The sequence below is a fragment of the Rhinatrema bivittatum genome, chromosome 2 (assembly GCF_901001135.1).
Source record: "Rhinatrema bivittatum chromosome 2, aRhiBiv1.1, whole genome shotgun sequence".
Classification (NCBI taxonomy): Eukaryota; Metazoa; Chordata; class Amphibia; order Gymnophiona; family Rhinatrematidae; genus Rhinatrema; species Rhinatrema bivittatum.
Genome location: NC_042616.1, coordinates 37773911 through 37918089, shown reverse-complemented (window position 1 = coordinate 37918089; position 144179 = coordinate 37773911). Strand labels below are relative to the sequence as shown.

Sequence of the window (144179 nt, the reverse complement as noted above, 5' to 3'; positions counted from 1 at the left end):
GTGAAATCTTTTGCATGTACTGAGTGTGGTAAAACCTTCAGTCAGAAGAGATATCTCACATATCACCAGAGAATCCACACTGGAGTCAATTTATTAACATGTACTGAGTGTGGTAAAAGATTTAGTCGGAAAGCACACTTTACAAGCCATCAGAGAATCCACACTGGATTAAAACCATTTACTTGTACTGAGTGTGGTAAAAGTTTCAGTTGGAAGGCAAATCTCACAGTCCACCAGAGAATCCACAATAAAGTGAAACCATTTACATGTACCGAGTGTGGAAAAAGCTTCAGACATACCGAATCTCTTAAATTTCATCAGAGAATTCATACTGCAGTGGAACAATTTACGTGTAAAGAGTGTGGTAAACTCTTCAGTCATATAGAATCTCTCAAAATCCACCAGAGAATCCACACTGGAATTAAACTATTAACATGTACTGAGTGTGGTAAAAGCTTTAGTCAGAAGACTTCCCTCACAAGCCACCAAAGAATCCACACTGGGGTGAAACCATTTACATGTACTGAGTGTGGTAAAAGCTTTAGTCAGAAGACTTCCCTCACAAGCCACCAAAGAATCCACACTGGGGTGAAACCATTTACATGTACTGAGTGTGGTAAAAGCTTTAGTCAGAAGACTTCCCTCACAAGCCACCAAAGAATCCACACTGGGGTGAAACCATTTACATGTACTGAGTGTGGTAAAAGTTTTAGTCAGCAGGGAAGCCTCAAAATCCACCAGAGAATGCACACTGGAATGAAACCATTTAAATGCACTAAGTGTGGTGAAAGTTTTTTCTGGAAGACATGCTTCATAAATCATCAGAGAATGCACACTGGAGAGAAACCATTTACATGTCTTGACTGTGGTAAAAGCTATAGTCAGAAGACATATTTTACAATTCATCAAAGAAGCCACACAGGAGTAAAACCATTTACTTGTACCGAGTGTGGTAAAGGCTTCAGTCAGAAGAACTATTTGACAAGTCACCAGAGAATCCACACTGGATTGAAACCATTTACATGTAGTGAGTGTGGTAAGAGCTTCAGTTGGAAGGTAAACCTCAATGCCCACCAAAAAATTCACAGTGGAGTTAAATTATTTAAATGTGCTGAGTGTGGTAAAAGTTTCACTCACACAGAATCTCTCAAAATCCACCAGAGAATCCACACTGGATTGAAACCATTTACATGCAACAATTGTGGTAAAATGTTTACACAAAAGTCATCTCTCATAATTCACGAAAGAATCCACACTGGAGTAAAACCATTTACATGTACTGATTGTGGTAAAATGTTTAGTCAAAAGTCATCTCTTGTAATTCACCAAAGAATCCATACTGGAGTAAAACCATTTACATGTACTGAATGTGGTAAAAGCTTCACTCAGCGGTCACATTTCAGAATCCACCAGAAAAACCACACTTGAATAAAAGAGGATTGTAATATAAAAGAACTTAAGTAGGAAGGTGTATATAAATAACTAGGCCACAAATATATAATTTGCAATCACTGTCTCACTTAAATGCAAGTTTATCTCATGCATAATTATTATGAATATCCTTAAAATCAAGCCTTTTTTTGGCTCTTGAGGACTGGAGTTGGCCTCCCCTGCTAGAGGAATGAAATTGTTTTTAAAAAGTGCTGAATAAGACAAAATAAGATACAAGCCATCAATCAATTTGCAATTCCTACACTGTCCTTTACTGTTGTATCAGTAGATTGGCCTGATAAAGAAAGCTTGAAGAGTGATCGAAGATTTGGCTGCTGGGATTCAGTGCCAAGAAGTGCAGGGATGTGGTAATCCAAAAGAGCTGTATGTAATAGGGGGTGAAAAACTGATGTGTGACAAAGCAATGTAATAAGGTGATAGCTAAAGCCAGAATGCTGGGCTTCATAGAGAGAGGAATAACCAGTAAGAGAAAGGAGGTGCTGATGCCCTTGTACAGATCCTTAGTGAGGCCTCACCTGGAATACTCTGTTCAGTTCTGAACACTGTATCTCAAAAGGGACAGAGACAGGATGGAGGTGGTCCAGAGAAGGGCGACAAAAATGGTGTGGAGCAACCAAAATGGTGCAGCATTATCAGAAAACTTATAAGGAGAGGCTGAAGGATTTAAATATATATACCCTGGAAGATAGGAGATGCAGGGGAGATATGATACAGACCTTCAAATACCTGAAAGGTTTTAATGAAGCACGAACTTGCTGGGCAGAGTGGATGGACCATTTGATCCTTTTCTGCTGTCATTACTATGTTATTATGTTGTTATGTTATGCATTTGCTAATTGATTTTCCTTGCTGCTTTTACAATATTTGCTGGTAAATAGTCTCTCATTCTGTCAACTTGCTGAAATGTTCGTCCATGTTTAAGAATGGAAGCAGATTTTGAGTATAGATGTGCTGTTGATGTTACGTTTGCTTGAAGACCTATAAGAGCAGATCTGTATGTATAATCTCTTTCCATAAAGTCATACTACCTTCAGCTTTTGCAGTGTACAGTCTCAGCATACACTGATTCCTGCAGATTTTATGCGGGAGCACTGAGTGGAGAGGATCACCTTGCTTTTTAATATGTTTATAAATGATCTGGAAAGGGGTACAGCGACTGAGGTGATCAAATTTGCAGATGACACAAAATTATGCAGCATAGTTAAATCTCAAGCGGATTGTAATGAATTGCTGGAGGATCTTGTGAGACTAGAAGATGGAGCTTCCAAATGGCAGATGAAATTTAACACGGACAAGTGCAAAGTGATGCATATAGAGAAAAATAACCTTTGCTGTAGGTTCTATCTTAGGAGTTACCACCCAGTAAAGAGATCTAGGCATCATAGTGGATAATCCATTGAAATTATCAGCCCAGTGTGCTGTGGCGATCAAAAAAGCAAACAGAATATTAGGTATTATTAAGAAGGGAATGAAAAATAAAACGGAGGATGTCATAATGCCTCTGTATCGCTCCATGGTGAGACTGCATCTTGAATATTGTTTCAGTTCTGGTCACCGCATCTCAAAAAGGATATAGCTGCACTCGAGAGAGTGCAGAGAAGAGCGACCAAAATGATAAGAAGCATGGAACGGCTGTCCTATGAGGAAAGTTTAAGGAAGTTAGGTCTGTTCAGTTTGGAGAAGAGACGGCTGAGGGGGGATATGATAGAAGTCTACAAAATTATGAATGGACTTGATCAAGTTAATGTAAATCGGTTATTTACTCTTTCAGATAATAGAAGGACCACGGGGCACTCCATGAAATTAGCAAGAGGCTCATTTAAAACAAATCGAGAAAAATTCTTTTTCACTCATCGCATAGTTAAGCTCTGGAATTTGTTGCTAGAGGATGTGGTTACAGTGGTTAGTGGAACTGGGTTTTAAAGAGGTTTGGATAAGTTCCTAGAGTATAAATCCATAAACTGCTATGAAAGTAATTAATAAGCAATAGTAGCTTGTGATCTATCTAATGTTTGGGTACTTGCTAGGTTCTTATGGCCTGGATTGGCCACTGTTGGAAACAGGATGCTGGGCTTGATGGACCCTTGGTCTGACCCAGTATGACATATCTTATGTTCTTATGTATATGAAGAATTTCATTCTTAAATCCAACTATTTAAGGACCTTCTTGTGGTGAATCCAGACTGCCTTGGGTCCAGCAACCCATCAGATTGTAGATAATTCACTAAACCTTCCTTCAGCAGAGTCTCCATTAATTTTCCCAGCACAGAGATGAGGTTAACTGGTCTGTAGTTTCCAGCCTCCTCTCTGCTACCACCATTGTGGAGGGGTACCTTAACTGGTTTTCTCCAATCTCACAGTTCCACTCCTGAATGCAGGGATTTATTGAACAAGTCTTTCAGCGGACCCACCGGGACATCTCTAAGCTCCCGGAATGAACCTCATCCGGCCCCATGGCCTTGTCCCCTTTCAGCTTTCCTAGCTCTTCCCTTACATTCTCTTCTGTAAATGGGGCTGCATCCACTCCCATCCATGGTCTTGTCAATCAGTAATGGTCCTTCTCCAGGGTCTTCTTTAGTGAACACCGAACTGAAGTATTTATTTATTCAATATTTCTGCCATTTCTGCTGTGTCTCCACACCTTGCTCCTTGTCACCTTTCAATTCCACTATACCACTTTGAGCTATCCTTCTTTGTCTGATATATCTGAAAAATGTTTTGTCACCTCGCTTTACCTCTTTGTCAATCCTTTCCTCTGCCTGACTTTTTGCTTTCCAGATTTCTTTCATCTCCCTCACTTTCACCAGATATTCTTCCCTGTCTTCCTCTTTTTGGGATCCTTTAATCTTCTTGACCGCTGTTCTTTTTGCCTTTATTTTTTCAGCTACCTCCTTTGAGAACCAGATTGGTTTCTTTTTCATCTTTTATTTATTTTTTTAACATATAAATTTGTTGCCTTTGTAATAGCTCCTTCTAATTTGGCCCACTGTTGTTCCACCTCACCCATTTTCTCCCAGTCTTCCAGTTCTTCCTCCAGGAACTTCCCCATTTTATCAAAGTCCGATGATCACTGGTGTTCATTTTCTTTAGGGACATTAGTCCTTTGCTGAGCGGATCACCCTGAACAGTAGCTCAATTTCTCATTAGCTAGAGTTTATACATCATCATGCTAGAGTTTACATGTCATCACGTTAGCGGGGCATACGCAGTTGTAGTCTCCATATAAGGTCAATGACGTCGGCACGCCAGGCCGGCGCTGATTGGACAACATAGCTGGTAAACAATTGAGGTGATTTTCGCGCCCAAAGGGAGCGCTTTTAAACTTAGTGGCAAGACGCCGTAGGTGCACTCCTATCAGAATTCATGTCAGATTGATACAGGTATGTTTTTGAGAATTTGTACATTATGTGATTGTATAACTATGCACCTTCACGTCAATAGTCTGCAAGGTACTAATTCAGTTCCTGGGTATTTTGTATGTTTGTGCTTTCAGATACTTGTTAAAATTAATTCCCCCCCGAGGCAGCCGGGTGGCGAAACACGGGACCATGTTGGGGGATTCTACCTAAGGACTGTATCCTAAATAAGGAGTAGCCGCAATAAAAATATTAAATAAATAATCATTTTGAAAACTCTCCCAGGAACTTACTTCATTCTTGCACTTGTATTGATGGTTATAATTGAGAGTGCAAGGTCTACTTCGGTGTTTGTTGGATTAGTTCCCCTTTGGAGGAGTACTTTAAATGGGTACCGAACCAGACGACTTGACATTCAGTTACACCGATGAGGCGTTCAATGCAGTAATCACTGACACCCCATTCTTTGAAGAATCTGCAACGTTTACTCCCGCTGTATCCTGGATTGACGTCATCAATCTCCAGAAACGCATAACTTGAGCTGAATTACACACATCTACGCTCATAGAATACTGTCGCGTTAGACGAATTCCCAGAGGCCTCAGAGTCCAAAAAGAACCTCGCTTACATGTTGAGAACAAGGACTTTATGACAAGATGGATACAAATATTGAACAAATGTTCATTTGACCTAATGGTTCTTATTATAGAGACATCTAAAGTTTTGATTACTCCCCTTAAAGAAGAACTGGCTGGACAGTTGGAAGCCATAAAGACCAGTGCCCCTATTGACAAATTTGATCAACAATTGGCAGAATTTAAGGACAACTTAACCAAATTAACTAGCGATCTGAAAAGTCTAAAACATAAAAAATTTTTAAGAGACGAATACGACTATAAACAGGGCTACGTATACATATGGCAATCAACAAAACGCATCAACAAACGCCAAGTGGCATTCGCCCAGTCATCATCGGACGACAGTTCCGGCGAGGAACAAGGATCAACAAAAAACGTTACCCGAGAAACATACATGGGGAGCACGGGAGGAGCTTCATCTACAGCATCTACCTCATCTGCTTTGTCTTTTTTAGAACCTGTCCCCATACTACGCAATACGAGGAATTCAAGAATAAGAGGACAACAGACTTTCCAACAATCGCAGAGAGTCACACTGTCCACGCAACAGACTCAAGACCTGTGGCAATAACTGAGAAACAAATTATCTTTAATTTATCATCTAGGACACTCACCGCTATAGAATTAAAGACGCTCAGTAAAGGCTTATCTTATGTTCCCACTGTTATACCAGATGAATTCGATATACAAGTACATCTTTATCATTTTTTTAGAGCTTTAAAAATCAAAGCTTTCTTTAGAGACTCCCCGCCTTTTCAAGATCGCTCAGTAGTATACCCTCGATCCAAATGGATTCCACCAGGCCCTCATGACCCATGTTTGACGGTATTTGAATCGTTAGTAAGATCAGAAATATCAGAACTCATGCAGCAAAGACCGTATGTGTACTTTAATTTAAGTCAGAGAGCTAGCCCTCAAAACTTTATCGCAAGATACCAGTATCGTTATTAAACCAGCGGATAAGGGAGGGGGGTTTGTCCTCATGAATAGTGAAGACTATGACACTGAATGTTGGCATCAACTCAATGACTCACAATTTTATAGACCATTGGCAGATGATCCTACTGAGGGATTAAAGGAATGCATTAAACAACTTGTACAAGAGGCAACGGATGCACGTTATCTCACCTCCCGCGAATCACAGTTTTTGGTCACCATAAATCCCACCATTCCAGCTTTTTACACAGTCCCAAAAATCCATAAATCGCTGGTTAAGCCACCAGGACGCCCGATAGTATCAGGCATAGGCTCTATCTTAGAACCACTATCAAAATTCGTGGATACATTTTTACAACCCTTTGTTCCACTAAGTCCATCATATGTTAGGGATTCAACCCAATTAATTTCTCATTTAGACAACTGTGAGCCCCCACAGGGTCCATGCTATTTAGTTACGCTTGATATAATATCACTATACACCAATATTCCGCAAGCAGAGGCACTCATGGTGATTGAACAGATTTTGGACACTCGTCCAACTCCAATAAGGGTACCCACATCTTTTCTGATCCAGCTAGCGAGGTTAGCACTGACACGTAATTACTTTCAGTTCCAAACACAATTTTTTCAACAAATTAAAGGTTCGGCTATGGGGGCCACAATGGCCCCCAGTTTAGCCTGTCTTTACGTTGCAGCCTTTGAAGAGCAATACATTTATAAATCAGAATGGTGGCCCTTAATTTTTAAATGGTGGCGTTACATAGACGATGTGTTGCTTATCTGGATAGGAACAGATGTTCAGTTTTTTGGTTTTCTTGACTGGCTTAACCAGTGCAACCCTAATTTACAATTCAATTATCACATACACCACAGACAGGTCGATTTTTTGGATATCACACTAACATACCAAGATCAAAAATTTACTACCTCCCTGTTTCGAAAATCTACAGATAGAAACACCCTTCTAGCTTTTGATAGCTTTCACCCACACCACTTAAAAACCAATATCCCTACTGGACAATTTCTCAGACTTCGACGTTTGTGCTCTTCTACAACGGAGTATATCACCCAAGCCCAAAATATGATAGTGCGGTTTCAGGAAAGAGGATACCCTTACAAAATATTAAAGAGGGCTTTCAAGCGTGCACTCTATGTCAATAGAGATTTTTTGTTCCTCCCACAAACACATCATCAAGACCCCACAATAAATTGTATATTACCCTTTTCCACATCTAGTAAAACGATTTCCGGACTCATACGTAAACATTGGACAGCATTAGCTTTAGACATATTTTTCAACTCAGAATTAAGATTTACGTACCGAAGGGGCAGGAACTTGAGGGATATACTAGTACATACAGTAGGACATCCAGTCAATACAACATATGAGGGAGGGCATAGACCATGTGGCCATTGCTCAGTTTGCCAACACACCATCACACTCACTCAATTTGTACATCCAAACACTGGTCGCTTATACAAGTTAAGTGGCACCTCGGACTGTGACACGAGGGGGGTGGTATACGTCATCATCTGCCCTTGTTAATTACTGTATGTGGGTAAGACACAACGTAGCATAAAAACCCGCATAATTGAACACAGATCAAGTATTAATATTAATAAGGAGAATGCTCCACTAGTTTCTCATTGGACAGAAAAATCTCATACAATAGCTGATTTACAATTTTTTGTACTTGAGGTCGTTTTACCCCCGGCAAGAGGAGGGGATTTTCCCCTCATTCTTTTACGGCAAAAACAAAGATGGATATTCCGACTTAATACAATTACACCACACGGTCTCAACAGTGAGATCGAGTGGAATCATTTTCTTTAGGGACACTAGTCCTTTGCTGAGCGAATCACCCTGAACAGTAGCGCAATTTCTCATTAGCTAGAGTTTATACGTCATCATGCTAGAGTTTACACAAGCGGGGCATACCCAGTTGTAGTCTCCATATAAGGTCAATGACGTCAGCACGCCAGGCCGGCGCTGATTGGACAACATAGCTGGTAAACAATTGAGGTGATTTTCGCGCCCAAAGGGAGCGCTTTTAAACTTAGTGGCAAGACGCCGTATGTGCACTCCTATCAGAATTCATGTCAGATTGATACAGGTATGTTTTTGAGAATTTGTACATTATGTGATTGTATAACTATGCACCTTCACGTCAATAGTCTGCGAGGTACTAATTCAGTTCCTGGGTATTTTGTATGTTTGTGCTTTCAGATACTTGTTAAAATTAATTCCCCCCCGAGGCAGCCGGGTGGCAAAACACGGGACCGTGTTGGGGGATTCTACCTAAGGACTGTATCCTAAATAAGGAGTAGCCGCAATAAAAATATTAAATAAATAATCATTTTGAAAACTCTCCCTGGAACTTACTTCATTCTTGCACTTGTATTGATGGTTATAATTGAGAGTGCAAGGTCTACTTCGGTGTTTGTTGGACTGTAAATAATACACCAGGACCTAGAACACCAATACACCTCCGACTGGGGAGCAGGACAAGCTGGACTGCTACGGATTCCTGCACAGAAACTAAATGCTAGCAGGTTCCCTCACGTCAATCACACAGGCAGAAGAGGAATCAGCCCTCGCCAAATCCAGCAAAAGGGAGCACGAGTTAGCTGTATACAGACAAAAGTTCTCTCTAACTAGAAACCGCAAGAAAGCAGACTGCATGGCAGTGCAACTTTGGAGAAATAGAAACATGTCCTCTTGTACTGAGCAAAATGCAAAGACAACAGAGACGCACATTCCCAAAGCTGACATGTTTCAATCTTTAAACTAAATCTATGTTTTTACCTTCATTTAATCACCCCTCTTTCTCCCTCCTACCAGCTTTCAATCTCCTCTCACTACTTCCCAGTCCATCTCCCCCAATCTTTTGCCCTTTTCTCCTCTTTTCCATGCCACCTTTTCTCTCACTTCTTCTCCAGCCTTTTATTCCCCAAAGTTCACCCACTTCCTAGTAACCCGTTTCCATCCTCTGTCCTCCCGCCCCACCCAGCCCTAATCCTCTGCCTCTCATCTCCTCACCTATCCCAGATACCTTCTGTCACTCTTACTCCCTACCCAGCATCCCATTGCCGCCTCACCCCCCTTTCTACCGCACTCCATCTCTAGCCTTCTCTGTCCCTTTCCACCGCTTCTCACCCCCCTCCCTGTCCCTTCCCTGCCCTCCAGGTCCTTCACACCACATCTTAAATCTTTCCTGTTCTTCAGTTCTTCTCCTCTTACACCTGTATCTTATATCTACAGCCCCTTCTCAGAGCCCCCCCCCCCCCAATTCATGCCCTCTCAGCGCAGCAGCCGCACCTCGCTCAAGTCCTCCCACCCCATCACGAAGTCCCCACCATCGGTTTCTCATTCCATGCTCTCTCCCTTCCCAGAATCTCCAACCCCCCCCACCCCCGGCGCTCTCTCTCTTCCAATAAATTCTCAAGGATCCACTTCCCACCCAATTTTGAGCCCCCACTACGTTCCCTTCATTTCCCAGGTCTCCCCTGCTCCCACCCCGATTCTCCACTTCCCTTCCCTAATCCCGGGTTCCTACTGCCCCCCTCCCCTATCCCAAATTCATGCTTTCTCCTTTTTACCAGTTCCTCCACCCCCAGTTTCAAATTCTGTACTTTTCCCCCCAATACCTTCCTTACCCCCTCCCCCCACCATTCCTTGGTAGCTACGGCCTGTGCACTGTTCTGCACCTCTCACCCAGTCACTCCTTTAGCTGCCAGAGCTTCTCTTTCATCCGCACGGGCACAGTACAGAGTTCATGTGTTGGAACGGCATAGTGCTCTGTACTACAGATCCTCATGAGGCTCAAACAGCGGATAATTGAAGCGTGAAGGTGGAAGGGCAGAGACACCAAGGGGCCGACGCAGAAAAAAAAAATGCACTGAAAGCGGGTGCCGAGTGTTCGGCGCTCGCTTTCCTAACGCTGCCCCCAGGCACCTCTGCTGGGGGCGCCATGTAATATTTAAATTAGGGGTTGCGCTGTGAAGGAGGTGCTAGGGTCGATTGCGCACCCCTAGCGCCTCCTTGACAGCGGGGCGCCCGGGAGAGATCGCCTGTCCGCCGGTTAAGAAAACGGATGCCGAATTTATCGGCGTCCGTTTCCCTAATCTGCGCACAGGCATGGGTTCAGAAAACTGACGCTGGTTAACTGAGCATCCATCTCCCACACCTGACTGCCAGCACTTTAAAAAATTTTTTTTTTTTAAATCTTTCTTTGTACAGAAAAGCAGCATTTTCTGCTTTTCTGTATAACTTTTTGGGGGTGCTCAGAAATCAATGCCTGCTTTGGGAAGACGTTAATTTCTGAGCACAAAACTGTGCGTATTGGATGCCCTTTTTTTTGTTTTTGCAGTTGGGGTGACTGACAGCCTCATCGACATGCATTTGCATGTGATGAGCACTATTAGTTTCGTGGTGCATTGGACGCGTGTTGTGGAGGCGCCAATCCCCTTATAGCATAAGGGGCCATAGACGTGCCTACTTAACCTGTGTCCAACTGCGGGTTAAACAGTGTGCTCGGCTGAGCGCACTGTATTGCATCGGCCCCCCAAGGGAGGGTGTGATGCTTGTCCTCAGTACAAGTGATCACCAGACGGTATAGTTTGATATCACGAATAAGATACAAAGGACTCATACGAAGACTCGAGTTTTGAATTTCAAAAATACGGACTTTGACAAAATGGGGATGTACCTGGAAGAAGAAATAGAAGACTGGGAGAAAATGGGCGAGGTGGAAGAACAGTGGGCTAAATTAGGAGGAGGAGCAGCCTTGAAGGTTGTACACGATAGAAGGATTGAGGCTATTCTTAAGCAAGCCTTTGAGGTGGTGGCGATGAATTTACAGATTGCCTCCTGTTGTGCCCTAGTGGCGAGATCTTGTCTGCTTCTCTCTCGGGAGGTTGATGAGTCTGGAGGGAATTCCAGAGCGGTTATGGAAAACAGTCTTGATGTCGAAGCTCCAGCAGGAGAGGATCCAGGGACAGACAGCATGGGACCCTCGTCCCCTTCCAAGTCCCTCTGGACCTCCCTGGAGATAACTGTGAGGGAACATCCCCCTCTCCCCCGCCGGCCCTTGAACGGCTGAAAGTGAATTCAAAATGGCCGCCATTCCCGCGCTGAGCAGGAAGGGATCATCACTATGGCACGAAACCCAAAGCAATGCAGGAGCAGGGGCCCTCCGTGGATTTTTCACACCTGCCTGGCCATCAGATAAACCCTCATCGCCCCTGAACATCTGACACACAAACTGAGCCGGTTGAGATGTGATCGTGCCGAGCCACATGCATGGCATGCTGACCCATGGCCCATCACAATCGTGGGGAAACCTACCTCACAGCACAAGAACAGCAACCAAAAATAAAAATAAGCACCCCAGCCGCTAAAACCAATGAGGAGGAAGTCACCTGCACAGCAGACCTGTGCTACTGCCTTAAACTCTTTTCTTTTTTTTTTTTTCAAAGTTTTATTCAACTTTCCCCCCAAAGCTGGAAAACAGAGACTTCAAAAAGGAATAGACTACCTCAGAAGAAAAGAATATCCCAAGCCTGCAGCCGCCTCAGCGGCCTCTTGAAGGGGAGGGATCTGGACCACCAGATTTACACCCCACAGGCGCACAGAACGAGCATACAAAAGGGTCACCCACTCCCGGCTCGTCCACCTCAACCAAACAGGAAGAGCCCACTAAGATTCAAAAACCCCCGGGAGGAAGGCTCAAAAACTAAAAATTGCCCAGACTGCAAAACTGCAGATTTTGCACCATCTACCATCTGCTGGAGACAGAGTAATACTGAGGGACAGCAGGTGGCACGCTGGGTTTTGTGGCAGTGTCAGTAAACATTTCTCTGGCTCCATCTGCTGGCAGGGAGGCAAAATCCAGGAGTCTAGATGGATCTGGGCACGTACAGGGAAAGTTCTTTCATGTAAAATCTGATTCTATAAATGCATATTTTTTAAAATTATTTGTGGGAAGGGCTATAAGGTTCACCTATGACACCTAATACCCTTGCACCAGCGCTGGCTCCACAAGGAAAAAGCAGGATTCCATCTGGAACTGGGCTACTTTGGGTTAGTGGCTCTTCCCAGTTTTGGCCAGGGCTTAAATTTCTCTTTTTTTTTTTTAAGCTCAGGGAACAGTAGGGAACACTTCTGGTCCCCTTCCTCCCCTGGAGAAAGTAGGCAGAGCCGAGCCTGGGAAACCATAAAAGCAGCAGACATTGTAGCCTGCAATCAATGGGAATGCACTAGAGGGATGGCAGGATTGTGGAGAAGTGGCGGCAAGCTATAGATACAGGAAGGAAGGGGGCATGCCAGGAGGGACGTGCCTATGCAGTGCTGGGGAGGCTTCTGACTGAGGTGACTGTACTGCGCTCTGAGAGAAGCAGCTGGCCCTGGAACCAGCGAGTCTCTTAGAGAATGGGATTGGAGAAGGGCTGGCAGCAAGCAAGAATTTTACACCAGGATGCAGCAGTACTGGACTGGGGGACATAAGGAGCAGCACAACAGTAGCATGTCAGTGAGCGTGTTTGTGTGTCTGTGTCAGTAAGATTGTGAGAGATCCACACCCATCCACACTTTGTGTGTGGGTATCTTTCTCTCTGACACAGACACACACTCGGTGTATTGGTGGGTCTTTGTGTATATGAGGGAGAGTAGGTGTCTTTGTTTGTGTCAGTGTGTATGTGCCAATAAAGTTTCTGCAATCTAAACATCTGGTAGTGACTGAGTGTGGGTGTGTCTGACACTGGCTGGCAGGGTCATCATCTGCAGTTAGTTCAAGAGCCAGACCAGGACTTCAAGACATACGCTATAATATATAGAGATATAAGCAGCTGTAAAAGGGGCCCAACCAATTTGCGAGGATGAAATGGGGAACTGCAGCTCTGCTCACCTCTGGTCTAGAATGTGCTTAACTTCTTAGTTATTTTGGAAAGATGAAGTTCATTTTGGAGATATTTTGGCTCAATTCTGTCAGGTTCCAGGGTTAACTTGGCGTGCTTTTGGGAGCTGTTGATGCACGTGCTGTAGAGAAAGTGCATGAGTGCGTCAGTTATCCCATGGGCCAGTTTTGAACAAAAAAATCCCCCGGGCCGATATTTTCCTGCAATCCGTCGCTGGGGTCCATGGACCCCAAGTCGGGAGCCGCTGCTCTGGACTGCAGCCTATACAATTCTCTGGCAATATCAATAGGGTCGTGATCTGATAAGGTTAAGGTCCAAAAATATCTGCAGCACATAGTTTAGGAAATAGCTGAAGTTGAAATGAGAAGGAAATCAAGGCGGGAGGAGCTATCATGGGATTTAGAATAATAAGAGAACTCATAGTCTGAGAGAGGAAGTGTGCACTACATATGTCCAGCAGCTGGAGTTCTTGCACAAAGAAATGCCTTCATTCGGCTTAGTAGGCCTGCCATATCTAGCTGGTTTAGCATCTCCTTATGGGTTTGCTACTATGCTGATGTCTCCACCGACAACCAACTGATGATTAAAAGACTGACCTCATTCAGCAAAGAAAGAATGATTACATGGGCTGGGTTGCAGAGAACAAACTTTTGACGATAGAATACCACTAAGCATTACATAGCAACCTTCCTTGACTGTAATTTCCCCCCCCCCCCCCCATTATAAAAGGAAGAGTTTTCTGAATCAAAACAGCTGTCCCACATTGCCTACTTGAGTCAGAAGAATAATGTTGCCCTACCCAATCACGCTTCAATATTTTATGCTCAACATCAGCAAAATGTGTTTCCTGAAGAAATGTTATTTGAACCTTGCACCTTGTTTTATTCTATTTGGGTTTTTTTTTTTATATTCTGCTTTTTGGCACTTCAAAGTGGATTACATTCAGGACTGTAGTTATTTCTCTGTCCCCAGAGAAACATAATAGCTTTTTTCATTGTAAACATAATAGCTTCTTTCATTTAATAAGAGAAAGAATATTATCTACATTAAGAGAAATGTTTTATGTATCAGCCATTATCATGCCACAAACATATTTTAATCCACTGACACTCAATTTGTGATGATCCTGATGTCCCTCCCCCAAGCTTAGATGTCCTTATCTTGCAGCTATAAAATTATTTGTTACCCAGAACACATGTTCTGGTATCAACAGTCATTTTTCCATTCAGCTCTTGTACACTAAAGCCTCCAAGCATATGATCATTCACCCACAAAGTGCACATGATCAAAAAAAACCAGAACCACTCAAAACAACCACATCCTCTGCTCTCTCTATGAAGTGGAGCCGCAGATGTTCTCTGTGTACACCTCAAAGCAAAAAAAAAAGAAAAAGCAAACCCATTAAGAAACACAGAATAGAAGCAGATGACATCACTAGCAACCAGTAAGACAGAAGGTTATTAATAAATAAATAGCCTGGACCCTTTTCACTCTGATTTCAGACCCTGCTTCAGCACAATGTAAGACTTTGCCTAGACCATGGACAACTGGTTCTCCCAGTGCTCATGGACCTCTCGGCGGCATCTGACACCACAGACCAGGAGCTCCACATCGCCTGCCTAATGGCTCTGAGGCCCAGCACTAGCGTGGTTTAAATCCATCCTTCATAAGTGCACTCAAACTGTCTGCCTTGAACAGGTGTCCTCTCACCCAAGCCCCCTCCTCTGAGGTGTGCCGGAAAGTTCCATTCTATCCTTAACTCTATTCAATGACTTCCTGATCCCTGACCACACCTATGCTGGTGATATCCGGCTACTGTGGTCCTTTGCGGTAACCCTGACCAGGCAATCACAAACCTAAACATCTGCCTAGAAATTATCTCAAACTGGGTACACAATAACAAACTAAAACCCCTGCACCTATGTGATGAAGTTATCCAGCTAAATGAATATTTGGGCACTTATCTGGTTATATTCTAGCCAGATAACTTTTATCTGGCTAAAATTTGACCAGCTAAGATAGGGGCCTTTCTGGGGTGTAATTGGGAAGAGCTGAGTTAGCCAGATACATTCATCTGGCTAATTTGGTATCCAGACAGTGACTGAATATGGATTTCATAGAGTTCTGGACATGTAATGCGCTATTTCTCTGGTCTAGTTATTTTGGACATTGTGTTGCCCTGCCACCCATTTCAGTTAAGATTTGGAGTGAAGAGTAAATTTTAATGTGACCTGACTGGTGTTAAGAAGAGCCCTAGAAAGAGAGAAAAACCTTAAAGGGCTTTGAAAACACACGTAAGAAACCTTTGGTTTCCCTTACTAAAAGGAGGGGAGGTTCAGAGCTCCTCAGTGAACCAGAGAGGTCTGGGTTTTATTTCCCCGTGAGGGAGCTGCAGGTGGTGTTTCCTAGCTGTTTCTCATCCTGTGGAGATAGGAGCTTGCTGCCTTCTGTTAATTTTTGTAACTTAGCAAAGAGATATGCAAGTGGGTGTTTTCCCTTGAAGCCAGCCAGCCAGCCAGACTTATCTGAAGCTGTGTTTACTCCTTTTGACTCAGATTTTTAGATTTTTTTTTTTCCCTGTTAGAGCCTTTGGTGTCCCTGTGTAAGGTTAGATCAAGGAGCAGGGAAGACTCTGGCAGTGGGCTATCACTCCTAATGCAGAGAATTTTTTTTTTTATCTCCTCATTTTTGAGGCAAGGAAGTTTTTCCCCACCCTTTCTGTCTCTTGTTGATTTTCCCCCATTTTTGGATTTAAAGATTATTGCTGTTCCACCATGAACTGAATGCCCTTGGTACCAGGGAATTGGTTTCCATCTTATTGGGAAGAGGCATCTTTCACAAAGAAAGAGCCTGAGGAGTGAAGGATATTTTTTTTTCATCTTGGGAAATGGAGTCCCGTCTCTTAATATAAGGAAGGAGCTGAAAGTATCAAGAACTGTGTTTGCTGCTGACTCAGGTGTGGTACACTTGAGAGTGTCCATCTGGTACTTCATAAGGAGATCTAAAGGGATTAAGAAATCTTCAGGAAAGGTATGAGAATTGGAACTCATTTTCTGATAACATATTGGGACTTTATTCTAACCACTCCACAGCGGAGAGGAGCTGGGATCAAATTGGAAATTGAAAGGAGAATTTAACTATCTTCAGTCTGAAAAATTTGAGTTATGTGGAGTTACTGGGACAAGAAGGAAATCAAGTTTTAAGAAGGGTGCTTCCAAGGAATTAAGAGACTTTGCTAGAACAGTGAGGTCACAAATTTATAAATCTTTCTGTTGTCCTATTATTTATTGACTGTATTTAAATGTTGAACTTGAGCTCTAAATATTCTTCAGTCATCCAATCAAAAGAAGTTGGAAACTACATTGCATCTCAGTGTTTTTTGGATGCAGAAGACTGTGATTATCAGTGCTGTTTACAAGGACGCAACGAGGCTTGTACTGGGACCAGGGCCGGCGGAAGCACTAGGCGAACTAGGCGGTCGCCTAGGGCGCCAGCTTCCCGGGGGCGGCACTGCCCCGGTAAAATTAAGAGAGCCACGCTCAGCCGCTGCCCCGGTAAAATTAAAAGAGCTGCATTAAGCCGCCGCCCCCCCGATAAAAATAAAAGAGCCACTGCCGGCAGCCCGCCCCAAAAGACCCATCTGACCTCCCCCAGCGGTTCTCAACCAGTGTGTCGCGTGCTCCCGGTCTCTCCCGCTGCTCTTTCTTCCCTGCTGCCGTTGCCGCCGGGCTATCAGCACGTTCAAGCCCAGCGGGAACGGCAGTGGTGCAAAAAAAAAAAAAAAAAAAAGCTGTGGCATCCGCGGCTGGCCTTTTCTTCTTCCCGCCCCCCCCCCAACCCGGAACAGGAAGTGATGCGCGGGAAGGAGAAAGAGCCGTGCCGCATGAAAAAAATAGCGGCGACAGCAGCATCGGCCCCCGAGCAATTGAAGCAGCCGGTAATCGGGAAAGGAGTCAGCAGCACGAGCCTCCTGCGGCCGATGGGATTCTTCCTTCTTGGCCTGCGGGGGCTGGAGGAGGAGGCTGCTGCAGCTACTATTTGTGCTGGGGGGGGAGGAAGTGAGTGAGAGAAAGAGAGAGAAGCAGCCAGCCTGCCTATGTGTGATTGAGAGCCTGTGTGTAAGTGAGAGAATGTATTCGATCGAGAGCATGTGTGTGTGATTGAGAGAAACTGGTCAGAGAGCTGATGTATGTGTATATGTGAGAGACAATGAAAATGACTGCTCAAGGAGATGACTGATGTGTGAGAGTGTGAGACAGTCAGGGATGTGACTGATGTGTGTGTGTGTGTGTGTGTGTGTGTGAAAGAGAGAAAAAACATGGAAGTGAGAACTCTGGGTATGTGAGAAAGCATGGGAGTAAGAAGCCTGGTGTTGTGGGGGTGTATGTGAAAGAAAGCATTGGAGTGAGAAGCCTGATTATGTGAGAGAGAGCATGGGAGTGGGAAGCCTGTGTGTGTGTGTGCATGTATGAGAGAGAGACTGGTTGGTAAGGTGACGGTGTGACTGGTGTGTATGTGAATGTGAGAGAGAGAATGTGATTCAGGGAATGAGAAGCCTGTGCACCTGGAGAGCGAGCATGGAAATGAGAGAGAGACTGGTGTATGTGTGTGTGTGTGTGTGTGTAACAGAGAGAAAGTGATTATGGGAATGAGAAGTCTGTGCATGTGAAGAGAGTGAGCATGGGAGTGAGAACCTGGGTGTGTGTGAGACACAGCATGGGAGGGAGAAGCCTGTATATGTAAGACGGAACAGGTGACTGGTGTGTGTTTGTGTGTATGTGAGAGAGAGAAAGAAAGTGATTATGGGAATGAGAAGCCTGTGCATGTGAAGAGTGAGCATGGGAGTGAGAAAGCTGGGAGTGTGTGAGATACAGCATGGGAGTGAGAAGCCTGTATATCTGAAAGAGAACATGGGAGTGGGAAGCCTGTGTGTGTGTATGCATGAGAGAGATCAGGTGACTGGTGTGTGTGTTTGTGTATGTGTGTGGGAGAAAGAAAGTGATTATGGGAATGAGAAGCCTGTGCATGTGGAGAGAACAAGCATGAGAGTGAGAGACTGATGAGTGTGTGTGAGAAAGAGAAAGTGATTATGAGAGTGAGAAACCCGTATATGTAAGTGGAACACGGGAGTGGGAAGCCTGTGTGTGTATGGCATGAGAGAAACTGTTCAGGAAGGTGACTGGTGTGTGTGTCAAAGACTGTTTGGGAGATGATTGGTGTGTGAGAGACAGAAACTAGTCATGGGGGCATGACTGATATGGTGTGTGTGTGAGAGACATGGGCCTTAAGGAAGAGGACCATGAGTATAGAGCTTAGCCACTACTGCTGCTTCTGGTGTGTACTACAGCCTGCATGGAAGAGGAGTAGGAGAGCTGCTGGAGGGGGTAAGTAAAGATGGCTTTTTAAGTTTATTTTTCTTGATTGACTGCCATTTTAATTATTTAATATTATGTGATGTGTCTGCTTTTTTTGTTTGAGCAACAAGTATAGCTTTGGTTTATGTTTATTTTATTTATTTTTATTTATTTATTTATAAAAGTTTCTATACCGTCGATAAGACAAATCATCTCAATGGTTTACATGGCATAAAAATGTCAAATAAGTGTTCTGTTATAAATACAGACTTCGTTATTTTCATTAATGCACAATGTAAGTTAATTGTGTGTGGAGGCGGGGGGGGGGGGGGGGGCGGCATAGCTGACGTTTCGCCTAGGGCGCCTAATACCCTTGCACCGGCCCTGGGCAGGAGGCCCCTTCATCTCCTCCCCACAAGTGGAAGGAGGTCTCGGAGAAGTCCGAGTCGGTTCCGGCGAGACTGAAGCTGGAACAGTTATGAAGAAAGCCCAGTCCCAAAGGAACCAAGATTTTCAAGGTATATCTCTTTCTCATGCATTAGCTTTGTTACCTTTTGAGCCAAGTGAAAAACCAAAGGTTGTTACCATGGATTTAATATGGCAGGCGATAACGTCGTTTCAAAATGCCATAGTAAATGCTCTATATAATCTAACACCGGAAATAAATCAACATACTGTGAATTTGATTAAAGTGGAAGAAGAAATAAAACAGATAAAAAGTGTGCAGCTTTCAATAATTAAAGGAGAAACTATACTTGAGAAGAAAGCGGAAAGCATAGAAAATTCCATAAGATATAATAACTTAAGGATATTAAACTTTCCCAAGTGCAAAATTATCTCTCCAAAGGAACAGTTAAAGAACTACTTTCAAGAAATGTTGTTATTAACACCTGAAAAGCTACCTGTGGTACTGAAGGCATATTTTTTACTGAGGAAAAATGAACAACAAAATGAAAACTTACAAGAAGATGGAACTTCATTGAATGTCACAGAATTGATAGCAATCACACAAAAAAATGCCCAAAAAGATTTGTTCCAGAACCTCCAAAATAGTACAAAACACATCCAAATATTCAAGGTAACTGGTATCATTAAATCAATAATCACACTGTGGAACCACATATGCAAATTCTCATTCTTGTATATACCTATATTTGTAGGACCTCTGAGCTACATGAGTTTGTTACACCTACAGACTCATTTAAGTAGTGTACAGGTCCAAATTGCTTTAATTAATTATGAGGTCAATTTTTGAAATTTTTTTTATAAATTTTGCAGTTTTTCTTAAAATGTTTTAATGTTGTAGGCTGTTTCATGTGTGAAACAGCCTACAACGTTTTGGGTCTATAAAACATTTTAAGAAAAACTGCAAAATTTATAAAACAATTTTCAAAAATTGACCTTGTAATTAATTAAAGCAATTTGGACCTGTACACTACTTAAATGAGTCTGTAGGTGTAACAAACTCATGTAGCTCAGAGGTCCTACAAATATAGGTATATACAAGAATGAGAATTTGCATATGTGGTTCCACAGTGTGATTATTGATTTAATGATACCAGTTACCTTGAATATTTGGATGTGTTTTGTACAGAATTGATAGCGACATCTTATAGTTCCCAAGTTGAAATGCGAGGAACTTTGTTGGTGAAATGTAAATTCTCAGAAGACAGAGATAATCTATTAAAGTTATTTTTAAGTAAAAGATCTTCTTTATATTTAGGGCAAAAACTATGGGTTTATCCTGATGTCTCTAAGGAGACTCAGTTAAGACGTAAGAAATTTCTAGTGTTGGCTAATCAGGCTAGAACCTTTGGAATACAGTTAAATATTAGATTTCCTTGCAAATGTATAATGAAAACTGATGGAACAAGATTTGTTTATTATGAACCTGAACAGTTAGAGAAATACTTAGAGAGTCGTCGGAACCTGGGAACTGAGCCTGTTACATCTTCTTCTTAGTTGTAAGGAAAAGGAAGCATACTCCGTAATCTCCCGATTGTTTGAATTTGAATTATTTGGTATATTTTGCTCTAAAGAAGGATCCTCTCCCACTTAGTTTTGTAACAGGGAGATGCAGATATTTATAATTTGCAATGTTGTTATGGTTATAATATATGTTTCCCTTCAGGGATAATATATGTAATGGCGATATGTACTCCTGATTTTTGATTATTTCCATTTGAATTGTATTCAAGTTTGAAATTTGCAAAACAAAAAATTTAAAAAAAAAAGAAAATAGATTCAAATTATTGTAAAGATGGTACTTGTATCCTGCCAAGCTAGCTAATTTGGTACACTGCAATATCTGATAAATACTGGCGTACGTGCCAATCGATAGGTACTTTTTTTTCATGTATGGTGGACGTGTGAGATAATGCAGAAGTTCTGGCTTGGGGTTAGACAAATGCTTACCGAAATTCTGGGTTGCGAGATTCCCGTCCAACCAGAGGTGTGGCCACAGGGGGTTATGCCAGGAAAACAACTTAACACCCCAAAGCCACCTTATTAATTTTGCTGCTACGGCCGCACGCCAAGTGGTGGCGGCATGGTGGTCTCGGGGTGAAGAGCCTCCAAGATCTTTGGCAGTTAAAAAACGAATGGGTATACGAGGCATGGAAAAGATCTCAGCATCAAGACAAGATCGAGTTAACCTGGACTCCTTTTGAAAAATGGCTGAAAGTACAGCAACTGTAGTATCCTTCATTAACTAATGTGCCAAATCCCAAAGGGTTTTGTAGTCCAGGGAAGAGGTTTAAAGATTCCCTGGCCTAAAACGAAAAGGATGAGAAAGGGGGGGAGGGATGTTGGATGTTGTGGAATTGTTCTTTATTACAACTCTCTCAATAAACAGTTAAACGCAAAAAAAATCTGAGCACCCAGCCTGAGCTTTCTAAGAACCGCACCAGTTGAGGGGGCACTCGCACAGCCTCCGTGCATGATGGTATGTGGATTAACCAGACGTTGATCGATGGGTGCACCATAATACCAGTGCGACGAACAGCCGCCGACATACCACGATCATTACCTTGGTAAACACCCGTGGTGCAGTCGCTAGTCCAAAGGATAGCGCTCGGAACTAGACATGTTCCTGCAACTCACAAAAATGCAGGTACCTCATGTCCTGCTTTTGGATCGGGATACGAAGATAGGCTTCCCTCAGGGCCAGTGAACACAGGAACGCCCCCCCCCCCCCCGATGAACCCTGGTGAGGGCAGACTGCAACGTTTACATACGGAAAAGAGGAACCCGCAGACAGTGATTCATGCCCTTGAGATTTAAGATGGGTCGAAAGGAACCGTCTTTTCATGGGTGCCATGAGAAAATGGACTAATGGTCTAGACTCCACTCAGAAGGGGGCCCCGGAATCACCACCTGCAGGAGCTGCAGTTATAATAATGTATTGCGAATGGAAGATGTCATTGAATAGGGCAATAAAGGTCTAGAGCATAACCTGTACAGACAATTTCCAACACTCACTGATTGGGTGTTCTCTGGGACCAATCCCCGTGAAACCCCTGCAGACATCCCCCTATAGGAACCAGCAGAGTGGATCCACGGGCCCTCAGGAGGCAGCTCTGTCGACCACTGTGGGCACGCTGATATCAACTCTCTACCTTCTGTAGCCAAGACAGGACTGACCCTGGCCTCTTGGACCAGAACATGCTGTGGAGGTGGCCCCAAACAAAAGAGGCTGCCTACCTGGATGATATTGTCTAAAAGAAGCACAAAATTGCCCTTGACCTCTGTGGCCCCTGTAAAAGGAGTGGCCCTTGTCTTCTGGCACAGCTGGGGCTGTGGATCACTGAGCTTCTTTACCAAGAGGTCCAGATCCTCCCGAATAGCAGTTTTGCCCTTAAGCAGCAAACGTTCCCAGCCTGGATGTAGACCACGAGTTAGCTGCCCAATTCCAAAGTCACAGTGAACAAAGGAGCTCCTGAACGGAGGACGTGACATCACCGCCGAGCATGGCCGCCTGGCTCTGAGCTCCCGACCCGGCACTTGTGATCCCTCCGCATCCAGGCTCCAAAAGGCTCTGATTTCGGCAGGTTTCTCCCCGACGATCAGCCTATAAGAGAGATGTCGGCAGCAAAGAAAAAAATAGACCTGCACAAGTTTTCCTTCAGCAGCGCTGCGGTGCAAACGGCGCTGGGTGAGGAGGAATGGGCCTCGGCGGACCTTGTGACCACGGGGGTGAGGGAGGAAGGAGGGGACGGTGCGGGAGGCGCAGCTCCAAGCCGAGCAGATTTCCAGCGCTGGTTTGGGGAGCTTAAGGGTGCAGTGTCAAGGCCTGAGGGCAGAGATTGCAGAGGATCTGGCCGCGTCGGGGAGCAGGGTGGAGGAGGAGACGGAGGCAAGGCTGGAGGATCAGGCCTCTGAACTATCTAAGTGCAAGCTTGCCCAAGACAAGCTTTTGCAAGCCACCATTGACTTATTAAATCGGATGGAAGATCTGGAGAACAGATCCCGCAGGGCTAACCTCAGATTCAGAGGGGGTCCCTGAGACGGAGGAATTTCTAAACTGCCGGCGGGTGGTAAACAGCATCTGCGGTCAGATTCTGGGCATGCAGGCGGACGACCCTGACGCCGCACCAATAGTAAAGCTGGAAAGAGCACCACGGCCCAACAGGCCCGGAGACATCGTGGTGTGTTTTCATAGTTACGCACAGGAGGAGGAGGAAATTGCCTTGAAAGCTCGCAGAGAGGGCTCAGTAATGTGGAAAGGCAACAAAATAGAGGTATAACCAAGACTTGGCCCCCTCAACCATTCGCAAAAGGAGAGAATTGTAACCACGCTCTGCTTGAGCTTCACCATAGAGGGCGTTACATCACGGATCACTTCGCCGGAAGAAGCGGGAGAGATACTGTAAGCTGCAGGCATGATCGTGAACATCCCAACCACTGCTCCAGGAGGTGAAAGGCAGGGCCGGCCACGTAGAGAGGCGCCCAGATGGCAACGCGTAGAAAAGGGGGGGGGAGGGCAAGAGACTTCACAGACACTCCAGCGGATCCTTTACCTCTCGGCGATCACCCTGGATGAACTGTCCGCAGGTGTCCTACCCCAGGTCTTTAACATGAGATCTGACCTGATATCTTTCAGTACTGGAGGACCAGGAACAGTTTCGTACAACAAGTGTCGTTTTTTAGGGGCCTAACCCTATTCCTTTTGTTTATCATTTTGACAGGTTGACAAAGGGGGGGGGATCGGTGCCAGTCGGGGTGGGTGTGTGTGTGTGGGGGGTCTAATGGGACGATGTACTCACTCCTCCGAATAGAGGTCCGCGGGGGTGGGATGTGGGCCTAATTTCAGTTACAGCGAGGAGGATGGGGGGGGGGGGAGGAAAGGGGGAATGTTTATGGATGCCCGAATATACTTTACCACACATAGGAGTCATAGCAGCCAGAGGTTGTCTCACCCTAACACTCATGAGACTAGCGGGGAACCATAGCTGTCCCAATCCTAAAAAAGAACGATGACAGGTTTACGTGTAGTGTCCATTAACACGAAGGGGCTGAACTCCCCGTATAAGAGGAAATTATTATTCCAAGAGGCAAGGAAGGGACACGCAAATGTCGTTTTCTGTCAGGAGACCCATCTGCTCAAGCGCTCAGCACGTTCAATTTGGGACAAGTTTTATTCCCAGCAATACTTAAGCCTCAGCTTCTGTTAAACGGAAATGCAGTGGGGTGTGCCATCCTCTTTGCACGTACACTGGTGATCGATGTCAAGGATAGCCGGTGTGATCCTGACGGGAGATACATTGCATTAAAAATCACGTTGGGCACGAATCTGTACACTCTTCTTAATATACATGGGCCCAGTATTGAACAGGGTCATTTCTTCGTCACCATCTCCACATTGTTAAGAGTCCTGGGCCAAAGGGCATGTGATAGTGGGCGGTGATTTTAATCTGACCAGGTACCCTTTTTTGGATAATTCGGGGGATGGGGGTACAGGCCTCCACGCACAGAGGAAGGCCCTTAAACACCTGCTCTCAGATAGGGGGCTGGAAGATATCTGGCGGCTACGGAATCCCATTCAGCGCAATTATACTTATTACTCTCACGCCCACGGTTCCTATTCTCACATAGATATGTTCCCTGTAGACAAAGATTTAGTGCACCTAATGGCAGATTCCGATATTGGGCTTATCACATGGTCGGATCACTCCCCCATCTGGCTGGAAATCAAATTACTCAATAGAATTGCCTGGTAACTCCTACTGGAGGCTAAATGACACTCTTGACTAATAAGCATTTTGTCGACGTATTATCAGATGACATTAGCGAATACCTGACATTTAATGATCTAGATGGAACTCCTCCCAGTATTATTTGGGATTGCTTGAAAGCAGTAGTTCGAGGTAAATTAATTTCACGGGCCAGCTTTCTTAAAAAAGATAGGAATGCTAAGCGAGCTCACCTTCACCGCATTGCCCGACTATCGCTCAGCCATAAACGCTCTTTGGACCCTAGCATACTGAAGGAACTCTTATCTGCTAAACAGGAGCTTCAAGCTCTAGATCTCAATAAGATAGCCTTTCAGATGGACTTGGTTAAACAGCAGCACTTTGAATTTAGCAATAAGGCTGGGCGTCTCTTAGCTAGACGTTTAAAAGAAAGGGTAACATATTCAGGAGCTGAAGGTGGGCCAATCCCCAGGGCTCGATGGGTACACTGCAAAATTTTACAGGGTGTTCCAAGCAGTGGTGATCCCACCTCTGCTCTCTATGTTTAATGCTTTGATGGGGGGGGGAGGTGTTTTTGTGTCCCCAGAATCGAACCTCGCTGGTATAACTATCCTGGCTAAGAGTGACCGGGATCCCACTCAATGTGAGTCTTACCGACCGATATCACTAATAAATATTGACCTTAAGCTTCTGGCCAAGATCCTTGCTACCAGGCTGGCCGTGGTTGCCCCGTCCCTTATACATGAGGATCAGTCTGGTTTTGACCCTGGCAGACTGGCCTCGGATAATGTGAGGAGAGTGTTGGAGGTAATGTGGAGAGCGAAACAGTTGGGCATCCCTATGGTGCTCCTAGCTGTTGACGCAGAGAAAGCATTCGACAGAGTCCACTAGCCCTACCTATTTAAAGTTTTAGATAAATTTGATCTGGGCCCTAATTTTATTAAATGGATACAGCAATTATATGGAAACCCGAGGGGTAGTCTAAGGATCAATGGGGAGTATGTGAAACCTTTTCCGGTATGGAGAGGTACCAGACAAGGATGCCCTTTATGTCCACTTCTTTTTGCACTATCCCTCGAGCCATATGCGACCAAGGTTAGGGCGAACCCAGAAGTTAGGGGACTGATGAGAGGCTCCACCAACTACAAAATATCAATGTTTGCGGATGATCTCCTACTTACCGTAACAGAACCCCAACGATCCTTACCATTTTTGTTGTTTGGGTTGCGAGAATATGGGGCAGTGTCTGGCTTTAAGGTCAACGAAGATAAATCGGAGCTTTTAAATGTATCAGTGGAACCTGCTCAGTCTCTCCCTTTTCGTATAGCGAAAGTCTGGGTGAAACATTTGGGTGTCAAAAAAGGTCCAGAGGGTCAAGATTTGTATCGCTTGAACTATATCCCGCTATTTTGTAAAATCCAAAATGACCTGGCTCGGTGGCATAGGGGTACGTTCTCATGGTTTGGTAGGATCGCAATTATAAAGATGAATATACTGCCCCGTCTTAGTTACTTTTTCCAAACCCTCCCAATACCAGTGCCAGATGCTACCCTGACCCTATGGCAACGAAAGCTATTCCAGTTTATATGGAAACGGAGGCCGCCCAGGGTGGCACGTACTACTCTATCCAAAGAAAAACTAAGTGGTGGCCTCCAGCTACCCAACCTCACTTGGTACTTTGCTGCTTCCCAACTGAGTGCTTTTCTTCATTGCCAGTCGGCTGGTACCCTCAGACCATGGGTGAGAATGTCTTCCCCAATTAGGGACACGCCCCCCCCCTTCAGGTAAGAGCCTGGCAGAGACCACCAAGATCTTTCCCCATACACACAATTATTGTTTCAGGTAAGGGACAAGTGGAAAATCAGACTAGTAGGTAATAAGCAGGTATACCATCTCACCTCTTTTTTACATGATAAATTCTTCCCTCTGGGTGAGGAACATGGCATATTTACCAGGTGGGGGACCAAAGGTCTTTATAAATGGGATCAACTCTGGGACCGTCAGCATCTGTTACTGTTTTCTGAATTACAACGCCTATTCTATTTGCCAGACACGGACCATTATGCTTAAAATCAAATTGCACACTGCTTTAGCAAGGCCCAGATAGGTGCGGAACTTCGTAAGGGCAAATCCCTCTTTGAAGGTTTATGCTCTCGCCCCCCAAAAAAGTTACCAAACCAATATCTAGAATCCTAAGGCACCTTCCAAGGTAAGGCGACCTTTCAATGTGCAGTGGGAACGAGATTATGGGGAAGTTATTGCTGACGAGATCTGGGATCACATTTTCCATCCTACCAGTAGAAGTTCGGCATCCACTTCCATTAAGGAAAATGGATACAAGGTGCTATACCAGTGGTTCCTCACCCCAGATAAATTATGCAGAAGGTACGGGGGCTCCGGGAATCAGTGTTGGAAGGGGTGTGGTCAGATTGGGACTTTTCTACACATGTGGTGGGAGTGCCCAAGGGTACAGCAGCTTTGGGAGGTGGTTAGGGATTTTTATCTCTGAACTAACGAGTATTGCTATCCCCATAGATCCCAAAATATTTCTATTGCATGTCCCTCTTGATGTTGGTTCACCCCCACACTCAACGATGGATATACCAGGTTTTCTCTGCTGTTCAATGTGAATTAGCCATTCGGTGGCGAAAGGTCGAAGTCCCCTCTCTAAATCACCTCCACTCTCGTTTGGAAAAAGTGTCCTATTTGGAAAAGTTGACATCTATTAGAGGTGACCGACTGCACAACTTTGAACAAGTATGGCAGCCTTATATTAGTTGGAAAAATTCCGGTCCCAGTTGAAGTCTGTATTTACCAGGTTCACATGCAGGGATTCCTCACTGAGGACTTATAGATGGGAGGACTCAGTTATCGACTCCACTGTCTCTCTAATGTAATTTTGAAGTGATGGACTCCTTACACAAGTTCACTCTCTTTACCCTAGGGCGGTTTTCACAGTTTGACAACCATGACCAGGGAGGGGTTTGGGTTGGGGGGAGAAAATGAATAATCACACAGCACAGAAATTGCCGTATATACATTTCATCATAAGCTACAAATCATCAAGGGAATATACCCTGATGTGTGGTGATGTGCGGTGACTATGTCCAAGATAACCACTCTGTGATTATCCCATTGTATGGCCACCGTCTTTATTCTCCAAATAATTTTTTTTAATTTTTTATTTTTCTTGTGTTACATATCTAGTCCTTGATTTTCACCCTCCCTGGCGGTCAGCTCAACCCTCTTAGAGCGTTCTCGCTTCTTATTGTAAGTACTTATCGGTCTCTGTGAATGTGGATAAATTCCTGCCATTTCTGTTGGGCAGGCGGCTTCGATCCACCGTGGAAGCACCGGGAACACATTCCGGCGCGCAAAAGGCGCGCACGGGACTCCCCACGCACAGAGCAGGCTGTGCCACGAGGCATCGGGAGGATGGGGCCGGCCAAGGAAAGCTCCGAAGAAAACAGTACAGCGCTGGGGGAGCAGGGGAAGATCCGGATCGGCTACCGCGGCACCTACCTCACCTGCAAGAGCGAACTTCCCTGAAGTGCTCTGAGGCGTGCTCCGATCCAAGTTCCTGTGTTAAACCTTTTTTCTTTTATTTTTTGGAACTTTATGAAAACCCAGTGCAGGCACCAAAGCTTCCCCAGATCTGCCCCAGGGTGAGTGAACCGGGACCCCCGGTATCGCCCTGTGGTTGAGCTCACAGGCTCCCTGACCCTCTGCTTGCCTGCTTCAAATACCAGGGGGTACGGTCCCACCAGGACCTGCCAACCCCCTGGGAGGCGAAGAACAACTTTTCTAATGCTGCTTCTTCTATTTTTGTTTTTTTTTGTTTTGCACCTCCACCATCTGCTGGAGACAGAGAAATACTGACGGACTGCAGGTGGCACCTCAGGATATAGGGCAACTCAGTCAAAACTTCTCTGTCTCCATCTGCTGGAGGGGAGACAAAACCCAGGAGTCTGGATTGATCTGGGTACATACAGGGAACTGAGTGTTTACCACTTTCAGTGCAATTTGGGGGCTGATACAGGGCAGGAAAATATGGGCAGAAACCGAGATTTGGGAGCAGGAGGTTTCTGGTTTCCAGCTGTTAATCTGCAAAAGACTCTTTTATGTGGCTCTGTCTCCAACATAGGATAGCTTCTCTTCCTCCTGGGCACAGTCTGATGACATCACACAGGCGAGGGAAAAGCTTTACACTGAGCACTGTCATTTTAGGGTGAACATAAAAACATAAGAAAATGCCATACTAGGTCAGACCAAGGGTCCATCAAGCCCAGCATCCTGTTTCCAACAGTGGCCAATCCAGGTCATAAGAACCTGGCAAGTACCCAAAAACTAAGTCTATTCCATGTAACCATTGCTAATGGCAGTGGCTATTCTCTAAGTGAACTTAATAGCAGGTAATGGACTTCTCCTCCAAGAACTTATCCAATCCTTTTTTAAACACAGCTATACTAACTGCACTGATCACATCCCCTGGTAACAAATTCCAGAGTTTAATTGTGCGTTGAGTAAAAAAGAACTTTCTCCGATTAGTTTTAAATGTGCCCCATGCTAACTTCATGGAGTGCCCCCTAGTCTTTCTACTATCCGAAAGAGTAAATAACTGTTTCACATCTACCCATTCTAGACCTCTCATGATTTTAAACATCTCTATCATATCCCCCCTCAGTCGTCTCTTCTCCAAGCTGAAAAGTCCTAACCTCTTTAGTCTTTCCTCATAGGGGAGCTGTTCCATTCCCCTTATCATTTTGGTAGCCCTTCTCTGTACCTTCTCCATCGCAATTATATCTTTTTTGAGATGCGGCGACCAGAACTGTACACAGTATTCAAGGTGCGGTCTCACCATGGAGCGATACAGAGGCATTATGACATTTTCCGTTTTATTCATCATTCCCTTTCTAATAATTCCCAACATTCTGTTTGCTTTTTTGACTGCCGCAGCACACTGAACCGACGATTTCAATGTGTTATCCACTATGACACCTAGAGCTCTTTCTTGGGTTGTAGCACCTAATATGGAACCTAACATTGTGTAATTATAGCATGGGTTATTTTTCCCTATATGCATCACCTTGCACTTATCCACATTAAATTTCATCTGCCATTTGGATGCCCAATTTTCCAGTCTCACAAGGTCTTCCTGCAATTTATCACAATCTGCTTGTGATTTAACTACTCTGAACAATTTTCTGGATATTTATGAATATTCATTGCCTCATCCTTCCCTCTGGACATTTAAGGTTACTAAATCACATCTGCTGTGTTTAAAAAAGGATTGGATAAGTTCTTGGAGGAGAAGTCCATTACCTGCTATTAAGTTCACTTAGAGAATAGCCAGTGCCATTAGCAATGGTTACATGGAATAGACTTAGTTTTTGGGTACTTGCCAGGTTCTTATGGCCTGGATTGGCCACTGTTGGAAACAGGATGCTGGGCTTGATGGACCCTTGGTCTGACCCAGTATGGCATTTTCTTATGTTCTTATGTTCTCCCTTTGTATTAACCTTTTCCTTGCCTGCTAGCTTCAGCATAATCGTTTATTCGTCTCAAGCTTTTCCAGGAGAAAAGTTCAAAGCATGTTCGAGAAGCATAGTCCCATAAATGGGAACCTTTGAGTTCTGCTCGCCCTGAGATTAACAAGGCTGGGGTTGGGCGTGTCTATACAGATTTTCTCCCTTCCTCCATTCTTCCTCCCATCTTCTTCTGCTCCTGGGAAGAATTTTCTTTTAATCTATATTCTCTATCAGTTAAAAAAAATGTTTTCTAATCTTTTATATTACTGGCTTTATGTAATGACTCAGCATCTTTTGACTTGTTCTCTGTCCTTATCTCTATTCCTTTCTTTGCTTTTTATTTTATGTCTCTCTCGCTCTGGTGTCCTCCTTCCTTTTTCTCTTCTGTTCAATTCTCTCCTTCCCTCTTTGTCTCTTTACTTCAACAGCAGATACGTCCTTCTTTTTCTCTCCCCTTCTGCCTTTTCCATATTCATCCTACCTGCTCTGCTTCATTATTCTTCCTCTTCCTTCTCTTGCACTTTCTTTCCACTCCTCGTCTCTTTCCTTCTGCATTATCACCCTGGATTCCTCACCCAATCCTGGATACTCTCCTCCTGCCATCCCTAGTCCCCTTTGACATACACCCCAGTCACACTCTCCCCCAAATCGGTACAGTGTGATTTGCTAACCTTATCTAAAAGCCTAGATATAAGCGTGAGCCAATGAATATTCATTAAAAAAAAAACCAGAAAAGGCTCCACCCTGCAGTGATAGTGCGCTCTGTAGAGCTCTCCCCCCCCCCCCCCCATGTGATGTCATCAGGCTGCGACCAGCAGGAAGAAGACCTTTCTTCCCTGTGCTGGAGACACAGAGAAGCACAAAGAGTCTTTTCATCCTTTCGTTTGCAGATTTACTGTTGGAAACCAGAAACCTGCAGTCCCAAATCGCAGCTTCTACTCTTCCTTCCTCCTCCAGCAGCCCCCGAGCTGCACTACAAGAGGCAAACACTCGGCTCTTTCCCAACCTGAGAAAGAGCCCCCAATTCATTTCTAATCCTGACAGCAGCAAAAGCAGAGAAGAAAATGCCTGCAGGAGCTTCTGCTCAGGTAGGAGATTGCCCCCAATTTCCTGCTCTGTACAAACCCTGCTGCAGCTTTCTAACCAGGCTCACTGCAGAGTCAGCCCTGACTTTACTAGATCCCAGAGCAGACCTGGAGTACAGAAAGGCACTTTGGGATCCTCCTGAGTGTAAGGAGAGAGATCAGGGTCCCACAGAGTGAAATTTTATTCTTGAAACTTTTTATTTAACAGGCAGAAACATGCAGATATTATTTCATATTCAACTGCACATCAAATGCTTATGTAAGATACACATTTATGCTTACAGTAACCAGCTGCAATTATTAACTATGCACACATTTTTTTGTACAGAGAAATTCACATGGATTCTAATCATTCTGTATGTATTCCCAACGCATATGCCGTATCTGGTCATTCTTATCTCTTTGATCTCTAACAGGAGAAGTTTCAAACCATGCGTGCATTAAAAATAGCATCTGTGAGTGTAAAATAGATGTGCCAGTACCTGCTATTTAAAAATCCAGTACATATGCATGTAAAACAGAGACCGAGTGTACATTGGCCCGTGTAAAAAAAAAAAAAAAAAGGTGGGGAAAGGCCAACATGTACGAGCATAAGTAGCTATTTTAAAAGCTGCCAAAGTGATGCACATCTGTCCTTTACTTATGTATGTTTAATTCTGCTTAATATCTGGTGTAAGAGTTTGTAAAGATCTTAAAAATGCAAAAATGACTAGATGACGGGTCTGGGTGACAAGATGGGCTGAGGAGCCAGAAGGGACTGCATGAGCTGGGCAAACTGATGGACTAATTGGTATAACTAATAATTTCCTTATCATGCATATATTACAAAATTAGAGGATGTACGTATGTAAAAGCCGACCATTGCTAAGAAAAATACACAAGTTAAATCTTCTCATGTAAATGATTAAAATTTGGAGTACAAATGCATGCATATAGCAGTTTTGCTCCACTTATCTGGATAAATTTTGACTTCTCCAGGTAAGTGGCACCTTTGCTGCCACTCAGCTGAATAAGTATCTGGCTACGTAAGATAGGTGAATAAGTATTAAATTGCTACTTAAACTGGCTATATATACCATTAGATGCTGTGATGTGTGTGCAATTGCATGCACGATGTAAAATATATGTGTTTGCGTGCGCGCATCCATATACTTGCATACTTGTTTTGAAGTTGCCCTTTAAGTGTATATGTGATCTTTTCAATAAGTGCTATCTCGAGCAACTGTTTCCTCCGGTATGTCAAACTCTTGAGACCCCTTCCAGTGTGTGCTAATAATTTATCTTGCCAAATAACACATTGATTAATAAGTACTTTAATCTCGCTCATCAATATCATCTCCTAGGTGCCCCGCCCCCCCCCCCCCCCCCCCCCCCCCCCCGCCAGTACCCTAGCAATCATAGAGTTGGTTTGAGGGGATCTATTTTTTAATAATACTTTTAATTTCTGCATCTCTCTCTCCCTCCAAAATTGGAGGACCCTGGGGCCTGTCCACATGTGTATATGTGAGCCTCAAGGCCATAACCCCACCAGCATAGTGGGGAAGCCAACTTAGAAAATTTAATGGAAAATGATGGGTACCTATATGTGCGCTGGAAAAGGTGATCCATCAGTTCGATTCTTCTGGAACAGCCTTTGACTCTCTTAATCATCAAATCCTCTTCCATAGGTTACGGGAATGAGGTATTTCTGGTTCTTCTCCTATCTTACGGTTGGAACTTATACGGTAGAAGCTCATTTGATTTCATTCAGTCTCACTGGTATACCATTTAAACCGGTGTCCCTCAGAGCTCATTCATTTGAGCTCCCTAACCCCTATCTATAAGCTTCTGGCCAGGCTGGGTGTGAGATACCGTCGTTATGCAGATGGCATTCAGTTTTTTTTCATTTTTATTTCATTGCCGTGGTCAACCACCGATGATTTGCTGGCTGTCTGTTTGCCTTTCTGCTGTTAAGAAGTGGCGCTAAACCTGAAGAAAATAACGATACATCAGAGGTTGAGTAGGGTCCCAACTTCCTTTATGTTTTGAAAATGTTGAAATTCCGATAGTAAACGCCAATATTGTTATAGAAAAAATTCTTCCCTTGACCAACGAGAAAAACAGTTATACCAAAAAAACGTTGATTGCAAAATCGCTTTTAATTCTATTCTTTGAGAAATATAACTAAAACATTTCAATTTACAAATTGTCCAAATTTATTTGACTTTTTAAATCTCAATTTTCAAAGTTTTAAATTTTTTGGGAAGTTTGGATCTTCCTAACATCCCACGGATACTGGATTTTCTACAAGATAAAAATTTAAAAAATATATGGACGCTAGGACCCGTGATTAAAGATGACCCTGAAGCGGTAAAAATATTGAGCGGGAGTGCTCCTTATCTGTGGGCGTGACCACGGCGTGCTTTCATGCACCGCCTGCACGTTCAATTTGGGTGCTCAAGGGTCAGGGGTGACGTCACAAGCTGCAAGATGGCACTGGGGAGGCAGTGAGCGGCGGAACGGAGGGAGGCAGGCGAGCCGGAGCTGCCCCGCATGCAGGAAAGGTAGGGGAGCCGCCGCCCCGCCCCCTCCCGCGCACTCCCCCCCCCCCCCCCCCCCCCCAGCCCAGGCTCCGCCGCTCTGGCAATCTTCCAGTTGCCTGCCGGTGCAATTTTTTTGGCATGATGAGCTCGAACCGCCTGTACGTCCCATTTGGTGCCTTGGGCGCCCAAATTGGAAGTACAGGCGTGCGTTCATGCATCTTCGCCGGCGGGGGCCGCTGGAAGCCGCCTCGCGGAGAGCGCCCGATCCGCCCCGGGCTGCTGAAGCGGGAGAAGGAATGCTGAAAGAGAAAGTGAAGGGACAACATGAGCCAAAGCGGAAGAAGGAATGCTGGGGCTTGCCTGACGCTTGTCAAGCTGGCAATCCCCGATGCCCGAGCGTAGGAGAACCATCCACTTCTTGGTACCTGTCATTTCAAATGTCATTTGAAATGACAGGTACCTGCGCACCCAGGATACTGTATAGGTGCTGTATAGCTCTCTATACAGTAAAATGGATTGCGCTTCTTGGACGCGCGTTGGACGCGGCTTGCATTTGCATGCCATTTAAATACCGTATCGAGCGGTATGTGATGCGAACTGTGCGTGCGGCAAACGCGGGTGCGCCCGGCACTGCCGCACTCTGTCTACCGCGTCCTTACTGTATCGGCCTGAAACTTTTTTCGCCGTGCATTTTCTTTCCCTGAAGCTGTAAACTGTTCCGCTTCCTTCCCTCCTGGCTTGCCCGCAGCCTTGCCAGGCATATATTGCAGGTTGAACGCTCTCACCTTGTTTTTCGCTGAGCGCTTTCAATGCTGTTCTGCAGAGAAATCCTGGAAGCAATATCTGCATGCATTTAAGGTAAATATATTTCTCCTGGTGGCCTCCAGGACTTGACTTTTGTTTCTGACGTTGTGAAGTTTGCTTAGAACTGCCCAACGTCTTTCTGTCCCACCTTGCCTCCCTGCTGCCTTTCTGTGTGCACTGTCTCTGGTTATTTCGTGGGGGCTCCATTATCTGGTTTGAGGGTTTCTGGAGTCCATTTTGAAAAGAAACTTGCTGGGTTGGTGCCCTCAGCTTTCTTGGGGAGACCAACGTTTCTGATGATATTCCAGCAGCTTCTCTTCTCCAGGTAAGTCATCCTTCTTTCTCTAAGACATAATTCTGCTTTCTCTCCACTGCATCCATCTTTCTCTGTGCCCCCTGCTGTAGAAAACTCCATTCCTCCGGGCGCTTCCCCATTGCGTCCATCCTGATCCCAATTTCTCCCGCTGTGGAGACCCAGCTTTGCTGCTCTATCCTTGATCATTTCCAGTCTGGCATCAAGAGAGCGTCACGCCTGGCGGTTCGCAGGACGGCCCCCCACGAGCCTCCTCTCTTACCCCTGATGCCGTCAGCTCGAAAGCGCAGTTCAGGACCCTGGCATCAGATCCTCGCGGCTGAAACGCTGCCATCCCGCTGCTCGCGCAGTTGCTTCTAGGCGCGCACCCGCCTGACTGACCGGCACTTAAAGGGCCTGCTGCGGGAGCCGGCCGCAACACCCTCAGATGATCTTAGGAAACGTTGCCCTATTTAAGGGCCTCTCGGACGCCCCTGCCTTTACCTCAGCAACAGGTCCCCTGGTTTGCCTTGTGCCCCGGTACATGCTGCTTCTTCCCGCATCTTCTTCCCGCCTTGTCTTGGTGTTCCTGTGCCCTCCGGTCTTGTTTGTGCCTTGACCTTGCCTTGTCCGTGGAATGCCCTAGCCCTTGCCCTTGCCAGTCCCGGTCCTCATTTCTTCCTGTTTCCCCCCTCGGCTTGTCTTTCCCATATTCTGATCCCGCCTTGGACCTTGACCCTTCCTTGATCGCCCGCCTGGACCTGACCTTCTGCTCTGGACCCTAAGCTTTGTCTGCTGCCTGCCTAGACCTCTGGCCTGTTGGTCAGTCTCTGCTGCCTGCTCCTTGCCCTGACCTTCACTCAGCCTTGGATTCTCATTTCTGGACTGCCCTGGGGACCCGTCGAAGTCCTGCAGGGCTCAACCTGTGGGGGATGCTGCTGGTGTAGGCGAAGCTCCAGCTGGTCCCTCCACAGGGCTTCTCTGCCAGCTGCTAGTGTGAGCCAAGTGAGCAAGCCCACGTACATAATATATGTTTATATGTTATGTTACGTAAGTGGGCTTGCTCACTAGGCAGGCACCAATCATGCCACAGCATCAAGGGTCCACTATTCCTGCAAGTGTTACAGGGAGGAATAGAATTTATTTGCCAGTTTGCCCATAGCCTCTCTTATACCATCCACTAGATCCAGTGAGAGAGCTGCCTGCATTACCTCTTCCTCACCATCTGAGGCTTGTTCGCCTTCCTGGCTCTTTATTTCTGACACCCTTTTCTCTGCACTCCCTTTAACCGTGTCTAGCTGATGAACCCACAGCTCTTCCCCACCTGCCAAGTCATTTTTTACTGCAAAATTATTGAAATTGCCACAAAAAAATGTTTTAATGCCTTAACTGTTGTGGGATCTGCAGGATTGCTTCTTGTCAGCTCAGCACATCTTTAGCATCCCCTCACAAACAGGCCGATACAGGAGCGCACTGTTAACCCGCGATTAGACGCGCGTTTTCAACGCGCTAGCTTTACCCCTTATTAAGTAAGGGGTTAATAGCGCGTCAAATGCACGTCCAACCCCCCCCCCCGAACCTAATAGCGCCCACAACATGCAAATGCATGTTGTGGGCGCTATTAGTTATTCCCGCACGATTTAGAAAGCAAAATGTGCAGCCAAGCCGCACATTTTACTTTCAGAAATTAGCGCCTACCCAAAGGTAGGCGTTAATTTCTCCGGGCACCGGGAAAGTGCACAGAAAAGCAGTAAAAACTGCTTTTCTGTTTACCCTCTGACTTAATATCATGGCGATATTAAGTCGGAGGTCCCGAAAGTTAAAAAAATAAATAAATAAAATTGAAATCGGCCCGCGGCTCGCAGGTTGAAAACCAGACCCTCAATTTTGCCGGCGTCCGGTTTCCGAACCCGTGGCTGTCAGCGGGTTTGAGACCCGACGCCGGCAAAATTGAGTGTCGGCTGTCAAACCCGCTGAGAGCCGCCGCTCCTGTCCAAAAAGAGGCGCTGGGGACGCGCTAGTGTCCCTAGTGCCTCTTTTTGCCGCGGGCCCTCATTTGAATACAGAATCGCGTGCACAGGAGAGTGGCCTGTGCGCGCTCTCCCGCGACTTTTACTGTATCGGCCCGTATGTGAGACTTTGTGGCAGAGGTTCTGGTTTCCAGTTGCTGTAATCCTGTTCTAGAACTGTGTTAAGTGACTGTGAATAATTTACACCCAGAAACCTCTCCCCCCTATCCTGCCGAGCCCCAGAACTGGGAGGTCTCCTGATGGATGTGATGCAGAAGGTGCTGAGTGAGTTTCTGGTTTGTGTTTCAGGTCCCAGTGACCTTTGAGGACATCGCTGTCTATTTCTCCCAGAAGGAGTGGGAGGATTTAGAAAAATGGCAGAAGGAGCTTTACAAGGATGTGATGAAGGAGAATTATCAGACCTTCAGCTCACTGGGTAAGAGAAACGTCTACATATGAGCAGGGGCAGATAGGCCTATACAGGCTTTGGGCACGCCTTGTTGGGCCGGTCAGACCAGTCGTGAATGGTGTTGCTCGCCACAGCCCCATGGTTGTAGAGCCACTATCTCCAGTACCAGCCTAATAACAACATCTCCTGCATAGTGGGAGCCTCCCCCATTGATCTCTGTTGAGTGCTGTCTCTGTGTGTTCCCCATGGCAGCAGACATGGTTCCATGAGCCTGCTCCTTGCACCCTGTCTCCTCTTTCACCATCTTTTACGGTGGTAGGAAATACGTATGCCACCTTTCTTCTCACCCACCCTACCTCTGTCTTTGCTGCTGGGAGGCATCCAGCAGACCCCCCAGCTGCTGCCTCAATGGCAGCTGAATTCCAACCAACGTTCACTGCTTTCCTGTGTGGCAGGCTTCCCTCATCCTCCAACTGCTCCAAAAAGTAATTAATTAAAAAAAAACAAAAAACACCACAGCATCACATCCTTCCAAGGCGTAGAACTTCCTACAACAAGGGACCACCTCCTCTCTCAAAATTCCACTCAGACCCTGAGTTATTAAGCATGTGTGTGAAAGAATACGTGAGCGAGTCAGCATAGGAGTGTGAGTGCATGTGAGTGCATCAGTGAACATGTGTGTGAGCATGTGAGCCAGTGAGCATGTGTCTGAGTGTTTAAATCAGTGAGATTGTGTCAGTGAGCATGAGAGACTGTGGGTGCATCAGCATGTGTGTGAGCATGAGAGAGTGTGAGTGAGTCAGTGAGCAAATGAACCTATCATGATGGGCCCAGCTCCTTCTATATGCAAGTGCAGGAGAATGGTGAAATCAGTGTGATGAGGCAGTCGGCTCAGTTAGTTACCTTGACTTCCGCATGTGGCTGCCAAAGTTCCTTCACTGCTACGGCTCCCAACATTCAAAGTGACTTACATCCAGTGCTCAGTGCATGCATTTCCTGTCTTACTCAGTGAGAAAGTCTGGTGATATAGGCCAGGATAGGGATGGTCATTCTCACCTTTGAGATCACCTTTGAGATGTTTGTAGGTGGCCAGGGTTTTCTTGGATAGGTCTTCAATGTGTCCTATAAAAGCATAGTGGTTTCTAAGGCATTCATTTCAGGAGGAATCAAGGAGATGAATACTTCAGTCTGCTCCATCCAAAGTTTTCTGGAACCAGAGGACTGTCAGGCCCACTTGACAAGGGTGCAGGATTTCTTGTAAGCAGAATGAGAACCTGTCTTTCCAGAAGATAATGGTAGGGCAGTACCCTTGTCTCTGTTGCATCCCTCATATAAGGATCTCAGTCTAAATGTGCAGTATGTAGATGTCCTGAGAGCTTTTGAGGCTTCCTCCTGCCCAGTCTGGGTGGAGCTTGGGTACATCCCACTTGTCTGGTCTGGTATGGAATGGGCGATAAGCAATGTTTGAAAGGCTATGTGCGCAAAACTTTGTCTTTTGTGCAACTTTTCATAAGCTGAGGTCAAATTTGTCCGCTACAGGCTGGTTTAATGAAAATAATATTAGGATTTCTTGTGCGCGCTATGTTTTGTTGTGTGCGTGGGGTTCGTGATTTCTGTGCGCACACTCGCACAGCTTAGAGGGAACAGTGATGATAAGGAAATGTAAATTTACCTGTTAATTTTCTTTCCTTTAGTCCTGCCAGACCAGTCCAGGGCCATCAGTCTGACAAGTTCAGAGAACTTAGCAGCAAGTACGTTGCCCACTCTAAAAGTATGGCCTAATCATGACCTAGATTGTAGGAATAATCTAATTCTTGGGTTGACCATGGAGTGCAGTTTCTTGGCTGCATCAGGTTTTTGTTATGGTTGTGATTTCAAAACTAAAAAGAAACAATTGCCTTCAGTTGCTTTAGCTTTGACATAGGATACTGAAGAGCTGAAGTCAGCAGCAGACCCCAACAGGGGAAGTGAATATTGCACTTGGTGGATGCAGGCCCATCCCACAACCTGCCACACTTACCTCCAGCCTGGGCCCATCATTGCCACCTCCTGACCTCATGGTGCGTCGCGGCCGCCCTCCAGACTCCCGCGGGAGTTACCCGACATCGGCCTGCCTCTCCCAGATGCAGTGGGATGCCGTGCTACGCTCCACCTGTGCGGCAGAACCCCAAGGTTGTGGGACCCTGCCCTCCTAAAGGCGCGCGTGCGCTGATCTCCTGCTATTTAAAGGGCCAGCGGCGGGAATCCTGCTGGGCCACTTCCAGATGACATCACAGCCACCAGGGCATTTAATGCTTCCCTGGATGTCCCTCCAGTGCCTTAGCAATAGCTCATCTCTTCTTGAGAATTGCATTGCCTCTGCATTCCGGTTCCTGATTCTTGTTCCTGGTTCCTGATTGTGTTGAGTGTGTTCCTGAGTCTGGTTACTTGCAGTCTGGTTGTCTTCTGAGTTCCTGTCTTCATGTTCAGTTCCTCCTCTGTCTTCAGCATCTGACTTGCTCCTGTGACCCCTTGTCTTCTCCGCCTTTCTTCGTTCCTCGTCTCTTGGATTGAACTTCTGGTTTTTGACCTCGGACTGGCTCCTGGCTTCATCTCGGATTTACCTTCTGGCTTTGACCTCAGCCTGGACCTTGACACTGCTTGACCTCCGCATCCCTCTGACCAAGGCCTGCTGTCGCTCCTGACTGAACTCCACCTGCCCAGACCACTGCCTGAACCACGACATCGCTTGAACGCTGCCCGCCTAGATTTCTGCCCGAACCTGACTCCGCTGGTGCTTCCGGTGCTGGCCCATCGCGTCCTCGTCTCAATGGATCTTAATCTGCCCAGAGGCCCACGCCTAAGTCCAGCTGGCCCCAGCACCCGAGGGCTCTACCTGAGGGGAACGAGAGCTGGTTTTGGGAAGCTCCAGTTGGGCTTCTGCTCCAGTCAGCTCCACCTGCCGTCAGTGGGGACCTGCAGGGAGGATCCTTGGCCCAAGGGTCCACTTCTGCTTTGAGCTTAATTTCTCTATCTTCATCTCCTGGCAGGAAGGACATAACCTACTTGTCTGGTCTGGCAGGACTATTGGAAAAGAAATTGATAAGTTTAAATTTCACCTTCGCAACCTTGGGTCATCATGATAAAGACAGTTCTGATTGTGAGATTTTCCGTGTGAGATTTGGTTAAAAAAAAAAAAAATGGTGAAAAGTTGGTGAGTACTTAAGTAGTCACTTTAGGGCCATTTTAAGCTGTGTTAAAAAAGCATATTCCTTACAAAAGGTGCAAGGGTGAAAGCACCAAAAGTGCCAAGGGGTGGCAAACCCTAAATCCATCCCTGTTCATTGGACTCGGCAGTCTCACTCTAACCTCACATTACATGACCAAAAACATGAGAAGTAAACAACAGATGTGCGGGCTCTTCGGCGAGGGAGTTAAAGTTACATGTTTTGGGAAATTCTGTGCATCTCTCAAAACATTTGTGTAGACAAAAAGGATATAATTAACAGAGACATGGGAGGAAGAAGGGGGAAGAGACAAACAGAGAGAGGGAATCCTGAATCTTCAGCCACCCTCCTAATAATCATCAGAAAAATATTTCTACTGCACTATTGCAACTTTGTCTTTGCTATCTACCTTATAAATGGGCTCTGACCGACGGCCCGCAAATGCGCAGTAGAGAGCAGCTCTACCGCGCATGTGCGGGCGAGCACGTCTGTCAGAGCCGTGCGTGCCCGAAAAAAAAAAATGGCGGTGGGGCTGCAGGAGCGGCGGCGGCGGCTGCGAAGCAGGAGTGGGAGGAGCAGTAGCGGCGGCAGCAGCGACGAAAAAATGGTGGTGGGGCCGCAGGAGCGGCGGCGGCCGCGAAGCAGGAGTGGGAGGAGCAGGAGCGGCGGCAGCCGCGGGAGGAGAAGCAGCGGCGCCGCCGCGCGCGCGGGGGAGTGATAGCCCCCCGAGATCTGCCGGCAGGAGCGGGAGGAGAAGTAGCGGCGCGGCGGGGACACCCCCCCCCCCCCCCGAGATCTGCCGGTTGTGGATGATCTTAAAGGGGAGGGGATTGAGAGAGGGGGAGTGACTGAGGAGAGAGAGAGGGAGGTGTGAGAGAGGGAGGTGAGAGAGGGGGAGGGAGAGGTGAGAGGGGGAGGGAGGGAGAGGTGAGAGGGGGGGAGGGAGAGGTGAGAGGGGGGGAGGGAGAGGTGAGAGGGGGGGAGGGAGAGGTGAGAGAGGGGGGGAGGGAGGTGAGGGAGGGAGGGAAGATGAGGGGGGAAGGGAAGATGAGGGGGGGAAGGTGAGAGAGAGGGAAGTGAGAGGGAGGGGGGAGAGAGTGAAGGAGGAGGGAGAATGAGGGGGAGGGAGTGGGAAGGAAACGGACCGAGCCCGTTGTTACGGGCTTAACGGCTAGTATTTGTATATTACGGTTGTTTTTGTTATATCTGCATTGCTTTTTGGAGCGTAACCTAGTATTAGTAATGAAACATTTCTTATCCTGGAATCTACAGTTGTGCTGACTCAGAGCGTGAGTGTCTAAGGGTGGCGTGAAGTGCTTTATGCAGCAGATTCTTTCAGTAAGGGAGCCCTGCAGGATACTTCATTTGTGTTCAAGGAGTGGAACACCGGCCTTGTTTGTGTTTCAGGGCATTGGATATGTCTTACCAAATCCACAGACTGAACCCGTAGCAGGGGTTTTAATGTGACATTTCTGAAACATGCGGGCCCTGAAATTGTTCCTTTGTAACTGAGGGTTAGAATATTTTTGTTTATATTATCTGACGAATATCTTTATGTTGAAAAGTTGTTTTTTTTAAAGTTCTAAATCTGGGGGAATCACACTCAGAATGATGATGAGAACCCTAATGCAGCTTTCTTACCCCAGGATCAGGCTCTCCGACTGTCACCCCTGATATTATATCCCACATTGAACAAGGGGAAGAGCCGTACATCAGGGATGAGCCGGGATCAGAGGAAAGAGAAACTGGGAGAAGCAGCTGCTCAGGTGAGTGCAGGAATAAGAGGGACCGGGGTAAAACTGCTGAGAGGAGGAGTGGAAGGAGCAGCTGGGAACTGCAGAGACCCCTGCACAAGCTCCTCTGGAGAGCTCTGTAATCACTCACAGGGTTTCTGTTACAGGCACCAGTCACAGACAAAGCTTCGCTATTGGTGTACTGTCATAAAGTCCTCAGGTTTGCTGCTAGTGCGGCACAGACTCATTACTCTTCTCCCTCAATTCCACTGGCAGGAGGAGAGCAGCACTTCATGCCCCATCTGTCACTTCCTCTGGTTTCCTTCTTATGTTCCTCAGCACTCAGGCAACCCAATCCACACAAGTGGGTTATGCACCTCTACCAGCAGATGGAGACAGAGTAAAGCTGACGTCACGACATATAGCCCTGCCCTGACATCAGTCCACCAATATTCTCCATCTCCAGCAAATGGTGAATGTGCATCTTCCTACTGGGGATTGCTTGTAGTAAAAAAAAAAAAATAAATAAAGAAGTAGTTTGCAAGCACCGTTTAAGCTCCTAAGGCGACACTGATGGGTCCTTGACACAGTTGAGCTCATTGAGTCTGGCAGCCTAGTCAGGAATAAACTTAAAAAAAACAAAACAGTTTGGAGGACGAGGGAGGCTCGGCAGTGAAGGGTTTCTTCCTGCCTCCCCCCATAGCCAGAGACCCATTCGTGCTCTCAGCCAGGGAGAGCTGAGCTTAGGTCAAAAACAAAAAAAAAAAAAAGAGAGAAATTAGGGAAGTTTTATTTCCCCTATTCCTTCCTTACTAGGCCTTTTCGCCTTTGCGTTGGTGGTCGGCATCTTTTCCCTTCTTCCCTCTCACTTCCCTGGGGAGTTTAGTGAGGTGCGGAGGTGACACAGGCTCGGCGGGCTGAGCAGCTTTGGCCAGGCCCCTCTCCCAGGCTTGGTCTCTTCAGCTGCATGGTGGGCTGTGGTGGAGTTTTTCGCACGCTTCTGTGTGCGCATTCTCGCCGGGCGGCAGTGCGTGCCTACTTGTGTTTACAAGGCAATGGCCTATATTTGTGTGCGTCGTTGTGCGCCAGGTTGTCTATGCACGAACTTCTGTGGCCTTCCGGTGAGTGCATGTTTGGGCACATATTCAATGTGTACTTGAGTGCATACTTTATTTTGGGCCCGCAAGGAACCGCACACACCTCAGCATGGGGAAAGTTTGCACCAGTGTCAGCGCTTGGCGATCTGTGTTGCTTGCCATGTAAGAGCAATACAGCCAGGGATTTCTGCAAGTCTTTGTCAGCTGGTCCATCCCCTTGGACAGAGGGGAGTGGGGCTGAAGGTGACATAACGGGGGTGTCCCCTGCTTCTGTTTACCCGATGATAGAGACATCTTTAGGGGATGTTCTGTCGGAGAGTGTCCGATTGGGGTCTATGGGGCCTGGTATGGACCCATCCTCCTTTTCTTGGCTGGAATTTTTCCAGGGACTACAGACCTTTTTGCAGGGTCGCCCATCGAGTCAGCGATACCTACTAAATAGGTTCGTGTACTCTGGGTTTCCACTTGTTTGTCACTGCGTGCAAGCACCATGGTGAATGCAGTCCCTGATGCTGATCTGGAGGATATGGATAAGGATACGTCGGATGACTCTGATGGGGATTTGGGTTTCTCCCCTCTGGAAGAGGGGGAAGTTATCCCAGATTTGGAGCCACATAAGACTCTGCTCGGTTTCTATCATAGAGATGAATTGCTGAGTCTATTATCTCAGACTCTGAAGACGCTTGGTGTGGCTATAGGTGACTCTGTGGGTGCACAGAAGGAGGATCCCATATTTGTCACCCTACGCAAAGCATCAGGTTTCTTTCCTCTCCTGGATGCTTTAGTGGGTTTGTACCCCTTGGATCTGAAGGCAAGGGAATAGTTGCATTTCCCAAAGGTGGATGCGTTAGTGTGTTCTGTTACCAAGCGGACCACCATTCCAGTGGAAGGAGGAGCAGCTCTAAAAGATGCTCAGGATAGGAGTCTTGAAGCGATCCTTAGGCAGGCTTTTTAGTCATAAATGATGATTTTGCAAATTGCTTCTTGTTGCTTCCCTGGGGGCTTGGGCTAGCCTACATCTTCTCAGGAGACTGAGGGAGCAGGGTCGGATAGCAGAGCGGTAATGGAACTGGGAGCAGCCTTCGTATCCGATGTGGACTGCGATCTTGTTCACACTGCCGCCAGAGGGGTGGCTTCCGTGATAGCAGCTGGGCATCAGCTGTGGCTGTGAAATTGGTCGGCAGACACAATTTCCAAGTCCAGTCTCACAAGGTTACCCTTTAAGATTTCTCTTTTGTTTGGTAATGAGTTGGAGAAAATGGCAAATAGATGGGGGAATCCAAGGTCCCTCATTTGCTGGAGGATAAGAAGCCAGAATCGTGTCCTTTGGGTCAAGAGGCCATGCTAGAGTTTACAGGCGTTTTTGTCTTTATAGGGGAGCAATTACTCAAAGGCCTTGACCCTTCGATAGATCTCATTCCTTTTGGCCCAGAAAGCCTCAGAAGGATGCAGGCTCCAGGATGTGCAAATTCACTGCTGGAGCGGGAGATAGGCAGGCCTCTATCTTGTTTTTATCAGAAGTGGGTCCAGATTACGATGGACCAGTGGGTCCTGGAAGTGATAAAGGAAGGCTTTGCTCTAGAGTTTCTTCACATTCCTCTGGATGCTTTTATGGTCTCTCCCTACAACTTTCTACAGAAGAGGGTGGCAGTGGAGACTACCAATTTCTGTTCCCGAATTACAAGAAAATATGGGCTGCTATTCCATTTATTTTGTCATACCCAAAAAGGAGGGGTCTTTTTGGCCCATCCAAGATCTCAAAGGATTCAGTCGGCATTTGCGGATGACTCATTTCCGAATCGAAACTCTGCGCTGTGTAATAATGACAATACAATTAGGGGAATTTCTCACATCTCTGGAGCCAACAGAGGCATATCTGTATATTCCCATTTGCCGAGAACATCAAAGGTTCTTGCAGTTTGCCATTCTGGGACATCATTAGTTTCAAGCCCTGCCCTTCGGGCTGCCCAATGCACCCATGACCTTCTCCAAGGTCATGGTGTTGGTAGTGGCGTTCTTGCACAAGGATGGCATCCTTGTTCATCTGTATCTGGACGACTGGTTGATTCAGGCCAAAAGCATCGAAGAGAGTCACCTGGCTTCTTGCAAGGTGGTCTCCTTACTGCAAGAATTATGGCCAAGAGTGGCTTACAGCCATCTCAGATGCTGGAGTATCTCGGCATTTATTTCAGTATGAAGCAGGGCAGAGTGTTTATGCCGGAGAGTCGCATTCAGAAGTTGATCACTCAAGTTCAAACCCAACAGTGTGGTCATATCTACAGGTCCTGGGATTGATGGCAGCCATGTAGAGGTTGGCCCCTGGGCAAGAATGCACATGCAGCCTCTTCAGCGCATGTTGTTTCACTTGGCATTGGAGGTGAGTGTCCACTTACAGTGGTGGTTACCAGCAGATCATCTCAGGAAGAAAGTCACTTTGGAGACACCGGATTGGTTAATGCTCACGACAGATGTGAGCCTTCTGAGTTGGGGTCACTGTCAGGCGTTGCTGGTGCAAGGTCGCTGGAGTGTTGAGGAGCATCAGTGGAGCATGAATCGATTGGAAGCATGTGCAGTTCAGTTGGCGTGCTTGAGGTTCACAGAGTGTCTAGAAGCTTGGGTGGTCAGGATAATGTTGGACAATGTGACGAGGGTAGCTTACATCAATCCTCAGGGCAGAGCCAGAAACTAACAGGTATCAGAGGAGAAGGATGCAGAGCAACATCTTCAAGACATCTCCACCTCCTACATTGCTGAATAGTACAATGTATGGGCTGACTTTCTCAGCAGGCAGAGCCTTTCAATTTGTGGTGGAGCACTGGAGTTGCCCATGTTTGGATTTGCTGGCGAGCTCCGGCAACGCAAAGGTTTCTCAGTTCTTTAGTTGCAGAAGGGATCCAAAAGCACTGGGTATCGATGCTCTCGTTCGTGTGTGGTCGCAGGGTAGGGTGTTATATGTCTTCTTTCCATAGCCATTGACAGGCAGGGTTGATCGAAAGATTGCAGGCCAGACCGAAACCGTACTTCTTATGGCTCCAGGTTGGCCCCAGAGGCAGTGGTATGCCAATCTGCAAAGAACAGTCCTCTCCAACTGCCACTCAGGAAGGATCTCTTGCGTTAGGGACCCATGCACGATGATCCAAATTGATTTTTTCTTACGGTTTGACCCTTGAGAGGGCTTGGTTATTGAAACGTGGTTAATCTGCTGCAGTGATTTCCACTTTGCTCGGGGCCAGAAAATTTTCCTCATCTCTGGAGACTACCTTAATTTCTGTTCCCGAATTACAAGAAATTATGGGCTGCTATTCCATTAATTTTGTCAAACCCAAAAAGGAGGGGTCTTTTTGGCTCATCCTGGATCTCAAAGGAGTCAGTCACATTTGTGGATGACTTATTTACGAATGGAGAGTTTTTGAGGCCTAGTGTGAGAAGCAGAGTTCTCAGCCTCTCATAGTGGAAATTCCATTAATTTTGGAATTTTTACAGGAAGGATTGCTTAAAGGCTTGGCCTTTAATACCTTGAAGGTTCAAGCGGCAGCTCTCACTTTTTATGGGGGAGCGAATTAATGGTGGGCCTTTGTCTTCCGATCCAGATACGTCCCGAATCTTGAAGGGAGTTAAGCATCTTTGTCCTCTCTTGCAGCTACAGGTGCCTTTGTGGAACCTTAATCTGGTATTGAATTTCTTGGCAGATCCTACCTTTCGACTGCTGCGTGGCCTTTCCTTGCGGCTACTTACTTACCTTAAAGACAGTTTCTCTTATGGCATTCTGTTCAACACATCGGGTTTCCGAACCGCAGGCCCTTTCGTGCCATGAGCCATATCTGCATGTCACTCCAGGGGCAGTACCTTCCTTTTTGCCAAAAATGGTTTGGGAGTTTCATTTGAATCAGTCTACTTCCCTGCCCAAGCTGGACAGGGATAAAGATGAGAGTGAGTTTCGTCTTCTGCGTACTTTGGATGTTAAGTGGCATCTGATGCTGTACTTGGAGGTTACTAAATCTGTCAGGAAGTCTGATCGACTGTTTATACTCCAGGGTGGAGGTAAATGGGGTGGACCGGCAATGCAGGCAACTATAGCCCATTGAGTTAAGGAAGTCATAACAGCCGCCTGTGTGGATACCAAGATTCCTTTGCCTAAACAAGTTACAGCGCATTCCACCAGGGCTCAGGCAGTATCATGGGCAAAGCTTCAATTATTGTCTCCTGTCGAGATATGCCAAGCAGCGACATGGTCCTCCTTACACACCTAAAACATAAAATATGCCATACTGGGTCAGACCAAGGGTCCATCAAGCCCAGCATCCTGTTTCCAACAGTGGCCAATCCAGGCCATAAGAACCTGGCAAGTACCCAAACATTAGATAGATCACAAGCTACTATTGCAATAGCAATTTATGGATTTATCCTCGAGGAACTTATCCAAAGCTTTTTTAAACCCAGTTAAACTAACTGCTGTAACCACATCCTCTAGCAATGAATTCCAGAGCTTAACTATGCACTGAGTAAAAAATAATTTTCTTCGATTTGTTTTAAATGAGCTACTTGCTAACTTCATGGAGTGCCCCCTGATTCTTCTGTTACCTGAGAGAGAAAATAACTGATTTACATTAACTTGTTCAAGTCTTTTCATGATTTTGTAGACTTCTATCATATCCCTCCTCAGTCGTCTCTTCTTCAAACTGAACAGCCCTAACTTCTTTAGTCTTTCCTCATAGGGCAGCCGTTCCATGCCCCTTATCATTTTGGTTGCCCTTCTCTGCACTTTCTCCAGTGCAGCTATATCCTTTTTGAGATGCGGTGACCAGAACTGCACACAGTATTCAAGGTGGGGTCTCACCATGGAGCGATACAGAGGCATTATGACATCCTCCATTTTATTCACCATTCCCTTTCTAATAATTCCTAACATTCTGTTTGTTTTTTTGACTGCCGCAGCACACTGAGCCAACGATTTCAATTTATTATCCATTATGATGCCTAAATTTCTTTCCTGGGCGGTAACTCCTATGATAGAACCTAACATTGTGTAACTACAGCAAGGGTTATTTTTCCCTATATGCATCACTTTGCACTTGTCCACATTTAATTTCATCTGCCATTTGGAAGCCCAATCTTCACCGGCTCTACCTGGCACTCCTGCAGAAAAGGCTGTAGTCCCTGGAAAATTCCACTCAGGAAAAGAAAGATGGGTCTATATCAGGCTCCCTAGGCCTCAATCTGACGTCCTCTGATCGAACAGCTCCTGAAGGCATTTCTGTCTTAGGGTCAACTGAAGATCGGGGACACCCACAATGAGTCACTTTCAGCTCCAGCTAACTGAGGAGGGAACAGCCCAGCAGTCAGGCAGTGCTGACAAACTCACAGAACTCCTTGGCTGTATTGCCCTTGTATGGCAAGCAGCACAGATCGCTAGGCGCTTACTTAGTCGTCACTGGCGCCTGAGTGCCTCGCTTCACTTGTGCAGTCAAATAAAAGATGCATTCAAGCAGCCACAGCACGCTCGCGCTCAAGTAGGCGACATTTTCTAGGCAGTCCCACTGGGCCGTTCGGGCTTGGGAGGACGCCGCCTTCGCGTGGGCGGTATTGACTGGACTGCGGGCAGCCCTCCCGCCCTGTTTGGGAGATGCTTTGGTACATCCCAGCTGTGGGGATTGGCCTGCCTGAGTGCAGAGGAAGAAGAAATGACTTCTTACCTGATTATTTCCTTTCCTCTAAGGAAGACAGGCCAATCCACGACCCATCCTCAACTGCTGACTTGGATTTAGTTTGTCTTTTAGGTGCGGACAACGTAGAGTGTTGTTCCTGTCATTCGTTAGAGGACTGGTAAGTGTCATAATCCGCACCTCAGTTTAGTGGATGTTAAGTATTTTGTCTGAGCTCAGTGTTTCCAATTGGTTGGAAGCATGAGTGGTTGACTATTAATGGTCATGTTTAAGTGTAATCACTTTGTCCACAGTTTGGCTTTCCCAGAGAATACTGGCGGGCTGATGTCAGGGCAGGGCTATATGTCTGTGACATCAGTTTTACTCTGTTTCCATCTGCTGGTAGAGGTACATAACGCACTTGTGTGGATTGGCCTGCCTTTCTTAGAGAAAAGAAAATTATCAGGTAAGTAGTAATTTCTCCTAGAGGGGGCAGAGGCTGCATAACATAAGAACATAAGAAATTGCCATGCTGGGTCAGACCAAGGGTCCATCAAGCCCAGCATCCTGTTTCCAACAGAGGCCAAACCAGGCCACAAGAACCTGGCAATTACCCAAACACTAAGAAGATCCCATGCAACTGATGCAATTAATAGCAGTGGCTATTCCCTAAGTAAACTTGATTAATAGCCGTTAATGGACTTCTCCTCCAAGAACTTATCCAAACCTTTTTTGAACCCAGCTACACTAACTGCACTAACCACATCCTCTGGCAACAAATTCCAGAGCTTTATTGTGCGTTGAATGAAAAAGAATTTTCTCCAATTAGTCTTAAATGTGCTACTTGCTAACTTCATGGAGTGTCCCCTAGTTCTTCTATTATTCGAAAGTGTAAATAACCGATTCACATCTACTTGTTCAAGACCTCTCATGACCCACCCATTCCCATTTCAATTTCCTGTGCTCCTCTTCAGATAGATGTGCCTCCTGCAACAGTACTGTATTAGCACCTTGGTTTCTCAAAGCAGTTAGTTTTTTCCACTTAATGGGTGACTCAGTGCCAGCAACATTTCATGTGATTATCTTGCTACCCATATTTCATAAAACTAAAGCTTGTATCCAGCAAAAAAAAAGGAACACTAAAGCCTGACAACCCCCAGCTTAGGTCTCTACCCCCAGAAAAATCTCCCAGAAAACCCCAGAAGAAAGTGTTACATAGCAAAAACATTCCCTGAAAATCATCTTATCTCATTGAAAAATATATCTCCCCCTCATCTCCAACCTTCCAATTCCCCCCTCCCAATTTCCCTCCTCTTTCACCAAATATCCAAATCATTTACATACTCCCACTACTTAAGTCTCTACCAAGGTTCAGATGCACTGCCTCAGGTGCCACCCCCCATACATTCAGACCCCATTACTGATACCCAACACTCAGTCCTTGCAGAAATCAGTAGCACCACCAAAACAAACTATTCATACACGCTGACTATTCAAACCAGTATCATGCATTCAAAAAATGTAGCGGTCGTTAAATGTGAAAGATCATACAAAAATAAGCAAGGAGCCCCATATCGAAACCATAAGGCATCCACAAAGTGCTTCATTCTGTTTAGGAGCAAAATAACTGACCGTGTCGTTACTGGTATTCCCAGCCAAAAAATGCACGAAGCAAAATATAGCTCCTATTCTGTAAAGCAGAAAAAGTTCATCAGCAAGGCAGAACAGCTTGCCACTTCAGATCTCCAGAACCGCCAAAAGATTTGCAGTAGAACAAACTTGAACATTTAATGAATGTCTAATGTGTTTTTCTTGCTTTGTGTCTTGGGTCTTAAGGCACTTAAGGGGTTTGGTTCTCTTTGAGCCTTTCAATGTAAAGGGGGAGGGACAAAATTAAAATGTGGCATACTTTTCTTTAATTATATAAGCTTTATTTCTTGTAAGGTTTTCTAATTCTGTATCCTATATATGGGGATTGCCTTTTTGGATTTTGTATTATTGGGCAATTTTGTCATTACTTGTTGGAAATGTTTAAATTGTATTTGTATTTCTTTATTTTTTTATGTTGAATAAACAGATTTAAACTAAAAAATATATGTGAAATAAAAATTGGTAGTTAGGTAGGATCATAATTACATTTTAGGTGGGAAAATATAAATGATGTTAGCCAGAGTGCTTGTTTGATTCTGGTTGCAATCCATTGTGGGCAAGAGCCTATGGGTTAAATATTGTAAGCACATATAAAATCTGAATCCATTTCCTAAAAATGTATGTTTTATACTTTATGACCACCTCTTTGATATTTAGTTTTGGAATGGTATTTGAGGTGTAATGTTCGATATTGTTTTGAAGTTGGAAAATTGTCCTCCTTGATCACAGAGCCAAAAAATATTTCTGCATCCTGTCTTTCTTTCACATGCAAGAAGACGACACAACTTTACTGGCCAATATTAGAGCACAACACTTGTAAACTTTCATACTGTGTCCTCTTAAGGAGCCCAGCAAGAACTCAACAAGAAAAAGCAAATGATATTGTATTACTGAACTCATTAAATTGTCTTTCTCCTACAGTAATGTCCAATGTTTACTTTTTTATCTAGAAAATGATGATCCTAGATACAGTAATACAGAGAAGCGTCACTGGGAGCTCAGTGGGAATCCAGAAGGGAACAAGATGTTATCAGAAGGAGATGCAGAGGATATTACTTCCTGTTCTGAGTGGGGAAAAAACTGCAGGAGTCAATCCATCAAAGAAAAGCAAAGAAATTCAACAGAAGACACAGCTCCACATGAGCAAAGTGCCAGAAATATCACACATAGAGAGGAAGAGCAGAGAAACCAGACAGTTAGATTTGTAAGTAGGATATTTCTCAGGGATTCTCTGGCTCTGAAATCAGAGCAGAGATCTCACACTGAGGAGAGACCATCTACATCTTCAGGCTGTGGGAAAACTTTCAGTCAGAAGGGAGAACTACAGGTACATCAGAAAACATGCCCAGGAGAGACACCCTTTACATGTTCTGAGTGTGGGAGAGGTTTCAATAATAAACGACAACTAATGCAACACCAGAAAATCAACAAAGGAGAGAGACTGTGTACACGTGCAGAGCAGTCAAAAAGCTTTATTAATAAAGCAAGAACCACAAAATACAAGAAAAACTGCACAGAGAAGAGAACAGTTTCTTCTACTGATAGTGATAAAATCGTCAATCAGAAAGAAAACTCTTCAAAACACTCAAAATTCTGCCAAGGAGAGAGACAAAATTCAAGTAATGAATGCAATAAAAGCTTCTTTCAGAGGAAAGTCTTTTCAAGACATACAAATACCCATACTAAAAAAAAATTCAGCAGGAAGGCAGACCTCCCACAACAGACAATCCACCAAGGAAAAAGACAATTTACATCTACTGAATGTGATAAAAGTTCCAATCAGAAAAAAAAAATCTCAAATCACCAGAGAATCAACAGTGAAATTAAACAATTTGCATGTACTGATTGTGGTAAAAGCTTCAATTGGAAGGCAAACCTCACAGCCCATCAGAAAATCCACACGGGAATAAAACCATTTACATGTATTGAGTGCGGTAAATGCTTCATTCGGAAGGCAAATCTCACAGCCCATCAGCGATCCCATAGCAAAATAAAACCATTTACATGTAATGAGTGTGGTAAAAGTTTCAGTTGGAAGGCAAACCTTACAGTTCACCAAAGAATCCACACAGGAATGAAACCATTTACATGTATGGAGTGTGGTAAATTCTTCAGTCGGAAGGCAAACCTTACAGTCCATCAGCAAACCCATAGTAAATTAAAACCATATACATGTACTGACTGTAGTAAAAGCTTCAGCCGGAAGGCTCACCTTACAGTCCACCAGAGAATCCACAGTAAAGTGAAACCATTTGCATGTACTGAATGTGGAAGAAGCTTCAGACACACAGGATCTCTGAAAAATCACCAGAGAATTCATACTGGAATTGAACAAGTTACATGTACTGAATGCGGCAAAAGCTTCAGACACACAGGATCTCTCAAGATCCACCAGAAAATCCACACTGGTATTAAACCATTCATTTGCACTGAGTGTGGTAAAAGCTTTACGCAAAAGGTATCTCTTATAAGCCACCAGAGAATCCATACAGGAGTAAAACCATTTAAATGTACTGAGTGTGGTAAATGCTTCAGTTACATGCTCTCTCTCACAATCCACCAAAGAATCCATGCTGGAATAAAACCATATCTATGTACTGAGTGTGGTAAAAGCTTTAGTCAGAAGGTAAAACTCACGGTTCATCAGAGAATCCACACTGGAGTAAAACCATTTGCATGTACTGAGTGTGATAAACGTTTTAGCCAAAAGGCACACTTCACAACCCACCAGAGAATCCATACTGGAGTAAAACCATTTAAATGTACTGAGTGTGGTAAAAGTTTTAGTCAGAAGGGATACTTCACAACCCACCAGAAAATACATACTGGAGTAAAACCATTTACATGTACTGAATGTGATAAAGGTTTTGGTTCTATTCGGACACTCACAATACACCAGAGAATCCACCCTAGAGTGAAACGATTTAAATGTACTATGTGTAGTAAAAGTTTTTTTCGGAAGACACACTTCATAAGTCACCAGCGAATCCACACTGGAGCGAAACCATTTACATGTACTGAATGCGGTAAAAGCTTTATTTGGAAAGGAAACCTCACAATCCACCAGAGAATCCACACTGGAATGAAACCATTTACGTGTACCGAGTGCAGTAAAAGCTTCAGTCGGAAGGCAGACCTCACAATCCACCAAAGAATCCACACTGGAATGAAACCATTTACATGTACCGAGTGTGGTAAAAACTTCACTTGGAAGGCAAACTTCACAGTCCACCAGAGAATCCACACTGGAATGAAACCATTTACATGTACTGAGTGTGGTAAAAGCTTCAGTCGAAAGGAAACACTCACCGTCCACCAGAGAATTCACAGTAAATTGAAACCATTTATATGCACAGAGTGTGGTAAAAGCTTCAGACATAGAGGATCTCTCAAAATTCACCAGAGAATTCACAGTGAAATGGAATGATTTATATGCAGTGAATGTGGTTAAAGGTTCATTCAAAAGTTTTCTCTTATAATTCACCAGAGAAACTGCACTGCAGTAAAAGCTTCATTGACAGAACAAAAAGCAAGAGCCTCCATAAATTCCACATAGGACTGAAAGGTGACTTTCCATAAAGGGAAATTAAGTAAAACTGAAAATATCTGTCTAACTGTAGCATAAATGAACAAGCAGGGTGGTGTATACAAATATCTAGGGTGGATGAAGGTACATAAATTCAGCACAAGTTACTGAGAGAAAAGACCTGTAAAGAATATTATAGGATAGTGATGGTCAAATTCAGTCTTCAAGATCCACAAATAGACCGGGTTTTCAGGATATCCATAATGAATATTCATGAGATAAATTTGCACGTACTGCCTTTGTTGAGGATTGAATTTATGCAACTTCATCTACCCCTAGATGTTTTTTATACTTGATATTCCTACATTGTCCTATAGAGTACTATAGCCCTTTAGTAGATTGGCCAAATAAAAACCTTAAAAATTTGGATGTAAGAACATGAAAGTTTTTTTCATACACATCATGTAATCTATAAGAATCAATGCAGGCTGAGATTGTATATTTCAAGATCTAAAGGTGGTCTGGACCTTAAAGAAAATAGATTACCGGTATACAAGCAGAATTGCTCTTTCATGCCTTCAAGCAAACCTAACATCATCAACACATTCCAGCACTCAAAAAGTGCTGAAATACAAAAGTGAATGGCCAAACGTGGTCTTCATCCTTTAACTTGGACAATCGTTTTAACAAGTGGAAGGAATGAGTGAGAATTTACCAGCACATGTTAAAGAGGTAACAGAATGTGCAAAACAAGAGAAAAAGCTCTTTAAGGGATTTGATCAGCAGACAAGGAAAATAATTGGAAATGCATAAATATAAAAGTGAGGTATATTAGAATGAGGTACATCATATTACAGTGAGGTAGATTAGAGTGAGGCACATTATAGTAGGAAATACATAAAGTTGCTTCAGAAACCCCACCTGGATCAAGATCAGACTCATGAATGGTGATCTTATACCTGATGATGAGAGACTGATAAATTGCAGTACAGGATAGCAGATTACAGACAAAATGGTTTAAAGCCAGCACAGAAAAAAAACGGATAAAAGAGAGAAATGCAGAGTGTGTAAAACAGAGCTAGAAATCCATTGCTGGATATAAGGGTTGATGTATACAGGGAGGCATAATAAGGTAGCACATCTAATCCACTGGAAATTGTGTAAACATGTATTTATTTATTTGAGTGTTTTATATACGGTCATTCTATGTGAGAATCACGAGTCCACAACAGTGTACAGGGTTGACACTAAACACAACATAGGTTGAATTACAGAGGTAGACAGGAACACAGGTGAACAAGAAGAAACATTCTAAGACTAAGGGTGTACTTCAAAGACAAGCACCTAAAAGCTCACAACAGCAATCGTAGCTATGTTAAAGGGGCGGATGAGGGGGGGGAGGGTAATGATCAGGACAAATTTCGGTTAACAGGGTCAAGGTGAATTGGAAGTATCACTCAGGCAATATGCATTCATTAGAGAATAGCCAGGTTTTCATGTCTTTCTTAAATTTATTATTGTCAGTTATTGTACGAAGATTCTCTGGCATTGAGTTCCAAAACATTGTGACGTCACTGTACCAGACAAGCACTGGGAACACAACTCTGAGAGAATTGTAGAGAATGGAGAAGGTGTGATCACCTGGGACATCTCCATCCTAGCAAATCAATAGCTTGATGCAAGAAAACTGGATATTATGGCAAAGGATAAAATCCAAAGCATGGCATTGCTGATAGAAGTGTCACTGTTAGGCAACTATTCTGTGTATCACATGGAGAATGAGAAGATCCTCCAGTACCAAATGACGCAGTTAGAGACCAAGAGAATGTGGCAGACATAGTCCCAATTTTATTGGGTGCCACTGGCCTGATCAAAAGGAACTTCAGATACATCTAGACACGTTGCTAGTGCATATAACATGTTATGAAGCCCAGAAGGAGGCTCTCTTTGGCAGAATGCAAGTATCAAGAAGAACATTAGAAGTGAATTTGAGTGACTGAGATCATACTTCACATACCCTGCCTTAGGAGTGATGTTCACTTCTATTAAGGTATGTGCAAAATGAACTCATTTGGAGATATTATCCCCGAGTGAAACCATTTACATATAGTGAGGCGTGGATTTTCAAAGTACTTGCATGCATAAAATTAGCATATATATATATATATATATATTGCTTCTACTAATGTAATCCATATTTTTAAAACATCGAAAGTATGCATACTTATATGCATGCGTAAAAAGTGAAGGTCTAGGGATGTTCTGGGTGGAGCCAACAGTTCCATACATACATTGCTGTTTTTAAAGACATGGGCCCAATTGTAAATGGGCTTTTGAAAATTGCTACAATGTAGGCCATTGAATTGCTCATAGGATTTTTTGTATAAGTGACTTTTGAAAATTGCTACGATAGTGTATTACATTTACATGCATAGCTCTTTGGTAGATTCAATTGTATGTGCATACATTTGGCAACTTACTCGCATAAATTTACATCTGCAAATTTTCTTGCATAAGTGATATCAGACTGGTCTATTATGTAGTGGGAGGTCTGGATGAACGGAGGGGGAGGTCAGGCTGAAGAACCAGGAGGGTCTAAATGACTTGGACAAGGACTGAGTGAACTGGTGGAAGAACTGGAAAAACTGGTAATGCACGCGTTATAAAATAGATTGACTTACGCTTATAAATAGAGCATTACGCAAGTAAGTCCTCTTATTTTCGAGCGTAAAATATACACACATTCTAAAATAGGAAAAGTATACATGCTCAGTCTATTGAAATACTCATTCAATGAATTGCATGTACTTGCATACCCACGTATGGGCATTTGTGTACTTTTATAATACGCATACATGTGATCTGCACAGGTATAACATTCAATGGTAAATCTCCACAATCAGGCGTATCTGCCAGTGCATGGAGCTATATGGAAGTTATCCCCACCGTGTGGTAAATTTTCACTCAAACACAATCTCTCACAAGCCAGAGCAAGCCATTTGTATGTACTGAACCTGGAAAATTTTCATGAGAACTCTAAACTCAAGGCGACTTTCCATTGGGGTCCTTACTTACAGAGTATACGTGGAAGCAGAGAGTGAGGCCTTTTCTGGCTGGAGTGCTGCAGGCGAGTGCAAGAGACTAGACTGCCGTGTGGGCTGGTCCTGTCCTCTCTTCCTTCCCTACAGCCCCTCCCTCCTCAGAAGAGGCTCCGCTGGATCAATCTCGCCCCCTTCTCCCAAAGCTTTCTCTGCTAGAAGGAGAGAGAACAAATTACAGCCAGCAAAAAAAAACCCAAAACAAAACACAGGAGCTACAGCAACTTTATTATCACTTTATGACAGACTGCCAGCACCAGGAGAACAGAAGACAAGGAACGGATATGTTTTTTCTTCACTGATTTTTTTTTTTTTTTGCTGTGCTGCTGGCAGTCAGGGAAAGTTCTCCACCCTGCTAGTAAGGCCCCTGTGTAAGCTGTCTGTGCTGATCTCAGCGAAGGACAGCGCTTTGGGTTATTGACAGAGTAAATGAAGACTGTCAATGCCTGAAGAGGGAGGAGGAAGTGGGAAAAATGGCTCCTGCAGGCTGGGAAAGGGCTAGCAGCAAGTGCAGGACTTTACCTGATAATGTTGCAGTCCCCTTGGTTAGCCAGTCCGAGGGAAGGGACATATTAAGGGGTACATTTTTTTTAAAAGCGCGAGCGCGTACTTTTGTTCGCGCACCAGGCGCAAACAAAAGTATGCCGGATTTTAATAGATATGCACGTATCTTTTAAAATCCGGGGTCAGCGGGGCAAGGGGGTGCACATTTGTGCACCTTGTGCGGGCCGTGCCCTGCGCGTGCTACCCCTTCCCTCCGCCTCCCCCACCTTTATTGCAGAAGTTATGCCTGCTCGTGGCCCACTGGCACGCCATCACCTGACCCAGGGGCTGGTCCGGAGGCCTTGGCCATGCCCCCAGGCCGGCACCAGGCCCCCCGGAACGCCCCGAACGTCGCGCCGCCCCCTAGCAAAGCCCCGGGACTTACACGCGTCCAGGGGCTTGCGCGCGCCGACGAGCCTATGCAAAATAGGCTCGGCGCACATAGAGGGGGGTTTTTAAGGGTTATGCGAGTAACACTTTTAAAATCCACCCCTAAGTGAGGTCACGATCAGTAGTAGAAGGTTGTGTGTGTGTGTGTCTGAGACAGAGTGTTGTCTGTGTCTGAGAGCGTGGGTCAGTGTTTGAGTGTGCCTAAAAAAGTGTGTGACAGAGAATATAAATGTGTGTGTGCCAGTTTCTGAGAGAGCAAGAGAATGTATATGCATGTGATCCTCCCCCAAGCAGTCTTAGGCTAACCATCTGTGCTGATGCTACTGCACAACAACATGGTTTTAGCTGCTTTTTTTTTTTACTAAACTGGAGACTTTTCACAGTGGATCTAGAGCCTTTCTTCAAGTAGGAGTTGGCAACATTGCTCAGGAAGAGGAATTGTCTGCTCTGTGCTGAAACAACATAAGAAGTTGCCATAATGGGTCTGCCCGAGGGTCCATTAAGCCCAGCATCCTGTTTCCAACAGTGCCCAATCCAGGTTACAAGTAGACAAAGATGCATGGAGTCTACATCCTTGAATGAAAAAACCTCTAGCCTTAAATCTCAGCTTCTGTACTACTCATCTCCTCCTCCAGATCTCTTAACAGCCCCCAAGCTGCAACCTAACAGGGAAATACTCAGCCTGAGAAAGAGCTCCCGCTTCATTTCTGATCCAGAAAGCAGCACAAGCAGAGAGGAAAATGTCTGCAGGAGCTTCTGCTCAGGTAGGAGATTGGCCCCAACTTCCTGCTCTTTCTGTACAAACCCTGCTGCAGCTTTCTAACCTGGGACACTGCAGAGTCAACCCCGTTTGTAATAAGACGCTTGAGCAGACCTGGGGGCGCAGAAAAGGCACTTTGTGACCCCGATGGTTTTAGGTGTTTTTTTTTACTTTTTATTTAACAGGCACAACATGCAGCTATGATTACAGACTTAGCTGAGAAACACAGGGATTGATGGAAATGTGCTAAAATGATTCGCTTCTTTCCTTGCTGACAGATCTTTCCAAGTAAAACTACATAATCGCTTACCTGTTCCGCAGGATTCTGCGCTATCAGCAACACTTTTTAATATCTACATGCTGCCTTTCTGCAATTTATTAACTGACCTTGGAATAAACTTCTTTCTATATGCAGACGATCTGCAATTTTATGTCCCTCTAACAAAATCATTTGAGAAAACGGCATCACTCAGTTCTGGATATATGATCACCAGAAAAGAAAAGCATGCACAACTGAAGCTATCGATGAACCCGAAAAAAAAAAAGACCTAATCTGGTTGAGCCAAAACCCTCCAAAATCTATTCCACCCGGTATTGATCTTGGAAACTGCCAACTAATTCCAGCAAGTCAGGTAAGGGACCTTGGTGTCCAAGTCGACGGAAACTATAGAGACCCACATTAGCAAACTGATCAAATCAGGTTTCTACAAACTACGAATTCTGAGCCAACTGAAACCTCTACCAAGCAGAACCATTTTACAATCTCTAATATTCTCAAATAACTGCAATTCTCTATTGCTAGGACTTCCGGCTAGTCACCTTAAACCACTCCAACTACTACAAAATGCTGCAGCCAGACTACTGACCGGAAAAAAAAATTCGATCACATAACTGTTGGTGTTTGAGGTAGTTGTGGGTGGATCCTTGGGCCGGTGGCAGATGACCATGCCCCCGGTGGAAGATCCCGAGAGGGACCACCGGTCAGGCTCAGAGTACGGAGACAGACTCACACTAGTTCTTTTATTAAACAGTATATCGAACCACCAGAGGTGGCAGTAGTGAGCTGGAAGTGCCCGTCAGGGCTGTAGTCCCTCAGCTACTGGAACAGCAATCCCTGGAGGCTGAGCTGCAGAGAAACTGAATACAGTGAGTAGGCAGAGTGTGCAGAGTTCAGGAACAGAACCTTGATGGTAACACTCACACAATAGTCTCTAGAAGTATTCCAGGTGTTGGAATGAGTTAGGCCCTCGAGGAGCGAATAATGTACAGGTTCCTCTCTCTATACAATCCAACATTCTTCTGGCTTCAGCTAATGCCTTGCTTCATCAACTTCAGATCACCAGACAATATCATCCCTAGGCCCCTCTTCCAGTCCATGCACATTAGCCTTTCACCTCCCGATCACATACAGCTCTTTTGGATTGCTGCATCCCAGATGCATGACTCTGCACTTCTTGGCACTGAATCCCAGCTGCAAATTCTTTGACCAATCTTCAAACTTTCTTAAATCACTTTTCATTCTCTCTACTCCTTCAGGTGTGTCCACTCTGCAAATAGACAAACTTTACCTTCTATCCCTTTTACCATGTTACTCACAAACGGGCCGATACAGTACAGTGCGCTCCGACGGATCGGGTGGGGTCGGTGCACTATGCATCTGCTACCACAAAATCCGCTGGTGTCGCTATTCTGATACGCAAGAGATTGCCTTTGTCTATCACACAGGAAATTAAGGATCCTTTGGGTAGATATATTATTGTGGTTGCGGAGTGTTTCCAGCAGACCATGGTGCTCTGTAACCTATGCGCCCCTAATAATCCCGGCATTTTTTCAGGCTATACATGATCACTTAGTGCCTTTTATGCACTATGGTCTTGTAGTGGGAGGAGATTTTAATACTATTAAGGATCCACATTTGGATAGAGGGGGGGCTGCTAGTCACATTAGAGGTCATTGGGGTAAACCTTTCTCCTTGTTTGAACATTTGGACTTATTGGATGCCTGGCGTATTTTAAACCCCACAGCTAATGATTTCACGCATCTCTCTCGTGAGCACGCCACATATTCCCGCATAGATTATATCCTGCTCAGCACTAGTCTCTTTTCCCAACTGACTGATGTGGGCATAGATGACATTATCCTTTCGGACCACGCCCCTGTCTGGGTGGAGTTGAATTGGGCAGCGGGGACCCCTGCTGCGCGACACTGGCGCTATCCATGTTACTTAGCTGAGGATAATGACTTTAGGGCGCACATCCAGGCTAAGTGGAATGAATATGCTTCTAATAATGCCCAACATATGGAGGATCCGGTGCTTTACTGGTTTGCTTCGAAAGCAGTTCTAAGGGGGGAAATTATTTCGTATGTAGCGTATAGGAGGAAAATGTTGGATAAACGGATGCTTACTTTAAGTTCTCAACTCCGCCGTGCTCGTCAGCGCTTGCTGTTGTTAATTCCCCGACCTTAAGGACCCAGTATTTATCTGTACAAACTGCTCTGAACACTTTACTACACCAGAGGGCGAAAAAAAGTGTGTTGTATTACCAACATAAGCTTTTTCAAATGGGGAATAAGCCTGGTAAGATTATGGCCAATTTAATTAAGGCCAGACGACTGTCTGGTTTTGTGGCGGCCCTGCAGACCTCCACGGGTCAGCGGGTAACGGATACTCCCAGTGTTCTCAAAGTTTTTAGGGACTATTATGCTGCCTTATATTCTGCTGGGCCCCGGGATGTACTTAGAGGCCGGCAATTTTGTGCTGGATTAGAGTTGCCCCGTATTATTCCTGAGCAGCGAGCCCAACTAAATCAACCAATTTCAGAAGGGGAGACTCGGAGGGCTATTTGGCAGGCAAAACGTTTCAAAGCCCCAGGGCCTGATGGCTATACGGCTGAATATTACAAGGCTTTGATAGACGCTTTGACTGGTCCCCTCACAAGAACTTTCAATGCCTTGGTTGTCCAGGGTGGGTTCCCGCGCCATGGTAATGAAGCCTAGATCACGTTGATTCCTAAACCAGGGAAGGACCCACAGTCCCCTGCTGCATATCGGCCTATATCACTATTAAATGTTGTTCACAAACTACTGGCAAAAATACTAGCGGATAGATTGGCACTGATTCTGCCTTCCTTGATTAAACCGGATCAAGTGGGATTCGTGCAGAAACGCTATGCCCTTACAAATATCCATAGGGTACTGACTGCTATAGCGCTGTGCAAACAATTTCAGGAGCCCTTTCTGGCTATAAGCTTTGATGCCAAAAAGACCTTTGATAGGGTGGAGTGGACTTACTTATTTGATGTGTTAGATGCCATGAATATTACCGGTTGGTTTAGGGAGGCGGTTCACCTCCTTTATAGGGACCCTGTAGCGCGGATTGTGGTCAATCGTTCTTTTTCTGACACATTTCCAATATCTAGGGGAACTAGGCAGGGCTGCCCTTTATCTCCCCTGTTGTTCCTACTTCAACTAGAACCCCTCCTATTGGCTATTCAGCAGGCCCGACAAATAAAAGGGGTTCGATTTCAAACCCAGACATTCAAATATGTGGCATTTGCTGATGACCTCTTGGTCTTTATGACCAATCCTAGAGCATCTTTATCCCATTTATTGTCCCTTTTTAATGATTTTGGCTCTTTTTCAGGCTTTCGCTTAAATCCTGATAAATCAGAGGCACTGGCTTATCCGGATACGCTGCGTGAGCGCTGGGAGGGTCCTTTTCCCTTGCTTTGGGCGCAGAGGAGCATACGCTACTTGGGGATTTATATATCTACGGATTTATCTCAGCTTTATGACCTTAATGTACATCCCCACTTAACTTTTACTTTAGACCGAATGCTTCACTGGCGGTCTTTGCCACTATCTTTAGGGGGTCGTATTAACCTTTTCAAGATGATTATTCTGCCAAAATGGCTCTATGTTTTTCAGAACTTGGTGATTACCTTAACGCTCAAGGACGTTAGACGCCTAGAAAAAGGTATACGTGGGTTCATTTGGCATGGGAAAAAATCTAGAGTGGCGTTTTCTCATTTGCAGGGTAAGTGGGGATCTGGGGGTCTAAGTGTTCCCAACTTGCGCTTATATAACTGGGTGAGTAATTTACGGGTGGTCCGGGAGTGGTTGTTGGGGGAGAGCTTTTACACTCATCTTGCAGCTGACCGTACAATCATGGGCACCCGTGACTTGCGGTTTGTTTTTCAGACCACATGGGATAAATTGACTCTGCCGGAGCCGCTGGCAGGGTTGATCACCCTGATTCGGTGGGCCTGGATACATCTATTAAAATTGTTGAAGCTTCCCCAGGGCTGTGCTTATTTTCTCCCTATACAAGGTAATACTGATTTCTCCCCGGGTTCCACTTCTATAGTTTTCCAGAGATGGGCGGCTCTTGGGATCACGCAAGTGGGTCATGTTTTTGATGATACGGGTCAATTACTCACCCTTCAACAATTAGCTGGCCGTTATAATCTGCAGCGCTTATCTGCTTTTGAGTATCTGCAGCTTTCTCATTACATTAAATCCCTTCCGAGGGCCAGTCTGGTACCAGAGGGGGTTAGGGTGATTATGGATTGTTTTCAGCTGGACCGGACCCGAATACCCCCCCCCTCTCGCATTATTATCAGCAGTTGCAGAATTTGGCCTATCAAACGCCCTGTTTAGCCCTGGCGGAGCATTGGAATAAGGAGGGGCTGTTTGTGGTTACAGCCACGCAGCTGGGAACTTGCTTTAAGAGCATTGCTAAGATTTCTTCTATTTCCTACTATAGGGAAATGCAATTCAAATTTCTCTGGAGAGCATATGTATCCACTCAGGTTGCTTTTCGCTCTGCTCTGGTGCCAACTGACACGTGTGGGAAGTGTAGTCGGGAAAGTGGCACTTTATCCCATTTGTTTTGGGGTTGCCCTTTCATTCAACATTTTTGGAAACGTATTGTATGTTATTTGGCTGAACTGTTGGGTTCTCCTCTAACAGCCTCTCCTCTCTTGATACTCTGAATGTATTCCTTTATTACGTATCCGTGACACTGGACATCATTTGTTGTTTATGAAAGCCTGTTTTGTGGGAAAGAAGTTGATTTTATTGCAGTGGAAGGAGGCGATGGCACCCTCTTTTTGGGCTTGGAGGAATCACTGGCATCGTCTGATACAGATGGAGTGGATGTCCGCCCGCCAAGATCCTAGGCGGCGAAGACGATTTCTACAGATCTGGGATCCTTGCATTCAAACATTGCCTCATAGAGTGCGGAGTTTGCTCCTTAATGACTGACACCTCTTGTCATCTTGTTCTGCTCTTTGGGTCAAGGGGGGTTGTAACCCTTCATCACAGTATGGTTTAATGGACTTGTGGGGGGGGGGGGGTTGGGGTGGGTGGTATCTGAGTTGTTTGTTAATGTATTAGGGATTTCATCTGTTCTTTTTGGTGCCTGTTGGATGCTGAAGGACGCCTGTGTCCAACATGCTATCTGTTTCCATTGTTGTATGCCAAAATGCAATAAAAATTGTTTACATTAAAAAAAACAAAACAGTTTATTGAATAATGGACTCACGGTAATAGCCCTACCCATGAACAGATAACATTGCAAATATTACAACAGGCCCTAATAAACCGATTACACCTTCTATTGTTACAGTCCCGGGCCGTGCCCCGGGACCTTCACTCACCTCCCGGCCCGGACCGGCCATGGGAGCTCCTCCACTTCGACCATACAGGCCCGAAACACGGGCCTGTGTGGCCTGTGAAGGAGACGCTGCCACCGATCTGCGGCTGGCCCTGCCCCCTAGGTGCGTGTGCGTGCCAGGGCTTCAGACTTAAAGGGGCCAGCGCGGAAAACTTAGGGACAGCCTCCCACTGGCGTCAGACGCTGCCGGGTTATTTTAACCCAGCAGTCACTGACATGCCTCGCCTTGCAACGAGGTTCACTCAGTCCCCTGAGTTGCGAGTTGCTAGTTGCTGCTTTGATCTTGGATCATCTCTTCTACTTCTGGCTTCCGACCCGGCTTCGTACATTGACTTCATCTTCGCTTCCACCCCTGGTTTTGGTTTGGACTTCTGACTTCTGGCTTCTGACCCGGCTCCGTCCAACGACTCTGTTTCCAGCTTCCGCCCCTGGCTTTGGCTTTGGTCCTCTGACTTCTGGCTTCTGACCCGGCTTCGTTCCTGGACTCCGACTTCTGCTTCCTCTGTCTCCTCAGGTATCGGTTCTTGCAGGCCCAGGAGATTCTCCTAAGTCCCAGCGGCTTGGGCTCTCACGGGCTCCTCCCGGGGGAGCCACAGGCTTCCGAGGATGAAGACTCTTTCAGTCTCCTGGGTCTTGCCATCCTCAACGACCATCTCTTTGGCCGCTTCCTGTATCCTTGGTCGCTTAGGGTCCCACCTAAGTCCAAGAAGTCTGGGTCCCTACGGGCTCCTCCTGGGGGGACCTCGGACTTCCAGTTGTGAAGTCTTCTCCGGAGTCTCTCTTCAGCGCCGCCTCCCGGCTGCGACGCTCACTGAGGGTCCCCACAGTGCAACATCTGCAGTCTCAGCTGGCCCAAGGGCCCACAACCGTAACAGTTTGCAAGGCCATGGATCCGGTGGATCTCTCAACCTTGAAAGCCATTCTGGGAATTGCACAAAGGTTGCAACAGCAGCAAACTTGCCTCGACTCGCTGATGGCAACTGTGCAGAGGTTAGCGGACTGGGTGGAAGGAGCTGCCGCTTCCGGATCCCCAGTACCGGTAGCCATCCCTAATGCAGGGCCGTCTGCGCCCATACAGATGCCAGCACCTTCACAGTACTCAGGGGATGCAAAATTATGTCGCGGATTCTTGAACCAATGTTATATCCACTTCAACCTACTTCCAGCGCAATTTCCCACAGACCAGATCAAAACAAGCTACATTATCTACCTGTTGGATGGGAGGCTGTTGGCTTGGGCCTCTTCCCTATGGGAGCGTCAGGATCCCCGCTTAGCCAACTTAGTTCAGGTCATCATGTCCTTCCGACTGATCTTTGACAAGCCCTCCTGAGGACCCACGGCCGCGTCCGAATTACTCCAGCTACGGCAGGGTAACCGTCCCTTGGAGGAGTACGCCATAGAGTTCCAGACCCTTGCTGCCGAGCTGAACTGGAGAAGCGATAGCCTGCACGGCATATTGCTGGAGGGGTTCTCTCCACGACTTCAGTACGAGTTGGTGGCCAGAGATCTCCCAGACGACTTGAATGATCTTATCGACTTAGCTGGCCGCGTAGACTACCGCATCCAACGCCGGTTCCGGGAGAGGAGACCCGCTCGGGGATTTGGGGGCTCCGGGACCACGCCTCCCCGAACCAGGCACTCTCCTCCTGCCTCCCTGGGGCCGCATGATGCAGAACCCATGCAGTTGGGCCGGGGTCCTATTTCCCAAGAGGAGAGGAAAAGGTGCCAGTCCCAGGTCCTCTGTTTATATTGCGGGAGCAAGGGACATTTCCTTGCCCACTGTCACGAGCGTCCGGGAAACGCTCGGACTTAGAGTCAGTTAGGGAGTTAACTCTAGGTAACACCACCTCCACCTCCCCGTGTACCGTTCCTGTAACCCTGATTCTCCAGGACGGAAAGTTCGACACCCTAGCCCTGGTAGATTCCGGAGCCAGGGGGGAACTTTATCCTCCGGGTATCTTAATGCACATATTCTTCGCCCATCGTTTACATTTATGGGCGAAGAATATGTGCATTAAGAAAAGTTCAAGATCATCATTGATAAAATTGAGTGGACTTTTAAAGAATGGTGGTAGTTGTCACATTTAGCAACAAAAATTTACAAAAATATAACTTTTATTGACCTATGATTATAGATAAGGCTGAGCTATAAAGAGACCCTTTATTGAACTATGATGCCTATTATGATGGTCAAAATATGCGTCTTAAGATAAGCACTGAAATTGAGGGAATACAGTTGGTATTTAATATTTACAGTAAAATATACAGACAGCAATATTTATCTGCTTCTAAATGGGGTTTTAACTTCAGTGTAATTAAATTTAAAAACATTTTTTTTGTAAAATTTAAAATATTTTATCAATCAGTTTCTAAATTTTTCTTTCATTCAGCTAACTATAAAAGCTGAGAAAATATCCAGGCTTCAGCTATTTTATCTTTAATCTAACTAAATTAATTTCCTTACCTTTGGCAGTAAAATAAATATTAATAATCACTCTCATTCATTCTCATCCACTCTTAGGGCCAGATTTTAAAAGCTCTACGTGTTATGGGAGTCTCAGTTTTAGTGGACCCTTGGGCCGACCTGCTGGAGACTAGGAAAGATGGACAATGTCTCTAGTGTATAGCAGGCCGGGAGGCAGATGTTCGGGCAGGACATAGATGCTCTTCACCCTGGAAGCTGGTGTTCCCCGGGAGGAGCCCGTAGAAGCCCAACCGCTGGGACTTAGGTGGCTTCACCCTTGGAAGCCGAAGCCCCCCCGGGAGGAGCCCGTAGGGGCCCGGCTGCTGGGACTTAGGCGGGTTGTGGATCAGAACAGGTAACTGGAACCAGACTAGAACAGTAGAGACACTGTAACTGGGCTTAGGTTCTGGAACTGAAGGAGTTCGATTCCATGAACCCCTGAAGACTGCACCCCTGAGACGCCTCTCGTCTCTTCATGCCTGCAGTGAAACGCACAGCCATCTTGATTTACTAACATTTGCAACGCAAACGGAACCTAATACGTAGTGACGTATTCACGCACTAACATTTAGTGAAACGTAACTCCATTTTGGAATCATAATTTGTATTGTATTAATACGAACGCCACCGCAAATGTCTAACCCGTCAATTAAATGACAAAACAATAGTCTGATCATAAGCTACACCTACTAGAGACCACGCTAGCTATTGCTTGTTCAGCAGTTTATAAATTGTTTGTTCAGCAAAAACCAGAACGCATGTGTGAAAGATAAGAACTGTAAAGTGTATAAAGGTTTGCTCCTAAGGGGGCGTGGCATGCAGTTGTATTGAGCCTTTGTCTTAGCTGCATCTTGCTGGCAATAAAAGTCTATCTTTACGGATCAGTTGTCTGGGCCTCCTTACTGACTAAAAAGAGACGGTTACAGTTGGCGAGCCAGCCAGGAGGTACCGGAGACGCTATTTTAGCTCTCCAGAAGGTCCGGTAGTTTGGTGGCGGAGCAGTCCCCCAGACACACCTGGTGAGTGGCCACCGCTGAGTTCAGCGATCAGGGTTCTGAGGGGATCGTTCCACAGAAATTCTGCTGAGATCTCTGGGTTGATGATCCGGGAAGAAGGCTTTCATGACGATCGGAAGACCCCTGCAGGCGAGTATCATGGAAACAAGGGAATAAGTGAAGAATAGATAAGAAAAATAACCGGTCCATCCCCGGCGGACCGAGGGGGCCTTGATCACACCCCACGCAGTGTGTTAGTAGGAATTACGTTCCGAAGACCACGCGCATGATAAGGAAAAATTATAAGTGAAGTATACGATAGTGGGAATAGGTTTCTTGTTGTGTGAAAGAGAGTGAATGGCCTCGCAGTTCTAGACCGGGCGACCGCGTTCTAGTCGGGGCAATTGTGACCCTTTGTGTCTGACGGATACGGACCCCTTACCTATCCGTCTTCCCTTCCCTCCTTTGTCTGTGAATTCTATCCTAATGGGAGGGGGCGGTTCGACTCCATTAAAAGTCATGACGGAACACTATAGGGAAGTGTTCGATAGACATAAATGTACAAAACCCGGAATGATTCAACGATGTACCCATAGGTGGCTCAGTTTGTGTGTAAATTGGCCTCCGGTAGGAACTTTCAATTTCCAAACGGCCACAAGGGTCCAGAATATAGTTATACGAGAAGGGAATCTGGGTTGCCCTGAGGATATACCGTACATAACCGCTTGGATAGCAGTTATTGAAAATCCTCCGTCGTGGGCAAAGAAGCTAGTAGAGGGAGCCGCCCTCGTAATGGTAACTCAAGTATGCAAAATGGGAGACCGGAAGTCCCCAAACCGGAAGAGAAGGGGAAAGGCGGCCATATTGGAACCTACAGAGCATGCGTCATCTGCGGCGGCCATATTTGTAGTACAAGGGAATCCACGGACTCCAGAAAAAAAAAATTAAACCCCTGCCGCCCGCAGCACTGCCCGACGCTGAAAATATCTTGCCGCCACCATATGCCCCTAGTTGTCCCCTGGCATATCCTACGCCACCCAGTCCCCCAGTTCCCTCCAATGCGCAAGCCGATCCTAGGATGGCACCGGCTCATGAAGAGCAACCCGAAGCGGCAACCGCAAAGGTAGAAGGCGGCAGCGAGTCGTCCGTGGCAGACGGAACTCGTAGTAAAACCCAAGCCGCAGCAAGTTTGCAATTACCAATCAGGGAGACATCAACTGTAGTTCCTGTAGTCCCTACTGAAGAAAACGAACATCACACTACGCAAACAATAAAGTTATTTACCTACATACCTTTTACATCCAGCGATCTTTTCAATTGGAAACAGCTTGGGCCGTCATACGCTGAAAAACCAGAACAGATGATAGACTTTTTACGGGGCATTTTTGCAGCCCATAATTCCAACTGGGCTGACATTCGGCATTTAGCCTCCATTCTTTTTACCACTGAAGAACGCCGACAGATACAATTAAACATGGAAGAGGCAGCTCGATTAGGAGCCGGGTCAGATGGACGTCCCGAAGACGTAGCGAGAGACTTAGCCCCGACTGCAGATCCCAACTGGGATTTCCAGACCGCGGCAGGGCGGGAGCGCATTACCGCCTATCAGACCGCGTTTCTTGAAGCTTTAAAGAAAGGGAAGCAGAAAGTTGTAAACATGGGAAAAATCCAAGACGTGGTGCAGAAGAGAGACGAGTCCCCCGGAAACGTTTTGGAGCGATTGATGGATGCGTACCGCCAATACAGCCCATTTGATCCAGAAGACCCCAAACATCAATCCATCATAGTGATGAGCTTCGTTGGGCAGTCCTGCCCAGACATTCGCCGGAAGTTGCAAAAGCAGGAAGGGTTCGAGGGAATGAATATCAGCCAATTAAAAGCAATGGCTGATAAAGTCTATGTAAACCGAGAACCGGATGGAGACAGGAAGGAAAAGAAAGAAACTAGAAAGTTAAGAGAAAGTGTCAGTTTGTTAGCCGCAGCGTTGGAAGAAACTAATTTCGGGAACCCGTCCAGGCAGTATCATGGGTATCCCGGACCCCGAGGAAGAGGCAGATCGCCCTCTAGAGGGCTGCCAAGAGGACGAGCAAATAGAGGAGGATCGTTTAGAGGTGGAAGAATGCCATTGGGAACCAATCAATGCGCATATTGTAAACAAGAAGGACATTGGAAGTCTGAGTGTCCGGAGTCCCTGCAAGCAAAGCAGGAAGGATATACTCCGTCCAAATCTAAGGAAACGGAATGGCAGATGACCGTAGGTGAAACTTCCGGCGAAGATAGTGAAACATGACTAGATAGGGGAACCCTTCCCATAGACCCTTTGGTGGAAATAAGAGTAGGGGCTGAAACATTCAAAGGACTGTTGGATACGGGGGCACAAAGATCTGTAATGACCACAGCCATCACCACGCCTACTTCGAAAAATATCTCTATAGTCGGGGCTTCAGGAAAGCCACTAAGCGCTCCCTTCCTCCAGAAACGGCAGGTTACAGTAGGAGGACAATTAGTGTCCCATCAATTCCTTTACGTGCCAGGGTGCCCAGTACCACTCATAGGGAGAGACCTCCTGTGTAAATTAAGGGCTACTTTGCAATTCGAGCCCACCGGTGAAATTAAGGCATCCTTTGCCGATAATCCTGTCTCTCTCATTTGTCCACTCCAAGAGGAATGGAGACTACATCTCCCCGTCCTTGAACAAATCACTCTGCATCGATACGAAGTGAACACCCCTCTCAATGAACAACGAAGACAGCTAATGGATAGCGTGCCTAAAGTATGGTCCGAGCAGAATCCAGGGGGAATAGCCATCGAGGCTACCCCTGTTTGGATCGAAATGAAACAGAATGCACAGGTGATTAATCAACCTCAATACCCCATTCCATATATGGCCAGGCAAGGAATCCAGATACATCTGCAGAGACTGTACGACTTGGGCATTCTCCGACGAATCCGATCTGCTTGGAACACCCCTTTGTTGCCCGTAAAGAAACCTGGTTCTACTGATTACCGACCCGTACAGGATCTACGGAAAGTGAATAATCAAGTAGCAGATCTAGTAGCCCTCGTACCAAATCCATACTCAATCTTGGCTCAAGTTTCCCCTGCATCCAAGTGGTACAGTGTTATTGATCTCAAAGATGCTTTCTTCTCCGTTCCAGTAGCAGAAGAATGGCAGAAGATCTTTGCCTTCACATGGGAAAATGCACAAACTGGAATCAAGCAGCAGTACACATGGACTCGCTTGCCACAAGGGTTCAAGCACTCACCTACGCTGTTCGGTGAGCAACTGGCAAAAGACTTGAAGATGTACCAAGTCATGTATGGGCCAGTAATACAGTATGTGGATGACCTTCTGTTGTTTCGTGAAACGTATCACGAATGTGCAGTAGCCACTCTCCACCTGCTAAAGACGTTGTACTCAAAAGGATACCGTGCAAGTAAAAAGAAGGCGCAAATCTGTGAATTGGAAGTAGAATACTTGGGCTTCCAAATCCGGGAAGGTACCCGTTGTCTTGGAATATCCCGTACCAGTTCAATACGAGGTCAACCTGTACCCACTTGCAAGAAAGAGCTCCGAGCGTTCCTTGGAGCTGCTGGATATTGCAGGCTATGGATTGCTAACTATGCTGTTATTGCCCAGTCCCTGTACGACAAGCTGCGGGGAAAGGAGGCAGAATCTCAGCCTTTTCAATGGGAAACCCATGAATTGACAAGCTTACAACAACTGAAGGATGCCCTGATTGAACCTCCTGCCCTAGGATTGCCAGATGTAATGAAACCATTCCATCTATTCGTCGATGAGAAAAAGGGAATGGCCATTGGGGTATTGACTCAAACTCTAGGCTCGTGGGAACGACCTGTTGCATATCTGTCAAAAGGAATGGACAATGTTGCAAAAGGATGGCCAGGTTGTCTTCGAAGCATTGCGGCTGCGTGCTTACTAATCCCAGAGGCTGTCAAATTAACTTTTGGTCAAATTCTAAACGTAACAACTCCCCACACTATTCAAGGACTTCTAGAAACGCATGGACCAAAATGGATGACCAACTCACGTCTTGTAAAATACCAAGCCTTACTGTGTGAAACACCTGAAATTCAAATACAAGACAGTAAAAACTTGAACCCGGCCACTCTTATGCCGGCACCTGAACCCGTTGCCCATGACTGTGAAGAGGTCATGACTACAATACATTCCAGCAGACCAGACTTGAGGGATCAACCCTGGCAGGGAGCATGGACTCTATTTACTGATGGAAGCAGCCAAGTTATTGATGGAATTCGGGTTGCCGGTTATGCTGTGGTTTCTGAAGATGACATCATTGAAGCTGAGTCCCTACCTCCTGGGACATCAGCTCAAAAAGCTGAACTCATCGCTCTCACTCGAGCTCTACAATTGGCAGAAGGACAGACTGTGAACATCTATACAGATTCCAAATATGCTTTCCTCACCATCCAAGTACATGGAGCCTTATACAAAGAGCGAGGTTTTCTCACCGCCGAAGGAAAGCAACTGGCTAATGCGTCTGAAATACATCAATTGCTAAATGCTGTATGGGCACCGCAAAAGGTAGCTGTCATGCATTGTAAAGCCCACACAGGAAAATCAGATCCCGTTGCAAAAGGAAACCAATGGGCAGACAAAACAGCGAAAGAAGCAGCCCGTGCCCATTTACCGCACATCCCAGTTACAACTTGTCCACTTCTACAATTCCCAACGGAAACTCCTGCTTATTCAACGGAGGAGAATGATTGGGCACAGGCTGAGAAATTCCACCATCACGATGGCTGGTGGATTCTGCAAGATAACAGAATATGGATACCTGAAGCATTAGCTTGGACTATTGTCAAAGAAGCCCACAAAAGAACTCATCTTGGTCGAGATGCATTAATTAAGCTATTGGAGAAAACGTATTACATCAACAGAATTACTCAGTTGACTAAACATGCAGTCAATCAATGTGTCACGTGTGCAAGAAACAATCCCAGAAATGGACCTGGTCCTGCCCCCGGACATATCCTACGAGGAACTACGCCGTTTCAAGTTTGTCAAATCGATTTCACCCACATGACACCCTCTAGAGGATACAAAGCAATGCTGGTAGCTGTCTGTACTTATACTGGATGGATCGAAGCCATACCCACACGAACTGAAACTGCCAAAGAGGTAGTGGCTTTGCTCCTTCATCAGATCTTACCACGATACGGATTACCAAGGCAAATAAATTCAGACAATGGACCAGCTTTCACCAGTGAAGTTACACAGCAATTGAGCAGAATTCTGGGTGTAAGTTGGCATCTACACTGTGCGTGGAGACCCCAGAGCAGCGGAGCTGTTGAACGAGCTAATAGAACTCTGAAAAATCAGATGGCTAAGCTATGCCAAGAAACAAAGACTAAATGGCCAGACATCCTACCTTTAGCCTTACTACACATCCGATGCAGTCCAAGAAAGTCTGGTCTAACACCTTATGAAATGATGTATGCAAGACCTCCACCCCTTCCATCTTTTCCTGAGTCGCTGCAGATACAAGGAGAGCTGTCCCTTAGTAACCAACTCAAGGGACTACATAACACAGTCATCGCCATCCAGAGCTATACATGCGACATTGAACCACTAGTCTTGCTAACCCCGATTCATCCATTCCAAATCGGAAATTCTGTATGGATGAAGGACTGGGATGAATCAGATTTCCTCAAACCACGATGGAAGGGTCCATACACAGTGTTACTCACCACTCCTACTGCTGTAAAAGTCTCTGGATGCCCTTCATGGATTCACTGGACCCGCCTGAAACCTGCTGCCTCCAGTTGGCAGGTCTCCAGGATTGGAGACAACAAGTTAAAGTTCATTCAAAGCAGCCAACAAATTAGTCCAGGGTAAATGACTATAGTACTTTGCTAAAGAGTACTAACATATACATTTTTTTCTTCCTTTCAGAATTAATCAACTGATCTACTTACAAGGCAAAGCATAAAGTGTTTACTCTAAACCTCCAGCCATGAGAAACAGACTTCTACAAGTTATTCTACTAATCTCATGTTCTACAACTACATCTCTTGTTCTACTCCTAAGCAAGAACTGCACAGAATGCGTCAAATCAATCCGTACTACCACTCCAGATGGATTCCAGGTTGTCTCTACCATTATACACCAATCTCAGCCACCCACTTCATGTGCAACGCAACCTGCATGCGCATTAAATACCACTCAAGGATACCAGTCTTTTCATCGATGCCTAGAGGGTGACAAGGTTATTTGTCACACACCAACAACTCCCAAGTACTATAACATTACACTCACTGTTGGATTACCAAAGAGCTACACATCAAGTATTATCCCAGAAGGAAAAGGTATCCTGTACTACATCAACTCGACCAAAGTCCTTATCGGAGGAGAGTCTACCGTCAAAATAACCTTCGATGCCTGTGAAGCCATTGATAAACACCCAAATGCACTCCATTGTGGATCTCAATCCTGGAAAAATTCCTATGTTTATAACCACAAGTACCTTTGTCCGTACAATCGAGCTGCCAACCCATCCAGTTGGTTACCCTGTCAAGGAGACTTGATTTTGTCGGGTTGGGCTCTGGTATGTGACTATACAGGTGGAGGTTACCATGGCTGCCACGGAATCGGCAGATTGACAGCAGTAACTGGTAATATTGTGTCCATGCAATGGCCCATACGAGGTGAAGGATCCCCCTGGCAAGATACTTGGGGATTTGGCATCGACGGAGCTGGAAAAGACCCAATGACTTACATAACAATCACCCAGCGTAGAGACAAGCCTCGCCCAATCATTCATCAGACCACTGTAGTGGGCTATCAATCCTTCTTTGATGAAATATCCCATGTATCAGAAGAATTGAAGAAGCATGCCTTTTCACATCAAGCAAAGAATATGTTTGTGAATCTGGCTGAGAATATAGCTCTCTCTCTCGAAGTTAAGAATTGCTTTGTCTGCGGAGGCACACACACAGGAGAGCAATGGCCATGGGAAGCCAAAGAGGTCTTCCAAACCGACCTCAATCAATTGAACACAACTATAACTTACAAACGGAAGACACATCCATACGAGTGGGCTCTCCAGACAGATGTCATTGGCAGACAATGCATATCTCGACAACACTCCCGAATCTATACTACCTCTGTTGGAAATTCACCATGTACAGGGGTCCTTACTGCTAACCTAACCAAACTAACTTGGTGGCAAACAGAAAATTTGACTATGCCCACTACCTTATGGACTGACTCAACCCTAAACAAGACGTGGACTGCTGCTGGGGTGCCCACCACCCTCTTCGCTGCGCCAGATGGATACTACTTCGTTTGTGGCCGAAGGGCTTATGAACTGTTACCACTCAACTGGTATGGCACCTGTTTCTTGGCCACCATTCGGCCAAGTTTCTTTCTCTTACCAATCACCGCTGGAGAAACATTAGGTGTACCTGTCTACAGTCCTATGAAACCAAACAAGCGTCGCAGAACTACTAAAGTTACTATTGGAGATTGGAAAGACCAGGAGTGGCCTCCTGAACGAATTGTACAATACTATGGCCCTGCCACTTGGGCTGAAGATGGTTCTTATGGATATAGAACTCCAATCTATATGTTAAATCGTATCATCCGACTGCAAGCAGTGTTGGAACTTCTGACTAACGATTCTGCCATGGCTCTCAATATCCTTGCCAAACAGAACACCAAAATAATCACAGCTGTCTACCAAAACCGTTTAGCCTTGGACTACCTCCTAGCTCAAGAAGGAGGCGTGTGTGGAAAGTTTAATCTCTCTAATTGTTGTTTACAGATTGATGATAAGAGTAAAGTCATCGAAGAGATTACTGATCGAATGATCCGATTGGCTCATGTCCCTGTGCAGACGTGGACCGGTGTCCTTGACTGGACAGCCTCACTACCAAATTGGCTTACTTCGATTCCCGGATTGAAAGACATCCTCATCCCTCTGCTGTTTTTTGTTCTAACTTGTATCTTATTTCCTCTTTGTTTACCTCTCATTTTCAGAAATCTACGATCTATGATTGAAACCATTGCTGATCGCAGAGCAGCTGCTCATGTTATGATGATCAATAAGTATGTGTCTATTTCCACATTCCCCGATTCTGATTCATCTGACTCTGATGTCACTTTTGATTCTGATGACGATTACCTTGATACTAAACTCTAATGCCCCATAAGTAACTCACCACATTGGACCACATTTGTTGCTAGGGTAAGCCGGGCTACAAAGGGGGGTGACGCCAATAGGGTCCACCCGTCTCAAACCCGTGAAGAAACCAACGACCTGGCAACAACTTAGGGTCCACCTTGAAAAGTTCTATGTATTAATTTTTTCTTCTCTTTTCAGTTACTTAACAGCTACGAGTGATACTTCCACCTTCCACCGAAGTTGAAGTATCAAAGGGGGGAATGAAGGAGTTCGATTCCATGAACCCCTGAAGACTGCACCCCTGAGACGCCTCTCGTCTCTTCATGCCTGCAGTGAAACGCACAGCCATCTTGATTTACTAACATTTGCAACGCAAACGGAACCTAATACGTAGTGACGTATTCACGCACTAACATTTAGTGAAACGTAACTCCATTTTGGAATCATAATTTGTATTGTATTAATACGAACGCCACCGCAAATGTCTAACCCGTCAATTAAATGACGAAACAATAGTCTGATCATAAGCTACACCTACTAGAGACCACGCTAGCTATTGCTTGTTCAGCAGTTTATAAATTGTTTGTTCAGCAAAAACCAGAACGCATGTGTGAAAGATAAGAACTGTAAAGTGTATAAAGGTTTGCTCCTAAGGGGGCGTGGCATGCAGTTGTACTGAGCCTTTGTCTTAGCTGCATCTTGCCGGCAATAAAAGTCTATCTTTACGGATCAGTTGTCTGGGCCTCCTTACTGACTAAAAAGAGACGGTTTCTGGAACCAGGCAGGAACTGTAGCAAGGCTCGGGTACTGGAACCAGGCAGGAACTGTAGCAGAACTCGGGTACTGGAACCAGGCAGGAACTGTAGCAGGTAAACAAGAACCAAGCAGGCTCTGTGGCAGGCAAGCAGGAACCAAGCAGGTACTGTGGCAGGCAAGCAGGAACCAAGCAGGTACTGTGGCAAGCAGGCAGGAACCAAGCAGGTACTGTAGCAGGCAGGCAGGAACCAAGCAGGTACTATAGCAGGAACGGAGCGACAAAGCAAGGCGAGTCACTCTGGGGCACAGCGCAAGCGGGAACCGGGAGGCAAACCCGTTGCAAGGCAAAGACTGGATGGCCGCGGCCGGCTTATCAAGGCCGCGGCGTCTGATGTCGGGAATTGGGCAGAGTCACCAATGGCGGGAAACGGCCTAGAAAAGCGCCCAAGTGGTGTGCACACGCGCGCCTAGGAGCAGAGCGTCCATGAAACACCTCGCAGCGGCGCAGCCCCAGTGGGGACGCCGCCAAACAGACCGCAAACTAAGCCTTCAGAAGCGGGAGCTCGGAGGTAAGGGCCTGGCCGCGGTGCTCGCGGCCAGAACCGCAACACTACGCATGCTGGGCCTATTTTATAAAGGCCTGGCGATGCGTGTAAAGCCCAGGGACGCGTCTAAATTCCGGGGCTTTACTGAAGGGATGGTCCGGGGGTGGAGCGGGGATGGAGCAGGAGCCCTCTGTCACAGCAGCCATTTGCCTCTGTGTCGGAGGATCGTGTGCCGGCAGGCTGCCGGTGCGCGCAACCTGCGCCTACCTCCAGGCAGGCGCAAAAGGTTAGACAAAAATTTTGGGGGGGTTAGGTTAGGGTAAGGGGGCAGAAAGGCTAGGGGAATGGGTGGGAAGGTCAGGCTAGGGGGAAGAGAAGTTTCGATTTCGGAGTGGCCTAGGCGTGAACAGGGGAAGCCTGTGGACGTCGGCGTGCACAAGGTGCACCCTCTTGCGCGTGTCGACCCCCGATTTTATAACATGCGCGCGCATGTTATAAAATCAGGCATACATGTGTGCACGCCAGGTCGAGCGCACACTTGTACGCCCGCGGGTACTTTTGAAAATCTACCCCTTAGTGTTTTCTTAAATGTTTCTAAGGTGTTTTACACAGTATAAAGGCCTAAATAACAGAGCTCAGGAGGGCAGGCTCTCTCTCTCTGTCACCTTTCCCGGCTCCGCGCGCTCACAGCCCAAGTGTCACGCAGAGAAAACTAAAGGAATATTACGACCTCTGCTGATGTCAGAGAGAAGAAAAGTACCTGTCCCACTTCAGATAGATTAATAATTAACAGAAATCTCTAAAAACAAACAAACAAACAAAACTTTGGATCAAGAGACTGGTAAAAAGGAAAAATATTAGCTAATTTAAATGCATTCCCAATTATACCAATTCCTTAAACAAAATTGCAATTTGGCTACAGCTTGTGCCATTACTTTAAGCCTTGCTGCAGGTGAGCAGGTGCCCAGTGTTCTGTCGTTAAGGTGACAGCTTCCCTGGATACCCGTTGCTATGGTTCCCAAGCACTTTACTCAATGCAGGCCTCATCACCTGCACTTACAGGGCCCCTTCCGAGGCGAGGTCACGAAGGAGGCCAATCAGCCGTGCTCCTGCTGCCCTCCGCACACACCCGCGGGCAGCGGCCGTGCCGTTTCAAAAACACACGTGGCTGTTCCCATTTGAGCAGGCAGGACTCTCTCTCTCCTGCCCCACCCCCAGTCTATAGAAAAGAAAAAAGAAAAAGCAAACAAACGCACTGCAGTTCAGCTCCCGGGAAGCTTGCAGTCCTTCCCTTCCCATACTCTGGCAGCACTCTTTAAATAAATAGGAAAAAACATAGCAATTTTAAACTTGAGCAACAAAACTCCAGGTACACCAGCTCCGCACAGGAGCACCCAGAAACCCCAGCAAAAGGTAAATACACTTAATTATTTTCTTTTTTATTCTCTTTATCGCATTTACATGTCCATACATTAAAGGTAGAATAAAATATGTTCACTTTGGAGACTGGAATGTGTCAGCTTTGTGAATCTGCACCTTGGCTGTCTCTGTATTTTGCTCAGTACAAGGGGGAAAAGCATTTCTGTTTCTCTTTCTCCAGTGTTGCACTGCATGCAAAGTCTGGTTTCTTGCTGTTTCTAGTTAATCTTTGCTGCATATTTCTCTTTCTAACTTGAACCCCTTAGTCTGTATTTAGTGAATGCTGATTCCTGTTCTGCATTGGTGACTGAGGTGAGAGAATCTGCTAGCGTGGATAGTGATGCAATTTAGTGTGCTCAGCCTAGCGCACAGCTTGCAGTGCAGTTGGACGTGCGTTTTGGATGCGCTAGAATAACTCCCGTTCCTTGTACGTACCCGGATCAGTCCAGACTCCTGCGTTCTGTCCACTCACCAGCAGATGGAGGCAGAAAAAGTTCCAACTGACTCCGCCCCTTCCGTGAGATGCACTTACAGTACGTCAATATTTCTCTGCCTCCAGCAGATGGTGGAGGTGCAAAACCTACAGTCAGGTTCTTAGTTTAAAAAAAAAAAAAAAAAGGATAGGTTAAATTTCACAACAAAAACTTTCTTTTAGTATTTCTTAGTTTACTTTAGTTTAAAAAAAAAATTTTTGTTGAAGAAGGGTAAGCGGAGTCTAGCCTCCCAGGGAGTTGGCAGGTCCTGAGGGGACCATCCTCTGTGGTATTTGAGGCTCTTGCCTTTAAGGGTTGAGAACCCTTGGCCTCAATTTGCTACAGCTTTTGGGGTGATACCGGTGAGCCCAGTTCACTCACCCCGTGGAGCAGAAGACCCAGCTTCTTCTCAGGTCGTATATATAAAAAATATATAAATAAAGAATTAATTAATTATTTGTTTTCTGTTCAAAGTAAATAATTTTTACAGCCTTTTTGCTTTGCTGGTCAGACTCCCCATTACCTTTTCACTGCGTTGGGCGGTCAGCAGACTTTTTTCTTTTGGTTTCATTTTCTCCTCAGTCAACTCGTTCTTAAGAATGCTGTGCAGTCCGGCCTGCCACGCGTGTGGAGACGCACGGGCGAGAGTATCTTGTGACGGCCTATGCTCCTCCTGCCTCCACAGGGGGGAGGGATCTTCGGGGGCAGCTGGAGGTGCCATTTCTTCCTCTCTCCATCCCTGTACTAGACTGGGATGCCCGTGTCTTTCTGCTGCAGACTCTTTCCCACTTATTGCTTCAACGGAAGCTATTTCAGGCTCTCTTCACGCTGCTACCCTCGCACCGGAGGGGGGTGGGGGGGGGGTTCTCCTCCTCCTCTTTCTCCACAGCAATTAGCCTCTGAGGGAGGTGATTTTTTTGCTAATTCAGCTCCTGCTGGTGAGGAGAGACCTGAGGGAACTTCAGACTCCTCTTCTTCATTTTCTTCCGACTTTATTATGTTTTTACATAAAGCTTACAAGGCCAGAAAGTCCTCTAAAAAGAATCCTGAGGGGATTTCTCTTTCAGTACTGCTGTCTCATAAAGCAGCTTCTAAAAGTAACAAATCCTCACGGGGGATGGACGCTCCTAAATTTAAACGCTCTCTTAGGACTCCGATGTCTCGGCCCTTACCTGACACCTCTACTGACAGCTCAGAGTCAGACCAGGGTGACCCAAGCGATATTCCTCCTCAAGATCCTGATTCTGCTGGTTAGGATCTCTTGCCCTCTCAAGGTCCCCATGTGGTCAAAGGTGATGATCCTAAGGTGGTCCGCCTCTTTAAGAAGGATGAGCTTATTCCTCTCATTCCTGCTATTCTTGAGGAGTTGGGAATTGATTCCCCGCCAGAGGATTCTCATATGGGTTCAATTGACCCGGTCATGGTTAGTCTTCATGGTCCAACTCGGTCTTTTCCTTTTCATCTTTCAGTCACAGACTTATTATTTCATGAATCGGACACTCCTGACTTGGGATTAAAGGTCAACAAGGCCATGGATAAGCTATATCCTCTGCCTGAGGATGCTTTGGACCTTTTACGGGTTCCCAAGGTTGATGCAGCGGTCTCTGCCGTTACCAAAAAGACTACTATTCTGGTAACCGGTACCACAGCTCTCAAAGATCTTCAGGATCATAAGCTGGAGGTTCAACTAAAAAAGATTTTTGAAGTTTCGACTCTTGGAGTCCGAGCCACTATGTGCAACAGTTTCGCCTTAAGAGCAGGGCTCCGCTGGGTTCAGCTCCTGCAGAATAATTCTTCTCTTTCTAAGTCCGAAGCTATTCAAGCTGGACAATTGGAAGCCGCTGTTGCTTACAGTGCTGACGCTCTTTATGATTTGTTGCACTCCTCAGCCAGATCAATGGTTTCGGCTGTTTCTGCCCGCAGACTTCTCTGGTTAAGACACTGGTCTGCAGATGTCTCTTCCAAAGCTCAATTGGGATCTTTGCCTTTTAAGGATAAACTTCTCTTTGGGAAAGATCTTGAGGACTTGATTCATTCCTTAGGAGAAAATCGTCTGTCTGAGGATAGGCCCAAGATAAGGGGGTCGTTACCTTCCAGATCCCGTTTCCGAGGAAATCGCAGATTTTGCTCCTCCCGTTCTTCAGGTTCTTCTTTTTGGCAGCAGCCAACTAGACAGCAATCTTGCCCTCAGTCCTTTCAAGGACATAGCTATGGGAGACCTGGACCCTCCCAATCTTCTGGTGGAGCGAAAACTTCTCAATGAGATGAGGCCAGTCTGTTCCTTGGTTCCGGTAGTGGGAAACCTATTGTCTCTCTGTTTCGAGGAATGGGCCAAAATAACATCGGACCAATGAGTTCTCTCTGTAATAAAACAAGAATATGCTTTAGATTTTGCAAGGCGCCCCCGCGACTGTTTTCTCGTCTCTCCATGCTCTTACACTCAAAAGTGTCAGGCGATACGGGACACCTTACATTGCTTAAGAGAGCTCAGAGCCATTGTTCCAGTTCCTCTGCCGGAAAGACGAAAGGGTCGTTTTTCCATCTACTTCATTGTGCCCAAAAAGGACGGCACTTTTCGTCTCATTCTAGATTTAAAAAGGGTCAGTCGGTATCTGCGAATTCCAAGGTTTCGTATGGAGACCTTAAGAGCTGTCTTGGCATCATTCCATAAGGGCGAGTTCCTGGCTTCTCTCGAACTGACCGAGGCTTATCTTCATATAGGAATTCGTTCCGACCATCAGAAGTTTCTGAGATTCTTGATTCTGGGGGATCATTTCCAATTTTGCGCTCTTCCTTTCGGTCTCGCCACAGCACCCAGGACTTTCACCAAGATAATGGTTGTAGTAGCCGCTCAGCTTCGAAGGGAGGGATTTTTTGTTCATCCCTACCTGGACGATTGGCTCATTCGAGCAAAATCAGAACATCTCTGTCGCTCGGCTGTGTCTCGAGTTCTTCAGCTGCTGCAGTTATTAGGCTGGGTGGTCAATCCAGCAAAGAGTCACTTAGAACCATCCCAATCTTTGGAATTCCTAGGAGCCCTGTTCGACACCCGGTTGGGGAAAGTTTTTCTCACGAACGAACCAATCTGCAAAATACAGTGTCAGATTCGGGTACTGTTGACCAAGTCTCCTCCCAGAGTTTGGCATTATCTTCAGGTTCTAGGCTCCATGGCTTCCACTTTGGAGTTAGTTCCGTGGGCCTTTGCTCATATGAGACCTCTTCAGTCAGCATTGCTTTCCCGCTGGAATCCGGTGTCGGAACAGTTTCACCTTCCCCTTCCTCTTACAGGCTCTGCTGTTCCAGTCTCGATTGGTGGCTCCTACCGTAGAATTTGCGTCGTGGAGTAGACCTAGTGGCTCCAGTGTGGACAATAGTCACTATGGATGACAGTCTATCCAGCTGGGGGGCAATTTGTCTTGATAAGCCTGTTCAGGGCCAGTGGTCTCCAGAAGAATCTCATTGGTCGATCAATCGTTTAGAGTCCAGAGCGGTGAGGCTAGCCTTACAGGCTCTTCTACCGCTTCAGTGGAAGTCAGTCAGAATCCTTTCTGACAATGCGACGACAGTGCTTATATCAACCGCCAAGGGGGAACCAAGAGTCAACCGGTGGCATTCGAGGCTCAGCTGCTGAAAGCATAGGCGGAACAACATCTCCTTCACTTTGCAGTGTCTCACATCGCCGGGCTCAACAACGTTCAAGCAGACTTTCTCAGTCGCCATTGTCTAGATCCCAGGGAGTGGGAACTTTCCGAGCAGGCGTTTCATCTCATATGCAAAAAATGGTCCATGTCGTGCATGGACCTGATGGCAATGTTCCAGAACGCCAAGGCTCCACGCTTCTTCAGGGTACGTCAGGAGCCAGAGGCAGAAGGAGTCGATGCCTTGGTTCTCTCCTGGCCAATGAAAATTCTGTTTTATGTGTTTCCTCCCTGGCCTCTCATAGGCAAGATTCTTCGGCGCATAGAATCTCATCTGCCGGAGGTGATTCTGGTAGCTCCGGAATGGCTGAGACGTCCTTGGTTTGCAGACCTTGTCAATCTCATAGTGGATGGTCCGCTTCGTTTTCGGGACCTTCAGAATCTTCTCTGCCAAGGTCCCGTTTGTTTGGAAGAGGCAGATCGCTTCTCTCTAGCGGCCTGGCTTTTGAAAGGCGTCGTTTGAAGGATAAGGGTTATTCTGATGCGGTAGTCACTATTCTTCTCAGGTCAAGAAAAACCTCTATTTCCCTGGCTTATGTCAGGGTTTGGAGAGTTTTCGAATCTTGGTGTGAGGTGAATCAGGTGGTTCCTACTTGGGCTTTGATTCCTGACATTTTGTCATTTTTGCAGGCTGGTCTAGCTAAGTGCTTATCCTGCAGTTCTCTCAGGGTACAGGTAGCAGCTCTAGGTTGCTTCCGTGGGAAATAAAAAAAAGAGTCACCCTGGCTTCTCATCCAGATGTAGCTCGTTTTCTTCGGGGAGCAAAGCATTTGCATTCCTCCTTTCAAAAATCCTTGCCCTTCATGGAGTTTAAATCTGGTTCTTAAAACTCTTTGTGTGGCACCCTTTGAACCTTTGAGAAGGGCTATTCTTAAAGATCTTACGTTAAAGGTGATTTTTCTGGTGGTTATTTCTTCGGCCCATAGGATTTCTGAGCTTCAGGCTTTATCCTGTAGGGAGCCAATTTTAAGAATTACAGATTCTGGAGTTTCTTTGAGGACTGTTCCGTCTTTTCTTCCGAAAATGGTTTCTTCCTTTCACTTGAATCAGTCGATTGATCTGCCATCTTTTCTTGATTCACAGTTTTCAGATCCTCAGTCTAGAGATTTGAGAAAGCTAGATGTTTGGCAGAGTCTATTGCGTTACCTCGAAGTCACAGATAGTTTCCGTATGTCGGACCATCTTTTTGTGCTCTGGAGCGGCCCCAAGAGAGGGCACAAAACATCTAGGGCTACTATAGCCCAATGGCTAAAAGAAGCTATTGGCTCGGCATACTTACTTCATGGTCGGTCGCTTCCGTCCGGCCTTCGTGCTCATTCTACTCGGTCACAAGCAACTTCCTGGGCGGAGTATCAACAAGTTTCTCCACAAGAGATTTGTAGGGCAACGACTTGGAAGTCTTTACACACTTTTGCTAGACATTATCGCCTAGATGTTCAGGCCCCAGGATCTGGGCGCTTCGGTGAAGCTGTGATCCGAGTGGGACTCTCAAGGTCCCACCCTGCGTAAAGGAGCTCTGGTACATCCCAGGAGACTGGACTGATCCGGGTACGTACAGGGAAAGGAAAATTGGTTCTTACCTGCTAATTTTCGTTCCTGTAGTACCACGGATCAGTCCAGAGTCCCGCCCATTTTAGTTTGGGGATAATGGAGAATCCACTCATTCTTGTTATTTACTTTGCAGATAAGTATTTCTCAAAGAACATGTTTGTTCTATGTTGTTAGGTGTTCTGCTGCCATTTGGGTCAGTGAGTCTGGTTATTATGGAATTTTCTCCCAGTTTTTAGGAGCTAGCTGCTTAGTTGGGTTTTTTAGTTCTTCTGCTTTAATACATTTAAATACTGATGTACTATAGGTGTACCTCACGGAAGGGGCGGAGTCAGTTGGAACTTTCTCTGCCTCCATCTACTGGTGAGTGGACAGAACCCAGGAGTCTGGACTGATCCATGGTATTACAGGAATGAAAATTAGCAGGTAAGAACCAATTTTCCTATGCAATAATGAGATTAGCGTGTCAAAACCCTCTTAGCCAATAGTGCTCATCACATGTAAAATGCCATGCAGATGAGGCTATTACCCCCGATGTGCATGTTTTATCACTCAAAAATTAACAACAGACCTAGAACTGGTGTTAAATCTTGACATGCCCCAAGTATCCACAAAAAAGCAAAACATACTGCTTTTCTGTGGTTCCTCCTTCTTAATATCATCACGATACTAAGTTGGAGGAACCACAGAAAGCAGGATCATGAGAAAAAAAAAGTCTTGGCAGTGGCTCAATTTACCAGCTTCCGTTTTCCTAACCTGTGTCTGTGCATGGGCCAAGAACACGCTAGGGACAGCACAATTGATCCCTAGCGCATTCTTTTTAGCAGGGCACCTCTAACATTTTGCGCCCAGGAGAGGTAGATGGGGTGCTTTAGGAAAACGGGCACTTGTAATTGCATCAGCCCCTCTGAGCAGGAATCTGTAGCAGGCCAGCCTGTCCTGTTCCCCAGTAAGAAGTGCATTTATTTATTTAATGAATCTATAGCCCGCACAATTGAAAGAAGCTGGCAGGTTACAGTAAAACACAATAATTGAAACAGTGATAAACAATAACATACATATAAAAAAATTCTGAAATAATACATTTTCTTTTTTTATGCTTAATTAGTAGGATTCCTCCCATATAGTGGACTATAAGTTTGAGGTATTGGAAAAATTATTTATAACTTATGGGTGGACTTATATGTTGTTATACCTTGCCTACGCCTTGTATATTCCTGTAAATAGTCCGTTGCAGTTTTATTTATTGCTTTAATTCCTCCACCTCCTACTCTTTGTATACTCCTCCTTGTTCGCCCTCCCTGTTCATTGTAATTTCTGCCTTTAAAGTTACATTGTAAACCGGTATGATGTATGCATACTAATACCGGTATATGAAAATGTTTTTAAATAAATAAATAAATACCTAAATTTGTTCTTTGATTTTTTGCATTTTGTATAATTTGTAAAAACTCCAATAAACTATAACAAAAAACAAAAACACATCTGAAATAAAACATTGGTGTTCTAGGTCCTGGTGTATTATTTGCAGTGCTGTCTTTCATAGTAGCGGTTGTTGTTTGAGTCCCATCAGTTCCGGCTGATTGTAGGTTCTGAGTTCATTTTTTGCAGGATTTGTACTGCTTCATGTGCCTGGCAGTGGAGGGAAGCTGTGTAGCCGTTACGGAGGTGACACCAGGATTTATTTGTTTTGTTTTGTTTTTTTAGTTTATATATCACGTCCCCAACTATATAATTTGATCATAACAGTGGCATGCAAAAGCAAAAATAAATATAAAAATAAACACAAACAATATATAACAAATATGAAAGCCAAAAAATATACCTCACTAAAACTACTGAGGTTGATTTTAAAATGAGTGTGTGTGCACCCATACCCGCACGTACTGGTGCGCGAGCAAGGAATTTTTAATTGTGCGCTTGCTTACGCATGTTTTAAAATGCACCAACCACCTGTCAGTATGCTCCTAATTTTAAGAGGTTACTTGAGCACAGCTAGTGCGCATGTCTCTACCATGTCAGCTTGTCAGCTTTTACATGTGTATATTAGTGAAATTCAAAACATGCTCACACAAGGCACATTCCCAGTTTTGCAATTAGTCCACCAGTTTGTCCAGTTAATAGCAAGGTCTTTCAGACCTCTCTAGTTTTTCATACTACATGCCCCCCAGTTGACCCAGATCCCTTACCCTGTTCTATAAACCCTAAAACTCAAATTCTACAGACTTGCTCCTCATCAGTAACCCGGCTATCTAGAGCACACACGCTGCGGTTTTCAGTTTTAAAATTTGGAGTTAAGCAAGTTAAGTCTTGGTCCCTCCCTCGAACGTCCATATCTCGCCCATTCCACACCCCCTTATTCCTTACACACACATGAGTACCTACGCATGCATTTTGCAGCTTTTTAAAATCAACGTTGCTAGTATGTAGCCCACATGCACGTGTATGTGGGCATTTTTACATGAGCAACGCTTTTAAAATTAAGCTGAATGGGAATTTCCACCATTTTTATTTATTTATTTATTTTTATTTAAACAGTTTTTATATACCGTTGATTAGACAAAGTCCATCTCTACGGTTCACAATTTGTACATTACAATAACATAGAGAGAAAGGAAAAATTACAATTTCTCATAAATATAAAATTCACTAAAAAACAGTAAATTAATTAAAACTTCTAAAATGCCATCTAAATATAAATTATAAAACCTAGGAGTATAAGATTATAACTTACAGATATGGTTAAGATAACCTACCATTTCATGTCTCCACGATATATGCTCTGCAGAATGTCCATATCAAGTTAAATACTTAAGAGCATATTTCCCCAGACTTACAGGGTCTACACTGGTTACCCGTTGCTCGAGTTAAACTTTTGACTCTTGTAGATAAAGGCCATGCCGGGTGATGTTCTTCCAGATTTTAAGGAGGCCCCTCTTCAAGAGACAGGCCTTCTTAATATCTGGGTCGTCTTCATAATAGTTCCAAAGACCTCAATATTCTTCCACTAGACCTGTGACAAATTCAGGATTAGGCACTATTTAGAAAGAAAGTAGAGGCTTGTCTATACCAAGAGGGTTTTGGCTCTTAGTTTACATTGTCATTGAAATTGATGAGCACTTGTTTGATTTATTGAAGATCGATATATTGTGTTTATTCATTATTTTCATTTATTTTATTAATATATAAAAATGATGCCAAATTGTGTTTTTATTTTTCCAAATTAAACTTTATTAATATTTCGCCATTTCATAATTCAAGCTTGACAAGATGACAAAAAAAAAAAAAAGATACACAATGATAGAAAGTTATAAACAGGCGTGCAGGCACACATGTACCACGTTCTTCAGCTCACACCCTGGGACGTGGCCATTTTATAATATACGTGCGTATATGCACGCTTGTTACATAATAGACTGACTGCACACAAATGTGTTCACAATTTTCAGTGGATGCACGCCTATGCAAGCAAATCTCGCTTCTGCCACGTAAGTGAGGGGATTTTAATAGACATGCGGGCTGACGCCATTACCTTTTTTCTCAATTCAATCCCATTTTGCTTAGGTAAGGGATAGGACTTCCAAACTCCCCTAGTATAATAGCCTCCCTTCTCCTCTGTTAGCCCCAACCTATAATATCCCGCTGATCTACCTAGAGCTTTTTGTTTTATAAGTTATGCCATCCATAGTAGAAGTAAAGTTACGTGGCAGGGGACCCCAGCGTGCGCCGGTGCATGCAAGTATTCCTGTGCAAATTTCTATTTTAAATTCAGGCATGCCCGCCCCCTTTTGTGAACACTCGTACTCGGACAGCTTTTAAAATGCACTCAGCGTGCGCCAGCCCAACATATTCTTGCATCCCCTAATTTTAGCGCACATCGGGCTTTTAAAATTCACCTTAATACTCACAGCTATTGCTCCTACTAACATAAACGTATCGGTAATAACAAGAGCAGCCAATAAAATGCATACAGTGGAATTACCATCTTCTTTGATATATGAGCTACAAATAGGGATGGTAACTTTAAAATAAGCACGCAGGGACCCATAAATGCACATATGAGCACGCAAGTACTCAAGCAAGCAGGGAAGCAGATTTTTAAAACATGTTCACGTGAAGGACTCTCCCAATTTTACCCATTAATCCACCAGTCTGCCAGGTCTGCCTCAATGTCAATCGGACCCCTCTGGTTCTTCATCCTGCATTCCCCCTGTTGACCCAGACCCCTCACCCAGTCGATCTAGGCCTAAACAGTGATTTCTGCAGGCTTACAGCTGCAGTAGTAAATGAATGTGGCTAACAGGCTGCTGCGTGCTACGGCAGCCTGCTTTAAAATACGGAGTTACGTGCGTAACCGTTGGCCATACTCCCGGCCGCCTATCCCCATCCCCAACTCTTCCCCTTTTATTTTACTCGCGCATGCATAGATACACTCATAATTTATGCCTTTTAAGACATGCGTTGCTCACACATGGCCCAGGTACTCACGTATACGGACTTTTTAGTATGAGCAACGCTTTTAAAATTTGCCCCATATGTTTTTACAGGATTGTTCTTGGTGGTGGGGGAAAATGTTGATCTGCGCTTTAGTTATCAGAATTTTGAGAAGTGGCTGCATGGCCCTGAGTCCAAGGTCAGATAAACTATAGCCCACTGAATCTGATATCAGACCCAGGGAAAATCGTGGAAATTCTTCTAAAGGACAAACTCAGACAACACAGAGATAGACATGGGTTAATGGCACAGCCAGCCTGGATTGTCTCACCAATCTGATACATTTTTTGAAGAGGTTAATCAACATGTGGATAATGCTGAGCCGGTGGATGTAGCGTATTTGGATTTTCAGAAGGCATTTGACACAGTCCTTCATGAGAGGCTTCTAAGAAAACTAAAAAGTCATGGTATAGGAGATTGAGTAAAAGACAGGAAAAAGAGAGTAGGTCTAATTGGTCAGTTTTCTTAGAAGAGAAGGGTAAACAGTGGATCTGTACTGGGACCGGTGCTTTTTAATATATTTATAAATGATCTGGAAAAGGGAACAACGAGTGAAATTATCAAATCTGCAGACAATACAAAATTATTCAATGTTGTTAAATCATAGCGTAATGTGAAAAATTACAGGAGAATCTTGCAAGATTTAATGACAAATGAAATTTAATATGGACAAGTGCAAAGTGGTGCACATGGGGAAAAGTAACCCACACTGTAGTTACACAATGTTGAGTTACCATACAAGAAAAGGACCTGGGTGTCAAAGTTGATAACACTTTGAAATCCTTGGTTCAGTGTGCGGTGGCAATCAAAAAAGCAAACCGAATGCAGGAAAAGAAAGGAGAACAAATATGAATCTAGCCCCGTTGTAAATCTTTACAATGTATTATTATAACAAAAACAGTTTTCTTTGCTTTAACATTCTGTACTCTCTAAATGTCCTTGCTTAAAGATAAGCAACAAGAAGCTGGAATGAATGCCATATAAAATCTCATTAAGTTTCTTTTCAGCAGAAAATAAAATGATCATCTGAATCAGTGGCATACCAGTGGTTGAAAAAATGGCTGGGACTGAGCACTGGTGTGAGCTAGGGATGAAGGATCTCTGGGATATGGAGGAGGAAGAGTGTATTCACTTATATATGTGTTGGAGAGGGTTTGTGTTTAAAAGAGTGTTCACCCCTAGACCTGGACCTGCCTCCAGCCACCTCTCCCCCCACCCCCACTCTTCTTTTTTGACTACAAATTAAGCCCTAGTTATACCCCCTCTTTCTGTCTGCACCTGAAAGTATGTTTTGAGAAACATATACAATTTGCCAAAACAACTGCCTTTCTTTTGATTCTGCACATTTAGTGTTTACTACTTTTATTCTCACACGTTACAGTCATGCGATGTTTGCTAGTGTGAGACCTCCGAGACCATTAAGGCCTTGCTTCCGAACACATCCTTAGCCAGAGTTGTCAGACTCAGTCTAAGTAATTCCATTTTACTAACTCTGGTCCACAAGAGCCATAATTAAGCCACATTTTTAGGATATTCATAATGAATACACATTAGATTTGCATACAATACTGCATGGAAATTACCTTATGCGTATTCATTATGGAGATCCTGAAACCCAGTTTATTTGTGGTTCCCAAGGACTGGAATTGGCCACTCCTCTCCTATAGCAGTGGTTCTCAACCGGTGTGTCGCCAAGAACATGCACGTGTGTCGCCACACTTCCCAGTTCCCCGCAGACCCAGCTGCTCCCCCTCCCGAGCAAAATAGGTCCTCCGCCCAGGCTTAAAATGCTGATAGCCTGGGCAGAATGTGGCAGGAGAGCTGAAGTCAGTGGTACTGGCACGCTCTCTTCTTCCTGCTCACCCACCCTGTGGCATGGAAGAAGACGTGGTGAGCAGTGGGTGGGAAGAAGAGACCATGCTAGTGCAGGTAGTGTGGGCCCGAAGAAAAGATGAGAGGTGCAGCCTGAGGAATGAGCAGAGTGGCTTGGAGAAAAACAAAGAATGTCATCAACCCCCGCGGCTGATGGGACTCCTTTCTTTGCGAGGGCTGAAAATGAAGTAGGTTGCTGCTGCCTTTAGTGTTAGAAGTGCAGGAGGCTGCTGCTGCTGCTGCCGCTAGTTCAGGAGAGAGGGGGAGAGTGAGTGAATGAGCAAGCATGTGTGTTTGAGATCCTTTGTTTGTGTGTGAGTGAGAGAGCATGTATGTGAATGATTGAGAGCCTGTACATGTGAAAGAGAGTGTGTGTGTGATTGAGAGCTGGTTTAGGTGAGGGAGCATGTGAGTATGTGATTGAGAGCCTGTATGTAAATGAGAGAAAGAGAGAGAGCATGTTTGTAAGCATGCGAATGAGAGTCTGTGTGTGAGAGAAAAAGACAGCATGTACGTGTGTGATTGAAAGCCTGTGTGTGTAAGCCTGAAAAGATAGCATGTGTGTAAATGTGTGATTAAGAGTCTATATAAGTGAGAGAGAAAAAGCATGTGTATTTGTGAGCCAGTGTGTGAGAGAGAGAGAGGAGAAAGTTGCAAGCAAACCATCCCTCCTCCTGCTAATTCAAAACAATCTCAGGGCACCTGGATATCAAACGTTCCCAGGTATACAGAGCAAAAAATTGTTTGTATCCTTATTATTTTTCATTACTGGGTCTTTGTGTCTGCTATTTTTAAATATTTTATTGATATCTAGAAATTTTTTATATGAGTTTTTAATTATTGGATATTCCATTCATCCGCTGTTTTCAAATAATCTGTTCTTTTTGTTAGTATGGTTTTACTGCTACTGATTTTATATTTCTTGATTTGTTTTATAAAGATGGGTGATGTTTCTTTTTTTCCTTTGTTGCACTACATACAGAGACTCTGGCTTGTTGCGGTTTCCAATTCTGTTTTTGTCTGCATGCTTATAGTTATGCCTTTTGGTCTCTTTATTCTTTGTTAGGTGAGGGTCAGCACATGTGATTCAGGTGTGGTTTTCTGCTGGCATGTAATTTCTGTGTAGGGCTCTATAGCAGCCTGACTTGGTCCGTTTTCCTAATAGGAGATGAATTCGTGTCTTAAGGCCTGGTGTAATATTTTAAGTGTTGCCTTTTCTTAGGTAAGGTGGTTACTGTTAAGTGCTGGAAATTGGTGCTGTATTGGTGTGGGATGTTTACTGTTTATGCAATTTCTGTTCAGACAGAATATGTATTTTTTTCTTGTCAATCTTAACAATAAAAATAATACTGGACCTTTATTTTTTATTTCCGTTGTAAATTGCAATGTGTTACACATGTGAGTGTGGTCTGGTAGGTGTATCATGATGGGAAAAAGGTTGAGAACCACTGTCCTATAGTATTTTTATTAGACTTTTCGCTCAGTAACGTCTGCTAAATTTGTGCACCTTCACTCTCCCCTAGATATTTGTATATACATTCCTGCTCAAATACGTTTATGCTACTGTCCTGAGTCAGAGAGATTTTCTCAGTTTGCTTAATTTTCCATTACAGAATGTTGTCTTTCAGCCCTGTGTGCAAACGCTGATGATTCTTGCTTTTTGTTCTCTCAAAGAAGCTTTTACTCCAATGTGATTTCTCTAGTGCAGGGCTTCCCAAACCTGTCCTGGGGACCCCACAGCCAGTTGGGCTTTCAGGATATCCACAGTGAATATGCATGAGATACATTTGCATATTCTGAGTCTCCATGGAATGCAAATGTATCTCATGCATATTCACTGTAGATATCCTGCAAACATGACTAGCTGTGGGTCTCCAGCACAGGTTTGGGAAGCCCTGCTCTCATGCATTCTGAGACATAACTTTTCAGAGAACCATTTACAACAGTCAGTACATGTGAATGGTTTCACTTCACTATGGATTCTCTGGTGGACTGAGGTTTTCCTTCCAGCTGTTTTTACAATACTAAGTACATGTAAATGGTTTCCTTCCACTGTGGATTCTGTAGTGGAATATGTTTAACACTTTTAACCACATTCAATACATATAAATTATTTCACTCAAGTGTGTTTCTCTGGTGATTAGTGAGACATGCCTTCCAATAAAAGAGTTTACCACACAATACATTTAATTTACTTTACTGCACTGTGGATTTTCTGGATGACTGTAAGGTTTGCCTTTAGACTAAAGTATTTATCACACAAAGTATATGTAAACAGGTTTACTTAAGGATGGATTCTCTGGTGACTGGTGAGATGACCCTTCTGACTGAAGCCTTTACCACACTCAGTACATGCAAATGGTTTCACACCAGTGTGGAGTCTCTGATGACATCTTAAGTTTCCTTTACAACTAAACTTTTTATCGCATTCAGTACAGGTAAATGGTTTTACTCCAGTATGGATTCTCTGGTGGTTTGTGAATTGGGCCTTCATTCGAAAGCTTTTACCACATTCAATACAGGTAAATGGTTTAACTCCAGTGTGGATTCTCTGGTGACTTGTGAAATGTGCCTTTATTCGAAATCTTTTACCACACTCAGTGCATGTAAATGGTTTCACACCAGTGTGGACACTCTGGTGGACTTTAAGGTTTGACTGGCAACTGAAGCTTTTACCACACTCAGTACAAGTAAATTGTTTTAATCCAGTGTGGATTCTCTGGTGACTTGTGAACTGTGCCTTCATTCGAAAACTTTTACCACACTCAGTACATGTAAATGGTTTCACACCAGTGTGAATGCTCTGGTGGGCTCTGAGGGTTGATTTGTGACTGAAGCTTTTACCACACTCAGTACATCCAAATGGCTTCAATCCACTGTGGCTTACCTGATGCACCATGAGGCTTGCCTTGCGACTAAAGCTTTTACCACACTCAATACATGTAAATGGCTTCACTCCACTGTGCTTTCTCTGGTGAACTATAAGGCTTGCCTTGCAACTGAAGCATTTACCACACTCAGTACATATAAATGGCTTCACTCCACTATGCACTCTCTGGTGGACCTTGAGGTTTTCTTTCCAACTGAAGCTTTTACCACATTCAGTACATGTAAATGGCTTTAATCCACTGTGCATTCTTTCATGTTTTCTAACAGATGCTACATAAGAGAAACTTTCACCACACTCCAAACATTTAAATGGTTTTTCTCCAGTGTGGATTCTCTGGTGGCTCGTGAGGCTGCTCTTTTTATTGAAGCCTTTACCACACTCAGTACATGTAAATGGTTCCACTCCACCGTGCCTTCTCTGGTGCTTTATGAGAGATGCTATGTAAGAGAAGCTTTCTCCACATTCGGTACATGTAAATGGTTTCACGCCAGTGTGTATTCTCTGGTGAATTATAAGGGACGCTCTATGCCTAAAGATTTTGCCACATTCAGTACATGTAAATGGTTTTACTCCAGTGTGAATTGTCTGGTGAATTATGAAATATGATCTGTAACTGAAGCTTTTACCACATTCAGTACATGTAAATGGTTTCAACCCTGCGTGGGTTCTCTGGTGTTTTGTGAGATATCTCTTCCGACTAAAGCCTTTGCCACACACAGTACACGTAAATGGTTTTATTTCAGTGTGGATGCTCAAGAGGGATGTAAGATTTGCCTTGCCACTGATGCTTTTACCACATTCAGCAGATGTAAATTGTCTCTCTCCGTTGTGGATTATCTGATGTTGGAGGTCTGCCTTCCTACTGAAGTTTTTTTCAGACTGAGTAAAGGATAATGCTGTCTCAGAAGTATGGGTTCTCATTTGTTTTGAAAACTCTTCCCTTTGACAGTAGCTTTCATTGAATTCTTTACTTGAGTTTTGTTGCTCTTCTTGGCAGAGATTTGGGTGTTTTGTAAAGTTTTCTTTCTGATTGAAGATTTTGTCACCATCACTAGAAGAAAATATTCTCTCTTTGGTGCAGTTTTTCTTGCATTTTGTAGGGCTTTCTTTTGTAATAAAGCTTTTTGATTGCTCTTCGCTTGTACACAGTTTCTCTCCTTTGTTGATTTTCTGATGTTGCATTAGTTCTCGCTTACTACTGAAACCTCTCCAACATTCAGAACATGTAAAAAGTCTCTCTCTTACACATGTTTTCTGTTCTATCTGTAGTTCTTCCTCCTGACTGAAGGTTTTCTCACAGTCCGCAGATGTAGAAGGTCTCTCTTCAGTGTAAGATCTCTGCTGTGATTTCAGAGTCACAGGATTCCTGAGAAGTATTTCACATACATCACATACACATCTCTCTTCTGTTGTCTGCTTTCTATGCTCTTCCCATGTATATGGGATATTTCTGGCACTTTGCTCACTCAAAGCCAAGCCTCCTGTTGAATTTCTTTGCAGTTTTTCTTTGATGGATTGACTCCTGCAGGATTTTCCCCACTCATAACAGGAAGAGTAGTCCTCTGCATCTCTGTCTAATAACATTTTGTTCCCTTCTGGATTCTCATGGAGCTCCCAGGGAAGTGTCTTTGTATTATCATAACTGGGATCGTTGTTTTCTACAAAAAAAGTAAATATTGGGCATTACTGTAGGAGGACAGTTTAATGAGTTCAGTAATACAATAACATTTGTTTTTTCTTGTTGTGTTCTTGCATTTCTTCTGAAGAGGACACAGTGTGAAAGTTTTACAAGCTTTTTATCCTAACATTGGCCTGGAAAGTTGTGTTTCTCCTCTTGCATATGAAAGAAAGGAAGGAAAGAACAGGATGCAGAAATATTTTCTGTCTCTGGTGATCATGGAGAACAATTTTCAAAAATACAAAAAAAACTGATAATCAACCTCACATTTACAAACAACCAACCAACCAAGGATTAAATGCAGAAAAATTGTCGGTGAGAAAAATAGTTAAAGTGAGTGGATAATCGTATGAAATGGCGGCAAAGTCCAAAAAAGTTCCACAAATCTTGAAACATGGACACTACCTTGGATACATGGGTTATTTATGAGCATATCTACATTCTTATTTAATTCTTTAACAAGACTTGAATCACTGGGATTTCAATACTGCACTGCGGGGAATGGATTATGATAGCAGCAGACGTTCTTGAATCGTGAAGGGGCAATACTATAGCCACCAATTTTGCTGCTATTTCATAAGATTTTCCATACTTACAGGGAACAGGTGCATGACATAACTTAGCAAGACATATCTTAATGGCTGCTAGATGTACAGTTGTATCTTTTTTGAAAAGAGAGATCGTGTCTCCCATATAAGTTTTGTTTGGTAAATTATGGAACGTACATAATGTGGAAATGATAATTAGATAATTGCACAGTGGAAGAATAAACTGCGGAATTTAGAGTATGCAGAGTCCAGAAACCCTTTCATAACATCTAAGGGAAGATCTGAGTTGCTTCTACCATCTCAATTTTTTGAATACACATGAAGGGATGTCTGTGTGTGTGTTTGCTTGTTGTACTGGTTAAATTCTTAAAAGACATTTCATTTGAAAAAGAACAGAAATGAGGAAGTGACATCATCATACTGAATGGCTCCTGAAGCGAGATTTCCCCTGCTCAAGATAATCCTTATGTTTGCAGGCTGATGGTACTAACCGTTAAAAGGAGATAGTGCAGTGTTTAAGCTAGATGATGGGGGAAAGCACATGGTTTGGAATGATATATATCTTTGAAGAAGGATACTAAGAGATCAGGGAAATTAGGGCATCCCAGTAGAGAAGTTGCTATAAATGCTAAAGAGTAAAGAGCAGACAGAGAAGAAAGATATCAAATGATTCCTGTTAACTGATAAGCAAGTTGTTAATACAGACAAAAAATATACTTTGAAATGTCTATATACAAATGCTAGAATTCTAAAAAAGAAGATGGGAGAGTTAGACTGTAAAGCACTGGACAAAGAAGTTGATGTAACTGGCATCTCAGAGACCTGGTAGAAGGAGGATAACCAATGAGACACTGTGATATTAGGGTACAGCAGGAGTTGCTTACCTGTAACAGGTGTTCTCCGAGGACAGCAGGATTTTAGTTACATCATCAGATGGAGCCCCAATGCGGAAAGCTTATGTCAAAGTTTCTAGAACTTTGACTAGGCACACTGAGCATGCCCAGAATGCGCTATACCAAGCGTCCACGAGGGGTCCTTCTTCAGTCTCGTAACATAGAATTATGATTAAAATAAAACATAGGAGAAACCCGAGGAGGAAATGATGACAGAGTGAACGGACGGCCTTGCACGAGCTCCTCCCACAGAGCAGTAAAATCTAAGTGAAATCTCAGGCAGTGTTGCAGATGGAACAGTATTTTCACGCTTCCTGAAAGGAGTCAAGCACATCCGCCCACCCCTAAAGTGGCCGGTACCTCTTTGGAACTTCAACCTGGTCCTGGTTTTCTTAGCAGGAGCCTCTTTCAGACCTCTCCGCGGCCTGTCTCTCCGACTATTAACTTTGAAGACAGCATTCCTTCTGGCAGTTTGTTCAGCCCGTTGTATATCCAAACTACAAGCACTGTCCTGCCGTGAACCGTTCCTCAGGCTCATCCCGGGAACCATCCAGCTTCGCACGGTCCCCTCGTTCCTCCCCAAAGTGGTGTCTCACTTCCATATCAACCATACCATCTCGCTACCATCGCCGGATGAGCATAAGAATACGGAAGATGCTCGAAGTCTATGCCACCTCAACATCGGCAGACTCCTATCCAGATACCTGGAAATGTCGGAACCCGTACGAAAAATGGACCACCTATTCATCCTTCACAGCGGGAAGAGGCAAGGGGAAGCGGCCTCATGAGCAACCATAGCCCGCTGGCTCAAAGAAGTCATCAAGGTGGCCTACGTAGAAGCAGGCAAGCCGCTGCCTCTACAAGTCAAGGCCCATTCTACTAGAGCCCAGGCAGTGTCCTGGGCAGAAACCAAGATGCTGTCACCCGCCGAGATCTGCAGGGCGGAGACATGGTTCTCTATCCACACCTTCTCCAGGTTTTACTGCCTGGATGTTCAGGCTCGGGAGGACACAGCATTTGCAAGGGCAGTACTAAGTGGGTCACGGGCAGCCTCCCACCCGGTTCGGGGAGTAGCTTTTATACATCCCATTGGTCCTGAGTCCATCTGCTACACGCTATTTTCTCAGGCGAGCCCTCTCAATGGCCAGACCATAAGAGAGAATCGAGCTGGATCCTTGTGGAGGATCGGCCCTTGTTGGAGCAGGTTTCTGTGTGGAGGTAGTGGCAGGGGGGGTCCCTGTCAGTAGTCTTCGCATGTCTGCGTACCACAGTCTGCTTGGCCAGTCCGGGGCCACCAGAAGAACTGGTCCCCTGTGTAGTTCTATCTTATGAATGATTGCGCCTATTAGGGGCCACGGTGGGAAGGTGTATAACAGTCTCCTGTGGCCAGGTCTGTACCAGGGTGTCGATCCCCTGGGTCTGAGGTTCCCGCCTGCGGCTGAAGTAACTGAGCACTTGGGCGTTGGACCGGTTTGTCAGAAGGTCCATGGTTGGTGTTCCCCAACAGTTCACTACCAGTTGGAATGCTGCGGTTGACAGCTTCCATTCTCCTGGGTCTAGACTTTTTCTGCTGAGGTAATCCACCGTGATGTTGTCTTTCCCGGTGATGTGGACAGCCGAGATCTCCTGGAGATTCACTTCCGCCCACATTAGGAGGTCTATTTCCAGAGACACCTGTTGGCTTCTGGTTCCTCCCTGACGGTTGATGTAGGCCACTGTTGTGGCGTTGTCCGAAATTACTCTGACCGCTTTGTCTCGGAGTCTGTGACCAAACCATAGGCAGGCTAGTCTGATTGCCCGAGCTTCTAGACGATTGATGTTCCATCCCGACTCTTCTGCGTTCCACTGCCCTTGGGCGGTTAGCTCTTCGCAGTGTGCTCCCCATCCTCGTAGGCTGGCATCCATGGTGAGCAGGATCCAGGTCGGTGAGGATAGTCTTGTTCCCTGGCTCAGGTGGCCGTCTTGTAGCCACCACTGTAGTTGGGTCCGAACTCTGCCCGGGAGCTGTAGACGTACAGCGTAGTTCTGGGACAGTGGATTCCATCGCAATAGGAGTGAGCACTGTAGGGGTCTCATGTGAGCTCGTGCCCATGGCACTACCTCCAGAGCGGATGCCATGAGACCGAGGACTTGTAGGTAATCCCATGCTGTGGGGCGGGGTTCGCTCAGCAGGGTTTGCAACTGGTTCATCAGTTTTAATCTCCTTGTCGGTGTGAGGCTGACCTTGTCTTCCTTGTGGCGAATCGAACTCCTAAGTATTCCAGAGACTGTGAGGGGTGCAGACAGCTCTTGTTTGTGTTGACCACCCATCCGAGGCTCTCTAATAGAGTTTTGACTCTTGGTTGCCTGGTGACTTTCCTCTGGGGATTTTGCCCTGATCCACCAATCGTCTGGATAAGGGTGTACGAGGATTCCTTCCTTCCTCAGTGTTGCTGCCACCACCACTATGATCTTGGTGAACGTCCGGGGTGCTGTGGCTAACCCGAAGGATAGTGCCCGGAACTGGTAGTGAAGGTCCAGGATTTTGAAGCGTAGGAAGCGCTGATGTTCTTGATGGATCGGAATGTGTAGGTAAGCTTCCGACAGATAAAGGGATGTGAGGAACTCTCCCGGTTGTAATGCCCTTATTACAGAGCGCAGGGTTTCCATGCGGAAGCGGGGAATCCTCAGATGACAGTTGACCGACTTGAGGTCCAGGATGGGCCTGAACGTTCCCTCTTTCTTGGGGACGATAAAATAAATGGAATAATGCCCAGTATTTATTTGTTGTGGAGGCACTGAGGTTATGGCCTCGAGGGCCAGTAATCTGGTCAGTGTAGTTTCCACTGCCACCCTCTTTGGAGGGGTCATGGCAGGGGGATTCCACGAACTTGTCCGGAGGGGTTTGGAGGAAATCCAGGTAGTACCCCTATCGAATGATGTTTAGGACCCACTTGTCCGAAGTTATCTCGACCCATCTTTGGTAGAATAGGGCAAGTCTGCCCCCTATGGCTTCTTCCTTTGGACGGGTCGACTGATTCTCATTGTGGGGTACGGCAGGGGCCTGTTGTGCTTTTCCGAAAGGACTGGTTCCTGCCTGTAGGACAAGGTACCTGATAAGTGTTTCTGTATGGATTGAAGTGCTGTGAACCTCTGCCCCTGGAGGGTCGGGGGAAGGGTCGCTGGTTTCTCTTATTCCTGTCCTCCGGTAGCCGCGGCAGTGGGGACTCGCCCCATTTGTTAGCCAGTTTCTCTAGTTCGCTGCCGAATAGGAGGGATCCCTTGAAGGGCATCCTTGTGAGTCTTGTTTTGGAAGGCGCGTCGGCCAACCAGCTTCGGAGCCAGAGTTGCCTCCTGGCTGTCACAGCTGATGACACTCCTCTAGCTGCGGTGCACACCAGATCGAAAGCAGGATCTGCGAGGAATGATACTGCTGGTTCCATGGCTTCCCCAGGGGTGTTGCTCCTGGTCGGTGATAGGCAGGCGCGTGTCAGCACAGTGCAGCAGGCCGCTATTTGTAGGGACATAGCGGCGACGTCAAAGGACTGTTTAAGGATGGATTCCAGACATCTGTCTTGCACATCTTTGAGTGCTGCACCTCCCTCCACTGGGATAGTAGTGCACTTCGAGACCGTGCAGACCATGGCATTCACTTTTGGGCATGTTAGAAGGTCTTTGGCCGCCAGGTCCAGAGGATACATGGCTGCCATAGCCTGTCCCCCTTTGAATGTAGACTCTGGAGCAATCCATTCCAGGTCAATTAGCTGTTGAACGGCTTGTAACAGAGGGAAATGGTGGGAGGACTGACTGAGTCCCTTTAGCAGGGGGTTTGTCTTGGGCTCCCCCGAGGCACTTGTACCCGGGATAGCAAGCTCCTTCAGGCTGTGGGTGACCGGGTCTGGAAGTTTGTCCTTGGTGAAGAAGCGTCTCATGGCTGGTGAGGCTCTGTCCCCGGAAGCCTCTCATGAGGAGCTTTGTCAAACCCTTCTGAAAACCAAGGATATTATATCTACCGGTTCACCTTTATCCACATGTTTATTAACTCCTTCAAAAAAGTGAAGCAGATTTGTGAGAGATGTCTCCGTCCACAGGGAGGAGCCCCGTGGGCCTTACCGTCAGTGGGCGTGGTCTCAGCGATGTAGGACACAGCTGAGAGAGAGACTTTATTAAGGAGAAAGATAGAACATAATCCGAGGAGCAGGAAATGTGATAAACACAGTCTTATAGTAAATACAGTGGTCAGGATGATGATGTATACACAAAGGTCCTGGTAGTGGCCTGCAGCATGGGGTACACCCAGGAATTCCAGTAGGCTGATGTAAATACCTCTGAGTGCAGATCCGGTAGTGGCCCGCAGCGCGGGGTATGCCGAGGAAGCTGTACTGTAGAAGTTAAAGAGGCAGAGGTCGTGATACAGGAACCAGGCCGTAGACCCAGTAAAGGAGATGAAGTATCCTGAGGCACAGATAGAGTAGCTTGGATGGAATGAAGAATGGTAGTGGCCCGAAGGATGGGGTACGCCGTGGAATCTTCAGTAGAGATGATAGCAGTTGGAGAATGTACTCGGCAGCGAACTAGAGAAACTGGCTAACAAATGGGGCGAGTCCCCACTGCCGCGGCTACCGGAGGACAGGAATAAGAGAAACCAGCGACCCTTCCCCCGACCCTCCAGGGACAGAGGTTCACAGCACTTCAATCCATACAGAAACACTTATCAGGTACCTTGTCCTACAGGCAGGAACCAGTCCTTTTGGAAAAGCACAACAGGCCCCTGCCGTACCCCACAATGAGAATCAGTCGACCCGTCCAAAGGAAGATGCCTAGAGACAGTAACACCTATGCCTTGCCTGGCTACTACCACCGCTCTTCCAGGTCTACCTCCACAGTACCAGTCCTACTAAGATGTGTTTTCTAAACAAGCGGCAGATACTTTACCACCTCACCGATTCTTTGACTGTGCCATCAACCTAGTACCGGGTTCCGAACCTCCTAAAGGAAGGATGTATCCACTTTTTTTTATCCAAGACAAAAACTATGTCTACTTACATCCAGGAGAACCTGGCAAAAGGGTTCATACAGCCTTCAAAATCTCTGGCCGGAGCTGGATTCTTTTTCGTGGACAAGAAGGACAGATCCCTTCCCCCATGTATAGACTACCGGGGATTGAACGAGATCACCATGAAGGACCGTTACCCACCGCCGTTCATCTCCAAACTTTTTGATCGGCTACACGGAGCCAGAATATTTACAAAGCTGGACCTCAGAGGAGCATACAATCTTGTTCGTATACGCTGGGGCGATGAATGGAAAACAGCTTTCAATACCCGCAACGGACATTTTGAATACTTGGTCATGCCCTTCGGCTTCTGCAACACCCCGGCAGTATTCCAAAACATGATGAATGAGATCTTCAGAGACATATTGCATGATTGCGTAGTAGTATATTTGGACGATATACTAGTCTTCTCTCAGGATCTTCAGTCTCATCATCCGGATGTTTCCAAGGTTCTCCAGAGACTCAGAGATAATCGTCTATACACCAAACGAGAAAAGTGTGCCTTCCACCAGGAGTCAGTCCCATTTTAGGATACGTTGTGTCCAGTCAGGGCTTCCAAATGGACCCACAAAAAACAAAGAGCATTTGGGACTGGCCACAACCTATGGGTTTAAAGACCCTACGCCACTTTCTAGGATTTACCAACTACTATAGGTCATTCATTCATCACTACTCCACTCTGACCACGCCTCTCACTGCCATGACAAGCAAGGGAGCCAATCCCTCTCAGTGGTCCCTTGAAGCTGTAACAGCCTTCCAGGAACTCAAAAAAACCTTCCTTCAGGAGCCAAGTCTTCGCCACCCTGATCCTCGAAGACCTTTCGAATCCGAAAGACTCCCTGGCAGCGACAGTAGTGGAACTAGAGAAATTTAGCTTGGTTTCAGGATACAGAATTAACTGGGACAAATCAGAGATTTTGAATTTCACTGTCTCTCAATAACAGGAGAGATCGTTAAAAGACATATACCCTTTTAGATGGGCAGCCCATAAGATAAAATATTTGAGAATATATCTAGGTGTCAAAGATGATTTGTATTGGTTGAACTTTGTGCTACTACTAAATAATATCACAAAAAATGTAGAAGCATGGAACTGCTACCACATTTCATGGATAGGGCGAATTGTGGTATTTAAGATGAACATACTCCCCAGGTTCCTATATTTGTTTCAGCCACTACCAATACAGTTATCATCAAACCTTTTAGAAAAATGGCAGGCAAAATTAATGAGATTCATGTGGATGGGCAAGCAGCCTAGGATAGCTAAAAAGATGTTATATCTAACTAAACTGAGGGGAGGAATGGGAATCCCTTGACTAGCCTGGTATTATGCAGCGGCTAATCTTAGGCTAGTAGTGGACTGGCATAGACATGGACAGCAGAAAGACTGAGCGGTTCTTGAACAGACATTTCTAAATCACATTCCCTTAAGATTCTTAATATGGCAACCCAAGGGGGCAGGTGATATCCCACAGAATTTACCACCATCTTTGCTATTAACCCTAGCCCTGTGGCATAAATGGAAGAAAGTATTGATGGGATCAAGAGACCATCATTTTAGTACATCTATCTATCATAATAATAAATTCAGGCATGGTTTGGAGAACCCAGACTTCCGTAACTGGCAAACCAAGGGAATAGAAAGATGGGAGGACCTATGGAATATACGAGGATTCCGTTGCTTTCCTGATTTACAGAAATGTTATAAACTACCAGACTCAGCTAGGTACGCTTATTTAGAAATTATAAATTTTGCAAAGCATAATAATATATCTAATCACCTTACCCAAGGAATCTCATATTTTGAAACAATATGCCGTTATGTGGATCGAATCTCTGGCACCCTATCCAAAATCTATGCCATCCTAAATAGAGATCTCCCAGCTAAACCTGTTTATATGAAAGCCTGGGAAACTGTTTTGGGATATAATATTACTGAGGATATGCGAGTGGATATAGTTCAGACTACAGGATACAGTTCAGACTACGGTGGATATAGTTCAGACTACAGGATATAGTTCAGAATGGATACAAAACACTATATAGATGGTACATGACTCCTACACGGTTACATAAAATAAATACTCAGTGGTCTGAGGATTGTTGGAAGGGCTGCGGTCAGAAAGGGACTTTTTGGCATTTATGGTGGGAATGCCCTGCGATTATAAAACTTTGGGAAAATGTATGCCAATGGTTGAAACATATTTTATCATTACCTGTATTTTTACAACCAATGTAGATTATTTTCAGGTGAGCAAATATGACAGCATGCTTGTCCGATTCGCATGTACGGCCACCAGATGTAAAATTGCCAGAAAGTGGCAGGACTCCACATCTCCACAAAATAATTGATATCAAGATGCGAATGGACAAAATATACCGACTCAGTGAACTAACTGCCTTCAAACATAAGTCTTTGGGACATTTTGCGAAACTTTGGAGCACATACGAACAATGGAGGAAAACATCAACCGTCCCATAATTCCTCATGCTATGGACCTTATGATTATGATGCTAGACAGGTAGCAAGTATAGCCCCCTCTAGCAGTAAAGAGAATTGGGGAAGGGAGAGGGGAGAGGGGGAGATAAAAGTCAGAAAATTACACTCAAACTTGTTGTAAATTCTTGTTTATTGAGCCTTGATGTGATTATGTAACACAAGTGGCTTTCTACATTATTTCTTTTCTTTGTATTGTTTCATTGGAAAGTTTGATTAATAAATATTTAAATTAAAAAAAACAAAACAAAACATAGGAGAAACCCAACTCCACAGGGTGGTGGGCAGGTTTTGTGAGGACTAACATCCTGCTGACCTCAGAGAAGATCTGTTATAGGTAAGGAATTCTGCTTTCTCCAAGGACAAGCAGGATGGTAGTCTTCACACATGGGTGGACGCCTAGTTACAGGCTGCTCCCCAACACAATGGGGACCAACAGACACCCAAACAGGTTTCAACGGGCACAATAATAACGGTGAGGTTGGTAACAGAGAGGGAAACAGCCTGAACCCAAACAACTGGCCCTAGGCAGGAGAGTTAGGTTTTACACCTCAAACATGTTGCGAAGGACAGACTAGCCAAACCTACTATCACGTCGGCCATTCCTATCCAGACAGTAATGAGTTGTGAATGTGTGGTGAGAACGTCATTGTAGCCTTGCAGAGCTCCTTCACGGGAACTGCTCGAAAATGGGCCGTCGATGCTGCCATGATTCTGACAGAACGAGTTTTGACATGACCCCCATGATGCAGTCCGCCTAGACATAACAGAAAGAGATGCAATCTGCTAGCTAATTGGATAGTATCTGTTTGGCAATGGCAACACCCAACCTATTCTTATCGAAAGAAACAAAAAATTATGGTGGACTATCTATGGGTTTCTGTCCGCTCCAAACAGAAGGCTAAGGCTTGCTTAGAGTCCCAACAGTGCAGCGCTCATTTGCCTTGGTGCGAATGAAGTCTGGGAAAGAATATTGGCAGGATGATTGACTGGTTAAGATGAAAATCCATCACCACCTTAGGAAGGAACTTAGGGTGTGTACGCAAGACCACCCTGTTATGATAAAACGTAGTATAAGCTGGATAAGTCACTAAGGCCTGGAGCTCGCTGACCCTGTGTGCTGAAGTGACTGCCACCAAAAATATCACCTTCCACGTCAGGTACTTCAGTTCACAGGTGCACAGCAGCTCAAAAGGAGCTTTCACCAGCTGAGCTAACACCACGTTGAGGTCCCAAGACACAGTGGGAGCCCAATCTGCGGAGGTGTGCCGCCACCATGGTGAGCCATTTTGTGAAGACCCGTGGGGCAGATGTGAGCCTGAACAGCAACACCCGGTACTGGAAGTGATGTGTTCCCACCACAAATCGGAGATACTTCCTGTAATTGAGGAAGATTTTGATATGTGTATGCGTCCTTTAGGTCAAGGGAGCAAAGCCAGTCCCCTTTTTGCAAAAGGGGGATCAAGGTGCCCAGGGAAACCATCTTGAACTTTTCTTAAAAACTTGTTCAAGTCTAGATTGGGAAGGAGTCCTCCTGTTCTCTTTGGAATCAGGAAGTACCTGGAGTAGAATACCCACCCTCTTTGCCTTAGTGGTACGGGCTCAACCGCTCTGGCCATTAAGAGGGAGGAGAGCTCTGCTAATAGTACCTCCTGATGTGCTACTGGCTCCCAATATGAGCAAAGAGGGCAATTTGGCGGGACACCCAATAAACTAAATTGGTACCCTTGATGGATGATGCAAAGAACCCACTGGTCCAAGGTTACACTGGGCCACTGGTTTGCACAGAATCGCACCCTGCCTTTGACCAGAGAGTCCATCGTCCCAGGTACGGTGCTTGGGGGCTCTCTGCTGCCTGGAATGGCCACGGGAGCCCTTATGGAGTTGATGGGAGCAAGGAGGCAAAGGATAGTACTTCCTTTGGTGAAAGAAAGACTTCCTTGGCCCCGGTCTAGATGGTTTCCTGAATGAGAACAATGGGTCCAGAGTACTGGTGGACAGTTGCTGAAGGGTTTTATGGTGGTCCCGAAGCTGGGAGACAGCATCCCTCACCCTATCTCCGAAGAGATGCTCTACAGTACTTGGCATGTCTGCGAGTCATTTCTATACCTCAGGTCAGAAATCTGAGGCCCACAGTAATGCCATTCTGCGGGCACAGAGTGCCACTGCAGAGAATCTCAATGCTGTCTTGAAAACACTGTAGGTCCAAAAAAATCACTCCCACAGGGGAATGGGGGATGGGACCTCTAAAGCAAAGAAATGTAGATGAGAAATGGAATGGCCCATGTCCAGCCAATGGGCTACTTAGGGGGTTTCAAGTTTAGAGGTTCAGATACAAGAGCAGTGTTCAAAGATCCCTGTTTTTAATTCACAGGTCATCTTGCCTATATATAAGAAATTGCATGGGCACAGAATGACATAAATAACTCCTGTCATGTCACAATGAGAAGTGTGATGCAAGGTATATGATTTTTTAGAAACCGGGTGTGTGAAAACAGAGGAGAGACAGTGGCCCGTGGAAGAGTCATGGGTAATTGTTGAAGGAGCAAAAGAGGAGGAGACTAGTACGTCTCAGAGGTTCTTAAATCTTTTAAAGGCAAATCTTGGTGGGTCTGAAAAAATGAATAAAGGAGAAAGTATATGTCGGTATTTCTTGATAATGCAGCAAATTTCTTTAATACGCGAAGAAAAGGGAAAAGTACAGGTAATGCGGGTGTCGGGATTACAATTAGAGGCTATAAAGTGCCAGTCTTGATAAGCATAGAGTGCATGCTTGTATGCTTTCTTAAGAAGGGGACGAGGGTAACCCCTAGATAAGAAATGTGAACACATGGTTTGTGTCTGTGTAATGAAATTGGAAGTAGATGAACACAGGCGTCAGAGGCGTAAAAATTGGTCTGTAGGGATGTTCTCTGTCAGAGATCTAGGGTGGTCACTGGTGAATTTTAAGAGTGTGTTACAGTCTGTGGATTTAAGGTAAATGGAGGTAACAAGACAATAATCATGGAATGAGACCAGAATGTCCAAGAAAGAGATACAATGTCGTGAGACTGAAAAAGACAATTGTAAATTGGGGTCACACTGGTTAATCCAATCAAAGAATGTGTAAATCTGAATGATGGAACTGGTCCATAATCAGAAAAATGTCATCGAAACGTAACCAGATTGGGATAAAAGACTGGAAAAAAGATGATGGATAAACATAGAGTGATTCAAAATGAGAAACGTATAGGCAGGCTATGTATGGAGCCATGGTGGCACCATGGCGGTCCCTTTATTCTGTTGATAAAAAGTGTCCTGAAACAAAAAAATTCCTAGTGAGGGCGATCGTAGCTAAGAGAAGGATAAAATCAGTAGGAATGTGGGTGGGTCATGGGTGTGATTCAAGATGAGATTTAATGATGAGTAAAGCTTGATCATAGGAAACATTGGCGTATAAAGACATAATATCCAGAGTGATCAAGTAAAAAGAGTCGTAAGGAAGAGAGATTTGTTGAAGATATGTCATAAAATGAACTGAATCCCTTATGTACGATGTGAAGAAAGTAACAAAGGGATGTAAAAACTTGTCTGTAAAGACAGATAATGGTTCTAGAATGCAGACAATGCCAGAGACTATTGGGCATCCGGGGGGTTTGAAAGACATTTGTGAATCTTCGGAAGGATATAGAAAGAGGGGACAATGGGGTGGGCTTCAATGAGAAAACGTGCTTCACGTGAGGTTAAGAAGTGAGCATCAACACCCTCTTTAACAACTTTTGAGATGAGTGTATGGAGTTCATCAGTGGGGGTCAATGAGAAGAGGTTTATAGAAACATGTATTTGTTAGTTGGCGATTAACTTCAGCTAGATAATGCGTTGTATTGAGAATAACCGCGCCATCTCCCTTGTCAGGTTTAATAACAAAGGAGCACTCATTAGATAGAAAATTTAAAGCTAGTTTTTCATAGATACATTTTTCTCAGTGAAATCTTCTGTTTGACCTTTTGCTTTTCACATTCCAGTGCTCGCCTGCAAGCTCTTATTGCTGGCCCTACTACAGTCATTCCACTAAGCTGTCACCGTTTATTAAGTTGATTTGGCTTCTTTTTTCTTGCAAATTTCTAACCCCCTTCTCTCAAAAGTAAAAATGTTTTTCCTTTAATTTTTTTCCTGTAATATAACTACAGCAATACTCTTTCTACAACAGTTTTCACCTGAAATGCAACTTTGACCTTCTCTGTTACTAGTCTTGGGTACATACCTACAGTTTTGTCCTATATCTATGCTTTAATATTAGGCAGTATACTTGTTTATATACTTGTCTGTTTAACCTATATTTTTGTTCATAATATTTATTATGTCCTATGTTGAATTTATCCTTATCTTGGGCTTTTAACCTCTTCTGCTATCCCACCATTTTTTGTGGTTTGCATATGTAATTATCTTTGTTATATGAAATGTCCAATTTTTTAACTCTTTGTATTTTGGTTTCTTTCTAGAGATGCACCTATTTGTTCCTCCCAATGCAGCATTAGTGAAACACAATCCGTGTCGGGGAACAGAGCTGCAATTTAACTTATTTTAGCATCTTACTCCATACAATTGGATTGTAAACAATGTTCTTTAATAAATATCACACCTTCATTTATAGAAATCCAGTAAAGTGAGTGCAGACCCCTTAAATCTGGTATATATCATTGTTTAACAATACAATCTTGGAAGCTCAGACAAGATGTATTCCACTCATTAGAAAAAGTGGAAGGAAGGTTCAACGACTACCGGCATGGTTAAAAGGTGACGTGAAAGAGGATAAAATAGCTAAAAGAACATCTTTTAGGAAATGGAAAAGGGATCCAAATGAAGAAAACAGGAAAGAGCATAAGCACTGACAAGTGCAGACAGAAGTCAAAGTGCCTAATAAGATGAATCAGGATGAGCAGAAAGAGGGAAAGATTAACTGGCACATATGCCGCTGTTTGATCTAGATTGTGATCATATATGGCGCAAAAGCTGAATAGGATGCGGGGTAAAATTTCCTTAAATTGAAGGTCATCATACAATCTTATCATTATGGGTGATGACATGCAAGGTTCTGAGTTCAGTTTCCTTGAGAAGTGTGTACAGAAGAGAATAGAGGAAGAATACTAATAATACTATATTTGAGATACATGTCACAGTATTACAGAAAGTTTTCAAACCTGACATCTGACTCATCACAGCCTCCCCCCTTCTCTCTTCTCCCCCTTTTTATCTGCCTTGATTACACTGCTTGATGTTGATGGTTTTGGTCATTGTTTGGCAAAGGCTGTAATTAGGTCTTTTTTTTTGTTTCTGGATTGTATGAGATAATTACAGCTATCTGGCTGATATTAAAGTCAGGGAAATATGTACAGTAAAAAAAAAAAAAGATGTGCAAGCATGTTACACAAAATTATATTATATAGAGAATAATACAGCTGTCTTACAGGCCTGAAGACTAAATTGAAGGGATACCCGTTCCGGAGAAGGTTTTCATGGGTGATGATTCAGATCAACTGAACCAAATCACGGTGAACATGGAAGATACGGTACACCTGATTGACAAACTGAAGAATAGTAAATCACTTGGACTGGATGGTTTAGACCCCAGGGTTCTGAAAGAACTAAAAAAATGAAATTTCAGACCTATTTCAATTAATTTATAACCTATCATTAAAATCATCCAATGTACCAGAAGACTGGAAGATGGCCAATGTAACCCCTATATTGAAAAAGGGATCCAGGGTGATCCAGGAAACTATAGACCCGTGAGCCTGACTTCAGTGCCAGGAAAAATCATGGAAACTGTTATAAAGAATAAAATCACAAAACATTTAGATAGACATGGTTTGATGGGACACAGCCAACATGGATTTACCCAAGCGAAGTCTTGCCTCACAAATGAGAATAAACATGTAGACAAAGGTGAACCAGTAGATGTGATGTATTTGGATTTTCAGGTGGTGCTCAACAAAATCCAGCATGAGAGGCTTCTAAGAAAACTAAAAAGTCATGAGATAGGAAGTGATGTCCTTTTGTGGATTGCAAGTTGGTTAAAAGACAGGAGAGTAGGATTAAATGGTCAATTTTCACACTGGAAAAAGGTAAACAGTGGAGTGCCTCAGGGATCGGTACTTGGACCAGTGCTTTCTAATATATTTATAAATGATCTGGTAAGGGGTACGAGTGAGTTGATCAAATTTACGGATGACACTAAATTATGCAGAGTAGTTAAATCTCAAATGGACTGTGATGAATTGCAGGAGGACCTTGCAAGACTGGATGATTGGGCTTCCAAATAAGAACATAAGAATATAAGAACATGCCATACTGGGTCAGACCAAGGGTCCATAAAGCCCAGCATCCTGTTTCCAACAGTGGCCAATCCAGGCCATAAGAACCTGGCAAGTACCCAAAAACTAAGTCTATTTCACGTTACCGTTGCTAGTAATAGCAGTGGCTATTTTCTAAGTCAACTTAATTAACAGCAGGTAATGGACTTCTCCTCCAAGAACTTATCCAATCCTTTTTTAAACACAGCTATACTAACTGAACTAACCACGTCCTCTGGCAACAAATTCCAGAGTTTAATTGTGCCTTGAGTGAAGAAGAACTTTTTCTGATTAGTTTTTTTTTTTTTTTAAATGTGCCACATGCTAACTTCATGGAGTGCCCCCTGGTCTTTCTATTATCTAAAAGACTAAATAACTGAGTCACATCTACCGTTCTAGACCTCTCATGATTTTAAACACCTCTATCATTTCCCCCCTCAGCCATCTCTTCTCCAAGCTGAAAAGTCCTAACCTATTTAGTCTTTCCTCATAGGGGAGCTGTTCCATTCCCCTTATCATTTTGGTCGCCCTTCTCTGTACCTTCTCCATCGCAATTATATCTTTTTTGAGATGCGGCGACCAGAATTGTACACAGTATTCAAGGTGCGGTCTCACCATGGAGCGATACAGAGGCATTATGACATTTTCCATTTTATTCACCATTCCCTTCCTAATAATTCCCAACATTGTTTGCATTTTTGACTGCCGCAGCACACTGAACCGACGATTGTGCCCAAAAAAATCATGCCCAAAAAAATTTAAACAGAACCTGAAAACTTGCCTCTTCAAACAGGCATACTCCTAACAGCCCTCTTCCACCTCTAACGCCTATTCACCTCTGAATGTTATGACATTCCTCCTGTAATTAGTTATATTTCTTGCCACATATTTTGTAATCGTTCAGTTTTATCCTTGTTCCTTATGACCCCTAGTTCGCTGTTAAACTTATGTGCTCTGTTCCTTGTTTTACTGTAAAGCTCTTTTAGCTGCACTGCGTTTATTGTGAACCGATGAGATGTTCCCAACGTTCATCTGTATATAAAAGTTTCTAAATAAATAAATAAATAAATAAATAAATAAATTGTGTAACTATAGCATGGGTTATTTTTCCCTATATGAATCACCTTGCATTTATCTACATTAAATTTCATCTGCCATTTCGATGCCCAATTTTCCAGTCTCACAAGGTCTTCCTGCAATTTATCACAATGTGCTTGTGATTTAACTACTCTGAACAATGTTGTATCATCTGCAAATTTGATTACCTCACTCGTCGTATTTCTTTCCAGATCATTTATAAATATATTGAAAAGTAAGGGTCCCAATACAGATCCCTGAGGCACTCCACTGCCCACTCCCTTCCACTGAGAAAATTGTCCATTTAATCCTACTCTGTTTCCTGTCTTTTAGCCAGTTTGTAATCCATGAAAGGACATCGCCACCTATACCATGACTTTTTACTTTTCCTAGAAGCCTCTCATGAGGAACTTTATCAAACGCTTTCTGAAAATCCAAGTACACTACATCTACCGGTTCACCTTTATCCATATGTTTATTAACTCCTTCAAAAAAGTGAAGCAGATTTGTGAGGCAAGACTTACCTTGGGTAAAGCCATGCTGACTTTGTTCTTTCTATATGTTCTGTGATTTTGATACCTAGAACACTTTCCACTATTTTTCCTGGCACTGAAGTCAGGGTAACCGGTCTGTAGTTTCCGGATCGCCCCTGGAGCCCTTTTTAAATATTGGGGTTACATTAGCTATCCTCCAGTCTTAAGGTACAATGGATGTTTTTAATGATAGGTTACAAATTTTTACTAATAGGTCTGAAATTTCATTTTTGAGTTCCTTTAGAACCCTGGGGTGTATACCATCCAGTCCAGGTGATTTACTACTCTTCAGTTTATCAATCAGGCCTACCACATCTTCTAGGTTCACCGTGATTTGCTTTAGTCCATCTGAATCATTACCCATGAAAACCTTCTCTGGAACGGTTATCTCCCCAACATACTGATGTGTTCTCCATGAGGAGTTAGCAATCTGTTAACAAAGCTCTGTAGAGAAAGCTGGGAGTTAGCAATCTGTCAGAAAGCTCTGTTGTTATAGCTGGTAGTTTAGCAATCTGTTGTTATTTAGAATAGTTGTGGGTGGATCCTTGGACCAGTGGCAGGTGACCACGCCCTCAGGGGAAATCCCAAGAGGGACCACTGGTCAGGCTTAGTGTAGGAGACAGACACACACTAGTTCTTTTATATGTTGAAACGTTTTTATTGTTTTGAATAAACAGATTATAACAACACTGAGTCGGGCTGGTTCCTGAACCCTTCTCAGAAAAACTTTTAACACATTGGTACCCATAAACTGAGTCCCCCCTCCACCCTCCTCCCACCCCGCCCAAAACTGAAGTGTCACTAGCATGTTCAAGAATATCACCTCCAAACCAATTGCACAAGACATACCCAACCAAGGTTTTTACAGTCAATCATTAATTAGTAGACTCCGGATGTTGTGTGGGAGTGTTTGAATATAGGGCTGCCACACCTTAAGAAATTGTTTCCTGGTGTGCGGGGACTGACGAGATGCCATCCTTTCCATGGACATCATGGCATGGAAACTATTCCTCCATGCCCAAAAAGATGGCGCTTCAGTCGTACGCCATTCAGATAAAATAATTTTTTTCCCCACCAGGCAAGCTTTCCGAAGGAGCATCCGCGTGCCAGGCTCTCTAATCCGAATGGGCGATATACACCCAAATAATAACCATAAAGGGGTAATCGGGAATGCTACATCTAGCAAATCGGCTAGATAATCAGCGATAGCCCCCCAAAACTTCCGAACTGGTGGACAAGTCCAGAAGACATGGGACAAAGTACCCGGCGTGTGGCTACTAGTTCTTTTATTAGACAATATAGTAAACCACCAGAGGTGGCAGTAGTGAGCTGGAAGCGCCCGGCTGAGCTGTAGTCCCTCAGGTATTGTAATAGCGATCCCAGGGTGGCTGAGCTGTAGAGAAACTAAGAAAGTGAGTAGGCAGTATATGCAGAGTTCTGGAACAAGTCCTTGATGGTAACACTCATACAATAGTCTCTTGAGGCAGCCCAGGAGATGGTATGCATTAGGCCCTCGAGGAGCGAGTACCTGGACCCAGGGAAAGCTCTGAGAGATAGATGGAAACTCACTTAATGTTGTAAGCAGCGATGACTTCTTAGCAGAAGAGGTATTCAGGAGCAAGTCCGGGACGTGGGCCCTCGAGGAGCGAGTACCGGTTCCGGACTGCGACCTGAAAAGAAAAAGAGAGAGTGAGGCCCCCGAGGAGCGGGTACCTCTAATGAAGTCCGAGGAGGCAGAAGAGCTAGGGTTGCAGAGAGCGAATCCCATCTGCAGCGACCAGGAGGTAGCTAGGTAAACGAATCCCTTGATAACTCGTCTTGTTAGCGAAAACTGAGACCTTAAATATCTGGAGCTGGTGACGTCATCTCAGGGGGACGCCCCTGAGGTTCGCGCCAACGCTGGTACATCAGTCGGGCCGTGTGCGCACGCCCTTAGGCATCTGGTCGACATGGCGGCCAGCAGCATCGAGCCGGTCTGGGAATGCCGGAGGAGGACGGCCTGGAAACGCCGCAGCAGCTAGTCTTCCATCAACCCCGAAGGGAATCGCCAACGAGGTAAGGTGGGCAGACAGCGACGGACACAACACATACTCTTTAGTAAACACTGAAGCAAAGAAATCATTTAGTCTTTCCGCGATGGCCTTATCTTCTCTAAGTGCCCCTTTAACCCCTCAATCATCTTAACGGTCCAACTGACTCCCTCACAGGCTTTCTGCTTTGGATATATTTAAAAAAGCTTTTATTGTGAGTTTTTGCATCTACGGCCAACTTCTTTTCAAATTCTCTCTTAGCCTGTCTTATCAATGTCTTACATTTAACTTGCCAACGCTTATGCATTATCCTATTTTCTTCTGTTGGATCCTTCTTCCAATTTTTGAATGAAGATCTTTTGGCTAAAGTAGCTTCTTTCACCTCCCCTTTTAACCATGCCGGTAATCGTTTTGCCTTCTTTCCACCTTTCTTAATGTGTGGAAATCATTTGGACTGTGCTTCTAGGATGGTATTTTTTAACAATGACCATACCTCTTGCACACTTTTTACCTTTGTAGCTGCTCCTTTCAGTTTTTTCTTACAATTTTTCTCATTTTATCAAAATTTCCCTTTTGAAAGTTTAGCACGAGAGCCGTGGATTTGCTTACTGTCCCCCTTCCAGTCATTAATTCAAATTTGATCATATTATGATCACTATTGCCAAGCGGCCCCACCACCGTTACCTCTCTCACCAAGTCCTGTGCTCCACTGAGAATTAGATCTAAAATTGCTCCCTCTCTTGTCGGTTCCTGGACCAATTGCTCCATAAAAATGTCATTTATTCCATTCAGGAACTTTATATCTCTAGCATGTACCGATGATACATTTACCCAGTCAATATTGGGGTAATTGAAGCCTCCCATTATTACCGCACTACCAATTTGGTTAGCTTCCCTAATTTCTCTTAGCATTTCACTATCAGTCTCACTATCTTGATCAGGTGGACAGTAGTATACTCCTATCACTATAGTCTTCCCCGACACACAAGGGATTTCTACCCATAAAGATTCAATTGTGCATTTAGTCTCATGCAGGATGTTTATCCTGTTGGACTCTATGCCATCCCGGACATAAAGCGCCACACCGCCTCTTGGGTGCTCCTCTCTGTCATTGCGATATAATTTGTACCCCGGTATAGCACTGTCCCATTGGTTATCCTCTTTCCACCATGTCTCTGAGATGCCAATTAAGTCTATGTCATCATTCACTGCTATACATTCTAATTCTCCCATCTTACTTCTTAGATTTCTGGTATTAGCATACAAACATTTCAAAGTTTGTTTTTTCATTCTGCTTTTTAATTGATAGGGATATGTTAGAACTTTTTAGCTCAGCTGAGTTTTTCTTTTAATTGGACTACTTTTCTTATAATTGGAACCTCACTGTCGGGATGCCCTAATTTTAATGCATCATTAGTATCCTTTGAAGATACCTCTCTCCAAACCATGCACTGCTGAGTGACTAAGAACATAAGAACATGCCATACTGGGTCAGACCAAGGGTCCCTCAAGCCCAGCATCCTGTTTCCAACAATGGCCAATCCAGGCCATAAGAACCTGGCAAGTACCCAAATACTAAGTCTATTCCATGTAACCATTGCTAATGGCAGTGGCTATTCTCTAAGTGAACTTAATAGCAGGTAATGGACTTCTCCTCCAAGAACTTATCCAATCCTTTTTTAAACACAGCTATACTAACTGCACTAACCACAAATTCCAGAGTTTAATTGTGCGTTGAGTAAAAAAGAACTTTCTCCGATTAGTTTTAAATGTGCCCCATGCTAACTTCATGGAGTGCCCCCTAGTCTTTCTACTATCCGAAAGAGTAAATAACCGATTGACATCTACCCGTTCTAGACCTGTCATGATTTTAAACACCTCTATCATATCCCCCCTCAGCCGTCTCTTCTCTAAGCTGAAAAGTCCTAACCTCTTTAGTCTTTCCTCATAGGGGAGCTGTTCCATTCCCCTTATTTTGGTGTTTTGTTTTTTTAAGTGGCACCTGCCTATAAATTAAAGGATGAGCTAGGGGTGGGTGGGAGGGTTGTGAAATACAAACAGTCTAACTTCAGTTAGTCAGCAGAGTGACTCACTGCTCTCTTGATTAAGAAATGTTGGTAACTAATCAAACCAAATCACACTACCTCAACACTTTTCCAAGATGAGTAACTGAACTTTTCAACCTTTTTACTTAGGTATACACTGCTCCTAGCTTATTTCTAGCTTCTGGCTATTTTTCTTTTTTAGTATACAAACACACTAACTACTGCTTACTAGCTGCCTTACTGACTGCCTATTTAAAAATACAAATTTCTGTTTATTTGCTGCCTTACTATTAAAAACACAAACCCAAGTCACAAGTGCCTGGCAAACTTTAGATAAATCACAAGCTTTTACTGCTTATTAATTACCATAATAGCAGTTTATGGATTTTTCAAATTTCTCTTTCCTTTTAGCCCCTCCCCTCTCCTTCGAAGCAGAGAGCAACATTGCAGGATAGATAACTATTCATATACCCATACACCACACCACAGACATGCTTTATGTAAACAGTATCAAAACAAATGTTTCGTAAACTCCTGTCTAATCCTGTGAAGATGTTTATGAGAAAATTTACAATCCATTTCTTCCATCTGCTTCCACACAAGTACATCCAGAAATCCAATATAACTAATTTTGCTAATAAAAGGGCTATTTGAGCACATTAAAAAAGTCCTCTGGACAGTCATTACCCAGGTCGTTTCCCCCAACAAAATAGACTCCCTAAAAAAGCTGTACAGCCATTAGTACCTTATCTCTAAAGCATATAATCACACAAAGCAAGAAATTATGGGGCAGTGTGCTCTTATGAATCTTACATTTAACACAAATATTTGAAACTATAATGCCCATTCGTGTCCTCTAATCGACAGCACAATTCAACACAAAAGGACAAATTACTAACTCCCCTAAATTCATTTATGCTCCATTAAGCTCCTTTATGTTTCTCTGTTAATTGTTACAATGTAAGCCGCCCCCGAGGCGACAGTTTAACTTCCTTGTACACCGGTGTGATATGTATATTATACAGGAACGTCGGTTTATAAAAACTAAAAATAAATAAATAAATAAATAATTTCCTTTCCTCTAATGAAGGCAGGCCAGTCCCCACAAGTGTGTAGTGCACCTCTAACCAGCAGAAGAAGAAAGAGTAACAACTGACGTCACAGACATATAGCCCTGCCCCATCAGCCTACCAGTATTCTCTGGAAAAGCCAAAACTGTGGCCAAACTGATTATAAATGAACAGGACTAATAACAATTAACCACTCATGCTTCCAACCAATAGGGAACACTGAGCTCAGAGAAAAGAAATAAACATTCACTAAACTGAGGGACTGATTAAGACACCAGTCCTCCAACGAATAGAAGGATCAACACTCTGCAATGTCCGCACCTAAAAGGCGAACCAAAGGCCAAAATCAGCAGCAGAGGGCAGGGCAGGGATTGGCCTGCCTTCATTAGAGGAAAGGAAAGTATCAGGTATGTAGTAATTTCTCCTTCCTTTGCACTCAGGCATGTACCAAAGCTACTCCTGAACACAGCGGGAGGCTGTCCGCGGTCCAATCAACACCGACCGTGTGAAGGCGGCGTCCTCCTGAGCCTGAACGTCCAAGCAGTAATGCTTGGGGAAAAACGTGTGTAAGGATGACCATGTTGCCGCTTGGCAAATTTCGTCAGGAGACAATTCTCTGCCCTCGATACTGCCTGAACCCTCCTGGAATGCGGTCTAACCTGATTTAGCAGAGAAATCTCGGCATCCACATAGGCAGCTGTGATAACTTCCTTAACCCAACGGGCTACACTTGCTCATGTCACTGGTTCACCTCCACCATGAAGGGCAAACAGCTGATTAGACTTCCGGACAGATTTATAACCTCCAAGAATCGCATTAGATGCTGCTTGACATTCAAGGTATGCAAAAGACGATACTCACACTTATCCAACGTGGGCAGGGAAATAGACTGATTCAAATGAAATTCTGAAACCACTTTTGGCAAACAGGAAGGCACCATCTGGAGCTGTACCGCCCCCGGGACCACACACAGAAAGACTCACATCAAGAAAGAGCCTGCAATTCAGAAACCAGACATGTGGAACAGAATGCCATGAGAAAAACAGACTTCAAGGTAAGCAGCCGCAAGGAGAGGCCATGTAGTGGCTGAAACGTAGGACATGCCAAACAATTTAGGACCAGATTAAGGTCGCACAGAGACATTGGTAGCCACAATGGAGGATGAAGATACTTAATTCCCTTCAAGAACTGGGACACATCTGGATGGGAAGACAAAGACCCACCATTGACTCGCCCCCTATAACAAGCGAGAGCTGCCACTTGAACCTTTAAGGTGTTAAGGGCCAAGCCTTTATGCAATCCGTCTTGCAAAAATTTCAAAATTAAAGGAACTTCCACTCTGAGAATCTCACTCCTCACACCAATACTTGAAAACTCTCCAAACTCTAACATAAGCCAGAGACGTAGAAAAGTTTCTGGCTCAAAACAAAGTGGAAATCAATGTAGCAGAATATCCATGCTTCAATAACCTAGCCCTCTCAAGGGCCAAACTGTAAGACGAAATCAACCTGAACTGTCATATAGAATAGGGCCCTGCCACAACAGATCCTTTTGGAGTAGAAGTTTGAGAGGACTGTTTACCAGCATTCTCTGCAAATCAACATACCACAGCCTCTGGGGCCAATCTGGAGCCACCAAAAGTATGGTTTCAGTTTGACTTGCAATCTTTCAAACAATCCTGCCTATCAAAGGCCAGTGTGGGAAGTCATATAACAGCTTGCCGCACGGCCACACCTGGACAAGAGCATCGATACCAAGTTCTTTCAGATCCCTTCTGTGATTGAAGAACCACAGAACCTTCACATTGCCAGAGATCGCCAGTAAATCCAGAGACGGGCGACCCCAGTGCTCCACTATGAGTTGAAAGGCTTCGTCCGCTAACTCTCACTCTCCTGGGTCCAAGCTATGCCTGCTGAGAAACTTGGCCCTTATATTGTCCTTTCCGGCAATATGGGAGGTGAATGAGACAAGATGTTCCTCTGCCCATAACATGAGCACATCTATCTCCTCCGACACCTGTTGGCTTCTGCCTTGATGATTGATGTAGACCACTGATGTTGCATTGTCTGACATTATCCTGACCACCTGAGCCTCTAGATGCTCGGCGAAACTCAAGCACACCAGCTGAACTGACCGTGCTTCGAATCGATTGATACACCATTGCCATTCCTCGGCATTCCAGTGATCTTGTACCAGCAACTCCTGATAGTGAGCCCCCCAACCAAGAATGCTCACATCTGTCATGAGCACTAACCAATCTGGTGTTTCCTGAGATGATCTGCCTGTAAGCACCACCGCAACTGGACGCTCACCTCCAATGGCACGTGAAGTCTCACCAAGTAGTCCTATGACTGCGACTCCACTGGGAAAGCAACATACGTTGAAGAGGCCACATGTTGCCCTCGTCCAGGGGACAATCTCTAACATGGCTGCCATCAAACCCAGAACCTGTAGATAAGACCACACTGTCAGGTGAACAGTCCTTCTCGGGGTTTGAACTTGGTCTGAATGCGAGTCTCTGGCAGAAACACTCTGCCCTGCTTCATTTTGAAACAAATGCCGAGATACTCTAGCATTTGAGAGGACTGTAAGTTGCTCTTGGCCAAGTACACCATCCAGCCTAATTCTTGCAGTAAGGAGACCACCTTGTGAGAAGTCAGTTGACTCTCTTCCACCCTCTCGGCCCAAATCAACCAGTTCTCCAGATAAGGATGAACCAGGATGTAGTCCTTGCGCAAGGATGCCGCAACCATAAACATGACCTTGGAGAAGGTCCTGGGAACAGTGGCCAGCCCGAAGGGCAGGGCCTGAAACTGGTAAAGACATCCCAGAACAGTAAACCACAGGAACAATTGATGTTTCCCGTGAATGGGAATATGCAGATACGCTTCCATCAGATCCAGAGACGCGAGATATTCCCCTGATTCTACTGCCATTATTACAAAGCGCAGATTCTATATTCGGAAATAAGCCACTAGCAAATGCCGATTGAGTCCTTTGAGATCCAGGATGGGTCAAAAGGACCCTTCTTTCTTGGGTACGACAAAATTAATGGAATAGTGGCCGTAATTTCTTGTGATTCAGGAACAGGAATTATGGCCTTCAAATCCAACAGCCTCTTTAAGGTAGTCTCCACTGCCACCCTCTTCTGTAAGTAATTGCATGGAAAATCATAAAGGCATTTGGGGGAATGCAAAGGAATTCTAGAGCATTGCTGTCTGTTATCACTTCCAGGACCCATTGGTCCAACGTAATCTGGACCCACCTCTGATAAAAGCGAGATAGACACCCACCTATCCCCTGCACCAGCTGGTGAGTCTACATACCTTCATTGTGAAGATAGAGAGGCTCCGCTCCTGGATCCCTCATCCTTCCAAGGCTTTCTGGGGCAAAGGGACCAAGACCTACTAAATTACGGGTTCTCCAAGTAGTCAATCCCCTACGAAAACGCTTGTAGACTCTACAGCAGCCACTTGCCCGAAAAGGATGTGAAGCAAGCTTCTTATCCTCCAGCAAACAAGAGACTTGGGATTCCCCCCATCTATTTGTCAGCTTCTCCAACTCATTGCCAAATAAAACAGAACCCTTAAAGGGTAACCTTGTGAGACTGGACTTAGAAACTGTGTCCGCTGACCAATTTTGCAGCCACAGCTGACATCTAGCTGCTATCACAGAAGCAACCTGTTGAGGTTGAGGACCCATGGATTCTTGCCTTCGGATCCGAGGGATACAAACCCGCCAGAGTGCATCCCCTTTTAAAACTTGACTCTGAAATGGGAGGAGCGGAGAGGGGTGGGAGGTAAAACATAAATGAACAAACATAAATGAACACACAATTCCAAATTGGTGATAGAAGTTTATTGTTACTATACGTTGTGCATTAGCAAACTGATGTTGTTATGCTAACATGGTCATGAATATTGAAACATTTTTAACTTGTATGTTTATGTTAATGTTCAATAAACTTTAAATTACAAAAAAAACCAACTTGACTCTGGTGCACTCCATTCAAGGTCAATCATCTCTTAAATTGCCTGCAGGAGGGAAAAGAAACATGATGCTTTGCATAGGGTGACCAATATGGGGTTCTTCTTCTGTGCACCCATAGAGTCACTCCCATCCACACCGAGTGTCTTCAAAGCCTGCATTAACAGACTTAACAACTTATCTCTATGAAAGAAACGGAGCAGAGTTCTATGTAGCTCTAAATCTGAGGGACTTTCCCCATCTTTCATAAGGGAGAAACCCAAATCACCGTCAAGAGTCATCTTTAACCACATCCTCTGGATCATCAGGGGGACTGCTGCACTGCGGCACTCACACGCAGTAGCGGATAAGTGAGGACCCCGAGTACATGACCCTGATTTAGATGGCGTCACTGACTCTGAAGGGTGCCCCTGTAGAAAAGTCTGTAGTCTCTGGAAAATTCCACTCAGGAAAAGGATGACGGGTCCATACTAAGCCCCACAGGCACAAATCTGACATCCTCTGACCGAGTATTCCCTAGGCCAGCGGTTCTCAACCGGTGTGTCGCGACACACCAGTGTGTCGCCAAGCACCGGCAGGTGTGTCGTGGCTCCCGGTGTTCCACTGCCCCGCTTGTGCTTCCCTTCTCCCTAGGAGTGGGGTTGAAGACTGGAGAAACGCTGCGCACCACCGCGGGAGGCCAGGCCGGCAGGGCCGAAGAGAAGAGAGGCCTGCGTGCCGCCACCAGCGGGACCGAAGAAAGGAGAGACCCTGCTCACCGCGGGAGGTGGCTAGAGAGAATTTGCACGCCGCCGGAGGTCAGGCCAGAGGCGGCTGAGAAGCGGAGGCCAGGTTTATTGGGCCAAACAATGAGAAGAGGCTCCATGTGAGCTTGTATGTGTGTGGTAGAATGGGTGCCTGGGTGCATGAGTGGGAGCTTTGTGTGTGTGTGTGAGTGGTAGAATGGGTGTCTGGGTGCGTGAGTGGCAGCTTTGTGTATGTGTGGTACAATGGGTGCATGAGTGGCAGTCTGTGTGTGTGTGGTACAATGGGTGCCTGGGTGCATGAGTGGCAGTCTGTGTGTGGTACAATGGATGCTTGAGTGGCAGCTTTGTGTGTGTGTGTGTGTGTGTGTGTTAGAATGCATGCCTGGGTGTGTGAATGGCAGATTTGTGTGTGTATGTGGTAGAATGAGTGCCTGGTGAGTGAGAGCTTGTGTGTGTGTGTGGTACAATGGGTGCATGAGTGGCAGTATGTGTGTGAGTGGTTGTAAGTGACAGAGTATGTGTTAGCTTGTATGCAAGTGACAGAGCATGTGTGTGATTGAGACAGACTGGTCAGGGAGGTGACTGGTGTGTGTGTGTGAGACAGAAACTGGTCAGGGAGGTGACTGGGGTGTGTGTGTGTGTGAGACAGAAACTGGTCCGGGAGGAGACTGTTGTGTGTGTGTGTGTGTGTGTGTGTGTCTGTGTGTGTGTGTGTGTGTGTGTGAGTGAAAGACAGACTGGTCAGGGAGGTGACTGGTGTGTGTGTGTGTGAAAGACAGACTGGTTAGGGAGGTGACTGGTGTGTGTGTGAGACAGAAACTGGTCCGGGAGGAGACTGTTGTGTGTGTGTGTGTGTGTGTGTGTGTCTGTGTGAAAGACAGACTGGTCAGGGAGGTGACTGGTGTGTGTGTGTGTGAAAGACAGACTGGTCAGGGAGGTGACTGGTGTGTGTGTGTGTGTGTGTGTGTGTGTGTGTGAAAGACAGACTGGTCAGGGAGGTGACTGGTGTGTGTGTGTGTGAAAGACAGAGACTGGTCAGGGAGGTGACTGGTGTGTGTGTGTGTGAGTGTGTGTGTGTGTGTGAAAGACAGAGACTGGTCAGGGAGGTGACTGGTGTGTGTGTGTGAGAGACAGACTGGTCAGGGAGGTGACTGGTGTGTGTGTGTGAGACAGAAACTGGTCAGGGAGGTGACTGGGGTGTGTGTGTGTGTGAGAGAGAGACAGAGACTGGTCCGGGAGGAGACTGGTGTGTGTGTGTGTGTGTGTGTGTGTGTGTGTGTGTGTGTGTGAAATACAGACTGGTCAGGGAGGTGACTGGTGTGTGTGTGTGTGTGTGTGTGAAAGACAGAGACTGGTCAGGGAGGTGACGTGTGTGTGTATGTGAGAGGGAAAGAGACTGGTCAGGGAGCTGACTGGTGTGTGTGTGTGTGTGAGAGAGAGAGACTGGTCAGGGAGGTGACTGGTGTGAGTGTGTGTGAGACGGACAGAGGCTGGTCAGGGAGGTGACTGGTGTGTGTGTGGGACAGACAGAGACTGGTCAGGGAGGTGACTGGTGTGAGTGTGTGTGAGAGAGACAGGTCAGGGAGGTGACTGGTGTGAGTGTGTGTGAGAGAGACAGAGACTGGTTAGGGAGGTGACTGGTGTGTGTGTGAGGAAGAGATACTAGTTAGGGAAGTTACTGGTCTGTGTGAGACAGAGACTGGTTGTGACTGGTTGTGGGCCCTAAGGAAGAGGACTGTGAGGACAGAGCTTCAGCAGCCCTTGCTGCTTCTGGTGAGTGCTATTGGCCTGCAAGGGAAAGGAATAGGAGAGTTGCTGGAGAGGGTAAGTAAGGCAGCTTTTTAAGTTTATTTTTCTTGATTGACTGCCATTTTAATTATTGGGTATTATGTGATGTATCTGCTGTTTTGAAATATTTTATTGATATTTGGACAATTTTTAATAATTTTTATGAGTTTTTAATTGTTGGATGTTATTCTGTTCATCAGCTGTTTTGTAACATTTATTAGTATAGTTTAACAATTATTTCTTAGTGGGTATCTATCTATAGCAGCTTGGCTTGCTCTGTTTTCCTAATAGGAGGCGTATTAGTGTTTAGGGCCTGGTTAAATATTTGTAGTGGTAAATTACTGTCTTTTCATAAGGAGGGGTATTGTGCTTGCCAGTAAAGAGAGTTTGTTTTTCTTTTACTGAGATGTCATCAGAACCAAAATATCTTTTTTTGTATGGTGAGCTGTACAGGTAATGCCCTAGTTCTGCTCTGCACCCATTTTTGGGGGTCGAGGGAGGTCCTGAGGATGCAGAATGTATATTTACATTTTGCCCCGTGACGGTCACATGTTCAGCGTGTCACGCATGTGAGAACCATCTGTCAGGTGTGTCCCGGCTGAAAAAAGGTTGAGAACCACTGCCCTAGGCTATCAAATCATGGAAAACTCCTTGTCATTAAAATTGTTTGCCTGTCCTCTTTGCCGCTTTCTTCCTAACTTTGGATGCCCTCCTCAGTATCCTACCTCTTCTGTGAGATCTCAACAGGGTAGGAGCAATCCCCAATGCTGATGAAGAATAAAAAATGGCATTGGCTCACCTGAGGCCTACACCATTAATATCTGCCATACAAAAAAACGGCCCTGGAGGGGAAGGAGAGACTGGGGATTCTACAAATGGGGAAGACACTGAGCAGGATGTCTGGGTACGTTGGTGGGTGGGGAGAGGGTCTGAGGTGTTTAAAATAAAATACGTCTGGTAAAGGAAGACTGGGGATGAGGAGGAAGGGGACATGCCCCAGAGTGGTCATTTTTAATTTGTTTTGGGGTTTCTTGGTTCTTTTTTTAAATTTAATTTTCTTGGGTTCATTTATTAAATGAAAACATCTCCAGTGCACGCCTCTAAGTAAGAGAGAGAGGATCAGAAATGAAGACATAAGAGAGGAGGAGGTTTAGAAATTGCAGGAAGACGAGAGAGGGAGTAGAAGAAAAACAGGGGGAAGAGAGACAGAATAGCTATTTGAAATTTGAGGCACTAGTCAAGTTTTGGAGGTCAGGTATGGGGCTAAAGACTGGGACTCTGGCTACTGAATATTCATGTGCTGGCCAGTTGGGGGAAGTGGGATATGCCACCACAAGCCAAAGAGCTGGGGATGGAGGGGGTTTCAATAGCAGCCTGTGGACACTTTAAATTGTAGTCCATGGCCGGGATTGAGTGTTGCCCTGAGCAGAGATCTCACATTCTTTGCCAGCTGCAGCAATTCAGGATTTACAAATGTGTAGCACTCAGGCTCTGCGGTTTAGTAAATTCCAGGGAAATACGCTATTTTACCACAGCTTAAACTAACCCCAAACTGATCCTTGCAGCACGCACCCACTTTTCACTTTTTAACCAAATCTCACCAGAAAATCCTCTACTACTACTTTGCATTTATATAACACTTCCGACATACACAGAGCTGTACAAACAGTACAAAAGAGACATTCCCTGCTCAATGAAGCTTACAATCTAATAAATCAAACATACAGATCAACAGACAATTGCTAAAATTATTTAATGAGGCTGAAGGCAAACCAACAGGCTAAAGATTTAAAAGTAGATTCAAAAAGGTGGGTTTTTAGATGGGACTTAAAGTGAGAGAGGTAGCATTCAGAACTGTCTTTATCATGATGTGCTAAGGCTGCTAATACAAATGTATTTATTTGGATTTATTACACACCTCTTTGAATAAGAAATTCACTCAAATCAGGATGCAACATACTAAAATGGCAAAATACAGTCAGAGACTAAACTTGACAATAAACATCTCAGAAAAAGAATATGCTATAACAGCAAGCTCGACACACTCATATGTAAAATTATCCCTTACCCAGTGAATTGAGCATCTGATAAGTCTCCTTCATCACCTCCTTATAAAGCTCCTTTTGCCCTTCATCTAAATCCTCCCACTCCTCCTGAGAGAAACAGACAGTGATATCCTCAAATGTCACTGGGACCTGAAACACAAATCAGAAATGCATTTCACACTTTCTTCTACACAACCATCAGAACTCCCAGGGATGGGGCTTGGCAGAGTAAGGGGAGAATTTTCTGGATGTAAGTAGTTCACATAATGCAGTCCCAGAGCAGGAGTATAAGAACTGAAAACTAGTTATACACTAGATTGTTGCAATATTTGTGTAATTTGGGAGTTAAAATGCAACTAAGTTGTATTTTAACATTGTAACATTGTTTAGATGAGTGAATGAGAGTGGTATGAATGGTTTTGATGTAATTAGTATGTTTCATGTATTTTAAAAGCAAGTGTTTAGAAATAAAAATTGAGTTATTTAATTGTGTACACGGGTATATTGTTTTGAGTATACACAGAACCTGGACATAGAATCTCAATTTGTTTGACTCCTGACCTCTCTCCTTACATTCAGGAGGGTCCCAAAGTGCCTTTTCCTCACCCCAGATCCACTCGGGGTCCTATTAAAGGTGAGGCTGACTCTACAGGTTAGAAAGCTGCAGCAGGGTTTGTACAGAGAAGGCGGGACGTTGGAGACATTCTCCTACCTGAGAAGAAGCTCCTGCAGACATTTTCGTCTCTGCTTTTGCTGCTTTCAGGATCATACATTAATTGTGGGCTCTTTCTCAGGCTGGGGGAGAGCTGACAGTTTGAGCTGGTAAAAGGAAGGGAGAAGAAAAGACGGCAGAAGCTTAGATTTGGGGCTAAAGATTCTGCAAATGAAAGAAGAAAAGACAGTGCTTCTCTGTTTCTGTCCAGCACGACATTTCCCCTTCCTGTTGGGCGCAGCCTGATGACATCAAACAGGAGGGGGAGGAGCTTTACACTGAACACTGTCACTGCTGCTTGGAACCTTTACAGGTTCTTTATGAATATTCACTGGCTCATGCTTCTGTCTGGGCTTTTAGATAAAATTACCAAATCACACTCCTCTCCCCTTCCTTTAGTACTCTTTCTTTGCCAGCATCAGCATCATACATCGTAATTTATTTGCATACCTGGGAACATTTAATTTTCTGTCACCCTGAGATTGTCAAGGGGGGGCGGTAGAAGCATTCTCCCTCACATAATAGCACATTCACACGTTCACTCACACACATAGGTGCTTATTCTCACACACTTCTCTCCCTTGTCCACACACATACATGCACTTTCACTTCTCTCCCTTTTTTACACATACACACTCTCTTCTCTCTTTTCTACACACACACATACATTCATTTCTCGCCTTCCACACACATATATATGCACTCACTTCTCTGTTTTCCCTACATACATACTCACTTCTCTTCCTCTTCCATACATATACGTCTCAAACACACATATGCACACTCAGTCCTCTCTCTTTTCCACATACACTCATACATGCATACACACATATACACTCATTCACTTCTCTCCCTCTTCCATACACGCATACATGCATACACTCTCATTCTCTCTTCTCACTTCGATTCTCATTAGCCAAAGGAGTCTCCTCTTTCCCCAGGCCTGCAGGACATGTGCTTCACTTCCTCATCCTGTAGCGACAGGCCGCTCTTCAGAGGCAAATTGCATTGAACACCAGCCTGAGCTTTGTCTGTTTTTTCTCTGTCTCAGAATTTGTGTGTGTGTATATAAGACATTTTTGCACATACTATGAGAATTACTGAGTAGTATTATACTGTACAACTGTAGTTCACTGTATAGTCATAGCCAGTGTTATTATTTGTAAGGGTTTTGGGTGGATCCCTGGACCTGTGGCAGATGACCACGCCCACGGGGGGAGTCCCGTGAGGGGCCACAGGTCAGGTTCAGCTTAGAACACACACACACACTCTTAGTTCTTTTATTATACAGGATTGGTGAACTACCAGAGATGGCAGTAATGAGCTGGAAAGTAGCCCGGTTGGGCTTGTAGTCCCTCAGGCTCTGGAACAGTGATCCCACAGTGAACATAAGAAATTGCCATGCTGGGTCAGACCAAGGGTCCATCAAGCCCAGCATCCTGTTTCCAACAGAGGCCAAATCAGGCCACAAGAACCCGGCAATTATCCAAACACTAAGAAAATCCCATGCTACTGATGCAATTATTAGCAGTGGCTATTCCCTAAGTAAACTTGATTAATAGCCGTTAATGGACTTCTCCTCCAAGAACTTATCCAAACCTTTTTTGAACCCAGCTACACTAACTGCACTAACCACACCCTCTGGCAACAAATTCCAGAGCTTTATTGTGCGTTGAGTGAAAAAGAATTTTCTCCGATTAGTCTTAAATGTGCTACATGCTAACTTCATGGAATGCCTCCTAGTCCTTCTATTATTCGAAAGTGTAAATAACCGAGTCACATCTACTCGATCAAGACCTCTCATGATCTTAAAGACCTCTATCATATCCCCCCTCAGCTGTCTCTTCTCCAAGTTGAACAGCCCTAACCTCTTCAGCCTTTCCTCATAGGGGAGCTGTTCCATCCCCTTTATCATTTTGGTCGCCCTTCTCTGTACCTTCTCCATCACAAATATATCTTTTTTGAGATGAGGCGACCAGAATTGTACACAGTATTCAAGGTGTGGTCTCACCATGGAGTGATATAGAGGCATTATGATATTTTCCATTTTATTAACCATTCCCTTCCTAATAATTCCTAAAATTCTGTTTGCTTTTTTGACTGCTGCAGCACACTGAGCCGACAATTTTAAAGTATTATCCACTATGATGCCTAGATCTTTTTCCTGGGTGGTAACTCCTAATATGGAACCTAACATTGTGTAACTATAGCATGGGTTATTTTTCCCTATAAGCATCACCTTGCACTTATCCACATTAAATTTCATCTGCCATTTTGATGCCCAATTTTCCAGTCTCACAAGGTCTTCCTGCAATTTATCACAATCTGCTTGTGATTTAACTACTATGAATAATTTTGTATCATCTGCAAATTTGATTACCTCACTCGTCGTATTTCTTTCCAGATCATTTATAAATATATTGAAAAGTAAGGGTCCCAATACAGATCCCTGAGGCACTCCACTGCCCACTCCCTTCCACTAAGAAAATTGTCCATTTAATCCTACTCTCTGTTTCCTGCCTTTTAGCCAGTTTGCAATCCACGAAAGGACATCGCCACCTATACCATGACTTTTTACTTTTCCTAGAAGCCTCTCATGAGGAACTTTGTCAAATGCCTTCTGAAAATCCAAGTATACTACATCTACCGGTTCAGCTTTATCCACATGTTTATTAACTCTTTCAAAAAAGTGAAGCAGATTTGTGAGGCAAGACTTGCCTTGGGTAAAGCCATGCTGACTTTGTTCCATTAAACCATGTCTTTCTATATGTTCTGTGATTTTGATGTTTACAACACGTTCCACTATTTTTCCTGGCACCGAAGTCAAGCTAACCGGTCTGTAGTTTCCCGGATCGCCCCTGGAGCCCTTTTTAAATATTGGGGTTACATTAGCTATCCTCCAGTCTTCAGGTACAATGGATGATTTTAATGATAGGTTACAAATTTTTACTAATAGGTCTGAAATTTCATTTTTTAGTTCCTTCTGAACTCTGGGGTGTATACCATCTGGTGCAGGTGGTTTACTACTCTTCAGTTTGTCAATCAGGTCTACCACATCTTCTAGGTTCACCGGGTTTCTTGAATACAAGCTACTGCTGCCTTATGCCGTTGTACAGCCTGAAGAATCGTTTTCCACTTCCATTCCAAGAGACTATCCGTAATTTATCCCTCACGAGCCACATCCTATAAAACATGCCAGATAGCCAAAATTCCAAGGTGGGAAGTCCCCATCCATACCTCCCCCCTTTCCAAAACTTCCACCTCCATTTCTTTCTATAGCCCCCTTATCTTGTGACACTTTTGGATTAGCCCATGGCCTTGGTTCAGTAACTGAAAAACCGTTCCAGACCTTAGTATGTTGGAACATTTCTGACATATTTCCCCCTCCCACATCCCTCTATATCTCCCAAAACGTAATAGTGACTGTTCTCTCAATGAGAACATGAGGTTCGCGGGTTATGTATATGGGTAACCCCCCTTCTCTTTAGAAATAACCCTGAACATAATGAAAGCAAAATAATGCTTGTGAGCTACTTAAAAAAAAACAAAAAAACCCTTTTCTAGATTTATATCCCCGCTGTGAGCTCTAATTCTGAAAGAGAACAAACAGAATGCAGTTAACATCAAAACAGGGAACATCAGGTTTTAAAGTTGCCATTATCATCCCACTCAGTCCTCAATAGGAGCAAGAAATTCTATACGAGGCTACGGCAACTTCCAGCCTCAAATCGCCAAAAGTTCCACATGAATTTTAGAGAACACAGACTCCCTGCCAAACAGCAGACACAGCACCCGCATGTAGTGTGGTTCATTGTAATGAGACCGATTCCGGTGCAACCTTTACTAACACGTTGACGACTCTCCTGCGATCCCATGGTCGGTGAAACTCCAGTTCCAGAGCTTATTCAGTTCGGGCCTACGCAAAGACTATCTCCGCCATGATCATTATGCACTCCACTATGGCTCACCTTAGAAAAGTACTACCATCTTGAGCGCTCTCCATCCTCTGATGTGCCGGCATACACTCCAGCTGTCCTGCTGCATGCACACGACCTTCTCCATGAGCCTGGGTAAAAATTAGGATCCACCACTTTAAATCAGGGAGTAGAACAATAGTTACTAAGTGAACTGTGAGCCGGCACTCCTCACCTAGGTGGAGTGATATTATGCCCTTAATCTGAAAACAAGCAAAATCAAAATTTCCAGAACATTCTGTGTAAGCAAACTCCATGTTGAATTTTCAAACTTTATTGCGATTAGAAAGGCCGAATGCCAAATCTAAAAATCCGTGCTCTAATTTCAGCCTCTCGATTTAGCACCCCAGATGGTGAGCTCGCTCGCTTCTCATAACCCTCTGCAGCTCCGGCCTATTCAAGGGCCCCGGGAGCCAGGCTTCTAAAAGGTTTGCAAGATTGGGCTCCACAAGATCCTCCAGGAGACCGATCAGCCCTTATATTATTTCTGTGGGAGCAATGCTCCAAGCCGTCAAATCTTCCCTTCCTGGGAGCGTAGCTGTTTCTCACGTTTACTGATTCTACCCTCCAAAAACTAGCGCCTCTCCCTCCACGTTCTCTAGTTGAGAGCCATATAAGTCCGTGATAGTTGATTTTAGGTCCCCTACCTGTTACGAAATGGCATATAATTTTATCATTTAGAGCAGAAATGACCGCATTTGTTAATTCAAATATCAGATTGTGGGAGAGAGTCAGATGACAGATGCATCCCGCTGCGGCAGCCATTTTTCCTCGCCGGACTTTATATCTTTTTTTTGCCCCTTTGTTGGCAATAATTCCAGTTGATTTTGGCATAAATCTGTCTATGGCCATATATACGTTCACCTAGGATGATTCAGTATCAGTACTTGAACATTATGAGGTGAGATGGCTGCCGGTTTGAAGGGGAGGTACCCGGAGTTCTGAGGAGTCTGTCCTCCCAGGCTCACCATATCACGTGACCTCCTGAGCCGACAATTTTAATGTGCTGTCCTCTATGACGCCTAGATCTTTGTCCTGGGAGTAAGTCCTAACTTTAAACGTATTATGTAACTACAGCATGGGTTATTTTTCTCTATAGGCATCAGCTTGCTCTTGTCACATTAAATTTCACCTAGTTAATGCTATTCTGATGCATTGGGAATTTTAAAAAAATGCACCTAGGGTGGAAGCATCCCTGACAGGCTATCAAGTAAATACTATTTTTTTTTTTTCCATAGTGCTGGAATCTTAACTCTAGCCCTGATCCTGAAGTCTCTCTGCATCGGGGAGTACTGCTTAACGCCCTCATTTGCATGGGATTTCCATGTGAGGGTGCTAAGTAGTACTCTCTTTTAGAAATGCACATTTTCTGCATGCAGAACTCCTTGCTGCATCAGCAGCAAGTTTTGCACCCAGAAAACATGCACTGAAGTGCAGGCAGAAAGGTGCGTTCAGCTGGTCACACTTTTCAGCATCAGCCTGTGAGTGAAGCAAGAACATGGTGCAGTTCCCTTACTTCTCCCCTGAGGAGCCAAACAGTGGGATGTGCTTTTGAATTCCAGATCCTCCTCCACCCTGTCTGAGGCTGGGGAGAGTGAGTGGTGCAAGTCAGTCTGCCCCGCTCCCAAGGCAAAGGATAGCCTGTGGAATCCAGGTCATAGAGAAGGAATGTGCCTTAAGGGCCAAGGAGGGAGAGCAGCAGAGTTGCTATAGAGGATAATTTTCAGGAAAGGGGAAATTAGTGACCATCGGGGGTGGAGGAGGGGGGGAGAAGAGGATTTGAGAACCACTAGAGATTGGGGTGAGACTTAGGGGGTACAGGACCACTGGGAGGAGATAAGTATCACTGAAGGAATCGTGGGGGTGGAGATGGGGGCTTGGGATAGAGAACCAGAATCATCAAGGGAGAGAGGAAGAGGAGGATAAAGAGAAAAGGCCCCATTACTCTACCCCTCCTCCTCCTCCTTACCCCATCCACCCTCCATCTACAGCCCCCAAATGTTCAAACCTCCCCCCCCCCCCCCCCCCCCCCCCCCCCCAGTTGTCCTTCACTGACCAGTCCCTGTGGCTGTGTTTATGAGAGAGCGTTCACCTCTGGACCTGGTCCTTCCCCATCCCAGCCTCCAGCCACAGGTCATACATACCCTGTTCTCACACTACTTTCCCCACATACAGACCATTTCACCTTTTTTTTTTTTTTACTACAAATTAAGCCCTAGTTATACCCACCTTTCGGTCTGCATCTGAATGAATACTTTGAGAAACGCACACAATTTCACAAAAAAAATGGCTTTGTGATTCTGCATATCTGGTGTTTATTTCTATTCTCACACTTGTTACAGTTATGCAATGTATGCTAGTGAGAGACCTCGGAGACCATTAAAGCCGAGCTTCTGCACCCATCCTTAGAGAGTCGTCAGGTTCAGGATAAGTAACTCCAATATACTAATTCTAGTCCTCAAGAGCAACAATTAGGCCAGGGGTTCAGGATATTCATAATGAATATGCATTAGCTAGATGTGCATACAACAGATGCAGCACATAGAAATCCATCTTATGCATATTCATTATGGATATCCTGAAACCCAGTTTATTTGTGGCTCTTGAGACTGGAGTTGGCCACCGCTATCGTATAGTTCTCTTTACTGGTCTTATCTCAGTAACTTCTGCTAAATTTGTGTACATTCACTTGTCCTTAGAAATGTGTATACATCTTCCTGCTCAAGTAAATTTATGCTATAGTCTTTAGTCAGAGATTTTTTTTCAGTTTTTCTTAATTTTCCATTATGGAAAGTTGTCTTTTAGTCCTATGTTGAACCTCAGATGGATTCTTGCTTTTTGTTCTCTCAATGAAGCATTTACTCCAGTGTGGATTCTCAGACATGACTTTCCAGTGAACCATTTACCACACTCACTACATGGGAATGGTTTTACACTACTGTGAATTCTGTGTGAAGAATTTACCAAACTCCATCCATGTAAAAGGTTTTACTCACGTATGGATTCTCTGGTGATTTGTGAGAGATATCTTCTGAATGAAGCCTTTACCACATTCAGTACAAATATAAGGTTTCACTCCTGTATGGATGCTCTGGTGCCTTGTGAAATGTGCCTTCATTCTAAAGCATTTACTACACTCAGTACATGTAAATGGTTTTTCTCCAGTATGGATTTGCTGGTGTCTGGTGAGGCTTGCCCAACGAGCAAAGCTTTTACCACATTCAGGACATATAAATGGTTTCACCCGAGTATGGATGCTCTGGTGACTTCTTAAGTATTTCTTACCACTAAAACTTTTACCGCATTCAGTACAGGTAAATGCTTTCACTCCAGAGTGAATTATCTGGTGGTTTCTTAAATACCCCTTACTACTAAAACCTTTACCACATTCAGTACATGTAAATGGTTTTGCTCCAGTGTGGATAATTTGGTGAACTCTTAAGTATCCCTTACTACTAAAATTTTTGCCACATTCACTACATGTAACTCCTTTCAGTCCAGTGTGGATGTTCTGGTGACTTGTTAAGTGTGCCTTCATTCTAAAGCTTTTACCACACTCAGTACATGTAAATGGTTTTTCCCCAGTATGGATTCGGTGGTGGCTGGTGAGGTGTGTTCGCCGAGTAAAGCTTCTACCACACTCAGTACACTTAAATGGCTTCACGCCAGTGTGGATTCTGTTGTGAGTTGAGAGAGAGTCTATGCAATTGAACTGTTTACCACATTCAGTACATGTAAATGGGTTCACTCCAATATGTATTTGCTGGTGGGTTAAGAAGTGTCCCTTCTGACCAAAGCTTTTACCACACTCAGTACAGTTAAATGGTTTCCTTCCAGTGTGGATGTGCTCTGGGTGAGATCGCTGCTGTGATTTCAAAGTCTCAGGAACCCTGAGGAATATCCCACATACATCACATTCACATCTTTCTGCTGTTGTCTGGTTTCTCTGCTCTTTTTCACAATGTATAATAGTACTTTGTTCACAGGGAGCAGAATGTCCTGTTGAATTTCTTTGCTTTATTTTGATGTATTGACTGCTGCAGTTTTCCCCCCACTCCGAATAGGAAGTAGCATTCTCTGCATCTCCTTCTGATAACATCTTGTTCCCTTCTGGATTGCTACTGAGCTCCCAGTGAAGAGTCTCTGTATTATCATATCTGGGATTATCATTTTCTAGATAAAAAGTAAACATTAGGCATTACTCTATGAGAAGGACAGGTTATTGAACTCCGTAATACAATATCATTTGTGTTTTCTTACTGTATTGCTATTCTGAAGAAGACACAGTCTGAAAGTTTTATTAGCATTGTGTCCTAACCCTGGCCTGTAACATTGTCTTGTCCTATTGCATGTGAAAGAAAGGGAGGATGCAGAAATGTTTTCTGTTTCTGATGATCGTGGAGGACGATTTTCAAAAATTACAATACACAAAAAACCCTTGAAATCAACTTCACATATACAAACAAACAACTGCAAATTAGATGGCAGAAAAATTGTGTAAGTGGGTTAAAAATAAGTGGCTACAGCATTGCCCCTTCTCAATTCAAGAATGTCTGCTATCATCATAGTCCATTCACCACTAGTGCAGCATTGGAATTACAGAAATTCAAATCTTTTTTTTTATATTTTATTAGAATTTTGTACAGAACAATTCCATTGATACAGTAACATGTTCCAGAAAGCAGTTCAAATAACAAAGCAGGTATCATTTGATAATTCAAATCTTTTTAAAGGAATAAATATTTCCCTTCCAACCCTTTACACCACTTGCGTCAATCCCGTATAAGATTTACGCACCCCTGAAGAACTGACTGTTGTTTGATCTCCTACTTGGTTACTCTTCAAGTTAAGTTTATAAACTACTTATTGTTTTCACTATATTAACACTATGTTTACCCAATTCTCCCTTGCTCTCTTGTCCCAAATTGCAACACCCTGTTTTTTGTAACTTCCTCCTATTCATTTGGTTATCCCCTGTTATGCTGTAAACCGGTACGATAAGATTTATCTTGAGCATCGGTATATTAAAAGATTCTAAATAAATAAAATAAATAAGAATGTAAACATGCTCATGTATCCAAGGCAAAGTCGAAAGAAGTCCCCAAATCTTGAAATGTGGACTTTGCCTTGAATAATGGGCTAAGTGTTCATGAGCTTATCTTCATTCTTATTTAATTCTTTGGAAAGACTTAAAAAAAAAAAAAAGGGGGACGGGACTCCCCGTGAAGCAGCCGGACAGCCCGCACAACTTACTACTGCTAAGTACTGAAAATATTAAAAAAAAAAAAAAAGATAGGAGGGGTTATAGGTGTCAGGGAAGATAGGGGAAAAGTCAGGCAGGGGGTTTAGGTTCCGCTCATTTATTGGAATGGACTGGGAGGGAACTGGGGAAAGGCCCCATTGCATCGCTGCGCACATAAACTAAAATCCCTGGCACCCGCACGCACAGATATAAAAATCCACTACCCACACGCCCGATTTTGTAACATGCGCTTGTCGGTGCGTGCATGTTATAAAATCAGCACGCACATGGATGCCCACACAGTTCTTTTACAATGTACATTTTATGTTTCAATGCCTAGAGATGGTGGCTTCCGTATGTTTGGTGGGGCCCCATGCATTCAAACGTAAGAAAGAAGTCAGAGGTGGCAGCAGGTGGGGTATGAAGTGCTGCTCTCCTCCTGCTAGGGAAATGGGGAAGAGCATTGAGCCAGGGCTGCACCTACTGTAGCACACAGGACTTTCCCACAGTGCACCAGTAAAGAAGCTCTGTCTATGACTGGTGTCTGTAACGGAAACCCTGCAAGGGATTACAGAGATCTCCAGAGGAGCTTGTGAAGGGGTCTCTGCAGTTCCCAGCTGCTCCTTCCACTCCTCATCTCAGTAGTTTTACCCCGGTCCCTCTTATTCTTGGACTCACCTGAGCAGCTGCTTCTCCCAGTTTCTCTTTCCTCTGATCCTGGCTCATCCCTGATGTACGGCTCTTCCCCTCGTTCAATGTGGGATATGATATCAGGGGTGACAGTCAGAGAGCCTGTTCCTGGGATAAGAACAATGAATTAGATTTCTCATCATCACTCTGGGTGCGATGCCTCCCGAGTAGAAAACTTTTCAGCACTAAGATATTGATCTGCCAAAGTGAACAAAAATATCCAAATCCTCAATTACATACGGCCCTGAATGTCCCAGGAATATCACATACAGCCCTCTGTTCATCTCTTCAGTCCCCACTACGAATAGCGCAATATATTAGCAGCCTCATAATATACACGAGGCTCATTATCCGTTATTTAGGTAGAATAGGCAAGGCCGTACCCAAGAGGTCTAACATCAGAGGTCCCCAAATTCATTCCTAGAGGGCCACAACCCAATCAGGTTTTCAGGATTTCCACAATGAATATGCATGAGATCTATTTGCATGCTCTTCATCTATTGTATGCCAATACTTCTCATGCCCTGTTTGACGTAATCCTGAAAGCCTGGCACTTTTCATCTTCCTTAACCTCCCATCCTCACAGAACCATCTTGTGCCAAGGATCCTACACACATGCTCTCCTTGGTATGTCCAAATGTGATCTCAGAGTCTAGGCACTAGGTGTCACTGTAGAGCAATGATACAGGCTTCCCTCCCCTGCGGGCTGAGTGCTGCGGCTTACAGCCAAGTGCATTGTGCAACAAAGCAGCAAACCACAACCTGTAGTATACAATACCACCCTTCCTCAGGTCCCTCAACATTAGCTACTTCTCAAACTGCCCCCAAGCATTCATAGCTTCTCTCCATCAGATTTCAGCCCCTTCTCCCCTCGCTTTCTGCATTCACCCCTCTTCTATGCCCACAAATCATTCCTGCCTGACTGGAGCTCTGGCTGAATCCCTCCTCAGCTGGAGCAGACACCACACAGCAGAGAAGACAGGAGGGGGAAGGGCTGGGGCAGGGGACAGAAGTTATTCTCTACTCTTTACTACTGCTGTGTGAGCTCCAATACAGCTCCTAACCTCCTATCATCTGCAGTGCAGCCTGGTTGCTATGGGTACAAAAGGGAGGGGCTGAAGCAAGGAGATCCAGGACACTGTCCAATGGAGACAGGATCGTGCTGGGCTTAACACCATCAAGGCAGAGAAAATGCAGCACACTAGTTGAGATGCACTGACTTAGAACACCAATGTACTCCCACTGGGAGAAAAAGAACAAACCTAACACTTATTTAATGTGGACTTGTTTTGGAAAGTGTTACTAAATATTATTTCCTCTCTTATTTCTCATGTAATACTAAACTCTCCTTGGTTCTTTTATTCATGTATACAGTAGGCTTAAAATGCCAATAAAGAAATTTAAAAAAAAATTTCTCAGTAAAAGAATAGGTAATAGCAGCAAGTTTGAGGCATTCATAATTAAAAATGTCCCTTACCCAGGGAGCTGAGCATCTGATAATTCTCCTTCATCACATCTTTGTAAAATGCCTTCTGCCATTCTTCTAAACCCTCCCACTGCTCCTGGGAGAAATAGACAGCGATGTCCTCAAAGGATACTGGGACCTGAAACACAAACCAGAAACACACTCAGCACCTTCTGCATCTCATCCATCAGGAGCCCTCCCAGTGCTGGGGCTCAGCAGGGCAGGGGGAGAGTCTTCAGAGTGCAAATAAGACATAGTATATAACAGACCCAGAGCAGGATTTTATGAGTAAGAAACCAGTTATACACAGAGCATGGGACATAAAATCTCATTTTGTTGGACTCCTGATTTTTCTCCTTACACTCAGGAAGGGCCCAAAGTGTCTTTTTTATTCCCCAGGTCTGCTTAGTGGCCTATTAAAGTCAGGTCTGACTTAGCAGTGTTTGTGCAGAACAAGCAGGAAGTTGGATGCAATCTCCTACCTGACCAGAAGCTCCTGCAGGCATTTTCCTCTTTGCGTTTGCTGCTTTCAGGATTAAAAAAAGAATTGGGGGCTCTTTCTCGGGCTGGAAAGAGCTGAGTTTTTGTCTTTTGCAGTGCAGCTCGAGGGTTGCTACAGAGGCATACGAAGAGTGTGGTTTCTTTGTAGGTCGCTCTTAAGTCTGCAGCACATGGCAGTTCCTCTTCCTGCTGGGCGCAGCCTGATGACATCACAGAGAAGGGGAGGAGCTTTACACTGAACACTGTCGCTATGGGGTGGAGACTTTTCTCGTTCTTTATGAACAATCATTGACTCAGGCAGTCAGGCTTGTATCTGGGCTTTTAGATAAGATTACCGAATCACACTCTGCTCCCCCTCCTTTTCCTTGCTTGCATTAGCAGTTTACATTCAGGCCAGTGCCGAGCGCACTGTTAACCCGCGATTGGACGAGCGTTTTCGACGCGCTAGCATTACCCCTTATTCAGTAAGGGGTCGAAAACGCGCGTCCAATCCCCCCGAACCTAATAGCGCCCGCAACATGCAAATGCATGTTGATGGCCCTATTAAGTATTCCCGTGCGATTCAGAAAGGAAAATGTGCAGCCAAGCCACACATTTTACTTTCAGAAATTAGCGCTTACCCAAAGGTAGGCGCTAATTTCTTCGGGCACCGGGAAAGTGCACAGAAAAGCAGTAAAAACTGCTTTTCTGTGCACCCTCCAACTTAATATCATGGCAATATTAAGTCGGAGGTCCCAAAAGTTACAAAAAGTTAAAAAAAAAATTTGAAGTTGGCCCGCGGCTCGCAGGTTGAAAATCGGACGCTCAATTTTGCCAGCGTCCAGTTTCTGAACCCATGGCTGTCAGCGGGTTTGAGAACCGACGCTGTCAAAATTGAGCGTCGGCTGTCAAACCTGCTGACAGCCGACGCTTCTGTCCAAAAAGAGGCGCTAGGGACGCGCTAGTGTCCCTAGCGCCTCTTTTTACCTCTTTTTACCGCCGGCCCTAATTTGAATACTGAATCGAGTTTGTCTGCTCTCCCGCGGACTTTACTGTATCGGCCCTACAGTAAGGGGTAATAGCGCATGGAAAAAGCGCGGCCAACCCCCCCTCCCCCTCCCCCGAAACTAATAGCGCTCATCACATACAAATACATGTTGATGAGCCTATTAGGTATTCACCCACAATACAGAAGCAAAATGTGCAGAAATTAACTCCTGCCAAAGGAGTTAATTTCAGACTGCACCGGGCAAGTGTACTGCTTTTCTGTACACCCTCTGACTTAATATCATAGCGATATTAAGTCGGAGGCTCCAAAAATAAAAAAAAGAAAAATCTTTAAAAAAGAAAATATATATATATGCCCGCGGCCCACGGGTTGGAAAACGGGCGCTCAATTTTGCCGGCGTCCATTTTCTGAACCCATGGCTGTCAGCAGGTTTGACAATTAATGTTTTGGTTTGGTTTTTTTTACTTTGTAGTTTCAGCGCTGTTACAGTTGACTACTGTGCATTTTGCGTACTTTAATCTGTCAGCTTCCTGCAGTCAGCACACACTGTTTTGGCTGTTAGGGATAGAGGGGAATGCATTAGATGGGAACCATTTTATATATAGTGGGGAGTGGGGCCCTAACACAATTATTCACGGTTTCCTCAAGCTCCTAGTAGGGCTAGTTTGTGATGGTGGTTGTAATGTGTTCATTGGGGATAATTTGGGTCTGAGGATAGGAAGAGAAGATGAAACGGGGATTCGGGGGGGAGGGGGAAAGGAAATTGCGACCCTGTACTGCGAAAATTATTACGAATAAATAAAGTAGGTACTAACCGGATTGTAGAGAGAGAGATGGTTGGGCCTTAGGGTGGGGAGCCCTGGCTAATTGGTTGCAAGAGGCAGGAACTTGGTGCATTCGTACAGCAGTAATTTTCGCTGTATTACATGGAATGTAGGGGCATTGGATCAGGGGTAAAGAGGTATAAAGTTTTACCCGCCCTGCAGAAATGGAGAGCACAGGTGGCTTTGATACAAGAAACACGCTTGGATGCCAGGGAACATCAGAAACTATGAGGGCAAGGGGTGGGAAAGGTTTATTCCTCCAAGTCAGGTAGACGAAGGGCTGGAGTGGCAGTTTTGGTGGGGAAGACTGTACCTTGCCAGGAAACTAAAGTCATTTCGAACCAGGTGGGGAGGTATTTGATTGTGGAAGGGAAATTATTGGGGAATCCTAGAGTGTTTTTGTAATATCTATGTCCCGAATGCTTATGACCATTCTTTCTTTCTTTCTGAACCTGGCGCGGCTTCTATTTCCCTATAGTACTTCTTCTTCTCTATTAGGTGGAGACCTAAATTGTAGGGGTGTGCATTCGTTTTGAACGGATTTGTAATCCGCAACTTATTTTTTTCAAACTGAAAAAAAAGGGGGGATGCGCAACGCATCGCGACTTCCAACGTATTCAACATATTTCTGTTGAATACGTTGAACCGCGAGGCGCGCGCTTTTCCTCGCCGCCATTAGCTGCGAGCTCAGAGCCCCGGATTACCACAAAATGGCGGTGCCCCTGCGGTAACCATGCCAACCTGTCTGACCCTTTCCTGTGAATCGCAGTGACTCACAGAAAAGGGTCGGACAGGTCGGCATGGATACCGGAACGCAGCATATCCGCACTGACATTTGATGAGCAGCACTGAATGCAGCCAATCGCGCTGTCATTCAGTGCTCTCTGTGCATTTTACTGACAAGCCAGCAGTATATAAACAGCAGCACGAGGAGCCACGCACTTATTTCCAGCGATTCTGTGGGGAGGTGGGCTGGCAGGCAGAAGCAGAAGCAGAAGCAGAACCAGAACCAGAAGTGATAGAGAACACAGAACAGATACTAGGCTAGGCTTAGGCTAGCAAAGGAAAGAAAAATATTCCTTGTCTTGCTTTAGTGCCAGGGGTCAGCTACAGTCACTAGTATTCCTGTTTCTTTCAAGCAGTCTAGTGGTCTAGTCAGCTAGCACTGACCACTATTTACCATTGAGGGTGTTGGACTGGCTTGGAGAGAGATATTATTTTCAATGTCATCCATGTTTCTGGAGTGACAAAAATTCCTGCTTTATTAAATTCCAATTACTTAGTCTGTCAGTGCAGTGGGCATTTTTAACAGACTGAACATTGTTCTTGAGTGGGTCTGTTCATTTGTGCATTTTAAACAGACTGAACATTGTCCTTGAGTGGGTCTGTGCATCTGGGCATTTTAAACAGACTGAACATTGTCCTTGAGTGGGGCTGTGCATCTGGGCATTTTAAACAGACTGAACATTATTATTGTGGGACAGTGGGCAGTGTTACCACTCAGTGACATAAAATCCATAATGTCAGGGAAAGAGAGATGCAAGCGACTTATTGGGACTGGCAGTGGAGGCACCGCAAAAGACACTAGTGCAACACCACCAGTACAGCTAAAAAGGCAACTGTCGCAATCTAAACTCTTTGTAGGGGATGGCAGTTCCATGGCAAAAAAACCGAAATCGGACCATGATACTTCGCCATCGCCACCACTTGTTTCTGGCCCTGTAGTTTTGGAGGAGAGGGAAGGGGAGGCAGAGTCATACCCAACAAAATTTAGACACCCAAGAGCAGCAGGGGGACAGAAGTCTCGACTAAGACTTAGCGGTCACAAGGTAGCGCTGGCACTGTTAGCTTCTGATTCAGAAGAAGAATCTTCTTGGGTGGGATTCTCATCAGAAACGGAAGAAGTAATAGCTGACGAATCTTCGGTAGAATCAGTTAGTCCTGTCTTAGCCTCCACCTCCAGAATTGTGCAGCAGGGGCCCGGGAGAGATTACAGTGATATCGAGGAGGAGGAGGAAGAGCTGTCAGAAGGGAGACAGAGGGTGACTGGTGCCCCCTCTGGCATTGCTTCTCAGGGTGCACCCACTAGTACCTCAACTCCAGTGCCAGCATCCACCCCAAAGGTGTCACAGAGAGGAGGATCACAAAAGAAATCTCCGATCTGGAAACATTTTAAAGTGACAGAAGACCTGCGTTATGCTCGGTGTAATTACTGTGCCAGGGATATTAGCAGAGGCAAGCAAATGGGACATCTATCAAATTTTGGCATGAACCATCATATGAAGAGGCAACACCCAACAAGATTACTGCCATCTGGGGATGGTGGCAGTTTCAGTCAGGGGACCCCTTCCAAGCAGTGTGCAGTGGTAGGAAAGCAGCAGAGTCAGCCCACGCCCTCATACCCTTCTAGCAGTCAGGCAGCAGGCCAGCAACCCACTGACATGTGGCAGAAGTGACAATCCACCATGGAGGAAATGGGGTGGAGTGTGGTAACGCTATCCCGGGGTAGGAGGCAGGCAGCCTCAAAAGTTGTAACCAGGAGCATTGGGGAAATGATTGCCCTTGATGACCAGCCCTTGCAGCTAGTGCAGAATGTGGGTTTCAAGCGTTTCTTGAAGGTTGTACTTCCAAATTACAAAATCCCGTGCAGAACCACATTTAGTAGAAAGTTCATCCCCAGCCTGTACAAGCAGTGTCGCAGTCGCTTGCAAGCACTGCTAGGTAAGGCAGACGGAAGAGTGCATTTCACCTGCGATATCTGGACCGCCATGAACGCTGCACACTCTTACCTCTCTCTGACAGCACACTGGTGGGACATGGCAGAGGCAGGGGCAGCCAGCAGCTCTATTACTGAAGAAGTATCAGGGTGGAGGTGGGCTTTACTGCACACCCACCTGACGGACCAGGCCCATACCGCTGCCAATATTCTAGCATGCATCAGAAAGATGCTGGAGGGCTGGCAACTACACCAGCGAGACAGGAAAACGCGGGCAGGGTTTTTTGTCACAGACAACGGTGCAAACATGGTTAAGGCAATAAGCGATGGGCGGTTTAAGAACATCCGATGTTTTGCACACACTCTGCATCTGGTAGTGAAGTCAGCTCTGGGCTTGGAGTCCAAGGACAAGGAGAATGAATACCTGCATAGGTTAATAGAGAAGTGCAGGAACATAGCAGCACACTTCCACAAAAGTGTCAAGGCGGGGCAGGTTCTCCGACAAAAGCAGACTGATTTGGATATGCCTCAGAAGCGTCTCATTCAAGACATTACCACCCGGTGAAATTCCACCTTTATGATGCTGGAGAGGTTACTGGAGCTGCAGACACCCCTTCATGAACTT

General features: G+C 44.9%; 4 protein-coding genes across 5 annotated transcripts in view; 2 read left to right on the top strand and 2 right to left on the bottom strand.

Moving 5' to 3' along the window:
- LOC115083871 (oocyte zinc finger protein XlCOF6-like) overlaps window positions 1-1976 on the top strand; it is a 13113-nt gene extending 11137 nt beyond the window's left edge. The window contains exon 2 of the mRNA XM_029587922.1: window positions 1-1976. This exon is cut by the window's left edge and continues 914 nt beyond it. Within this exon, the coding sequence (XP_029443782.1) occupies window positions 1-1428 (1428 nt within the window). The 3' untranslated portion in view covers window positions 1429-1976.
- Window positions 1977-31178: 29202 nt separating this feature from the next.
- LOC115083864 (zinc finger protein 271-like) lies at window positions 31179-56822 on the top strand. Its single transcript, XM_029587911.1, has 4 exons — window positions 31179-31461; window positions 37395-37521; window positions 42347-42466; window positions 51773-56822. The coding sequence occupies exons 1-4, from the start codon at window positions 31438-31440 to the stop codon at window positions 54247-54249; spliced, it is 2748 nt and encodes a 915-aa protein (XP_029443771.1). The 5' UTR covers window positions 31179-31437; the 3' UTR covers window positions 54250-56822.
- A 35685-nt stretch (window positions 56823-92507) lies between these two features.
- On the bottom strand, window positions 92508-127378 carry LOC115083854 (oocyte zinc finger protein XlCOF6-like). The gene is made up of 3 exons (XM_029587891.1): window positions 127155-127378; window positions 126466-126592; window positions 92508-95796 (listed from the first exon to the last, which is right to left on the bottom strand). Exons 1-3 carry the CDS (start codon window positions 127209-127211, stop codon window positions 93533-93535), a joined length of 2448 nt encoding a protein of 815 aa, XP_029443751.1. The 5' UTR covers window positions 127212-127378; the 3' UTR covers window positions 92508-93532.
- A 6048-nt stretch (window positions 127379-133426) lies between these two features.
- Window positions 133427-139254, bottom strand: LOC115083853 (gastrula zinc finger protein XlCGF26.1-like). 2 transcript variants are annotated; one of them, XM_029587888.1, is made up of 4 exons: window positions 139008-139254; window positions 138538-138664; window positions 137049-137168; window positions 133427-135301 (listed from the first exon to the last, which is right to left on the bottom strand). In XM_029587888.1, exons 1-4 carry the CDS (start codon window positions 139029-139031, stop codon window positions 134121-134123), a joined length of 1452 nt encoding a protein of 483 aa, XP_029443748.1. In that variant the 5' UTR covers window positions 139032-139254; the 3' UTR covers window positions 133427-134120. The 2 variants fall into 2 exon arrangements, with proteins under 2 accessions (XP_029443748.1, XP_029443749.1); XM_029587889.1 differs by having other exon boundaries at window positions 137049-137162.
- Between the last annotated feature and the right edge of the window lie 4925 nt (window positions 139255-144179).

What these genes read in the sequence shown, in the direction of transcription:
- LOC115083864 (XM_029587911.1), top strand. Translation starts at nt 31,438, where the DNA reads ATGCCTGCAGGAGCTTCTGCTCAG. An exon ending in CTGCAGGAGCTTCTGCTCAG is followed by an intron (nt 31,462 to 37,394) that starts GTAGGAGATTGC and finishes TTTGTGTTTCAG; the next exon opens with GTCCCAGTGACCTTTGAGGA. An exon ending in TGGGAGAAGCAGCTGCTCAG is followed by an intron (nt 42,467 to 51,772) that starts GTGAGTGCAGGA and finishes TTTTTTATCTAG; the next exon opens with AAAATGATGATCCTAGATAC.
- LOC115083854 (XM_029587891.1), bottom strand. Translation starts at nt 127,211, where the DNA reads ATGATCCTGAAAGCAGCAAAAGCAGAGACGAAAATGTCTGCAGGAGCT. An exon ending in CTGCAGGAGCTTCTTCTCAG is followed by an intron (nt 126,593 to 127,154) that starts GTAGGAGAATGT and finishes TTTGTGTTTCAG; the next exon opens with GTCCCAGTGACATTTGAGGA. An exon ending in TCAGATGCTCAATTCACTGG is followed by an intron (nt 95,797 to 126,465) that starts GTAAGGGATAAT and finishes CTTTTTTTGTAG; the next exon opens with AAAACAACGATCCCAGTTAT.
- LOC115083853 (XM_029587888.1), bottom strand. Translation starts at nt 139,031, where the DNA reads ATGCCTGCAGGAGCTTCTGGTCAG. An exon ending in TCAGATGCTCAGCTCCCTGG is followed by an intron (nt 137,169 to 138,537) that starts GTAAGGGACATT and finishes TTCTTATCCCAG; the next exon opens with GAACAGGCTCTCTGACTGTC. An exon ending in TGGGAGAAGCAGCTGCTCAG is followed by an intron (nt 135,302 to 137,048) that starts GTGAGTCCAAGA and finishes CTTTTTATCTAG; the next exon opens with AAAATGATAATCCCAGATAT.